General features: G+C 40.3%; 1 protein-coding gene across 1 annotated transcript; it reads left to right on the top strand.

The window, feature by feature from the left end:
• The first annotated feature begins 14,696 nt into the window (after window positions 1-14,696).
• CD109 (CD109 molecule) lies at window positions 14,697-94,539 on the top strand. The gene is made up of 33 exons (XM_059835496.1): window positions 14,697-14,764; window positions 15,121-15,281; window positions 31,790-31,818; window positions 35,470-35,700; window positions 35,831-35,956; window positions 44,866-44,905; window positions 46,051-46,135; window positions 48,365-48,461; window positions 49,553-49,688; window positions 50,574-50,683; window positions 52,425-52,664; window positions 53,017-53,118; window positions 53,213-53,275; window positions 54,190-54,366; window positions 57,237-57,389; window positions 58,120-58,194; window positions 58,644-58,704; window positions 59,254-59,389; window positions 60,153-60,270; window positions 63,146-63,259; window positions 63,497-63,715; window positions 65,276-65,420; window positions 66,406-66,582; window positions 70,710-70,791; window positions 72,100-72,328; window positions 72,908-73,073; window positions 74,219-74,409; window positions 79,300-79,455; window positions 79,541-79,606; window positions 87,299-87,435; window positions 91,242-91,398; window positions 91,820-91,922; window positions 94,349-94,539. Exons 1-33 carry the CDS (start codon window positions 14,697-14,699, stop codon window positions 94,537-94,539), a joined length of 4,341 nt encoding a protein of 1,446 aa, XP_059691479.1.
• The last annotated feature ends 17,185 nt before the right edge of the window (window positions 94,540-111,724 follow it).

The raw sequence follows: 111,724 nt of genomic DNA, 5'->3' as shown, positions 1-111,724 counted from the left end.
CGTGGCAGCCGCGGGGAGGTGGTGGCTGTGAATTGTGTTTCGGGCGTTGCTCTGATACAGACGCGTCAGGTTGCAGGCCGCAAAGGAGCGCCGGGGCCGAGGAGCGTTACCCGTTGAGGGCTCCTTAGCACTGTGGCAGGCGGCCGTGGTATGGCGACCACACACGGCTGCGTGTGAGCGAAGGCGAGTGGCTTCTCGGTGCAGGTGAACTGTGGCAGCCATGTCCGCATTGGGGAAGACTCGCAGTGCTGGTGTTGGGTTTCTCTGTAACCACTAAAATGCCCAGCCACTTGAGCAGCATTATAACAATAAATTGCAGTATCTGCAGCACAGGACGTTTTTATTCTGTGTGCGTGCGCAGTGCCCGATTCATGAAGTGAGGCCTTAAAATGCACCAATATAAATGAATAAGCATCACAGCATAAGTAACAGAGCTTTTCCTCTCAGAATCCGTGGTTTTCAACCTCAGTCAAAGCTAACAACAGGGTAGAGGTCTTTAAGTCTTACGGGCTTTTACATAGGAGCCTACCTCTGCTTGTCTGCGCCTTTGCCAGGGCTGAGTGCTGAGTCATTTTGACCATCCTGCTGCTCATCTGCTGAAACCCTTGGCTTTGCTAGATGTCCGTGCCATCTTACCGATGTGCAAATAACTGCCCGGAAAAATTTGCGTACTGGAAAATGGAAGCATGTAAAAGATTGCTGGCAGCATATTAAGCTATATTGTTTCACACAAGGTAGATATACTGAGTTTGCAAGTATCAGTACAATGACTGCAGCTGTGTGCCAGTCATACAGTATTACATGTGTGTGAACATGTGAAGCAAACCAGGACTTCTGTTCTGATTCTGAAATTTAGCCTAAGAGTGTCTTCTGTGAGTCAAACTTACCTGGAAGTCACTCTTACAGCCAAAATTACAGAAGGAAAACCAGTTGCTTTATTCTGACAAAGCACACATCAAACGTATTTTGCAACATTTTATGAGAAGTGGAGATTTGGTTTGTAGTACTTGAAGACTTTAGCTTTGCATTTCACACATGCTGTACTCTTCTTGGCCTTTTGGTACATACCACCAGAGAGAGACCCCAGTGCGCTAGCACCCAGACCATGAGAAAGGAAGTCTGGGGGTGTACAGGCCAGGACTGATGTGCTGCACAGGGTCATGAGTATGATCACTTCCATCCATAGGCTGAACCCCAAGCTCTCCCTAAACTCCTCTCATCATAACACAGGGAGGACGAGGGACTTCAGGGACTAGAGGGATAGACAAAGCTTTTCCTAGGTTTCCCCTTTTCTTTACCTCTCTCATTTCTTCTAACCAAAGCAAGTTGCATCTTAAATCTACCTACATTGTCAGTATAGGATAATGCCAACAAATCTTGCAATAGCAAGGAATGTGGATTTCTCTGCCCTGCTGCCTCTTTCTCCAGTCTTGCAGACCCTCACTGGTGAATGAATCTTCCTCGCTTAGCAACATGATGCACCAAAAGCAGCTTGATTTCGAGGCCAATCCCAGAGTCAAAAGGTGACACCCATGAATACAGATTTAGGAGTGTGTGAGGACCATTGACCTTTGTCACAGCAGATAAGGACATCATTCCTTATTTCTTGGAGGCTGACTTTGTGTACAGCTGTAGGTAAACAGGCTTGATTTGCCTCTGGCCAGCCTACCAGGCAATGCTGGTTGTTGCCTGTGCTCTGCTCTGCCAGGCTGTGTCATACTTTTAATGCAGTCCTGGTGTGAAGTATTTGAAGTATTTTCTGACTTTATTTATTTTTATTTCTAAAAACGACTGTTGTTTGTATTGAACCTCTTTTGCCCTGGTTACTTTCAATGCTGGATGCAGCTATGCTCTGTGCTGGGCTGGGGAGATGGTGGACATCACTGCTCAGCACCCCACTTCCCTTGTCATGTGGCTCCACAGCACAAGAGAGAACAGCAAAGGTTTGCACTTCCTTCCCTAAATCCCACCCTGACATTTCACGTAATCAAGCTAAAAAGACACGCTGCAGTGTGTCTCGTGTAGAGCAGCAGATGGCTCTTTCCTCTGAAGCGGAGTTGGGAAAAAAAACCTTGGACGGTGCCTGGGTCTTAAGAGAAACTCTAGCCTTGTTCCCTCCAGTGCCATGACTCCTTAGGGCAAGCTCTCGTACTCATTCAGCAGTGCAGACGGGATATGGCTGTGGTGATGTAGCAACACATTTTAAACAGTTTACCTATACTAAATAGCAACCCTCAACCCTAAATGTTGAGGGTTGCTTAGAAGATGAAGAAGGTGGCCTCAGAAAATACATCAGTGATACTAACCTAAGTCGCAGCATTTCCTCATGGAACAAGATAATGTCTCTTCTGTCAGGTTATGAAGTTTTACAGGCTATAATAAAAAAGTTGTCTGTTTCTGGGTTCCTACATCTTTTTTTTCAGTCTTTTTTAAATTAATATTACAAGATACCCTTATTTATTTATTCCCTTTTAAAGAATCTGACTTTTGAAGTCTTGTTTTTCAAAATAAACAGAAGAAAGGAGCAGAGAAATACAGCTCATACTCACAATAGAAGAATCATCTGATTATTCTTAAATAGCTGGAAGTAACATAAGCAGAGTTCAATGAGTGAAGACTGAAATATCTACTCTTAAATTTGTCTAAGTCTCCTTATACACGGTACAGTATACAGCATTTTTATGTTGTAAATGCCTAACAAGGATATTTATGTTTTAGACCAATAATTTACAAAAAGGAAGAATATAAAGTTAAGGTATCAGATCATTTGGACGAGAAAAGATATGCACATGCATCCAAGCAAAAAATTTCTCCGGTTTCCCACAAGATACCAAGTTACAGTCAATCAAAAAGGAAAAGAATTAGGATGCCTTGAGCTGTGCAGTCCTTCTACTGTAAAGCTGAATACAAAATCATTACTAAATAATGCATAAGATGATGCCAACCAAATCAGAAATGGTTTATGTGACTCTGGCAGTACAGTGTGTTTTCATCTGTCTGGGAATATTCTGTCTGCTGCAAATGCCTCAGGGCTCCCTGTTGCCGTGGATATTCTTCCCTGGGGGTTTATGTTGGGAGGGGGATATTCATCATGCCCACTTTTCTTATCATTTGTTAGCAGAGGCACCCCATGCAGTTCAATTTTTGGCATTGGCCATGACAGCAGAAAGCCTGGGACTTTGCTCAGTTAGCAGCATTGCTTTCATATGGAAATGATATCTAGACTCCCTTACTTAAAGGTATTCTTCCTAAAGGAAATGTGAGTGGCCATGATGCTGGACATTTCCTATTAAACAGCTGGCCTCTGTTCAGGACACTCATCTGTACATGGAGACATGGGCTCATATTTCTCCTCTGTCAGTGGCATTTAGTTTTACCTTTGCAGTGAATGCTGAACCTCAGGCAAGACAATGCACTGGGGCTTTGTGGAATCCTCTTTCTTTTTAACTATAGTTGTTTCCTCATGTATAGAAGCCATGAATGTCCTAAGGGAAAAGAGTAGATTCCCCATCAGCGCTGCCCCTCAGCCCTGTGGATGAATTCTGTATTTGCTAGGTTAATGGCTTTAAATACTTGGCTATGGATATATGGACTACTAAGGGATGCTGGAGAGCTCGCTGAGAAGTGCAATTCTTTTGTCAATGGGCTTGTAAAAACATATGAATAGCTGTAGTGTGTCAGACCAATGGTCCATTTCCCTCAGTATCCTGTCTCTCACAGCAGTCAATAGCAAATGCTAAGGGAAGGACTTGTATGGACCAAATATAGTGTAATAAATCCTCTGAGTAGTCTCCGCATGTTTGAATACACCGACTGGTGACTGGGGCCCTTCCTGAGCTGGATGTGGTACCTCTGTCCATGTCAGATTTATCTGTCAAGAATTTATGCCATCTGTTTTTGAACTCATGTAAAATTCAATATCCATGATCCCTGTGGCAAGGAGTACCACAGATGATTTATATACTATGGACAGGGGTATGCCTTTACAGTCTTAGACTAAGCATGCTCCGAGAAGATACGCTTATTTTCTGAATCTCTGGTGAAAGCTTACCTCTCCCTGTGCACATGCCTAGCCATAGAAACTTGGGCTTTTAAGGCATTTTACTAGTGGAGAGTCAGGTACTGAAATACTACGGATTTACAGGTTTTGGGGTGTATTTTATGAATTCCAGTGGTGTGCATAAATGTTGGGCTTACACTTTCAGCTGTGTGGCACAGTCTTGCGAAACCATGCCAGGCTAGAATGATTCTTTCAAGAGTTTCCACCCCATGATGTGGTGCATTATAATACTGCAATGTTGAAGCTGTTCGGATCTGTGGCAGAACAAAATTAATCTGAGTTTTCCTGTCATGAAAGATGGAATGATGAGAATAAAAGATGCTGGTGTCTCCCAGGTTATCTCAATAGAGTTTTGCGCTGTTCCTGCTGGGAACTTGATTGGTAGCTGGATTTGCCAAAGCCTGGAACTGCCCAAGAACATGCTGCAGTTGTCACTTAAGTGTTTTCTAGCTTTCTTCTGTAGTGAAAATTAATGATAAAACTTTTTAAAAATATTTCCAGTGGCAAAGAAGCTTTACTTAATATTAGAAGTGCTGATATGTGCAAACTTGCATTATGCATAATAGATGAGAGATCCTGAAAAATACGTTTCTCTTGTCAAAAACTAAGTAAATAATTTTTGCAGAGATCTCAGAAAGCTGGGTGGAACCCATCACGCAGGACAGAATGATGTGCTTTTTTATGCTGAAGGAACACAACATGCCAGTTAAGGTAAGAACCTGTGAATTAGATACTTAAAAACTGGTAGTCTCTTGCATAACAGTGCATCTAGGAGACTTGAAAATGTGTGTGATAGTGTGAGATCCCTTAGACTGGTTGGGGAAATAGAGAATGACTTTGCTAGTTTTTACCAGCAGGTGTCTAAGGAAGACATAAATCTGAAGATTCTCAGATGTTTGGTATCTAGGTGTGCCTAGCAAAAAGAAACAAAGCTTCTTGGAACAATAAAGACACTTCTCCTTTGATGTTAATTTGAAAAATGTTGAAATTTGAAAGAGTAAAGGTGGTGTCTTCTTACTAAAGCAATTTGTCACAGTGTTGCCCAAAATTATGCCTCTAATTTGTCACTCTGTGCTCCAAAATTCAGCCTGAATTTATGGTAATTATAATACTTTCGTAACAATAGCAACCTGCTTTTTCTTTTGCAAATATTGGCAGCTATCCCCAGCTATTACATCTAGAGGATATACATAAAAACTTTGCATAAAAATACACTAGGACTATTACACAACAAACAAGTAATAAACAGGGAAAGGAAGAAAAAAAGAGAGAGGGAGGGAGAGGGAGAAGAGGAGGTGAGTCCCATTCGGCTAACTTCTAAAAAGCTGAACCTAGTTGTACAGCAGTGCTCATACTGTCTCAGACGAGTCATTTGCAACTGAGGAGCCTTTACGCAGCTTTTTGATGTGCTGCATGGTGACTGCTGTCAGGGTGCAGAAGCTGCTATGTAATCCAACTAAGTCTCTGGCTGTGGAAGCCAACCGTCCTTCAGAGGTGCCAACATCATGGGGGTCTCCAGCACCCTGCTGCAAGCGTAGCCTCACCCTGTTGTGGAGTGGTGGAGCCTCTGCAAAGCCTTGTCTTTTCCCTCCTGCAAGCTGGCTCCATGTCCTTGCCTGCTGTAGGACATGTCTCTGGGACCTCTCTCCAGGTTATCTTGCAGTTGTTAATCCCATGAAGATTTTGGTGTATGACTTAGAGCTTTCATTCTCTCCACCTCAGGATTTGGAAAGTAGTGTAAATGTTTAAATTCAGACTTAAAAATTCTCAGCTAAGTAGGCCAATATACCTTACACAATACAAAACTCTTATGAACTCTCAGTTTCTTTGTGAGGTTTGTTTTTTGTCTTACCCTACACTTCAGATAGCTGCAGGCAAACTGTTCTTTCTGGCTAGCATGGAATAGTCTTCTCCAGTCTTTCATAACTTTTATACATTCTTTAAATACCCTACAAGTATTTTTCCTTCTATTTGCTGGGGAGCATCAAGCCTCAAGGGCTGGAATTTTTTAAGATAGATGTAAAGTATATCTGTACTTTCTCTGGGACCCATGTCAGGCAGTAAACCCTGGCTTGACTTGGTGTCAACACATCCATATTGCTTAGGATCACTCTTGGGACAGCCTGGCCATGTACACATTGAATATCAGTTGGATTGAATCCTGGCCTGATGCCTATCATATAATCCTTTGTACCTGCTCGCTCAGAGCTCTTTCTAGTGTGCAACACATACCATACTGCCATACCTCGCTGAGAGAGCTGGAACAGTGGTATCACAGACTCTGCTTCCTTACCACCAATTCTCATTTTGATTGTGTTATGCAGTGTATAAGAGCTGTTTGTCCTGTTGTCAAAATTTCTGTTCACTAGAGAAGGGGAAACAGGCAATAGTAATTACTGCAGTCATTCAAATAGCAAGCTGGTTGTGGTTTACATTATTTCAATTGAGGTGAAAATGTATGAGCATTGCAGCTAAACATAAGTAAAGTGCAGTTGGAAAATTCTAACAACAGCTCTGTTTCAGACATAGTAAGGAATGTAATTGCAAACTCGGGAGCTCAGCATCATCTCACGGTCAGGTTTTGCCATCTCAATCCTTGGAGGTTTTCAAGATCTTTCTGGATAAAACTCCGAGTAACCTTGTCTGACTTCATCGCTTACCCTGCTTTGACCAGCAGGCTGGATTAGATGACCTCCTGAGTTCTCTGCCCTGAATTCTCCTGTGGTCCTGTGACCCTGGGACCCCTCTGAGGAGTAAAAAACATCATGTGCACTAGGTGCTTTAAATATAGTTTGTTTGGGTTTTTTAATACCTGAAGTAAATCACTGCTAAGGAACAAAATGAGAAGAAAAGAAGCAGCTCCCAGAACTGCTGTTGGTAGTCAGAAAAATCACAGGGTCAATCTTTAGCCTAAAAACATGGCTAGGAGGCCTTAGAGTGCGTCCAATATAGGACACATTTCAGACATATGACAGCAATTTCCAAACATTCGGTTGCTACAGTAAGGTTTGGAAAGATGTAGCTCTTGGGTCCACACCCTCTTCATTTAAATAAACATGACTGCTGCTGTGGGTGGTTGGCAGTGGAACAAACAGTTGCTTTTTGAACAGCGTGAATGAATATCCTATAGTGGCATTACTCAAGGGCTAAGTTTATTTAGACTTTGGCTTATTTCGTGGCTTGAAACATGAAACCTTTACTTAGGTCCTTCTTAATCACCGAGATCGGACTCCTCACCCTCCCTCCTTTCCTGTAGGCAGTATGTGGTAAGAGTTAGTCCTCAGGGAGAGACAACTGGTATTTACCTGTATCTAAACTAAATACAAAGTTTTGTGCAAGTTTTATAAGTAGTTTGAGTATATTTTTTTAAAATAATTCTTAATCACATCTGCCTATTAGAAGCCATTTTAGCTGCTACAGAAACTGATTCTGTAAGAGACAACTTGCGTAACATGAGGTTGACTCTCATGTTAATGTGATTGTCAAATGGATGTCATCTAAAATAGAATGGAGGTTCTGAGAGGTTTTACCTACATAATTAATGTCTACCTACCTCTACTCTAAATAACTATTGCCTCTTGAAAGCATGGTGGAGTTGGTTGGAAAGTGAAGGATTTTTTTCTCCTTTTTATTTTAGATTTTAAAAAAAGACAAACTAAACTTACACATGGTCACAATTTTAGCTTTTGACCAATTTCCAAGCAGAAAGTTTGGTTTTCATTTTTAGAAAGAAAAAAAGCTGTCCTACAAGAGATCACATCCTACAAAAACTTTTCATTTTAACAACTACTTCTAATTCTGTCTTCTTTTTTCTGGTGTTGACCTTTTCTGGACATGCCAAGGTGGAGGAAACCAGGACTGAAATAGTACAGTCTCCACTATTGTTAGGTGCTTTTCTTTCCCTCTTGTCAATTCTATTTCATTTCCTTGGGTGCAGATCCCTGCACTGTCCTTTCAGGGATGCATTCACCTCTCTGTGTATGATTTTGGTCCCTTAGCTCAAGAGCAACCTCATGGATTTTCATCATGCTGCCTGGAGATCCCCTAGTCTGATCGTCTGTGTGTCATGGAGTACAGAATTTCAGCAAGTTGCCCCTCTATTTAGCCTTATTACTTGGTTTAGACTTTCGAAAAGGCATTCAGGTTTGATGGGAAGGCATAAAAAGAAGCATCAGCCACAGCTTCCCTTGGGAATGTGTTCAGGAAGATAACCTCTGTTGATAGTATGTGCCTGATTTCTAATTTGCATTTGATTGGCTTTAATGCCTGACCATCAGTCCTTTTTACACTTTTCTCCCATAGATCAGCACCTGTTATTTTCTTCCTATGAAAGTGTCAGGGAGGCGCCTCTCAGTCTTCTCTCTCTGATGAGTTAAAATATGCATCTTTTCAGTCTGTTGGTTTAGGGCATTGTCTCCACACCTTGACTTACTTTTGTGTAAAATGTGGGACGTGAGGTTTGTCTACACTATAAATTGCTCTCAGGTCAGTCTACTTTTGAAAGGAAGCTGCCTCTGCCTACAGGGATACACTGGTCTGTAAAACAGACTGCTGTACTAACATCCCCTTTTTTATGGGTAGATGAATGTTGTAAATAGCAGAAACACACATTAGTTAAAAAATCTGCCGGTTTTTCTGTACTTAATTAAAAGTGAAGTTACAGTGTACAAATGCAAGTACTCCAGAATGCTGTGATACACTACTCTATGATATTATGGAAACACTAGGTTTAGAAATTCCTTTTTTAAAACTGTAATTTAAATTTACAGTCTAATTATAGGCTATAGTTTAAGATAATTGACTCCTCAGGGAATTCTCACCTTCTTTAAAATTAAATAGTGTTAATGCACACTAAATTGTTTAATAAAAATAAGGTTTTTCTTGGCCGTTTCAGCAGTATTTGCAACGAAGAGGGGTTGCACTGACCTTCTGAAAACCCTCAGAGAGCAAAGGGAATAAAGGCGGCTAAGATAAAATGATTAATGAAGCTTGGTAAGTGGAATTTCATCACATACAATTGTATGCTGCCCTAGGAAAACAGATTTTTGAGAACAACCTGTGAATATTTGTAAAAGTTTTTATCTTCTCTCACTTTCATAAAACCAGCACATTTGTACATGTTTTAACATGCCCCTACTGTATGATTGAACATTTTACAATCAGTCAAAAATGCTAAAACAAAATAAAGTTAAGGCGTAACTTCTACTTTGCAATAAAAAAGGCATTATGTGAACCTGCTTCCTAAATGTTCTACTCATATGTTTCAGATAAGATACAGTGTATCAATCAAAGTTAAGGGGCTAAATGCAGCAAATAATACAAGAAAACGCAGTTCTTCGTATCATCTTCATATCTTCTTTCATATCTTCATATCAAAGTTACAGAGATTTGAGCGAGGTGGAGGATACAATTTTGAGTACTGACCTCACTGAAGGCAATGATTTCGGTGCTGTTGTTTTCTGTAAAGCCAAGAGTCTACTTTGAGGGTGCCTGCAGAGGAAATTTGAAAATTCAGCTACACATAAAACCTGTTACGGACTTACTTGCACCTTGGAGGACCTTCAGCACATCAGCAACAAGAACATAGGGTCGTTCCTCAGTAATTCATTATGGTTCTGTGAGATCCATCAACTGCCAAGAGCTATTGTTCTTGAAAAACAGGGGGCAAGGTCCTCATTTTCATTCCATTAGGGTCCTTCTGCACTGCTCAGTCAGTGCAAAAGGGCTGTAAGGCCGGGGAACTTGGTAATTAAGGATTATAATTGCTGTAGGGGAACTCCTAGGTGTTAACATTTGTAGATTTGCTCCTCAGACTTTCACATTTCCCATAGTATAATTTTGTCATTCCTTCTTTAATTCCCTTTCTTTCTGAATCCTATTTCTAAAAGTGAATCTCTCAAAACCTGACGAAGTCTTAACCATGATGTCCTTCTGTTACCAAAAATCGTAACCAAGAAAACTCTTCAAACCAAATGATAGTTTAGAAAGCTGACATTGGTTTATTGCAGCGCTTGGTCCATGGGGGATTTTTCATCCTAGCATGCACACCCAGTTGAAATCATGACAAGAATTTAAACAGTTAACAAAGTTAGTTATGCCTACTGGTCCCACCCCTTAGCTAACTATTGGTTAGTATCTTTCTTACTTCATCTTAAAGATACAGTTCTCTTTTAATTCACTACACATGCCCAGAGAGTAGGGGGCTTATTTGGGCTGGGGGCTTTTCTAGCTAGGAGGTGTGGTTTTTAACATTATAGTGAGGTAGGTCAGCCTTAGGACACCCATTTGGCGCATTTTACTGACTTTGTGGCTTGGTATGTAAACAATACCAAGATTGTATATCAGTCATTATCAGGAGACCCAGAAGCTCCTCCAAGGTGCTGTATCTCATTATACTGTTTATCTCAAGGTAAACAACATCAACATAACCCAATACAGCCAGTCACCACAGCCAGCCCGTTTCCAGGAAAACTGATGCATAAATATTTCAGTTTATGTGATGCAGTATCTTCTTATCTGTACAAAATTTGGACAAAAGGGTCTGTTCTTTGTATGCTAACTAAATTGTTTAAGTCTTTGGTATCACTTCTACATTTGATGTGTTTCCTAAAAGTCAGTGCTTTACTTTGTTGGGGTATTTCAAAGCACACATGTCATATTGCATATGATGCAATAATACAATATTTACGGATTTGACCACATTAATTTTTTATGGGTATGGTTAAAATGTGTAAAGGTATTTTAATAATAAAATTTTAAATATTATGAAAATATAAGCATATAATTCCAAGATAATAAGCTCTTTCAATGCTATATTAACAAAGAAGGAGCTTTTCTTCTATTTGGACATTGTTTGCTTGTTCTTTTGCCAGCCTTTGAACAAATAGACACAAAATCTGACACCTTCAAGCAGGCCCTGATCCGAAGCTTGTCAAAATTAATGTCTATCTTTAGGTTTGATTCACTGAATACTCAGTGAGGACACTTAAGCTATAGTCATTTTACATGCTTTGGAGATAACGATATATTTCAACTACTTTGTCTTGACTCCCTGTTTAGACATTTAATAGAAATTGGTACTTTTAGGATAGGATTCACTTGATTCATTCAGAAGGCCACTTTTGAATGTCTGCGTATTCAGATGTTGGTATCTGAATGAGTCATACAAATCTGGTCTGAAAAGTGCCTACTTCGCTCCACTGTCTATCCAGTGTATGTAAATTAACTAGTTGTAGACAACTGCAGAGTCCACATTTGACCAGGTGAATCCTACCCACTATGCCTGGAGTAACAGTTCAAGTGGGAAGTGAATTTGCAAATAACATTATTTATCAAGAGAGGTGTCTTCAGATACTAGGAAAAATGATCTTAATTGCAGTGCAGAGCAGATTTTCATGGAACTCCACCCTGATAGCTCAGGGCAAGTTTCAGTGCATGGCACACCCTTTGTCAGTGAAGCGTAGAACATTTTGACACATTCCATCAGTGGAACCAGCATCAGAAGTGTTATTACTGAGCATTTCCGGTAGAGCTTTATATCCTGTGCTTCTCTCAGTACTTTCCAGCAAATACAAATCCCTCAGGCTTACATCCAAGCAAGGAACGTGCCCTCCCACTACCACAGAATGATCTTCCACCCACCTATTTTTAGTATTCACTGTAATTCTTGTCCACTCTCTATGAGTGATAAAACAGACTTTTGCTGCCTTCCTAGTTCCATGAGCTGCTGAATCACAGTTTCTGCTAGGACCTCATCCAAAGCCTATTGAGATTAATTAAAAGATTTATCCATTCCCTAAATGAGCTTTGTTGCAGGCCTTGAGTTCAGTGATGCATAAGACTTCTGAAAAGACAAAATATTGTGCTAGAAGAGACTATGGTGATCTTCTACTTCAAACTTCCACATAACATAGCTCTTCAGATTTCCCTGAATTTGCCTAATTTCATGGAAACACACTTTGTTTGCACCACAATTTAGTTGAACGCCTGCTGAATCCAGCTGGTTGTCGGACCAGCCAAGTTCACCGTCTAATGCTAAAACCAGGACAGGGCATTGACCGTTCCAGTCCTTGCTGTCATAATTTTTGATGAGACTTTTCCCAGTATTTTAAGTACTGTAGTGCTTACGTTTTTACATTTACCAAACAGTACTATTTTCTACATATGATATTAGAGAAGAGCAGACCTTGCTGTGCATGTGTTTATTTCCAGCCAATATTCATACAATTCATAGTGCTTGCTAGGTGGTGCAATCCTTCTTATTTAACAAGGCAGAAGTTGCTTTCTGGACTCATTAAGGAACCATTATGGTTCTCTGTATTTACTTAAACACGTTTTTACTTAGAGTATACCTAGGCTGCATCTCAAAGGTTTGATTTCAGCTGATACTGATACATATATTCGGGCTAGATTTAAACGAAGTTGTATAGGAACAGGCAACAGTATGTTGTTAGCTGCCTGAGACCGTAGCCAGTGCTGTAGGTGACTTTTGCAGCTGTTACAGGCTCTGTTTGTAAAAGACCATGAAGGATTAGCAAAATTAGGCTCCTGAAGAGCAGTGAAGGTGGTAAAAGTGGAATTTTCGTTATGGTGACATATCACAGATGGGTGTAAAACTTGAGACTGGTAATGCTTGCTTAACTCCAAAATGTGAAAATTGAACAGAGAGGGATTTTTCAGCTAGCTTCCCTGGTTGGCATGCCGAACACAATGACAACCTGTTTTACCTCCCAAATTGTGTCTCCGGAGTATCCACTTTACTGGTTTGGAGCAGTTGAAGATTACGAAATCCTTTTATGGTTTTATGCTATAAACCTTTCAAAATTATTCCTAATATGGAGAAGTCAGGTCCAAAACTCATTTCCCTCACGTGGTGATCTCAATAAGTTGCTGTGCAGTTCCCTGCTTCCAGTTTTGTGCACAAATTAGTCTCTCAGGTGTTTGTCAGAGCCAGGCATTTAAAACCTACTTAGGCCTGAGACACTGCCAAATGGTTGTTTCTATGGTCTTGAAAATGACGTGTATCTCGGCTAAGGTCTTTTGTTTAGTTAAACACAGATCTCCAAGCAGTTTAATAGGCCCGTTCTGGGTGGACAGGTATTTTTTAGCTGATGATGTTTTGTGCCCTATAACAGAAGCTGGTGGGTATGCAAAACCTTTTCAAATGTAGGTGCCCCTACGTTTAAATTTGACCAGTTTAGCACAAACTGAAGTGCTTCTTGTTTTTGTTTGAGTTACCAGTCTGACCTAGATCAAACTAAACAGTGACATGTAGCTGCATAACGAAACCCTAGTGTAGACAACCGTAAATGGAAACGAGCAGATTAACAGAGCACAGGGGAGTATAACAGTCCTGTAATCAGTAAGGTTGCCTGATAAATTATGCTTACCTGACACACAAGTCAAGTCTGACAGAACAAATAGTTTAACCCTTAGTGAGCATGAATAAGATATCAGCTTAGCCCAATTCTCTAAAAGTATGCTTATTTTCCAGTTACTCCTGAGTAATTTTTATTCTCTGTGTGCAGAGGTATGTGCAGAGCAGGCTTGAGATACGTGGTAGTTATAGGATACACTGGCTATAGGGCTGAAGTTGGCTTAAAATTTCCTTATTTCACCTCCTATCTGCTCACACTCCACAGTTTCCTATCTACATACTGTGCTGACAGCCACTTGCGGGGCTGTGTTGCCACTGAAATGAGCTGCGTTAGAGGTAAACCTCTCTCCAGAGAGAGCTGTAAGGCACAGGCTGCAGAGTAGGGCTGGGAGGCGGAATTTCAAGAACTAGGTGGAATTTCTAAATGTATTAGACTTGTGCAGGGATAAAAGAATTCAGATGAATCAAAACATCGTTAGATGTGTCTAGTCTGCACAGTTACAGTGAACGTGCTAAAGGAGCAGAGTCTCACCTGAGCTGCTTCAGTGCACTTTTTGGACTCTGAAAGTGGGTTAAGAAATACGTGCAGACATGACCTTATTTTGCAGATATTGGGCACGGAGGACAGTCCAGCCAGAGCTACATTACCAATCAGTTCACGTTTTCGTAGCTACGAGGCTCCTTGAATTTCTGCCAGCATCGTTCTCCCCGTTCAGACCCAGAACCGTTCCCGACTTGCCTCCGAGCCGGAGCCCCGTGCCGGCGCGCCTCGGCGGGCTCTCCCGGTCTCTCCGAGTCTCTGCAGCGCAAAGCCTTATCGGTAAACGGGCAGTTCCCGACAACAGACTGCCACTCTGGGCGATGCTACAGGCAGAAAGCACTACTCTCGGTGCTTATTTTGTAGGATGTTGTGTTGGTCTGAGAATCCCACCCGCCCCGCAGCTGCATCTGCCCGAAGATGTGGGGTGCGAGGGCTGCGGGGCGCAGAAATGCACCCGTGGTGCATACACAGATGTGTGTATGTAGATATGTCGCTGCTTGGCCGCCCCCCCCCCCCCCCCGCTCCCCCCCGGCCGCCCTCGGGAACGCCCCCGCGGGTGCTCATGCGGCGGCCGCCGGCGGAGCGTGCCTGGCGCTGGGGCAGCGGCGGCCTCTCCCTTCCCTCCCCCGCCCGCCAAGGCGCCTCCCGCCCGGCCCCGGCCTCGGCCCTGCGCACAGCGGCGGACCCACCGGGCTGCGGGGCAGCGCGCACGGAGCGCCATGGCGCGGACCCGCGGCGCTGTCCGCCTCCTCCTCCTCCTCCTCCTCTGCAGCTCCGCGGCGGCGGGGTACGTGGGGCCAGGTGGGCCGGGGGCGGGCGGGTGCGCGGGGCGCCGCGCCTCCCCTCCCCGCCCGGCGCGGAGGCTGCGCGGGGCAGCGGCCCGCTTCCCCGGGGGCTCCCCGGCGCCCGCCGGGCAGTCTGTCGGGAAGGCGGGCGGAGCAGCGCTGCCTTCTCCCCGTCCTGCAAACCCTGGGTGCGCTCGGTAGCGCCTGGTGAGTGAGCATCACCTCCAGCCTCCGCAGCGGAGTGCAACGGAAGAGCTTTGCAACATGTGTCGTACGTTATTATGTGGACGCTCTTACTCTTTGGAGTACTGTATTTCACTCCCAGCCCTTTCTCCCTCTGCCCGTTTGGATTTTCCAGACCTACGTTCCTGCTGGCAGTTCCCTGGAACATCAGGCCTGGAGCAAACGTGACTGTTGGGGTAGCTCTGCTGCCGGACAGCCCAGCACAGGTCACCGTAAGGGGCGAAGTGATCAGAGATAACGAGACCATCTTGAGCAGGGAAATGGTCTTTGAGAAAGGTAAGAGAATGGAGTTGCCCTGGAAGGATTTAAATTTGTCTTCTCCCACACGTATTTTGTTGCTCCCAAAATATCACAGCTTCTAAATGGTACTAAAATAGAAACTTTGTTTTACCAAGTAGGGGTCACTTATGGGAAAATAATCTTGTACTCTGCTGGCTCTGTGTGCAGGTGGGCGACTGAGCTGGTTAGCGAGTGGTTGCATGGGTGTGCTAACTCATTGTAAACTCTGAAAATAATCAGATAGTAGTGAAGTGTGATGGCTGTGGGGCTTCTGAGGTGCCAGGAAGTACTCTGGTCAATGTAGTGGGGCCACCGAAGAAGAAGTAGAGGAAGAGGTGCTCGCTGGTAGGCTTGTTGTTAAGGTGGAAGCGAGTGGAATAATGCTAAGGGTGGAACAAACAAGGTGATAAAGCATTTGGAGCTGGCTGCTTCTCATGCCCTAAGAAAGGGAGGACCTGAGGACAATAGGAACGTGGAGATGACTGTCTCAGACACCGTTACTTGGAAGCTCTATGCATTTGCGGAAACAGAAGTTTTTAAGGATCAAGAACTGAACCGTGGGACAGGTTGGGGACTGAAGATAAGTAAACCTCAGAGCAGGCTGATGTAATATATGCCCCCTGGGCAGCAGTAGAGGTGGCAGTTTCTGAGTAGTTGGAGAACTGAGATATCCTGTCACTGCTCCTTTTCAGAAAGGCCAGCTGGGAACAGAAGCATAGAGATGTCCTGCCTGAGATTTGCCCTCATGAGAAAGAAAATATTTTGTCTGGATAATCCAGCTTTCAAACTGCTCTTAGTATGAGGCAATATAAATGACACCCAAACTCTAGCTTTTTATTTGTCAGAAGTAGGGAGTCTGGGGGCAGTATGAGGTTCTAGAAAAATCTACCCTGCTATAATGCACTTTCTTCATGTTGGTGTCAACTAATTTTTCTATTAATGTCTTACAGTTAATGTAGATGCCTTAATTAGAAGCATCACACCTTCATTTCAAAGCCTTAATGAAAGCCCACCTCTTTTCACAACCTATAGAGAAGACTGAGGCTTTGAGTGTGGTGTACGTTTAACCAGATCAAAAAATTCATGGCCCCATGATGCAAAAAAGCATCTCCGATCAAAACTCGTCTTGCTATTTCAAATAATCTGAAAAAGTTTTCCAGAACTATGCATTGGTAGGTTTGACTTCAGGTTGGGTATTGTTTATCCACTCTAATTTTATATTGTTATCAGGTATATGTCCTCCAGCAGCCAGTGTAAAAGCATAAACCTGAGGCAGATTTCCTGTAGTGCTATGGCAATTAAAAAAGATATCTAAGTGTTCATTCCTGATTTAAATCAAATTTATACACCTGATCTGTTAGTGTCCAAATACAACACTTATTAGTTGTGGTGATGTATGCCTAAGGCAATTTAGGAGGACGGATTTGCTAGCATCTAAAATCTGAATGCAAGTAAAACAGACCGGGTGTCATGCCTGTGGTCCTTAATCTTAAGTCTCCATAACACACTACCTGCCATATTTAGAGTTTGCTTATTCAGAAGTACAGACCAAGCCTGTTGGACTAGACATAGCAGAGGATTCAGCAGTGGATAAAGGAACATCCTTATTCTGTGGAGAAAATAACTTTGATGTATTTATTATGCTATTAGTAGTGAGCTTGCCTTTTTAAGTTCACAATTCCTCTTCAAACCTTCCTGGCAGTATTTTGATACAAAACCAAAACAAATCCAGACCAGCTGATTTATTGTTTTTAAAAGAAAAACTGTCTTCTCCTTTTCTTCCTCTAACTATTCTGGCTTTTATTTCCTGCTTCTGTTCTGCTTAACATCAAGTTCAGTGAGCCTTGCATGAGTTTCAACCTGTCTGTTGTTGTCCTTTTCAATGCTAAAAAGCAGACAAGCAGCTGGTAATTCCAAGCATGTGAAAATATGTGGATGTCTCTATCTGCACGGCACACAGAACGGTGCTCAACACTGGGAGTTGCTGAAGTGAGAGGGAACGGTGGGTGATCAGGAACAGGTATGACACTATATCAGACTGGATACAATGAGGAAAAAGGAGAAATGCTATAGTGCATTACTTGAAGTGCATGGATTTATTGTTAATTTTTAATCTTTTTCCTGTCTTTTAAATCTATATTTGAATTTTCCATGCTTTTTTACTTGATAGATGGAACAGAAAAAAAATGTGCTGAGCATGCAGTGCATTTCCTCCTGCAAAAATAATGAAATTTAGTATGTGGTCATCCATTCTTTAAAGTCAAGTTATATAATTTGTTAGTTATTTGTTCTCTGTGAACAAATATGTAAGCAAAACTGTTACGGGCCAGGAGCAAGGGGACTGCCCTGTAACAGAGGATGTAGTGTTAAAGCTGTGGATCTGAAGGTGCTACAGGAGGGGATCAGTTGTGAATAGAGTTACTCTGAGACAAAGCAGTTTGTCAGAGACAAAGCAGTTTGTCTGAATAAGATTCTAAAGCTTTAAATTCTTCACTGAAGAATGAAACAATCTTAAGATAAAATATGTAGCAATATTGTTGTAGCTGTGTTAGTCTAAGAATGTGACTGAAGGAAGACTTGGGGAGGTTTTATTAGGCGAGCTGTTGCAGTCAAAGGCAAAAACCCAAACATATCTCCAGGTGCACAATTACATCATTGCTGCATATATTAGTGCCCAGAAAATGTTCATTTATCTGTCACTTGGGCCCATTAGGTTACACAGAGTGGCTAATGCAGTGGTATTACTGTTCCTGTAGTGCACATGAGTTTGATGACTTTTATTGCTATGTGTCTATGCAAAACAAGTATTAAGGGATGCAGGGTGTAGCTGAAGTTGTTGACTATGCTGAATATCCAGAAAGCTGGAACTGATTGCCTACCTGGGTTAGACTGCAAATTCAGTTGCCTAAGCTGGCTCAGTTATGCGCTGTATTTTTCCTTGCATGGTGACAGCAAAAGCAGGGGATTAACTGCTTTGAGAAACTGATCTGACTGAAAAATAAAGTTTTTATTTTGTCGAATACTTTTTTAGGCAGACAGGTTCTCTGGTTCGGTGTGCAAACATTTGTGCTGATAGAACTGAGACGGGCACAAAGTTGGGAATTGGATGCTGGGGACAGAGCATGGGCTGAGGACACTGTTTTTACTAGTGCTGTTTAATCTTGCAGGCCGAGTTCAGCCGAGTACCTAAGCTATTACATACCTGTCTGGCAAAGTGCATCTGCAGTTGCTTAAAGTTAAGGATGCGTTCTGGTTCTCCAGCAGCAGCTCAGTATGGTACATGTACTGGTCTAAATTTGAGTTAGCTTCATAAAAGGATCTTGTTGAATTAGAGGCACAGTTATTTTTTCTTTATATAATATAACTCTTGCTTTATATAAGAAATAGAGTGCTTTCCCTCTGATGGTTGATAAAACATTCACTGTTTTAATGTTACTGGAAGTGGAATTTTGATATCTGAGTGATTCTTGGCAAATTGTCCATTAGAGAAAGGCTTTAGCAGTGTAGCTTGGTTCACATCTTTATTGTGCTTTTCATATAACAAAGGGAAAAGAAATACATAAGTGGCTGGTTTGTATTCTTTGGAGTGAGGGAGAAAGTGTGCATGCACACGCATTTAAAGAACTGCTGATATTTTGAGCTTGGCTCAATATTCTGGAATCCAAATGTACTGTAGCAAGGGAGTTTGTTTAAGACTAATATTTTGGTACAGAAATTAAGTTAATTAGATTAAGTGTAGTGAAAAAAGATCAACTGAATGTCTGCAAGCAGGATGTTGCTACTACAGGTAAACTTTGTGTGAGCAAGCACAACCAAAAAAAAAAAAGTCAGTGCGTCACCAGGAGAGAATAGGTTTCCATTGCCTGCAGCAGACTCCAGAAAAACACAAAGCACTAACCAAAGCTGTTTCTGTGCACAGTATCAAGCCTTAACACATTTTCTGTGGAGATGCAGTATAAGAAAGATCCTCACCCTGATTGAAAATGACTGCCCAAGATAACAATGGCTTATGTGCAATTTGAGCTGTTGGGTTTTCTGGGTCAACAACAACAACAAAAAAGATGGGAATAACAGACAGGCAAGTTAAATTTTATGCATGAATGGCTTGATTTTCATTGATTACAGTGAAGGGTGACTCTTGCCATGCATATTTATCCAGTCATTGATCAATAAAGACGTAGGCTGAATTGGCAAGAAGTGTTGTCTTACAGGGTTTGCTACCAGACGTTGCAGTGTGTGTTAGTGTATGAGAAACCTTATACATTAATTGTGAGAGCTTCTGAAAAGTCTGTTTTCCTTGTTGGTGCTAGAATGATTTGGAAAGAGTAAGTAGCATATAAGTTGAAAAAACAAATTAGTTTTAAGAAAAGCTTTCATGTGTAATGAGGTGTCCTCATTTACCCGACTGCATGAACGTTTTTAATTCTTAAGAACAAGTTTTAGTTAGAGCTTCTGGTAATTAAGGTACAACATAATGTGTTTAAAGCACAACATAATGTATTTAAAGCATGGTGAGTGAGAACTACTTTGTGAACTGAAGAATCTGGTTTACAATAGCATGAGTAGTTTGGGTTCCCTGTAAATTACTTGTACGTGTTAGTTAACTAATTTGCACTGCTCTTCTGTACTTCTAGAGAGGAGCAAATGTGCTTGTTAACAGAGGTTACTGAGCTAGACCATGGTAAATACTCAGTTAGGATTTACGAAACGTGATAGAGTTTGTGAGAACATCTGTCAAGCTCAGACATGTAGTGATCATCCATATAGACAATGGAAAATCTGCTTTTACCAGAAGGCATGTTTTGCATACTTAATAATATGGTTCTGACCATGTTAGTATGTGAAACAGTGAAAAATACTAGGAATAGTAAGTTGTAAAGTAACAGCTAAATGGGAATGAATGGCCTAAGTACGCCAGTTCCTTTTGTTAACCTGGAGTTGCCTCTGTACCTTATTTCAGAATAAAATGACTGACTCATTGGTGACCACAAAACCTATGCTGAAAATCTGCAGGGTAAAGGGTTTTGCTGGCAGTTTGGTGGGACGGCTCCTTTCTGCATAATTCTGCATCAATGCCTAAACAGCCAAACAACAAGAGAGCAGGATTTCCATGATTTTGCGTCCATAACCTCCACCTCCAAATGTATATGTAACTGTGCCTCATGAAAAATAAGTTGTCAAATAGTCAGCACATGCAGATAACCTATGGAAAATCAGAATGAAGGAAGAGTTTTGGGGAAGAAGCTGTTGGGGCCGGATCCAGAGACAAGGGAGCCAGTAGAGGAGAGGGCGCTCTCTTATGGCCTTTCCTATTGCTGGAGTTCATACAGGAAAATAAGAGGTTTCTGTGCCTGTTTTTGACTCCATCCTGCTAACAGGCCCATTACGTAGTTTGCAGAAAAATGGAAGTAGCAATCCCATCCAGTACTTGAGCTTTCTCTTATTGATTGAGATTTGAGGGAAAGAGTCCTTCTGTGGCTCAAGGCTTGCATGTTCGTACGTGGGGTTGTTCTGGTCACCATGTTCTTCACTGATATGCAGCGAAGGAGAGTGTGGCAGATTGAGCGCTGCAGGCTGGAATAAGTCACTGAAAGCAGAAAAGGTGGCAGTGGGACAACTCTTACAGAGGAGGGAATATTACATGCGTCACTGTGGGGTTCCCTGTTGCTACTGTTGTGCTGGTGAGGCCGCACCTCGAATACGGTGTTCAGTTTTGGGCCCCTCACTACAAGAAGGACATTGAGGTGCTGAAGAGTGTCCAGAGAAGGGCGCCGAAACTGGTGAGGGGTCTGGAGCACAAGTCTTATGAGGAGCGGCTGAGGGAACTGGTGTTGTTCAGTCTGGAGAAGAGGAGGCTGAGGGGAGACCTCATCGCTCTCTACAATTACCTGAAAGGGGGTTGCAGAGAAGTGGGTGTTGGTCTCTTCTCCCAAGTGACTAGTGACAGGACAAGAGGAAATGGCCTCAAGTTGCACCAGGGGAGGTTCAGGCTGGATATTAGGAAAAATTTCTTTACTGAGAGAGTGGTAAAACACTGGAATAAGCTGCCCAGGGAGGTGGTGGAGTCACCATCCCTGGAGGTGTTCAAGGAACGTGTGGACGTGGCATTGTGGGACATGGTTTAATGGGCATGGTGGTGTTTGTTGATGGTTGGACTTGATGATCTTACAGGTCTTTTCCAACCTTAGTGATTCTGTGATACTGTGAACCAGAGGGGCTTTACAGCTTTTAGGAAAGGGAGGAGAGAGAAAAGCAAAGTAAAGGCTGTGAATTTTTTTTGGGGGGCGGGGAAGTTATGCCAATAAACAACAGGAATTGGGAGGCAAGATGCCATCAGAAACAAGGAAGGGAAGCAAAAGGAGAAAGGTCTTGAGGGGTTTGTATTAGAGGCATAAGTACACAGACTAACACAGCAGAAGGGTAAGAAATAAAGTAACTAAACATGATCTTACCACTGGCCAAAACACAGCAGAAAAAAGGAAAACCGCGTGTATAAAATGAAAATTAGATCAGATTACAAAGGTTGAGCTTAAAGGAGTAGCATGGGTAAGAAAGGACAAAACTGGGAAGGCCAAACCATGAATAGGAAAGAATGTGAAGGATAATAAGGCAGGATTTTAAAATATCATATTGGTAGCAAGAAAGCTAGCAAAGGATATGGCTTGCTACTCACTCTGATGAAAAGGGCATTGGTCAGTGATGCTGGGAGGCAGTAAGTGTTCACTCTTCACTAAGAGGATCAGCTAACTGCCATGGAAAAGGGTTAAGAATTAAGGCAACAAAAGGAGAGGAACAGGTTAAAGAGTACTTTGGTAAAGTGGATGTTTAGGCCTGATAAAATTGCCTGTAGAATATTTAGGAAATTGATTGAAATAATTTTAAAACTGCTAGTGAAGTTTTGAGAGCATGAGTGAAAAGAGAGGTTCTGGAATACCGAAAACCTGCAAACAAAGTGTGTTCTGCCATGGGCTGGCAGGGGTTGTAGGTGGAGAAGCAGCAGGATATTGTTCTGTTTTGACTTTAGTAAGGCTTTTGATAGTCTGGTGTGGCACTCTGACAAGCCAGCTGGGGAAGTGGGGACAGCATGGAACTCTTATTAAATATGTTTGTGGCTGGATGGAAAATAATACTCACAAAGTAGGTCTAAGTGGTTCACTCTCAAACTGGAAGTGGGTTGCCCTGAAACTGTATTGTTCAGTATGACTGGCATGGATGAAAAAGGGAGAATGTTTATTAGATTAATGAAGGGGTGGCAAGCATGCTGGGAGGAAGGATTAGATTTTGAACTCATTTTGGCAATACAGGAAATGATTAGGGGAAAAACTGGAGTGTGATTCACTAGGGCAACTGCATAGTTCTGCTCTTGTTCTTCTGCTCTAGGAATAAAAGAGCATGCGTTTACTGGATGGGGAACAAGGTGAGGCAGCAGTCCTGCAGAAGAGGTTGTGTGTGGGAGGGGTGGGTGATGGTTTAAAGGTACCAAAAGGTGAAACCTTGTAAGTAATACTGTGGTGCTCAAAAAAGAAGGCAAATGCTGTACTCAGATTCATACACAGAAATATTTTCTGTAAGCTATAAGAAAGTATTCTAGTAATCTTCACAGCTCTAATTAGGCATCCTGGGGAATGCTGTGCCTGATTTGGGGCACTCCTTTTGGAGGCTGTGAACCAGCTGGAGAAATCCCAGGGAGAGCAGCAGGAAAGATCAGAGATCTCTCAGGAGGCAAGTTCAAACCAGACAGAAGAAGGTGGGCCTTCACATGAGATGGAAGTAAACTGTGGAACTCCATGTCCCTGTTGTTGTGGATGGAAAATGTGATTGCACAAATTCATGAGACAAAAGTCCATCAAGGGCTGGTCCAGTATAAAGACACTAATTTTAGCTTTTCAAGCCCCAAGCCTCAGATTGCATAGGCTGGGAGGAGTACCTAAGGAAGGGTCACTGTGTACTCGTTCTGTTTTTACGCTGTTCAGTTGTCTGTCCTTGACCATTGCTGGAGACGGGACCTTGGGCTAAACAGACTTTTGGTTTGACCCTGGGAGTCTCTTCTACGTTCTGGAAAGCATTTGAAGAGATATGGGAGGAATTGGGATGAAGTGTCAGGAGAAGTGTGCTATGCACCTGGTTATTACCCTTCAGGTACATAAAAGGTAGCTTTAAAGAGAAAGGGGTGGGAGCTAACAGTGGCTCTCCAGATGGGTCTTGGGTGATGTCCTTAGTGGTGTCTGATTAGAAAGAGATCCAAGCTGAAGTGTTGAGGGTTATAGAAATAACTGCAGGGGCAGGAAGCAGTTGGGAAATTCATGGGTCTCCAGTCATACACAGGTGACTTCTCTTTTCATGAGACTCTGACAACTATCTGCATTGGCAGCATTGCTGTTTCCCGTGCTCTGCTATCTGTGACTACCTGTTTGTGAAGGCAGAGTTGAGATCCTATCTGCAGAGGTTGAATAGCACATGGCAAGAGGTGATGCTGGTTCACTTCGATTCACTGCAGTCCAAATAAGGATGTGCATAGAAAACGTGGCCAGAGTGACAGACCCCTTCTCCCTCACTTCTCCAGCTTCCTGGAGGTGCAGCTCTGAGGTCCAGGTGCTTATTTTGTATGGTTAGGGAATTATATTGCCTTTATTTACCAATGAAGGAAGTTTCTGGTAATATTTTTATATATCTGAATAATTTTGTGATCTTAGAAAAGTTATGTGGCTTTGTCATCACAGAGTCTGAATGCATTCCAGGAAATGGAAGAAAACCAATATGAACAAACCTTCTTCTTTCACTCTCTTTAAAAGGAAACTTAAATAGTTCCTGAATGTTTTATTTGCAGTAAATGAGTTTGAGAGGTGACATGACTTTGGAATTTTGCTCCAGTGCAGCAATTGGTGCGATGAGGGTGGTATTAATACTGTCAAATCTCTGGCATAGGCAGGCTTAGCCACATTTTGTACTAGTATGATTTCCCTATGTTTTAAGTTGGAATAAAAACTGCAGCTGCTTTAAATTGCAGTAATAGTGGCTCTGTCTGTGTTTATTTCACGGACATCAGCATGGATAATAATGATGGCCAATAGTGCCCTGAAAGCAGGATGTGCAGATGCCCATGAGTTTGTGTGTTTGTGTATAGTCACCGTGGGAAAACTAGGTGAATGAAATGAATTTTCATTTCAAACCAGAGCAGGTTTAGACTGGATATTAGGAAAAATTTCTTTACTGAGAGAGTGCTGAAGCACTGAAACAGGCTGCCCAGGGAGGTGGTGGAGTCACCATCACTGGAGGTGTTCAAAAAATGTAGACGTGGCATTTCGGGACACGGTTTAGTGGGCATGGTGGTGTTGGGTTGATGGTTGGACTTGATGTTCTTAAAGGTCTTTTCCAACCTTAACGATTCTGTGGCTCTGTGAATTTCCCATTTAGTTGTGTAAAAGACTTAAGTCTGAGGTTATTCTGAATTGTTTGTGTATAGACTGGATCTGACGTCAAGGAAGCTTTCTCTGTAGTATTCAAAACTTGTCTTGCTAACAGCTGTAAATTTATAATTCATGGCAATATAGTAGTTTGGGTATGGCAGGCAGTGATAATGTCACGCATATGACAAAAAGTCCATGGATAGCTCTTAGAGGCTGGTCTCGGGAAAAAGTTGAAAAGAGCCTCTACTTGTGTTTAAGCATCTGGGATGGTAGCTGCTGGATAGCTATCAGAAGGTCTCTGGTTAAAGAGATGATTTAGTTTCAGAAATATGAAGCTGTTTTGTTTTCCTACCCGGCATGCAGTGTCTCAGATAAACAACAGAGCGTTTATAAGTATTGTGTTCTTGCAACTGGCTGCTCTCTGACCACTCAGCTGAAAGTGGTAATAGTAGTATAATCCATAGAGCTGGTTGTTTTATTTTAGAAGACTGAGTGGAGAATTAAATGTCTGAATTATGACCTAAGTCTAAAAAGAAATTAGAAGGGCCAGTCTACAGGAAAATTGGTGCTTGCTTGTGGAAGGGATCGTGGATGTGGCAGGGCAAGGGAGGGGTCCCCCAGCATCGGCAGTGTCTGTCTGTCTATCTGAGGGGGTGGGAGATGGTGGTTTTCCTCAGGGGTGGATCTGGCAGTGCTGGTGAGAGAAGAGGGGCTGAACCAGTACAAAGGACAAGCAGGGAGGTACCACGACTCCTTTGCCATGTGAAGTAGAAAGACACAGGGAATACCATGGTGAGGGGGCAGAACAGAGGAAGGACAGCACCCCTTCTCTTCATATCTTCTGTTAAATCTGTATCTGTTCTGTTCTGGCCATGAGTGTTTCTGGTTGTGCTTTCTATGGTTGGGTTTCCACCACTCTTCTGATGGTAGAGTAAAAGCCAAATGGGGAAAAACCTTTGGATTTAGCTGGAGAAGGGTTTTTTGTCATGAATTGTCCTGGTTGTCAGGAAAATACCCCTACGCTCTGCATTGCAGACTGAAGCTAGAACTTGCTAGCGATTTCAGAGTTTGGTAAAATGTGGCTTTAATCGCAAAAACGTCTGTGCATGATGCCTTTCTCCTGTCCTCTAGAGCTGCGGTGCGCTGTCTCTTGACCGAACCCTCAGGTGATAAATTCTGGTCCAGTTCGGATTATTCCTCCTGTCCCTTTACACCTTTCTCCATAGGCAGCACGGCTACCCTGCCTCTTTCTCTTCCTTTATAATTTCTGAGTGCTTTTAGCCTCCAAAATTGCAAAAAGGACTGAAAAGGATAAGGAGGCGGTGGAAATAGGGAGTAGGGTGATGAGTGGCTGTGGAGGGAAGGGTACGTAGTGCTGGCAGGCAAGAAGGGGTTTAAGAGGCTTTGTGGAGCAAGTATATACATCTTTACTACAGGCCTGTTGGCTTCATTTGGCTTTGGATGCCAGCCTGTGTACTGATGTCCACTAGCAATCCCTGTATGTGTTTGAATGCTGTATTGCCCCCCCTGCTATCGTCTGGCCCAAATTTAGCCGTAACTTAACAGCAGTGGCTCACACTATTTATTTTGGACTACTTGCGTAACTAACCAGTGCTAATTTGGGTGCTAATTTTAGGATAATAGATGAGGAGTATAACACAATTAAAGAAAACTGTGAACTCAACAGATTTGCAGGCCTTCTTTTACAGAGAAAAAAATATTTTTCACTCCCTGGACAGTTTAGGCCTTGGTATTTATGCTTCTGTCTTTTTTTTTTTTTTTTTAAACACAAAAATAGCATGTCTTTTGGATAGGAAAAAAAATCTGGAAGGACATTGAAGAATATTATTTTTTATTTCTCTGATGTGAGTTTTTGAAATGGACTCTGCAGTAGAAAAAATTCCATTTACCACTGCAAAGAAAATGCTTTTCTGTAAACATTTGCTAAGCATGGATATGTGAACACAGCTGCCAGAAGAAAGACGTGGTATCATTTCAGTAAATCAATCTGAAGTGATTCCAGTTATATTTTTCCGTTCTCACACAGGACTAAGAAGGAATGAGGACGTAGGTAGAAAAGGTTAAGTGAGAAAGTCTGTTTGTAGTGATACCTGCCACATGAGCTAGGGTATAGAGTCAAGACCTGAGTTTGTGTAGATTAGTTAGAGACTGAAGTGCTGCTGTACTGATTTATATTGGCACAAGCTCTACTTCACTGTGCCAAGCCATACAGTCATTTTTCTGGAACCTCTGTCCTTTTTGGGGAGTGGAAGCTGAAACATTTAGGTCTAGTCCTAGTGCTGGTGTTGTCAGCTCAAGAAAGGGTAGCATGAGTTTCTGGGTTTGGGTCAGGCCCATACAGTGGGAAGAATGTAAGATGCCATCATTTGTGCAGCTTTCCATAAGTCTAAAAAAACAGGCATGTATTTGGTTCTGTAGAATTTTTTCCTATATTTGTTCTGCTGATAACGAGACTATTAGGCCTCCAAAAAATGGCATGGTGGCAAGGTACATAAAAAGATTGCTTAATTTCCCACTGCTGTCTATTCTGGTGACATGTCACTTCCTCACTGCCTTTGGTTCCTCTTCTGCTGGACTGTCCTAAATGCCAAGGACTCTGAGAAAAAGGAGGCAGGACAATATGGTGTTTGTTTCCACACTATTGCCATGTATTTCCTCAGTGCCATATTTATTGAATGAATACAGTACAAGCTTCAGGAATTCTATGAGAGAAATGATTTTGTGAGTGATGAGGAGGGATATTTTTTCTTGAAGGTTATGTGACTTCTGTGGGGATTTTTTTGGTTGTTTGTTTTTTAACTTTCCTCAAGGTTAGTGTGGAATGGTCTACTGCATTTTTCCTGCCTCCCCCTGCAGCTAGGGCATGACTCCCAGCTGGGAGTTTTCTTTAACTAATCCCTTGCAGTAGCAGGGACCCATGCTCTCACCTGGTCTTTCCCCTCCATGGCCCGTTGCAGTCATGCTGGTTAGTCCGCTGCTGTGGAGACCAGATGTGACAAGTCAGGAGGAAGTGTTTTGTGGTCTGTGATGCTTGGTGCAGATGGTGTAGCTGTTTTGGGCTACTTTTTAAACTTACTGGAGTTAGTTACCTGTAATCGTTGGGAGCTGTATTTAATAACTGAAGGGATCCCTTGCAGGGATGTGCCAAAGGAGGGTGACAACTGTTGCCATTTCTGGGGACAGCGGACTCGACTGATGTCATGTGTAAATCATGGGGAAGTGTTACACACTGCACAGTGTCCAGCTGCACGATAGCAGAGCTTCCAGCAGAGCAGTGCCACGCGCTAGCTGTTAGACCATGGTTAACTCCTTATAAACTTGAGATTGCTGTATGATTAAATATAACTTTAATTCATCAAGTGGACAGAAAAATGTGGTGAATTTCAGCAATTCAGCATTGGCGTAAAGGAAGTATTTTGCCCACAGCTCTCGCTTGAGCACATCCGAAGCCATCCCTGGGCGTAGCTGAGTAGAGCTCCAGGGGATTGATTACAGCTCAGTAGTCTCTGAGAACATGGGAAAATCTTGCATGACAGGGAAATTCACTGCAACGCCAGAGAGTTTCGGATCTGCCCAGGCTGTTCAGTTCTTAACAAAATAATTACGTAGTGACATGAATTGGAAGATTACCTCATGCCTCTTTTATGATTTTCACTGGCTGGGAATGAGATGGTGCTCTGGGCTTTATCAAGGCAGCCAGGGAGGTTGTAGCTCCCTGACACTGCTTCAGAAGGTAAATGCTTTTGGAGTTGCACAAAGGAGAAGTGACTGTGATTTAAATCTCCCTCCTCTCCAACTGCTTCCCCCTCTGCATCACAGCTGTATCTGGCTCAGACCTGATACTAGGTCTCCCAGGTCTGGGAACATGGAAGAAACCCAGTACTTCTACCTGAATATTTCTGTCTTTTGCATGCTAGTTGTTCTCAAAATAGATGGAGGCAAGCAGGCACTGCCCTGATGAGAAAGCCGCCAAGTACCTGCCCTGTTATGTGAAAAGTTGCTTTGAAAGCTGTTAGACGCTGTGCAGGACGATGTATAGCGGTCCCCTTCAGTGCCCTGCCCTTGTGGTGCGTGTGTACTAGTGTGTTTGCATTGGCGTCGGTAAAGATGGAAATAGAAACCCCATCGTGTGGGCTGTGGTACAAATATCAGATTTGTGCTTGCTGTCTCCCAACGTACTGAAGTCACTGCTATAGCCGTTGCTATAATTAGCTGTGTTGGATAGATTAAATCTACTGTAGCAATACTTACGATGTGCATATCCACTCAGATGCATGTGGTAAATAAAACTAAGTTCCTGTTCCTTGTGAATAACTGATTATGAGCAATGACAAAGGTTTTTTTTTGGTTTTTTTTTTTTTTCTGGTGGCGCAGTGTCATGAGTTGTGGTCGTACAAAACCCAGCTTTAGCACAGTCTTACTTCACAGAGGGATGGGAACTAGAGAAGTGTTAGGCTTTTAGTATAGAACTGAGAGAAATTTCAGGAGGTAGCTTTATACCATCTCTGTTGTTCCTAGTTACCCTACATCCAGCCTCCTTTATGACTGAAGTATCATAATCCCTTAAAAAAAATTCTTCCTAGTTAACAGTAACTCCCTCGCTCTTGAGTTAGGAAGACATAAGTTTCCTTTAGCTAAAATGATGTCTCTTTTAGTGTGATTGTTTGGGCATGGAGTTTTTTGGGTAGATGTTGGGAATAAATATATCGGTGAGTCGAGAAGGGTTTACATTGCGTATGAATTGGGTACTCTGCAGGACTGTGCAATTCCTCTGCTGCAGCTGGTGGTTGTCCTGGAGCCCTGGAGCCCTGCGTGCCAAGCAAGCTCGGCCGTGCAGTGCAGTGGGGCAGGGTGCCCTCTCTACTGGCTACTGAGAAAAGAACTGTGTATTTTTTCCGAGACTCCTGGCTGGAAAACCTCAAAGGCCAGTGGGGTTGCTCAGAGTCAAAGACTGCATGGGCTGCTTCTCAGTGAAGAGGAGAGAGGGATGATAGGAAAAAAATTGCGGCTTTAATGGTAACATGAACATGTGGAAAGAACTGTGTTGCTTAGAGCCTGATGCCATCCATCCCTGTTAAGGTTTTGAATACCAGAATGAAGTACTGGAGCGTGCTACCCACAAAATTCATTTGTGGGATGTGAGTCATTTGGTTTAACCCAGGTTATAATTTGAATAAATGTTACATGCTGGACGGGATTTTTCCTTTAGCACTCTGGCAGCAGCTGGGACAACCTGTGTTCAGTCCATTGAGATTTCCTTCTGTTTGCCACTGTCAAAGGAAAGAATTCCTTGACTTTTAAAATTAACATTTGTTGGAGTTCAAAGGTCAAGTGATTGCTTCATCTTGGGATGCTTTTATGTCCAGGATCAAGAAGGACATAAATTAAATAAATTAATTTTTTTTTGCTTACTCCATGAAACAAATAAATAAAAGATAGGTATAAGCCCATTGCTTTTTAGGAGATATAAAAAGGTCTGACTGAATGGAATCAGCGCAAGAAAATATGAGTCAGCAGTGTGCTCTGGCAGCCAAGAGGGCAAACTGCATCCTGGGGTGCATCAAACACAGCATAACCAGCTGGTTAAGAGAGGTGATTATCCCACTGTATTCAGTGTTGGTGTGGCTTCACCTTGAGTACTGTGTGCAGTTCTGGGTCCCGCAGTTTAAGAAGGATGTGAAGGTGCTTGAACGCGTCCAGAGGAGGGCAACAAAGCTGGTGACAGGGCTGTAAGGAATGTCCTATGAGGAGTGGCTAAGGATTTTGGGTTTGTCTAGTTTGGAGAAAAGGAAGCTGAGGGGCGACCTCATTGCTCTCTACAGCTTCCAGAAGAGGGGACTGGGAGAGGGAGGTGCTGATCTCTTCTCCCTAGTATGCAGTGACAGGATCACAGAAGCAGCTTTAGATTGTCATAGAGGTAATGGCTCAGAATAGATATACTGCCATGCTCCTGGCTTTGTTTCATAGCCGTGAAACAACCAGCTAGGAGGTTACTGCTAGAGGGAATGGCCAGGATTAAGGCAGTTTTTTGCCATTTTGCCTTTCTCTAATAACGTGTAGTTTAAAGTCTTTTCCTTTTTTATTCCTTCTAGAAAAGTTGTTATTCTTGATAAAAATGAGTACAAAAAGTAGTTGTCCACTAAACTGCAGAGGAGTTTAATACAAAATATCCTGGGTTTCTCTGACATGCGAAGGAGTTGCAGAATCAACTTCTTTGCAGAAGCAGAGGGATGTTTTGGTCTTAGGGCAGTGGTACCTGAGAGTGGAGTCATTCTCAAGGACAGCAGTGCCAAACCATACCCTCCTTGTTCAGATAGCTCCTATCTGGGACACCGTTGGCACCCTCAGACCATCATTTAAGTGGAGCACTGCATTTCAGTTTTTCTGGGCTGTTCTGCTCTGGCTGGTTATTTTAGCAGATTTGGGATGGTGGTGATTGTTAGGGAGTTGCTGAATCTGATAGCCTGATGGTGGGGGGATCATGTCTCTGACTGGGGTATTGGGGTTCCTCCCTGCTGGTGTGCCTCTGGGCTTGGCGCAATGGATGTGTGATGGGCTGAGTGCTCCCCTCGGATGGGGCTGGGTGTTACTGGGGTTCCCCCACCTGCTGTCCTTCCTTTGTGCTCCTTCATATATCTGTGGAGGTGAGATGCTTATCTCATAACCTAACGGTGGGTGACAGTGGCCTTGACAGGACTTGGGAGGAATAAATTTGGGGAATGAGATACTGAATGAAATATAAACACAGTATGTCAATACTGGCTAATGCAGCAGTTGCTCCAGGCTGTATACTTTCTAGTTTCATGTCCAGATGGTGTTTGGCAGCAGTCAGCTGGCTGATAAGCGTGTGCATGCTGGCCAGCTGGTCGCAGCCATTGCATGTCTGTTGGCTGGATGGTCCATGTGTCCTCAGCTCCAGAGTAGCCGCATCAAGGGAATTCAGTTGTCCAATGGGTATTACAGGCAGAGTGGGAATGGGGGAGGAGCACTGCTCTTCTAATTAACCTGATAATGTTGATGTTTTGATGAGTTTTTATATGGTTTCTGACAGTGTGGTATTTCTTCTTTTTTATTCAGATTCCTTTGGGACTCTTGTTCTTCCAGTAGTAAGTATTTCTTTCCTTTCCTTCTTCCTCAGAAAACGTTGACTCTCTGTAACTTTTCATCAGTTGGTATTGATGAGATGATGTATTTTGTATGTGATCCTAGCTATTTTCACATTCTCAGATGAGTGTATTTACTGACCAATAAGCCAAGGAGTTTTCAGATCAAGTGCTCTGAAGCTTCTTACAAGTAATTACAGGATTTGGGAGCTGATTTCCAGCATCAGCACAAGTTATCATAAAACTTGAACATAGAACTTTGTGGTTTTTTTGACTGACTGATACTTACATCTATTTCAGACACACCATGAGGGCTAATTAGAGCTGAAAGAACTGTGCAAAGCAATAATTGAGAAATATTAAAATAAAAATGTATTTATACACAGTCTTCTTAAAGATTTGGAAATGCATGCTCAGTGAAAGTACATAATAAGCTAACTTGTCAACAAAAATTTATAATATTGAATTGTGTATTGAGTATGAATCCTGAGTTTATAATCCTGAATGTTTATCTTGAAAACCCAATCTAAAGAATTATGTATTTGTGTCAGGAAAAAAGTTTTACCAAAGTATTTATTTTTTAAACATCTGGAAGTCTGAGTATCCATAAATCCAGTGGGTTTAAATGCTGATCTCAAATAAACTGTGTATCTGATTAAATAATCTGGAAGTGTTTGGTAGATGACAATGATCAATGACAATGATCAGCTCAACATTATGAAGACTACTAGGCTGAAATGCATCTGTATGAACTGTAAATTAGCAAACACAGAAAATTCAGTGTAAAAAAAATAAATAAATAAAAAAATTAAGTTAACAAGTTCCTTAATATAATCTGGCCAGGTCTTACAGTGTTCAAGCACCTAAAACTAGGCAAGGTGAATTCCTTTTTCTCTCGCCACTATCTGAAATGATGGATGCTGACTCATTTTTTAATAGTAAGATGTTTTTGTCATTTGTGTAGCCACAGTAGACTTATGTTTTGCCCAAAGTGTAGTTGGCTGGTAGCAGAAGGTGCGTAATGAGATTCTGGTTTCAGCCGTCGTCTTTTCCAGAGGAAACAGTAGATTCCTTGTCTGAGGTGCTCGTGATGGTGGCTGGTGTGGTCAGGAGAAGTACGTGAGATGGCCTTTTTCTCTCTTACGTTAGGAGTGCCAAAATGGGGATAGTAATACCATTCACTTGCGGGGTGTATTGACTAAGATAAAATACTTTCACAGCAACTTCCTACTACCTACTGTTAAAAGCCGCCTTGCTCATATTTGGGTTGAGAAACAACCCTTTAGAGAAGGAGTTGATGGGGCTGAGGTAAATAGTTACCATTATTGTAGCAGTGACCTTCTGGAAGTGTTGTATTAGTGCAGTTTCTGTTAGCATAGATGTGTGAACCAGAAGGTGGGTTACTTTGCACCTCAGCTGTCCTAGTACACTGCCGCAGCAGTGCAAACTTCATTGCCTCTGACTTTTACATCAGGAAAGGTACAACAGGAAGTTTTGTCACCATGTTGCAGGAAGGAAAGATCTTTTGAAATATAGAAAGTATAAAAAATCAGCAGAGCAACCCATGCTATCTATCATTATTCATGATAGGAAAAAGATACAGAAAAATATGAGGTATCTAAATGGCATTTACAGACTTTTAAAGAAGAAATCAAAGACAATCCTTGCAAGTATGTTAAAGTAATGCTGTAAGAGCACAATTCACTGCTCTGATGAGACAAAACAAGCTTATTTTCCCCCCCATTTTGATTTTGAAAGTTTATAATGTTTCCTGGACTCCTTGTGGGGAATCCTGTCTGCTTTTTAGGGAATACACCTTCTTTAATAAATGGTAATATTTTGAGGTAATATTTGACAGATGCAGTAATTAAGACTGTTCCTCCTATTTAATATATTCCAGAATACTTGGCGTGGAAGTTGGAGAGTGTTGAAATATATGAATCATATGTTCTTGGCAATGTGTGTACAAAAACCTGCAGTTGAAGAAAATGCAGAATCTATTTCAGTGTGGTGCTTTGCACCTAAAATTTAGTCCAGATTTTAATGGGGGAATCTCTTCCTGTGTCATTATACGCCTGCTTACGGGTGAAAAATAAAGCCTATTTATTTTTCCCCTTCCTGATTTTTTTTTTTCCCTGGCTCATTTTTAAAAACAGGAAGTCAAGAGAGGGATGAAATTGTAGTTGATTCCTCCTTATAGGTAAACACACAGAGAAGGGAATGTATTGGATACAGACATTTGCATCTACCTCATTTGTCACCCTGTGACATTTTTCCCTGTTTGGGAATTTCCGTTAGCTCACTGAGTGCTCTTAAAATGAGTTTTGACAGCACGACAGCCTTTCATTATAGAGCTTGGTAGGATACTTTTGAAGTGCTGTGCCTGGTGAGTTAACAGCTGTAATTTTCATTACCAGTGCGAGAGGAGTGCTTCATTTCCATATGTTATGCTGAAAAATGCAAGCCTGTCTGTTTTAGTTGTCTTGACTTCAGAGGTTTTACTTCAGATTTACTGTTCTAACTGCAAACAGAAGCCTGTGACTCTTAAGCTTTTTAGCAGGGCTACTTGTTGGAACCAGCTGTGTGTTGTGTTAAAACCCTTTTCCTTCTTCAAAGAGACACTCCTAAGCAGACAGCGGTACAGAAGCTGGCATCTGGGCTGGGATGTTGCTGGGGGTCATTCGTTGTCTGTGTAGCCTCTGCTCGAGGTGAAATTCCCATGTGCAGCAGCAGCTCTGCTTTGAGCCTTTTGACGCCTGTGGCTGGGATTCCTCCCACCTAACTTTAGGAAATGAACTGATGCATCTGAGTTATGAGCTCTAGATTTCCTCTGTCCACTGGAGAGACACAGAGAGACATGTGCATGGTTATTCTGATCTTACGTGGTCTAAATTTCCTTGCCAGTGATGTCTGTGTTTACTGCCAGCACTGAAGGAGCCTTCAATGTCTATCCTAAATAAGTTAACTGTATAAAATGTCTCTTCCTTTATTCCTTAATATTTTGGAAAGAATAATTTTTTTTGCTTTCTAGATGAGTTGCAATATGTGCTGTAATTACGAATCATTGAACTGACACAAGATCAGTGAGTTTTCTATTGAAAAACAGTAGCTCACCTCATGAGATCTTCATTCTGGATTTGATTTTTCTACCCCATAGGATATGAAGCTAAATCTTGTAAAAAGAAGTGCAAGGTTTTCTTACTGTCCTGCTCATCTTGTCCGCATATAGCTTCTTCAGCTCTTTTATTTTTGGAAAATTCATTACCAAAAAGTGATGAAGTCAGAAAAAAATTAGCCCCCAAAATCAAACCCAATAAATTTCTCAATAACTGTAAAAAAAAAAAGAGAGTGCACAGTGTGTGTGTGTGAGTCTATGAATGATATATGAATACATAGATACTTATATTGTTGAAATCCTGATTACTACTGAAAATTAGATGCAAATATGTTGAAAAGTTGTTTCTGCTAACACATTTTCAGGTAATTGTTGAAACAACAATTTAAAGTCCTGAAATCCTCTTTCTCTTTTTTGAGAATTTACATAAATTGACAATTTCAGGAATATGTCAGATCTTTATGTCAAATGTTTTTGGAATAATAACATCTTCAAGAATATTTTGTGTCGTTAACAGAGAGTCACTATTTTCTTTTTAGCTGCCTTTGAACAGTGCTTCTGGGAATTACGAATTACTGGTGGAAGGCCATGCTGACAGCCGGCGCATCTTCTCTAACCGTACCAGCTTGATGTACATGTCAAAGAGCATCTCTGTATTCATCCAGACTGATAAATCTATGTATAAACCAGGACAAGACGTGCTGTTTCGGATTGTCACCATCTATCCAGATCTCAAACCTTACAAAGCATCTCTGAATATATATATCCGAGTAAGTATCCACAGGAATCTAGTTATACATTGGAATTTGTCATATGTTCCAACTTAAAGATGTGTATTGCTACCTAAATCTTGCTAGCAAGACCACTCGCATTTAACATGCAGCTTGACTTTTCTCCTAGGATCCTCGGAAGAAATTGATTCAGCAGTGGTTGATGGAGGAGGGTGATTTGGGCGTAGTTTCCAAAAAATTTCAGTTATCAATGAACCCTCCACTAGGAGATTGGTCCATAGAGGTGGAAGTAAACGTGAGTATTAACGTTACCAAATCACAGAGAGATTTCATTTCTCCTGATAGTTGTGAATAAAATTGTGTTTACTTTGGTGAAGCAAAACCAGAAATAAGCATGGATCATGAGAAGAGGAAATCCTTCCCTCATGGCAAACCTAAGATGTTATGCAAACCTCACAAGATTTTCAGTAGTATATGATTTTGTAAGGAAAGATATAAAAAAAAGCATACGTATTTTATCCCAGGTCTGTGTTTTGATTCTAAAATACAAATGTTATTTAAAAAGTTAAGGTTTTTAATATTAATATAAAAGAAAGATCTTATGGAGTACTATTTTTTTTTTTTTTAAGTGAAATGCCCTTATGGTTTTTTTGTAAGTGAATATACAGAAATTCATTGTGCCCTGCTGTGCAGCCAGTCACTGTCTCAAGGGGTGTGGAATCAAAGACTGTAGTTTACAAATCTTTGCCTAGTTTTAGGGATGTTTCAGCAATTCACAATGAGTGAGGAGTTCCTGAAGAAAAAAAAAACTATGCGAAATAGAAAGGATGAATAGTGAAGCAGAACTATTGCATACAAAACTGGTATGATCTAGTTTGCACATTGCTATTGGTAATAGTTGTATCAGTCCAATCCTTTAAGCTGTACACTCCTCATACACCGTGGAACATGTTGCAAAAATAGATAGAGGTTTAGCTGTTCAAAACTCTGTGTGTCAGGTTCATTCGGCCTGCCTCAAATGCCTGTCATCTGGGAACTGCATTTCCGACTTGGCTTGCAGTGGCTGTTCAGAGACATTTAGCAGGTACAAACAGGACTGTTTAATGTTCCCTACTAAGGGAGATGATGGGGTAGAAAGCAGAAAAACTCATGTGCTCATTACTTGGGAGTAATATTTACCAGTACCAGTTATATGCTTGATAGATTTCTATAGGCTGAGGTAGGTGAAGGTGGTGCTCAAGTGAGTGTCAGGACTGGATTTTTCGAACATATTCTCATGTGGGTGTGGAGTCGTTACTATTGTCTTTGATGGGAAAAATATTTTAAGTTGTTCCTGCCCTTGTCCCTCTGGTTGGCCACTCCTTCCTATCCTTGCGGTGCTGTTCAATAGCTTCTCAGTCACACTGAGGCAGCTGTAGTAAGGCTGAGATCTAAAGCGTGCCGGCCAAGTGACCCAGATTGAAAAGCATCTCTGTGTTTTTCTTTGCCTAACCCAGACCAGCTCACTGATCGGGTTGACAGCACAGCCCCGCTCACAGCTGCATAGGTGCTTTTCAGGAGTTGGGGAAGTGTGGCTCAGACATGGGAACAAAGGCTGGTGACAGTGGTGGGCTCCTTCAACAGTCGCTTGCCAGGCGAAAAAGTGTTTGTGAAATTTTCTTGGGCTTTCTGTGAAGTCTTGAGTAATCCTTAAGTCAGGAGGACACTGCTGAAGGAACTGCAGCAGCTGTTTTCAGGATCTGAATATGAGTGCCACTCCCTCCTGAAACAAAACCAAAAAGAAAAGGAAAAAAATAATTGTAAAATTGAAAGAAAAATGCCTTCGATTCATCTGGGCTAATGAAATAGCTGCGAGAAAATAGACAAGTGAAGTGAAATGTTAGTAGACCATAGGAGATGGTATTCTAAATTTTAGCCATCTAGTGTGTAACTACAGAAGGTTAATGAGCATGGAAAACATATGACAGAGTGGGAATGTCTCTCAAGTCATGAGTAACAGGGAGAAGACAAATAGGGAACATTTTGTTCACTCTCGCTTCCAATACATAGCTAGAGGGCACCAGGTGAAGGAGGTAAAGAGCAATTTCAAAACAATTAAAACAGCGTAACTGAACTGTAGAGCACAGCACTGGCAGGTGTTGTGAATACTGAAAACTCAGGTGGAATCAAAAAATGTCTGGACAAATTCACAGATGTACAGTCCATAAAGCACTGTTAACTGGAAAGCCCCAAGGCTCAGGCTGGCACAGTGTCACTGCTGGCTACCCTGGCTGATGCAGTTCTCTAGGTGCTGAACCTTGGCTGCTGCCAAAGACTGGACATTGGCCTTCATGTTAGATCTACCGCAGTGCACTTGTTTCTAGGTTGTCTTTATCATATTTTATTAAGAACACCTCATTTTCCTTACTATCGCATTTTTAAAGCTTAGGGTTTTAGCATTAAGTGTGACATTGCATGCAGTGTTTGGGGTTCTTAATAGAGCTCTAAATGCTTCAGCAGCATGAAGAATATCCAGGGGCTGGGTTAATGCCCATCACGCTAGGGTATCTTTCTCTATTCACCATTGTTACAGAAGACAGTTCAAGGTGGAAAGTACTGCAAAATGCTTTTGGTACATTTAACAAAATGCTCTCTTGGGAAAAGGTAAGCTTGGGCAGAACAGAAATGAGATTCTTTTTTTCATTGACAGAGGAAATGGTTAATAGTTAAGAAACACTGCATTTAATAAGTAGATAAAAGGGGAACTAGGAGCTAGATATGAATACAAATGAAAGTCTGAACTCTTGCATATTTGTAGGAATTCTAAAGATCCCAAAGAATACTTGATTGTTAATAAAAGTATGAAAGAGTTTTTAAAGTTTGCTAGGAATAAAAGAAAATCCAGCAGTGGCAGAGCCCAGTAACATGAGGAAACAGTAATTGTGTGGCAGAGGTGGAAGCGTTTAATAGGGGTGATGGTTCTGTGTGGTTAAGTGAATCTCAGTGTGGGGAGATTTGAGAAGACCAGCGGAAGATGAATGTCCTTAACAGAGAAAAGAGTAAGTGAGGTCACATGGGAAACTCTAGACCTCTCATCTGGCATGAGAAACACAATGACAAAGGTGATTTGGGATTCCACTGATAAAGAATTAAATTCTTTAAGGCTATTACGGATTTGGTTAATGAGGTAGATTTACTTATGTAACAGATTTTTGTAAAGGCTTTTCACTGTACAAAAACCTAATGAAAAACAGCAATGTACGTAAAGTCTGTCAAAGAAGGGTGGATTGATTTTTGGGCAGTTGACACTTACCAGGGTGTTTCTAATATCAACTGATGACAGAGTCTGCGGATGGAGCCAGGAAGGAAAGCTCCATGGTGGGAGACTGCAGAAGTCCCATCTGTTGACTGTATATCAAAGGATCAAATGAATCAATGGATTTATTGATTACAGTCTGTGAGTGCTATTACAGGTTTTAAAAGGCTTTTTAATCTAGTGGAGAAAGGCATAGTATGAACCAATTAACAGACATTGAAGCCAAACAAATTTTCTTTGGCATATATAGGCCTTTCATCAATGAGGCTCTTAATCACCGGAACAAAAAAAAAGGGGGGGGAGTGAGGGCTTCTTCACTCAGTGTTTTAGCATCAGGAATGGTTGCCTTTTTGGATGATGCATTATAATAATGCAGTTTGCTGGAGTAGCTGAATACTTGAGTAACCAAACCTGGGATAAAAGCAGGTCAGGCTAAATGGTTCCTTCTGTCATTAAACTCTTTGAATTGAAAATTAAAATAGAAGAGAAAAAGAATAGTATATTATACAATAAAGAGAGTGGTAGGCTTTGGGGTCTAGAAAAACCTGGCTATTCTTACAATTCTTATCTCGTGGGAATAAAACAGCAACCCCAAGCACCACACATAGAAGCTTATGTTGTTTACTTTCAGACTCCTTTTCCTCCGTCATTCACACTTGCTCTGCTTTTATTTTCAAATTCTATGTTAAAAGAATATAGTTACAAAGCAATATGCATTATTTCTGTCATGTGTGCCTACATAGCATCTTATGTTGAATAAGGCTATCATGTGCAGAATATATTAAATAACTATTGCAATATTCACATTATTACAGTAGGTCTGTCCAGTGAATTGTCTCACAGACTTATTTTTCTGATAGCATGTCATACCATTGGATTAATGAAACCTGCAAGAAACCTTGCAGAATAAAGGAAAAGAACTTTTCTGATGGTAAACTCTTCTTGATTCTCTTGGTTACAGTGAGCTTATGCCCTGAAATACAAGGTCATGTGGGATGGGATTCAGTTTGAGGTTTAAGATGAGTGGTTGTCTGTGTGTAGGTGATGTAGTGGTGATTTAGTTGGTGTTCAGCAAAAGCTAGTGTGACCCAGATCACTCCGAGTTGATATTCCTAGCTATTGCCTGGATATTCCTCACTGTTCTGCAGCTGTTCTGCTGTCCAAGGGAGGTACAGGCTTTTTCTATGTCATATATAAAGTTGTATGGATTCACCATTCCCTTCCTGATAACAGAGGTCACTGAGAACTTGGATTTACTGCTAAGGAATACTTAGTTTATGTCCGGCATTTTTAATAGCTATGCCTACCTATCCTTAATTAGTACTGCTAGCGCTGGGTCCACATGGGATCCAGCGCAGCTTATGGATCTACTCAGGGCTTTAGGAACATCTTCAGATGGCAAACTCGGGCTCATCTCCACATGACTTAGCTATCCTGATGCCACGACCTGAGCTTTCTAGTTAAACAGTCAGCTGTCCAGCCTTTCTATCTCAAGTTTCCCTCTTGTCTTTAAAGAGTGTTAAGTCAGTAAATAACATTTCCCTTTCAGCAGTTACAGATCAGTTCCCAAGTGTACTGAGTTTGGATTCCTGGAAGTACTGCCTCTGAATCCTGTTTTAAATCAGGTTCTGGCTGCTTGCTGCTGTTAAACATCCTGCAGTACTTTTTAATAAGAGTTTAGGTGTTAGTACAGCTGTTTCAAGAAAAGTCAAGACAGAGTAATTACAGTCTGGTTCCCAAGTCTCCACCTTGTATTTTAGTTGGATATCTTACATTTCCTGTTGTGGAGCCTGTTACTGAAAGGCTTTTAGTTGTTGAGTTTTAGTAGTAGGCATCTCCGACCAGAAGTTGATCCTAGTTATAAGGCATTATGTAATCTAATTTATGGAAGCTGTTATTTGGAAATCTATGATCAAATATTGAAGAGTAGTAATGTTTCAGGTGCAACAAGGGCTTTCTAAATATTTTTAAGAGTATTGTATTTTTTTAAAACCTTCAGCTATAAAGCATCTTTCAAAATCAACTGGGGTTGATTATATACTTTACACTTGGAATTTTTTAACTTTTGAAGTTTTATGTATGCTACAGTGTATCCACAGTGAATTCTGTGATGTTTTACTGCTGGGTCAGCTACAGTTTTCACATTTGATCCATTGAGTTTGAGGTTATATCATTACTTAAAAAAAGTGTCACCCTCCTTCAAAATCAGACTGTATATAAAACCTTTGGAACTGGCTGTGTATTCAGTAGTTTGCAAATGAGCACTGATATTTAATCAGGATCTGATAGTGTTGAATACTGGTGACATTGGTGGGACTCTGCTTAGTTTCTGGAGACTGTGCTGGTGGATTTGAACAGAAGTTTGGGAATTCATACAGAATTTTATTTCGGGGTTTATTTCCTGCATGTGAAGATAAAGCATGAAAGTGATGGTGAAATGCTTCTGTTAATTCTGTCTAGAGAAAAATCTATTTTATTTAGCTGCAAAGCAGAAGCGGAGGAGTGTTTCTGACACGGGCCGTGAGATGGCAGCGTAGCCACGGGAATACAGCCGGTGCCAGCACTGCGCTTTTTCAGGGCAAAGCCCTGAGACCACACCCAGAGTCTTTCCTCTGATGCTATAACTTGTGACGCATGTAAATGTCAGAAACAAATAAGAAAATGGACCTAGACCAGCTTCGTTTCAGGGACTTTCGATTGCCAAAGAAGAAGAAAAAATTTGGGGGGAAAAATTCCTGTGATCTCACTTGTTGGATTAGATCCAAATGACTTCAAGCAGGACTGGTTCATCACAGCAGAGCAAAATCTGGACTGTAGTTGTTAGTGATTCTTAGATGTCAGGATCCACAGCATCTAAGGCTCAACTGCAGAAAGGCTCCATCATCCTTATGATCTCAGAATACTTATATGGATCTCTTTTTGGCGCTGTTTTCTTAATACTCTGGGCTATGTGCACAGAACGTAATAGATGTTTTGCAGTTTAAGAAATGCTGATTTAGAGCAAAATGCTAATAGTCTGGAAGGGTGAGTGTATTTAAGAAAGAGGAGAAGGCATGGGAGGCAAAATCTGTACTATAATAAAGCAGCACTGGAAACAAGTGGAATAGGCATAGTTGTGTCTTCCTATCTTAAAAAATAATCTCTCTTGGGTTGTATATATAACTAACTGCTTGTCTCAAAACCCACCACTTCTGGAAACTAGTTTAACAACTTCTACTCAAAAATATTTGAACAATATTTGCCAGAGAGACAGCCCTGCCCTGAGGAACTAAAATGATACAGAGTGGTTGAAGTGTTGTTACTTGTCCTACTCCAAAACAGTTTGGCTGAAAAGTGTGTGTTAGTGGGAAATCTGGCTTGGTGTTCAAATCATCAAGATGACCTAGTAGGGTCTTTTCCTTTCCCTGCACTGTGAAGCACAGCTTGCTTTCTGTCATAAAGGTTGTCATTTTAGAGAAGGTGCAGCCAAGAGTGCTAATCTCTCTTTAATCTCTGTTTTCTACTGCTGACAGTTCTCTTAGCTTTTAATTTTTTTTTTTTTTTTAATTCTAAGGTAATGTGAAACAAAATCTCTTTTTCAAGGGAGATGCTTTTTCATCCTGCCAGCTGGGGTAACGTTCTGTTCATGGTTTGCTTAACAGCAAGGGTGAGAGAGATATATATATGCTTAACATTGGAAATAAAAGATGTACAGAAAACTAGACATGATATAAATTCACTACAGGTCATTTTCCTAAGATGCCTGTTCCTAAGAGTACCTGATAGTAATCTGATTGTGGACTGCATGTCAGTGCTCTAGCATTTTGTGTTGTAAGGATTATGATCTGCCCAAATGTTGTAAAAATAGCGGATTCTGCTTATATCTTTTCAAACCTAGAAATATAAATACAACAATTATGTTGGAGATCAGTGACTTAATCATGAAATCGGTAGCAATCTGATTTTTACTTTGATAGAAGTCTTTTGCTAGGAAAAGTGTAAATATAGAACTATAAGGGGCTTGGTCTGAGATGCCTAATTTGCAAAGTCATTGATCAGGTAAGAGAGATCAGTTGTAATTGTTTCCAGCGTGGATCCTGGTCCTAGGGTTCTTCCCACAGGAGTTCTCAGTTTATCCTTTCTTGCCACAGACACTCATTCCCATCTGACGTATCTTGATGCTACCTGACAATTGGTTATACATATTCAGTCTCCTTTGCCCCACATTTCAAACCATGTTCACTGAGATACTCTAGCACATATGACAACTTGTAGTGGTGTCACTGTTCTCAGGGATAATCAAAGTAATCAGACTTCTGAGCTCCACATCAACATAACCTCATCATGCAACTGAGCAGCAGCTGGCAATACTAACCTTTCAAAATAGCCACCTCCTAGTGACAGACTGTTGTCTTTCTTGATCTTTCCTCTATTTCTCAGAAGACTCCTAAGCGAAGAGGCAAAATAGGCTTTCAAAAGGAGCCGCTCCCTTCCTGTCCTTTGGGAAGTGGAGACTCCTTTGGTTTCTCAGCCCATTCTTCCAGCCCAGCTGAGCTCAGATTTTCCTCTTGGAAAGTCATTGCTCCAGTGTAATCCCTGTGTCAAGCAGATCAGCTGAGATTCAGAGCTCCAGTTCTAGGTGCTGCTGGTAAATCACCTCATGCTCTTTCCCCTCTGATGGCAGCTTTTGGTATGATGCTGTAAAAAAATCATTGAATGAGGGTTATATGTCTGTAGACAAATGACGTACATGCTTGGTCAGAATCATAGAGGTTGGAAAAGACCTTTAAGGTCATTGAGTCCAACCATAAACCTAACACTGCCAAGTCCACCACTAAACTATGTCCCTAAGCACCACGTCTACGCATCTTTTATATACCTCCAGGGATGGTCACTCAACCACCTCCCTGGGCAGCCTGTTCTAATGCTTGATAACCCTTTCGGTGAAAATTTTTTTCCTAATATCCAATTTAAACCTCCCCTGGCACACTTTAGCAAGGAAGAACAATTGACTAAGATAACAAAAAGCAAAATTTATGTGGCTGACTACCAATGACTTTTTGGTCAACTATTGTTGTACCAAAGAAAAAAAAAAGCTGCTGAATTTTTAATGTTCAGAGAGTGGGAAAAAAACTTTAAAATTAATTTCCCAATGATGTGCTGTATATGACCTGATGTACCACATCTCAAAGATACTCCAGAATATGCTTTCAGATACCCTCCTGAGGAAAATCAGGAAATAAGTGAAAAAATTTGAAAAATAGCAAAATAGAAGAGAATACAAGTAACAGTATATTGTATAGTTGTTTATTTCTTCCATTGATTTTTAACTAACAAATAAAGAAGACAGGAAGATGTAACCCAAGATTATCTCTGCTGAAGTACTGTAACAAAAGTTTAGCTGCCTTTTGAGTAAATGAAGAACCTTAAGATTATACATGCTTTTGAAATGGTCTTGTCCTCTAGATCAACACTGTAGGAGCTTCTTGTTTGCATAGAGATACTTGAGTTAATTTTAAATGAGCTAGTGAAGATACTGCTGGTAGGTCAGTCATGGTTCATCATGATGACTGTGAGCACTTATGCTAGGTAGTTTTATGCTAGCTAGCTTGCATATTTGGTTTTTTATACAGAAATGAGCTGTACATAGATGTCTGCAGATTGAAAGCTCCACAAGCTCTTCATTATATATACTTAAAATTTGGCACATGTGAGCTTGTGTGTTCTTCTGTGGTGCAAATACACACTACTGATTCCTACAGGAGCTCCATAACAGGAGCTGATAATGGTTGAGCCATAATTTAAAATCACGTCATGTCAGAAATTGTAATTTAACTTGAATATGGGTGGGATTTGGCCTAGAAGGTATGTAAAACTTGCTAATCTAACCACAATTGTATGTATTTTCTCATATGATTTTTTTTCAATAGGGTCAAGTTCATTATCAAAGATTTAAAGTGATGGAATATGGTAAGTATTACTTAAGGGCATTTAATAGTGACCAAAATTGGTAGTTGATTCTCCATTAATTTGGACTAGCTTCCCTTGGCTAGCACAAACCTTTTGAATACTCCCAGAAAGTCTAATTTCCAAATCTCTTGCTTCTCTGACTGACTCTGTGTCCTGGGAAAAACATCATCTTATCAGCTGCCCTGTTTATCTTTGGTAGTTTTAATGACCTACTACTGTAGTTTCTGGATGTCATGCAATCTTTAAAATACTTATCTTAAGCCTATGAGATGCAGTTATTGTCCCTGTTTTTCCAGGATCATACAGGCAATGTGTTCATCCCAAAATATCTGTATAAAGTCTGATCATGAACTTGCTGATCATAGAATCATAGAGTCGTTTAGGTTGGAAATGACCTGTAAGATCAAGTCCAATCGTTAATCTAACACTGTGAAGTCCACCACTAAACCATGTCCCTAAGTGCCTCATCCACACATCTTTTAAAAACCTGCAGAGATGCCCACCTCCCTGGGCAGCCTGTTCCAGTGTTTCACCACTCTCTCAGTAAAGAATTTTTCCTAATATCCAGCCTAAACTTCCCTTGGCACAACTTGAGGCCGTTTCCTTTTGTCCTGTCTCTAGTCACTTGGGAGAAGAGACCAACACCCACCTCTCTGTGACCCCCTTTCAGGTAATTGTAGAGAGCGATAAGGTCTCCCCTCAGCCTCCTCTTCTCCAGACTGAACAACCCCAGTTCCCTCAGCTGCTCCTCATAAGACTTGTGCTCCAGACCCCTCACCAGCTTCGTCGCCCTTCTCTGGACACGCTCCAGCACCTCAATGTCCTTCTTGTAGCGAGGGGCCCAAAACTGAACACACTGATGATTCTGTAAAAGCTGTATAAGCTAAATGTTTTATATTTCAGTCTTACAAGCTTGTGTGCAGGCTGCTCTTACGATGCTTGTTGTTCTCCTTTCAACAAAAAGTCTTAGTCTGAGGCATGCATAGGATTGGGTTAAAAATAAATCTTACCTTGTATTCCTTAGGAAACTGTAGTAGGTTTTATGGTATTACATGTTTTAACCTTATTATTAAAAAAAAGAAAAAGATATTATTTTTGTGTGAATATAATGGTTTCTGCAATTTACTTATTTTTATTTTTTTTAGTTTTACCAAAATTTGATGTTATGATAACAACACCATTATACTACTCTTTGAGAGAGGAAGATGTAACTGGTGTTGTCACTGCAAAGTAAGTAAATCATTGATACCATTGTCACCCTCACTCTTTAAGAAAATTATTGTGGCCCTCTAAGCATCAAAGTGAAAACTTAGATTTAGAATGCTAAAAAAGTGCCTTCTAGTCAAAATTAGCTGGCTAGCATCTGTTTCTAGTTACTGGATTTTGTTGTAACAATGTTAGATAGATCTTCAGACTTCTAGTTAGTTTTTTTTGTCTGGTAAAGGTATTTCTAGACTATAGCCAAGACATTTTTAGCTACCTTATTCAGAAAATTTCTTGAGTCTTTTGCTTGTAATGTGTATTTTGAGGCATTTTTTTGTTCTTATGGCTCTTTTATGGTGCTCTCCAATGTACCATGTCAAGGTCTGTAGGTAGAGCAACTATATTTTATTAGACCACTTGGAAGATTATTCAAACTTCTATGCACATCCTTCTTGATCCAATTTATCCACATTGTGGATTTGAAGTATAGGCTTCTCCTGCCTATCAAAATACCTATACGTGTAAATGGGTGAAGAATTAAAAACTCTTGAGAAATTTAGAAGAGACTTCACTGTATACCACTGTATAAATAATATTTGATTTTTCAGCTGAACAAATATCTAGAAAAAGAATTTAGTATGCATTAATCTCAAATAGAAATTAATTTGATTTTGGGAAAATGAGAGCCAGATAGAACTACCTGATAGATTCATTCAAGAAGACCTGAAATAAAAGGTCTTTCCTGGGTTATTTAATGCCATAAAATACATACCTTCTAAACAAGCACTCCATTTATAAGTGAAATGCAGAAATGATTGTTTAACAAGATATTTAAATAAAATGTTCAGCCTTTTGAGAAAAAGCTTCCTTTCCTAGAGGCAATGCAACCTGATATTATAAGCCATCTAGGTTTCTCATAAGGTGCAATTTTTAAAAAAAAAGTTTTCCTCAATTTTTTTTCCCCATTCTGCTTTGCTTTTGGAATCCATTATATGCCAATGTGAATTTGGTTTCCTAAGTTTTGGTCTTCCACGGGGTACTTGGCTCCTTCATTAGGTATACTCATAAAGTATTTGAAAGTGGGTTTATTGCAGCAGACAGGTACAGACTTGGACACCAGTGAATTGTCTAAGATTGAATCCCAGCAGTGCCAAAGTTTTACTGGTAGTTCATAATTATTTATAGGGAATGACTTCATTCCTGGTGACTGTTTTTATAGGCATAATGCCTCTGTATATGAAGAGTTTATATGCCCCTTACACTTGTAGATGTCATAAACCCCTTTTCCTTTCTTATCTCTGGAGTATTATTAGATTAAGTACAGGGATGGTACCCAATGGCAGTATCATTTCAAGGTTCATGGCAGCTTATTACTGTAATTAGGTCTGCTTGGAAAGACTTGAGTTCAGGTGCAAGGCAGTGTTGCAGAGTTCTTCCTGTAACTACGCTATTTTATTATTCTTTCCCTCTGCTTTTCAGCTTTGATAGTTCTTAAGTAGTTGCCAATCAAATCCATAATGATTTAAAGTAGTTAAAGTTATCACCTCTGTATGTATTACTACTGATGGACTAGAATGATTTTGGGTTCCCCTCAACTTTCTCTGTCTGAATCTGATAATGTCATGGTTTCTCTTATGTATAACTTGAAAACATTTATACAAAATTTTTATTTTTATTACTGCTCACTGACTGCAGGCTACTAATGGCATTCTAAGAAGTGAATATGTTACAGTTTTCAGATTTGCACAGCTGCAAATTATGTTTGCAGTGTAATAATGCCATGATTTCTTTGGACTGTGATTACTAAATAATTTGAATACAAGTATCTTGAGATGTCTCATTTTGTGTTAGCAGCATTTGGGAAGCAAAACACTTGCACTTCCCACGTCCCAGTTTAACTCTACTGCATATTAGTTATGATGCTACATTCGTGTTTTATCAATAACTTGCTTCCAGCTTAGCTTAATATAGTTAATTTTCCTACATGGTACAGCCCATAATAATAGTAATAGGTTTGTAGAGCTCGTGTGCTGGAAAGAGCAGCACTGTGTATCTTCTCTGGGTTTTGGGCTTCTGACTTCAGTGTCAATAAAGTGGTTTCAGTATTGAAAACTCCATGTTTCAAAGTACAAATGTGTTCTAGCCATGTCTGTGGCCAGGGAAAAATATTTTTGTAGAATCTTTTGCCTTGAGAGCTCTTCAGGAGCCCAAGCCCTGGAGGTGGTGCGTTGTTTGACTTTGGCTGATGTGTTTCAGGTACATGTATGGAAAGCCAGTAAAGGGAACTGTAACAGTCACTTGTCTTTCTGTCTCTTACTGGACAAACAAGAGGAATATAACAACAACAATGGAGGTGAGTCTTCTGTTAGCAGTTTGTAGTGTTGTAGACTTTAAGCCTGTGTCTCCTTTTGTAGGTCAAATATGCCTGGGACCATTCTTGAGTGCTGAGTTTAGCTGGCATGGTCTATGCAGTGACTTGCATGGATAGTGTTAAACTCTCTTTAATTTCCAGAATAAAGTGTTTACATTCAGACTGCTTGTTGGGAATGATACTTGGCCACTGTGGTCCCTTAAACTGTGCCCAGAAGTTATTTTGGAGAGTGCTGGTTGGCCCAGGTAGAAAAACTTTCCAGGAGCCACTGTAGCAGCGTAGGTGATGGAGGACCCCTGCCCAGGAATGCTCCCTGGCCCCGTGTGTGCCCCTGCACACTCAGCCCTGTGTTACAAGGCCAGAGGAGGCCACTGCAATTGTCTAGGTGGAGCTCTAACATGGTAGAGACTAAAGCGTTTTGCCTACTAATTGCCTAGTAATTACATTGGAGTTACTGTACTAGTTGTAATCTGGAGCATGAAATTTAAAAAGGCATGCAGTTTTGATCTGAAGACTTGAAAGTGGTGATAGATTCATAGCATCCTCTTGCAAAATCAGGCATTTTACTTTTGAGCTGTGGACTATGTTTAAAACAGGTTCAATTTCTGCTAAATGGTGTGCCTGTTGTTTTCTGTTGTTTGACTTCGGCTGTTGGCTGACTTCACTGCCTTCAACAGCACTTAGCCTACAGAAACTCTGATCTCAGGGATGTTGGATAGGGTATAGCCCCCTCCTCAGGCAGGGACCTGTTCATTGTATTTTTCTGTAAAGCATAGGCACCACTGCTCTGACCATGTAGAAGTGAATAATTCTAGATACTAGGAAAAAAAAAAAGTAACTTTCTTCATAAGGCATTGTTGACTCTAAAAAGTAATGAACTTCCTCTGGATTTAATAAAAATGGTTACTGAATGCAAATACTAAAAGTCAGTGTTCATAATTTTCTGGTGTTGACACTCCAGAACTCCTGTGTGGAGAGAGCTACAGGACTTAACCAGAAATAAGCTGTTGTAGATGGAAAGGTGTCCTTGGCTTTGCTGGCTCAACATTTTGTTTTCTTTTTCTACATTGCAGATAAATGGATCTGTGAATGTAACCTGTAACAAGCTTATGTTGCAAAACTTGAATGCTGATCAGTTGTGGCACCAAGGTGACGGTGATTACACAGAGCCAATAGAAATTATCGCGGTGGTCACCGAGTCGCTCACAGGTATGTGGCTGTCTGATGTCTTCTGAGAGAAATCCAAAGAGTAGGTGGTGCTGGAAGAGCTTACTGCTATGTGGAAGGGCTTGGAGTGCTAGAAAAGCATCATGTGCTGATGGCAGTACAAACCATCTACATGCAGATATATTATCTGAAAAAATATATTATCTGAACTGTTGCTTGCCTAGATATTAAATAGTTTAACTAGCTGTTAACTCAGTTGAATACAGTTCTACGCTAAATGATTTATTAAATAACCAAGAAATATGTTTAGGTGGGGGCTTGATGTCAATGACTGATCACTTTTGATGAGAAGAGCAGGCATAAAGAATTGCTAGCATTAGCCTGAGTCTTACAAACTTAAGTTTAATCATAAACTTATCTTACTTGTTTGTAAACCACATCAGTAGAAAGAGTTCTCTGGCCCCATATTGTCCACTCTCTACCCCCTTCTAGACCAGCTGATTTGCAAACTGAGCCTTTTTGTAAGTTCATGTTCCACTGTACCTTGCATATTAGAAAAAAATCATTTGTACAAAATTACTGCCTGTCCCAGAAACTAGGTTTCATTACAGACTTTCTGTAGAAACCCCAACAAGGTGAAGTTGGCTGATTTGGGATTCGTAAGTTCCTGCCCTGTGTCATTCTGACATAGTCTGCATGGAGTAGAGCACTACGTGGTATGGCTTATTTAGTGTTGTCGAAGACCAGTACCAGTACATGTACCACCTTTGTACTGATCCTTAGCTGGAAGGATGAAGAGCGATAGGAGTGGAAATGGTGAAAAATATGATAGAATTATTTAAAAATTATGGACAGTAAGTAGTATTGCTGCTAAAGGAATATGTATGTTAAAAGCATGTTGTCTAAATACATACAATTATTCAACAGGAATCTCCCAAAATTCAAGTACCATCATATTTCCAAAGCAAAGTGACTATTTTATTGAATTTATGGACTACTCTAGAGTTATAAAACCTTCTCTGAACTTCATAGCCACTGTAAGTTCTTTTGTTTTATTATGATCTGTGTATAAACAAATGTGACTTCTCCTGTATTTTTGCTTAGATGCCGAAGTTTGCCTCGGATTTTTAAGTAATTTACAGATTTGTTTTCAAATTACCTCTTTTTCATGATATGTACCAGCAAATACTAAACTTAGAGGCGTTTTGCTCTAGAAAAGGATAAAGTGGCAGGGAATGCTGCGGTGTTGGCAGGATATGTGAGTATAGTTTGTCAGCATTCTTATGGAAGAGAAATCTTTTCCGTTTCTAGCTGATTGTTTTCCATTAGGTGACTGTGCTTTAAAACAATAGAGTAGTTACTGAGTCCCAACCCTCTTAATAATATTTGTGTATGAAAGTGTGTGTGTATACACACACACAAATATATACTTTATATAATGCATATATATATATAAAAAGTTAAACAGCTGTTACAAAATTCAGTAAAACTCATCAGACCTCATTGCTCTCAAGTGGAAGTGTCTTTTCTGCCTTCTGTCCTGTCTTTCTCATACCGTCTGCAGTCCTCTCATAGAAGTATTTTATGTTCTTCATGCTGTCCATAGCCTGCATTCAGTATTTCTAAATTTAGCACAGGTAGCATATTGCATCACTGCATTTTTCTTGAAAAGAGGAATCGACTTTACAATTCTTGAGCCTTTACTGTCTAGAAATCAGACCGCAATACCAATAAAACAGGCTGAATATACACTTACAGGGTAGATTGGCTCAAGCCATAGCTTTGTGCTAGTCTGATCATTTGGGTCTTTGGTTTTCGTCCTTTTCATTTTGCTTGCCAGCATCCCAGTTTGACTCCAGCTCTGACCTGCTTCTTCTTCCTCTTCCAAAGATGAGCTGAATGAGAGGTAGCTGAGGCATTTAGCAATGCTTGCAGCTGGCAGAGAAGAAGGTATCAGTTATGTTCCCAGAGGAGTGTGAAGGAACAACTGCTGCTATTACTAGTAAGTGGAGATCTGCATATGCTGTACAGAGAGAGCATAGGAAAATAATGGCAGAGGAGGAGAGGTAATGGAGCAATGGACCTCTGGATTGAAAAAGAAAAGGGAAACAGTAGTTTGGTGCTTTAAATGTAGAGGTTGAATTTTTGGAGTGTGTAATGCAGAAGGAGAATGGTTTTACTCTGGATGAGAATCTGCTTGAATGTGGGAATAAAGGTTGATGTAAGTTGTAGTGCTGATTGATGGATGCTGGAGTGAAAAAGTTGCAGACTATCAATTTTGGGCCTGTTTTTAAGTCTTTTCTTCAGCTCATTTGATGAATCCATAAAGACATCTGACTCAGCACCATCTCTGCTCATCTGACACATTTTCCTGCACGTGATGTAATGTTAGGTTGTCCTTTGTTGTGGTGGTGAGGTACAAGTGATAACGTTAAACGCTCAGGCTGTAGGTAGGATATGTATAATTTGCCTGAGAGACAAGCATTTTCAACAAGAAGAGTCACTGGGAGAGCTGAAAGGCAGGTCACCTTTCAGTTTCATCTGCTTTGCTTTTGCTCTTTTTTTACTCCCTGGAGTTATGAATAATTTTGTTCTTGGCTGACTTGCCTACCTGCAGTGCTCACAAGGGATTAAAAATAAAGTTACTAATGTGTGAGAAATGTGAGGGTGCCCTTGTTTTTTGACACGATGTGAGCGCAAATATATTGTTACGTGTTATGCATTGTGCATTTTAGCTTTACCCTGTTTGATGGGTGTTTTCTTTCTTTCTGTTTTTAGCTAAAGGTGACACGTTCTGATAGCAACCAGCTGACAGCTGAAGAGAGGCAGAATCTTGTCACAATTACTGTACAACAGTCAGACCTGCTTTTTCACCACTCTTCACTTTCTCACCTTGAGAATGAGGCAACAGAGGAAAGAAATCTGACAGTTCATGTCCTGAATTACACGGTCCCAGAAAATGGAATAATTGATATTGATTTTCCAATCCTGTCAGATACAAAAACTCTGAGAGTTCAGGTATTACTTTGTAATATGTTGCTTTGGAGCAGCAACACACCAAATTGAGCGCGCTGTGATCAATGATATGCTGTTCCTGCTGTCTGCAAGAGCTGATATGTCACCTGCTGCTCTTTTCCTTACCTCATATTCATGTTAGAGCTGGAAAGTAAGTGACAGATTCTGTCTAAATGTGATCTAATAATTACACCAAGATAGCAAGGGAAAAACTGAAACAGATACCCAAAGCAAGCAGTAAAGTGGTCCTGTACTGTCATTAAGGCTACCATGCTCTTGTAAACAGTACCACATACGTGAACATCACACATACTTTGCTGTTTTGTTAAGAGCTTTGCTTTGCGTTGTCTCACAGGCAGAGTTCCTCAGCAGTAGGACTGACATAGGTGTTTATGATGTGTTCAGCTCTCCCAGCCAGACTTACCTCCAGGTGAAAACAAAGAGCCAGGATATAAAGGTACAGTCTGAGACAAAACTTGCCAAGATAAGAACCGTTCAAGTTACTCATCATGTTTCTCTACTCATCCATATGAATCGTATGCTTTTCCTAGGCTGGAAAGCCTTTTGAGCTGAGCATTGCAAGCAACAAGCCAGTGAGAGAGTTCCACTATCTGGTAAGTTACTGGTTTTACATACGGGGACAGTCCAAGATGACTTTTACCAACTTGAGAAATACTCCAGTGAGTGAAATGTGATTGAACGTTAGAGAGATTCAGCATTTTTTATTGTGCTTTGTGAAAGAGGTGGCACAAAAACTTCATTTTCATTAGGATGGTCCTTTCAGAAAGAGAGCTCCGTTTTGCTACCTAGCAGAAATGCCCCTGGCATTGTAAGGAGGCACTCTCTGGGAGAAGCGTGTCTCTGATTTGGGTGTTGGGTTATCTGTGCTTGCAGATGTGTGAGACAGAGCAATACTGTCTCTAACTGTGCAGAGCACCTGCGACGGGAGAGGGGGCAGGGGAGAGGGTTTATTATATATACCATCATTAGTCTCCCATCCTGTCCTTAACACATGCCTGTCTTGTGCACAGTCTACACCATAATGATCATGATAACTACAATTCTTTTTCTTTCAGAGACTTTAATAGTAAACTAAATAAGGAAAACCTTAGGACAATATAAAATGTGGGTGTTCATGTGTATTTTCTAATATAGAAACACTCTCTAGAGTATTTTAAAAAAATCAGGTCCATGCACTCAAAGGCAGGAAACTGCCCTTCATGGCTCTGTCTTCATTATTAAGTGGTATGGTCCAATGGGAGCAGATTTAAAGTGAAAAAGTTAATGCTGTGGGCCTGAACTCCAGGTATTTTGAGGTACCTTCAGACTAGCTCTGATCTGGTAAAATGAATGCCTGTTTTTGACTGGAACATGTTAGCGGGCTTATAGAACTGGTCAACCACTATAGTTTAAAAAAAAAAATCACAGCTATATGTCTCTTCTTTTAACAGGTCTTTGTAGAAGGAATTGCAGAGCTTATGACATATTGAGATACCAACAGATTGAGTGTTTCATTTTTCCCTTTCAGGTGTTATCCAAGGAACAAATTATGGCTTTTGGCACGAAGGCTGCAAAAACATTCACTTTAACAGCAGAAAATTCCTGGGCTCCTTTGGCATGTATACTTGTATTCTACATTGATGAGCTTGGAGTGGTTGTAAATGATGCTCTCACTGTCCCCATTCAGCCTGTTTTGGATGACAAGGTAACTATATTGAACTTGAGTCTGAGACCATGTTTTTGTCTGTTTGTTGCGTGGTAAACAGTATTTTAGATCATAGGATTGTAACAAATTCCTCACTGAGGATCTAATCTGAGGTTTGTGTAAGTCCTTGGAAAGACTTTTGATAATACCAGTGCAGTTAGGGTCCAGTTATTACATATCTGAAAGAAATTCCTACTAGCCCTATGTTTTCCACATAAACAGATCCACAGCGTCTCCTTGGGTTTTTAATAGTTTGGTCAATTACTGAGCCAAAAATTGCTCTGGCCAATATATAGTGGAAAGGTACTCATAAGTGCTGGAAGTGTCGAACTGTAAATGTTTATAAAGACCTTGTTCTAGCCAGGCAGTGGTCACATTGTAGGTGGTGTGTCATCAGTGAACGTGACCAGTGTTTGTGTTTCATGTGACTGCATGCTTTTAACTCAAAAAAGCTTGAAGAGGAATGGGAAAACTACTATTGCAGCAATGAATTGATTTTTCCAGCTTACTTACCAGGATGAGATTTGTCCTTTGTGCAAATAAAAGCCTCACTGTAACTTTTTACAGTGAGACCACCCAAAGGCTCTCAACGGGTTCAAGTTCTTCCTCCCCTATGGAAACTTTAACACTTATAACCAGACGTCAGTAGGGAGGCTGTTTGTCTTATTCCTGCATGAAAAATGTCTCCATTCACTTCCTGATTTATCCAAACTCAGGATATGAGTGTTTTTATCACAGAATAAGGAAGTGGAGAGGCAGGATGGTGAGAGAGCTGTAAGCACTTGTTTGTTGATTATGGTTATTATGTATCAGTGTCTGAAGAATCTAAATAAATAGAAAATAAATAAGATAATTTAGTTGAAACTTGGGAGTTTTAGGGTAGATATAGGAACATATTTCTAATGAGGAAGGCGTAACAGTTTGGTTCAGCCTTTTGGAAACAAATTGAAATCTTTCCACTGATTGCAGTGTCCACAAATAAGATTGCATTATATTTTGTAGCAATGAGGTAAATCCTGATCTTGAAAATACCAGTTTGATTAAATGTAGTTTCTGGATGAAAAACATGATCCTGATGTATATACAGAGAGTATGAAAAATTGAGACGATAAATTGTGAGAATTTAATATCAACCTTACTGTATTTGCTGTATTTCACTGGATAGTGAAAAAATGTAACATAAGAAAAGAACTGATCTCAAAGGCTTAAAAATTTCAAGCTATTTCCATTTCACCATTTCAATGCTAGTCACTGAAATTAATTCAGTACTGTGGAAAGCTACTTTCTCTGTAATTTGTAGCCTTGCCAAGCATTTAATTTCTGTATGAGTCGGTAAAATCAAATATACAGAGCTGCAGTGTCACAATGTACCCAGAAACAAACCATTTTTCTGCGTGAATCAGTCTGATGCCCATTTACAGTGAAGGACATGGTGTTAATCCCATTTATGTTGGCAACATTAGTGTGTTTGCTGTTGCTCTGTGATTTCCATACTGAATGTGCTTGGAAGAGACCATTACACAGATTTGTCAGAGGAAGGGTATGATGGGGATGTAGATTCAGACATCTAAATACATTTATTTATATGTAGGGTCAGGATTCAGTTGCTTAAGCACAAACATCCAGCGTCCTCCAAGAGGCCACAGGGTATTCAAGATGTCATCATGGGTGGATGTTTCAAAGGTCCTATGGGAGACCTATCTCTTTCTGGAATGGGAGCTGAGGGTCAGGCAGCGTGCTGTGGGACATCTCAAGTGGTTCCAGGTGCCTTCAGGTGACTGAGTCTCATCTCTGTATGTGAGTTATGTGTCTAAACTAAGTTTACAGAGAATCAGTTGCCCCAAAAGAGTGTGGTTTTAAGTTACTTTTCCTGGACTCCAGTGCCTGCTCCAGAAGGGTAAGTTACATGTCCTGTCTGGCAGTACCACTGGACGTGTCTTCAATACCTCTGAACATCTCAAATGGCACTAAGTGCCAGTGTTTATGTAACTGAATCCCACCCACAGCCAGTGCAGTCAGTGGAGCCTGTAGAACTGTTTTCTTCACCAACAATCGTATTTATGCTTCATGAGAGCCAAAGTGCTATCTACTTTCCATTATTTCTTTTGATTCTGTGTGTGATGGGAGCTTAACCACTGAACTGAAACGTGGATAGCTAAATGTAGGTAACTTAAGTGTGGAGCTAAATTCTACCTCAAGACTTTGTAGTAGTGATGTTTTGATGAGGGAAAAGAGTAAAATCGTTAATTTTAAACAGAAATTCTGCATTGTCATCTGATGCAGTGGAGATAGGATGCATTAGAAATACCTTACAGCAGATGATCCTTCCTCTCTTCAGTACCCCAGGAAAGGCATACTGATGCTGTATTAGCCTATTTATTTCCTGTATTAGCCTATTTATTTCCTTCTTCCTTACCCATGCACCTATTACATATATCCCTTTTCTGTATTGATCTCACCGTGGAACACTAAGTTGTAACCTTTGAGGGCTGAATTTTTTCCCGAAGTAATCTTTCCCTAAATACATGCTGTGTTCTGCATTGATAAACAGCAAATTCGTTTCTTTTACTGCCCTCAGCTGTAGAAACTGGTGTATCTATGTGAGTCAAGAGATTGCTGCTTGTATACTAAGAGCTGGTTGAAATGACAATGGATCCCGATGCTGACTTCCCACCAGTCCAAGGAACTGATGAGCTAGGACAGCAAGAGAGCAAAATGAATGCCATAGTATTTTCCCAAAGGTCCTAGGAAAAGCAAATCCAGAGTCTTAATTATAGCCAATTAAGCTAAGAAAATGCTTCCTTGGAGTTGTTAGTGGCTGTAAATATCACTGTAATTTAAACCAGTGCTGGTTTTTACTTTTTTTCTAGATCAAAATTTCTTGGAGCAAAGATAAGGTGAAGCCATCTGAGAAAGTCTCCCTTAAAATCGTTACAACAGAACCAGGATCAGTAATTGGACTTGCAGTTGTTGATAAAAGTACAAAGCTTCTAGGAGAAAGTAGTGACATAACAGAAGATTCTGTAAGTAAATGGAAAAAAAGGTTTTCATTCTTGTGTGCGTGAAAGATGTATGTTTATGGAAATGTTACAGTTTATATGCTGAATGAGTAATGTTCTTTGGGCAGGATTTTTTGTCCTTAATTATGCAATTTTTTTAACTTCTGCAAGCAGAAAAGACTAGGGCTTTACAAGGTAATAGGCTCAGCATTTCTAATTCCAATTAATACTTTATTGTTCTTCCATTTGATAAACTGCTCAGTTAACACTTGGCAGTTTCTTCTTTCAGGAAAGACAAAAAAGTCAGGAAAAACTCCCTAATGATTTGTGCTTTGTGCTCTTTATTAATATAAAATAAAGAAAGGATTTTAGTTTTAGAAGAGCAGAATAAATTATTCATCTTTTTGAATCCCCTTTACTTGCAGAAGCTCAAGTGCCTCAACAGTTTGAAAGAACTGACAATATACATCATTCCTAAAGTGCTCAAATGACATAGCCTAAGTGCCGTAGAATATCAGTGGGCTGTAGGCTCCTATTTTAGGCTTATATAGTCTTTGTTACTCTTCCATTAATCATTAAACCATTGCAGCCTAATCCCCTTCATCCTGTCACAGATTCTCTTCTCTTTGACATGAGAACTAAGTGAGCTGCTGCTTTGGGTACAGCTCTATGAATTAGCATCTACAGCAGTGAAAATTCTGAAAAATGTGAGTTTGCATTCACTCTTTGGATGCTTTTGTTTTTCTTGTCTTAGGTCTTCCATGAGCTCAATTTATACAGCACAGTGCAATATTTCCCCCTTGTCAGAGGTTCTTTTGGTGTCTTTCAGGTACCTTTTTTTTTTTTTTTTAATTTTAAACTGGGATTTTTTACTGCTTAGTGATTTGCATTTCACTTGCTAGAAGAAAATGCACTTTTAAAAGTTTGGGACTGTAGACAATGTACTGTTTTCATGGCTTATATGGGTTTTGAATTGTGAAATTTATCAATATGTAAATACTCTGAATGCAAAGAAATATGTTTATACTTTCATAAGTACGGATTGCTTTATGCTTGGTATTGTCTTCCCTTTGAAAAGTTTTCAGTCATTAAGGCAATATTCAGATCCAGGTGATCTTGGTTTTGTTGGTTCCTGTATATTACTTGCTTTAGTTCTATGATTGCTTTATTATGACGACTTTATTTTCTTAAAAAGAAAGAAAAGAAAAAGAAAACAGATAAGCACTGTTGATGTCCTGAATGTTCTGTATTGAGATATACTGTATAAATTTTATCCAGAAATGCAGCCTGTGGGTATCAACTGATGCAGTTCTAGAAGAGGATAAGGAACATTTTCTTTGTAAGTAATAAAAATAAATGTAGCCATATCTAATTTACTGAGTGGGGAAGGAGGTCCATGGGTTAGGGCCCCTATTAGGTCTTCTTACTGTACTGCATACAGGCTGCATCTAGCCTTGCAAACCATTACCGTTTCCAAGGTTCAAGACATGCAAAATGCATATGACTAGTATTTGAAAAATGTTGGTTTTGCTGCTGTCCTGAGCGACACTACCGGTTAAAGGTCTGAGGGTGAATGGAGTTTTTATTTGCAGTTCTAGTTGATACATGTTGCAGTGGTTTGTCATATGTAGACATATTACACCACTTCCATAAGCACTCCAGAGAGGCCATGTAGAAATTTAAGTTGGTGTGAAACTTTTTTTTATTCTTAAAAAAACAAGTAAGAAAAAAAAGTATTTCCTAATGTCATGGAGTAGTGTTACCACATGTAACAAAGCTATAGATTATACTCCAAACACTATATTAATTTGACTTTTCTTAACTGTATTAATTTGGTTTTTCTTAAACCTAGATATTTGTAGTTAGGACAATATTTTTTATTTTGTAGATGGTGGAATGATACCCATAGAGGATGGTTTCGGTGGTGATATGCCGGTATCTAAAAATGGACCTCCTGATTTCAGCAATCTTTATGTGAGGACACATTTTCCAGAGACTTGGCTTTGGATCGACACTAAAACTAGGTACAAGATTAGAAGCAAATGGAAACTGATTTACACTTGCCGTTATTATTTTGTAGGTTTTAGTAGCATTCTGCACTGGTACTGAAGAACACTGCTTAAAAATGTAGTATTATTTATATTCTACTACCACCTAGAGGCCACAAGTGAGATTGGACACCCACCAAATGAGGTGGTGTACAACTGCACAAAATAGGACAATGCCTGACTGAAGGCCTTGTAGTTTCAATAGAAACTAGGTAAAAATTCTGGAGACAAAAGAAACTCTCTTCCTTTTACAGGCAGGGAGATAACAGATAGGGACACCCAGTCTTTTTCTCTACAGTACATGAGAAGATGGTGATTAGCCCAGAAAGGGAAATCTGTTCCTGTCTGCACCTAATTCAGTGAGCGGTTCAAACTGTCAAATGGTGGTGAAATCTGAGCTGTGTCGTGAAGCACAAATCTTGTATTCTTTCACAGCTGAGAAGTTTGGGAAGCAACTGTCATCTGGGATTATTTTCAAGGATCTGTAAAAGTTGATTACATGTAATATGAGTCAATGTAATTACCTTCAATTCATGTAATTTAAAATAATTTAATTTATTTTTAATCATTTTGATTCCATCACAACCATTTCTAAATTATTAGGAAAAGAAAAAAGATAATCAGCTTTTCCTGCCAAGAGTTTGGACTTAATTTTTGATGCACTTTAAACATTTGTGTTCACTTACTGATGTCTGTAAATGGATGCTTTTGAAAGTCTGCTCTCCCCTTCTGCCATCAGATCTGACACAGACACCACAATGGAAGTCATTGTACCTGATACCATCACATCCTGGGTAGCCAGTGCTTTTGTGATGTCTGAAAACAGCGGGCTTGGAGTGACGACTGCTCCCGTGGAGGTACGTGGCACTACACAGTTCTCCTTTAAATGCTGGTAACACTGTAGGTTATTACTGGAAGCTGTATTTTAGTTCTAAGAGCAGCTGTTTCCTTATATTAATAAAGTGATCGAGAAGCTGTGTGTATTCAAACTGAAAAGAAAACATCACTGAAGACATATCTGCCTCCCCTTCCTGCTCATATAAATATCTCAGACATTACACAGATACTTAGGTGCCTATTTCTGCTGGAGCAGTTTTTTTGTTAGAGCACTTTCAGGATGTGCCCACTTCAGAATCTTCCTATGTAGAAAGGGGGAATGACTGCCTGAGGACAGCGTGTTTCCATGTTTTCTTGACTCTGCCAAGAGGGCTTTCCATGAGTTGATAGTGCATGCAAGGAGGTTTGCGCAGACTAGCTGGGAAGAGGTGGCCGGGATGAGAGAAGCACGTTGTCTGCTGGAAAGATCATGCCACTGCTCTGCTCCACGTGTGTTTCCATGTTTTCTTGCCTCTGCCAAGAGGGCTTTCCATGAGTTGATAGTGCATTCAGGGAGGTTTGTGCAGATTAGCTGGGAAGAGGGGGCTGGGATGAGAGAGGCACATTGTCTGCTGGAAAGGTCATGCCACTGCACTGCTCTGCTAACACTTACCCCAGGAGGGAGGATGGGTGAATTGCTTAAAGACTAAATTCTGGCCTTGCTTTTGTTTATCTGTCAAAATCAGTCTTGGACTAAACATAGGTGCTACTTTTTGGGTGACTTAGTTTGAGGAGCAGAGTGGACACTGAGAGCCAGCAGTGGGATGAGGTACTTCTTGCTGCCAAGTTCCTGTCTCCTGAGGCTCTTTTTGTGCTTCCAAGTGTTCAAGGAGTTCAGCAATTTAAGTTAAATTCAGCATTCTTCAGGTTAGATCTCTAACCTGAGATTCTCAATGTACAAGTGCAGTTGTCTTAGGCTCACTCGGTATTCATGGAAACAGCTCTTAGACAGAGTTATTTAGCCTGTTTAAAATAGGAATTACTTTTTGAAGTCTCATTTAGCTAGTATTTTATATACGTTGAATAATCCTCTGAAGGTGGTTATCTCCTTCCATTCATTATGTAAATATCCTAGAGAAACTATGTTCCTAACTGACACAACTCCACTTAAGTGCCTAAGGTTAGAAAGGTTGAAACTGTGCCGTACTGGGTCATAGATTTCCAACTTGATACCAGGACTAGTACAGGCATAGCTTGGAGACAGCTGTTTACCCATTTATGTTCTCATGCCCTCAAATTCTTGGGGAGGGGCAACTTTTGGGATCCAAACCGAGATCTAGGTCCAGATTTCATAGTTGGCTGCTACACCAGACACAGAACATGTGCTTTGAACATCCTGATCATAACTGCACCACAGAATTTGGAGCCCGATCTGGATTTTGCGGCTAAGGCTCCTTTGAGACTGGAATCATGATTCTCGTTTCTTTCACTCGGCTTGGCAGAGATGAGACAGAAAGAGGAATTGTTTTCTGATTCAAACTGTATGGAAATATATACTTGGCCTTTCATCCTCAAATTTGAGAAGGCTGCAAGTAGAACAGATGTTGAGATTATTATTTAACTATAATCACCCACATGCACTGTTCAGTACTTCACCCTCTCTGGGATGTTTAGATTGTGCTTAGAGTTCATATGGCTGAAACATGTTAATCAGTACCATACAGAGAGGCAAATGAAAGAAATGCATGAAAACTGTAATGGGGAAATAAATAAGTGACATCTGCGTGCTTAATGTCATTTACTGCTTTGCATCTTGTTTTTATTTGACTTCTACTACACAGGGTGTCGATACTTTTACCCTATCGTATTTCATTGTAATATACCAGAATATTCCTGAGTGTAAAACTTTAGTATTGCAAGAGAAAAGCAAACAAAAAAGACAAAGAAAGTAGGTACATAGGGAAAATCTCAACTAAGAACTAACCAAATATTCTCCATCAGAACTTCTCTAATGTCTAATATCTAAAAGCTTTAGCATACAACTTTTCAAAGTTTTGAAAAGAAAATGTTCGAATATTTGCTAGCTAGAAAGAAAGCTGAAGGGTTTTCGGATCTGCAACTCAAAACACTTGGAAGAATTTTTTAATGAAAACCAAATTAAAACCATTTTTGGTTGACATTTCAATAAAAAGGGTATCATGCTTCAGTCATTCTTACTGTACAGATGTTCATAAACAGTGAAATTTTGATCCCATTCAGCTTGATGAGAGCTTACCACTGACTTCTTAGAGCCAAGACTTCATCCAAAAACCTCTGTTCACAGATAAAAGTAACTGCTTGCTGGTATATTTCTGCAGTTTTTCTTTTAATTGAGAAAATACATATTTTTAGAAATATAACTAAAGAACTTATGCCAAGATTAATCTTACAAAATAACACATCATTCTAAGGTCTTTGTGAATTACAGAGTTTGGGAGAGTTAGTTATTTTCTATTCCAATATGGGTTTCTATATTGACATGGAGATAGAGCAGTGGACAGATTCTTAATCATCCATTACTTGTGCACTCAAATCAGTTCACAGTTACCTTAATGAGATCTCAGGACAGATCACAGCTTCCAAACTTGCCAGATGATAGACTCTTAGTCCCAATTCAGGTGCCTCTGTTAGAACTTGCCCTGTCAAAGCTGTCAGCAGCTCTCATCTGAATGGCGCCACTGAGTTCCCACAAAGGTGCTAACGACCAGAAGCATCTTTGGCTTCTGCTTCAGCCCTGCAGTAATACATTTTGTTACTGTAGAGTACAAGTAAACATACTCTGTCATCTGAATTTGAAAGTGATCAGAAGACAAGTTGTATAGTCGTTTTCTTGCTAGTATCTGTTTGTAGGTGTTCACTGCTGATTTTGTTTTGCAGCTAGAAGCTTTTCAACCTTTTTTCATTTTCCTGAACCTTCCATATTCTGTCATCAGAGGAGAGCAGTTCATTTTGGAAGTGAACATCTTTAATTATTTGAAAGAAGAAGCTGAGGTAAAATAACAGTCTCTTTGTACTTGAATGTTACTAGACACTGTAGGGTTTTCATCACCAGTGGAGACCACATCTTTCTCTTGTGAGAACTTTAATATTTTCTTCAGTGGGCTATTTATTTTCATAAGTAGCTTTGTTTTCATAAAGCTATTTCTCTATACACAAGAAAGGTGGCAGCTTACGACAGCTTATGGCAGCTTGTAACACTTCGTATTGCAAATGTTACTGTATTTACAGGTTACTGTGATCCTGGATATGAATGATGCTTTTGAAATTATTCTAACATCCAATGAAATAAATGCTACAGAAAATCAACAGTCTGTATCTGTACCAAGTGAAGATGGGAAAATGGTTCAATTCCCAATCAAGCCGAAACAGCTGGGAGAGATTCCCATCAAAGTGACAGCAATATCATCTGCTGCTTCTGATGCTATCATCCAGAAAGTTTTAGTAAAGGTAAACAGTCTGCAGCTTGGTTTGTTCCTGAAATAAATTGTTCCCTAAAATAGACAACAGAGTGCAACAAAAAGGCAAACCAATTTACTTGTCTGCCTCTTGCTCTGTAAGGTTGGTTTTGGGTCAGGTGGCTTTAAGTGGGAAATGCTTCTTTAAAATAATTTCTCCTTTAAAATTCTTTAGAACCCCTTCCAGGAATAAACACATAGATCTGTTCTACAACAGACAATGCATCAAATGCTTCTGAAAGCAAGGTGAAACCTATTTGTGCATCCGTGAACCCCTGGCTAGCTACGGCTAGCTTAATAACCTGTGGAGAGTGGACCAAATAACTGTGTTATGGATAAGTGCAATCAATTTTGCCTGGCTTTAGTTCAAAGCCTATTTTATATGAACATTTCTATATTTTGCTAGTGGTGGAAATTTAGCCCCCAGACTTTCTGATAAACCAGAAACTGATAAGACTTGCCTAACTTTGGACATCTAAGTATGATTCATGTTAGGCTCTGTTTCAGTGGAAGTTGGTAGATATTTGTACATCTATCCTAAAATAAATGCTTAACATCATAGAATGAGAGAATAGTTGAAGTTGGAAGGGAGTAGTCCAACCTTCCCACTCAGTGCAGGATCAACTACGGCAGGATGCTCAGAACTATGTACACTCAGGTTTTTAATATCCCCAAGGACAGGGACTTCACAACCGCTCTGGGCATCTTATTCCAGTGTTTGAACACCCTCACAGTTAAAAGTATTTTTTAATATTTAAAAGGAAAGCCCTTTATTGCAATTTCTGTGCGTGGCCTTGTATTCTGCTATTGGGCACCACTGAGAAGAGCCTAGCTCCATCTTCTTTACACCCTCCCTTCAGGTATTTATACACATTGATGATATTCCCCTGAGCCTTCTCTTCTCCAGGCTGAACAGAGCCAGCTCTCTCAGCCTTTCCTTAGACCTCTTAAAACCACTAGCCTGCAGGGTTGTGAGCTGTTTTCAGGTGGAGCCACTGACTGCCCTTTCTGTTGAAGTCCAGTTGTGCAGAAGAGAGTGAAAGCCTGCTAGACTAAGGTGTAGGCTGAGGAAAGAAACCCATTTATTTTCTCTGCTTCAAGGACAATTTTTCTCAAGTGATTTTGCGTGCATGGGGAAACGAACCCTTTATGGTCACGTACCTAACTTCAGTTTAAGTCCTCCATGTATGACAGGCTGTAGGGTTGCAGACAGCACGAATGGTACCACCTCAGGCCTTGGCACGTGCTCAGCCATGGAGCTCCATGCTTGGCATGCAGCCCACTGGGATCAGAGATGCTGTCATTGACTTTGCGGGTGTACTTTTGTAGTTGATACCTGGTCTCGAGAAGCAAATAGCAAAGGTAGGTCTTTATAAGAAAAACATTTCTGTGTCTGTTTGGATGGGCCAATAGCTCAGGTTCTTGATGTGTTAGCAAGCAGCACAAAATACCTGACAGTGTTTTAGATCCCTCAGTACAGTAACCACACAACTCCTGTCCTAAAAACAACAAACTGTTGGAGACTGCAATAATCCTGTCTTTATTTTGGTAGGCTGAAGGATTTGAACAGACATATTCTCAGACAGTCCTTTTGGATTTGACTGGGAATAAACCACAAGCAGTTTCAAAAACTTTGGATTTCACTTTTCCCTCTGATGTTGTAAGTGGCAGTGAGAGAGTGCAAGTCACTGCTGTTGGTAAGGATTATCTTACTCTGTTTCCATCTTTATTATTTACTGGTCAGCTATATTTTTTTTAAACAGTTTTTTGCCTGCTGGACTTTTGTTGAACTCAGTATCTTAGATACATGTGTCCATAATCCAGCTGCTGACATCTTCCACTGCAGGCATAGGTGGTTTTTAAAGAACAGAGCAGTTGTCAGTAGTAACTGGAAGTCATAAACTCTGTCAAGTAGAGCAGGGAGGCTGGTGTGTAATAATCTAAGCTACCCCAGCAGGATTTGCCAGAGCTTCTCTCAGAGTCACTGCTGGAAGACCCTTACAAGATTTTGTCCAGTATGGCTGTTGCTTTATTGGTTTTTAGGGAACTGCATTGATTTTTATTAAATTTCTATATTAATAGGTTGAATCATTAATTCAAAATAATTTACGATCATGCATTAGACTAAGCATAGGAAGACCTCATGCATGGAGTTATTCCTTTAATTTGTTTAATTTATGATATTATGGTATTGACTATGCATTTTCAGAGTTAGAGAGGGAGTTAGATTTTAATAAGGAAGGTCCTGCAAAGTTTGCTAGTATCCTCTTTTAATTCTGCTTGTCTGCAGAATAAAACCTAGAACCCGACTCATTGTTGTTTCTAGACTTTGATTAACTGTGGGTGAGAGAAGAAATCCAGGAAGTTCCAAATATGTACCATTACTGAAACATTTTCCTGGATTAAATGTATTTTGTATCTTTTGTTTTGTTTTTTTTTTTTTTTTAATGGTGGCTCTTTGAAATTACTCTGTAGTTGGAAAGATCTGTGGGGAGAAGGGTCAGTGGGCACAAAGTTGATCAGAAGATGAAATATCTTTTCTGCCTGGTTAGTGGCGTTTAGTACAAACGTTCCTAATGTATCATATTTTCTCCCAGTTTAGATGATACCACCCTTTATGTGTGAGGTATGCATTTATTTGCAATAGGCTTTAATTTATTTTAATTAAATTTTATCTTTCAGGTGATTTACTTGGACCTTCTATTAATGGTTTGTCATCATTGATTAAGATGCCTTATGGCTGCGGTGAACAGAATATGATCAATTTTGCTCCAAATGTTTATGTTTTGCAATACCTGACTAAAACCAGGCAGCTGAGAGAGGATATTAAATCAAAAGCTGTATCATTTATGAGAAAAGGTCTGTATGCTTAAAACAAAGATGTTAGATTTTTAAGAACTCCTACTAGTAAAAAGATATCTGTGACTCTGCATTTAGTATTTGAATTACTGCTCTGTTGGAATCAGGAGAACTGGAAGAAAAGCCCATCTTCTCTTTCTTTTCCTCTTTCTTCTGGGCTGACGGAATTAAAGAGCAAATGATTTTGTTTACAAGGACAAGTTTGCTCAGAAAAAACATGTTGGTTTTATATAGTTATTTTTTTTTCAGATGAAAAATGCATTTTAGAAGATAATTCATATGCATTTCCTAGGTGGTTGTTATTTCTGCTTTGGTAAAACCACGTGTGAGCAAACATTTCTGATCTCTGCTTGAGGCGCAGAGGTTGAAAATTAGGCAGTGGGCAGAGTGAACCATATTCATCCCACCTGTGTATCTGTATTCAGTGACACCATCTCTATCCTGCCATGTCCTTGCAGAGCTCAAGGAGTGGCATTTGCTCTGCTGGCTGGCTTTCGCCTGCCCAAGTTTTAGACTCTGTGCTGAAAATCAAAAGCTGGAAAATTTTAGTTGGGAATTGTTGTGTATTTTAATCAGGAAATACTCCAGGGCATCACAAAGTGTGGAGAACGTAGTAGCACTATGCTTCTCGGTGCTGCTTGGATCACAGTGTCTAACTGCAATGTACCATGCTTGCCACACGTCAGTTTGCATGCTGAGAGCCTGGTTCACAGAGAGGAATGAGACCATCCCCATGTGAGCTACACCCCTATTAAGGCACCATGATGACATTTTCAAATTTTGTTTACTCTCTGTAATTATTTGATTTTTTTGTGTGTGTGTTGATTCTTTTTTTTTTTAAGTTGTTGACATTACCCTTGGAAAATACACAGCTCGGAATAAATTTTCCTTTCATCAAGAACCCAATTTTCTGTCAAAAGCAGTTAAATGACTTTTTTTTAAACCCTTCGTAGGACATGGTTTAGTTGAAAAGTAAGGGGGGGGGGGGGAGAAGAGATGTGTTGTGTAAACAGCTAGTCTGAAGTTTGTAAGCAATCTACCACTCCTTGAAGCCTGAGTTTTGCTACCATAATTTTCTGAAGTTTTCCAGTAACAGATTTATTAAAGTTATTTCAAAGCAAGTGAAAATTATAGGATTAAATGTCACTTATATACAAAGCATTGTGTTACTTAACTTGTTCCTGGGACTTTGAATTTAGGTACATGTTTTTAACACTGTAATAGCCAAAACAGTAAGTATGCTGAAATATCTGTAACCTTAAATCTAAAAAATATTCTGTTCTTTTCTTTATTTTAACAGTTGATTTCGCTTGTTGCACTGATTTTTTGGAAATGTAATCTTAAAGTTGAAATTTATCTTTAGTTTGAGAGGTAAATTTTATAAGCTCAGTTTTTGAAAGGATTGTCATGAAGTTTAATTTAAAACAGACTTTATTTCACACGTCAGAATTCACTAAATAGTTGAAAAAGTGACCTCATAATCTGAAGTAAATATAATTAATTTTAAGGCTAAATGCTTGTGAGAAGAAGGGACCATATAACTAGCAGAGACTGCTATATGATCTTTCTTTTAGCAGTTTTTATTTACCTGGAAGAAAGGCAAAGCAAAAGAAAAGTTGCCTTTTAATAAAATTCCTTCAGTTGTGGGAATGACAGATCCCATCTTGAAATCAGTTCTTCAGAAATAAAAAAAGTCCTGGTTGGTCTGAAAACTTTGGTGCTAGACTCAAAGCAAGCAATGAGTTTGAGCAGTGTTTCCAAGCTGTTTGAAATGTGAGACCCTTTAGTCTTTCACATATTTCTGAAGTCCTTTCCATCCTGATACATTCCTCTTTCAGCCTTGCTCAGTGAGCCTCCTACATCTCTTGGGTTCCAGCCAGTCCTCTGGGAGTACTAGCATATGTCTTTATAATAGGATCCTTCTTTTCTTCGCCTTTCCACTTGTGTGTGTTGACATTTGAAGTATCGTTTTTCATGTCTGATTGAGCGTCCATTGGAATGAATGTGGTGGTTCATGGCCCCCAGATCTCCTGTTCCAGCATTTCTGCAGGCTTCCCCATGTTAGATACACTCATGTTTGGAGACTTTTGCATGACTGCAACGGGGTTGGCGTTGAGAAGAAAGCAAGCAGACTGTAGGAAATAGCTGAGTGATTGCTCCTTCCTCTCTCTGGTTCTGCTCATCTTTCTGATCCTTCCCAATCTTAACAAATTCTGAGATAAATTTATGCCCGTGTAAGGGCTGCTCAGTGGTCTTTGTTAAGCAGGCTGTTGGTCTTAGTTTAGTGCTTTTTCACTACCAGCGGGGTGGTGATTGTAATACTTATTGCTGCATATTGCCTGTTCTGCAAAGAAGCAGGAGACCTCAGTTTTCAGGCCTTGCAGTCAGATACTTTTTAAGAGGAAGCAATCTATTTATATATATATAAATATTCGTGTTCCTCATAGCACATTATTTTGAGGCTTAACTTTGACAGTGACTTTTGCTTTCCTTGGTGCGAAATGCCACTCATTCCTTCTTTTTTTTCCTCCCACTCAAGAGTGCCTGACTCCTCAAGACCATTAACTGAGATGACAGATTTGTCTGTATGGGAAAGATTCACCAGTTTTAATCATGTAATTAACCACTGTTGTTGTGCTAAATACATTATAAAACCCCTATATTTAACTGGAAATTGTAATTTCAAACTCTTCTACAGAGACAAAAACTAAACCTGATGCTACTGGGATAAGAGTTTATATAGGAAGGTGCACTGGTATACTGTAGCAGTTCAGATTCACATCTTTATATCTATATCTCTTCTATTATAAAGAGACCACGACTAGGATTTCATCTTACGCTGTAACTTAGATTGAGGGACCAGGCCATTTGTTCCTCAGTAATTAAGGCTGTGATTCACTCACTATGTGTCTATATTCAGGATAGTATGTAAGCAGGTGATTAATCCTTTATCAGTGAAAGCAAGGAACATTTTGCAGAGGAACGGTTATAGTTGGATGGACCTCATGGGACGTATTTGTAAATTCATTCATTTGTGTAGGGCTTAATGTTGTTTGCCTGAGGGTTTTCCTTCTGCCTGGCTGATTCAGTATTGTGTCTGTATCTGTCAGGTGTTAGACTAATGAATATACTTTCCTAATTATAATAGCCAAAATAGTAAAGCCAAGGAAAAAGACAAGATGGGGGGAAAGAAGAAAAGATGTCTTGTGAAATGCTGTAAATAGATACGATTATTGCTCTGGATACACAAATGGCAAGTGAAATGTAAGGGAAGAAGGGCTTTAGATATCAGAAACTACAGTGAGTAGCATATCATAGGAAGCTCTTAATTTCTAACATTAATGAGCATTGGTTCTGCACTGAAGTCAGCCGTTGAGTAAGGATGCTGCTGGTGGTCGTGAGCAGCCAGTGAGCCCTTGGGGACCTTTTATTGTAGATGTTCAGCAGTCAGGAGAAAGCTGCACTTGTTCTGGATAGTGAAAAATCTTCAGATACATTTTAAATGGATCCTTCTCAGGATTTCAAGGTCTTCAGGTCTTTTGAAATTTTTCACTCATTTCAGAACAGCCTCTTCCAGCACATTTTCTGATAGCTAGTCCTTTGATTTGGCAAAAGCAAGCTGTTGAAAGGGTCTGTATTTCAGCAGCATTTGTAGCTTTGCTGTACCCTTGCCCTTCCAGTTGGAAAATACTTCGGTTTTGCTTGTCCTTCCTTCTGCTGGAAAGATAGAGCGTTTCTGTGGGTGCATAACTCCAGCTCCACAAAGCGACGAAGCACTGAACTATAGCTGCTACTCTGCGTTGCGCTCACTGCTGTGCTCCTGCAGGAGCCGCCAAATTATGTGGGAGCGTGTATCTCTGCACTGCGCTGTTGTGTTTGTGTGGCAGGTGAGCGGGAGCAGGAGCTTCTGGTTCTGCTTTTGTAGATGGATCCTTCGTGTTACTGCTGCCCACTTTCTCATCATCTTCTGCGTGGTTTTGTGTGTTCCTACATATTCGGGAGATTTTTTATGAAATACAAGCTCAAGTTCTGCCCTTCTCAGCCTTGCTTCACATCAGCAGGCAGTTTGTGCTGGAACCTGCATGAGAGGAAAGTGTTCACTACCTGTCTCTGCTTTTCCACTTCAGGCTACCAGAGAGAGCTGCTTTTCCAGAGGGATGATGGCTCTTTTAGTGCCTTTGGAAATGAAGATCCCTCTGGGAGCACATGGTAAGTAGTTCTGCCAGATTCACTGTGGAATTTGATTATTTTAGATATTTTTCCCTGCAACTAAAAATTTTTTGTGAAGCTGGTAAAAATTTCCAGCTGTATTAGCCTTCTGCCTGGTTTTCATTAGGTGTTTAGGCCAACTCTAAAGTCATTCTGATGGATAACATGCTGTCAAAGCCATTATTAGGGCAAGGCTTTTTAATTTTGCAAAGGATGAATGATGAATTATTTTAGCCAGGGGAATAGGTTGGTCTGAAAGTTTTTCTGTTGCTTTCCTCAAAGGAACGAAGAATAATAATTAAATGACTTATTCTTGCAGTTGACTGAAACCATTTAGAGCTATGTGATCATCATTGCTTCAAACAGTTTTTCAGTTCCCTCCATACTAGAGGCAGAAGACTGAGGCATTTCCTAGGGGGTGAACAGAGTTACTGGTGGTAAAAATTTGTCCTACTTACCTCTCTTACACCTCCTTTTTTTGAGGTTGTAAATACAGCTGAAAAAGTCTTTTCAGTGCTGTATTTCACCCTGAGAAGCATAGTGAGCATAGTAGTGCAAGGTAACAGAGACAAGTTCCAGCACTTTGTTCAGCTAATGCATGTTCAGTTAGTTTGAATATACTTATGTATTTCAGTACTCGCTGCTGACTTTAAATGGAACCACCCCAATTACTGTGCCACTGATTGAGTCACTCCTGGAGTCAGTGAGCATCTTTCATTTATATCAGCAGGATTTGCCTTAGACTCAGTATTGATGGATTGGAAAATGAAGATAATTTATCTATACCAGCAACTCTGGTACTTAAATAGTGCAGTGACAGGTTACATGAATGCATGTTTGGCAAAGAAGGGAGTCAAAGCAGAACTTGGGATTATTAATGAATAAAACAACAAAGGTTGTTTCGATGATATAATTACAGGGATAGTCATGATAACTAACATCACACTCATAACTGCATTACTTTGTAAACTGTGATTTTTGCCACATTAGCCTAGCAGCAGAAGGCAGGAGAGCAACATTTGAATAAAGATAAACATGTGCTGGCAGACTTGGAATCTGTACACTGTATTTATTTTTGAAACATAACAGCTGCAAAAGGGATGATCTTTAGGAACAAGGACATAGATTCATTTTTTGGTGGATTAAGCTTAGTCTACTTACTTGTCTGGGTGAGGCATGTATTTTCCTCTGTGCTTGGGAGGTGTGTGTGGAACAACTTATGCATCACAGTATTCTTACATCATCTTAAACAGAAGAAGCTGTAATATGTTGCTAATTTTGTTGTGTTTGATTAACCTTTTCCCCAAGGTTATCAGCTTTTGTATTAAGATGTTTCCTTCAAGCTCGTCCATTCATAGATATTGACCAAGATGTACTCATGGATACAGCTAAATGGATTGTCCGGCATCAGAAATTAAATGGAGAATTTCATGAGCCTGGGAAAGTGTTACACAGTGATCTTCAAGGAGGCACCAATAATCCAGTCACTCTCACAGCTTACATCATGTCATCCCTCCTAGGGTTCTCAGATAAACAGGTATTGGAATTCATAACTAGAATTCATAGTTACTGGAACACTTTATAAATTGTCATACTACCTGGCAAACACTTGGTGGTTTAAGGAAATAGAGGGACATCTGAATAGAGAAAAAATTTAACCTGATTTTGTTAAATGTCCCTGTACTTTGGCTTATCGACCTGAGACAACACAAAGTTGTGCTGTTAGGTCCTTGAATTTTATGTGTCTTTGCAAAATCTAAAGGCAGTTTCTTTTAGCAAGAATATTGTTGTGGCTTTAGTCCAAGAACTTGCAAAGAAATTTATGGGGGGAACTATCCTTAGAGATGTTAAGTCATTCCAGTTGATTTCATTGAGTTTAGTCACGTTCATAAAAGACAGTGCCAGATTAAAAGGTTTGCCTTCGAGGTTCGTGCCTGTGACTCTGAAAGAGATTTTCAGTATTTCTTGTTTTTTGTTTGGTGATAGCAGGTTTTCAGTATTTCTTGTTTTTTGTTTGGTGATAGCAATGTTTCTGTACAAATTTTTCTTTTAAATTATAATATTTCAACATACATTTTATTCACTGTACATTCTTCAATATGATCTTCATTTCCAGCATGCTTATGTTATCAAGAGTGCTACAAACTTTCTAGAAGATAAATTAGAAGAAGGCATTTCGGATAATTACACTTTGGCACTTGTGACATACGCATTGTCCTGGGCAAAAAGTACAAAAGCAAAGGAAGCACTGAATATAATGAACCAGAGGGCAGAACAACAAGGTATTGTACAACTATCTTATACAGTTGTGTAGATGGATTTTTGTCAAATTTAAAAATATCTATCATATATCTAGAGCTGCATATAGAATTAGAGATGAAGAGAATCCTTCTTCTGAATTCAAATCTGGTTTGAGTATGATATAGAAAATAAGCTAAGAACTTCCAAGACAGCCTTAATGAAAAGTCTCCATAAATGAATGACAATTCACAATAAAGCTAGGCCTTTCAGTCTCAATTACCGAGTTCCTGATGGGAGTACCATAGCGCTGTTGAAGAACAGTACTTTTCAGATTTTTCATGTTGTTATGTGCATTTTTAAGATCAGCCTGGTTAAAGAGACATGGATGGGGTTAGCTATTCCAAAGTAGTTTGGATAGAGCAGGAGGGTGTGGGGATGTAATTAGTTAAAATCAGTATTGGAATGAGAGTTGAAGGATTGGACCTTCTGTAAGACAGTAACAGAGATGTGTTGCATTTTCTGTAGGGACTCATTTCCTCATCATGTTTAACTTCTTCAGAGTTCAGCACGACTGAATTTTGCTCCCTGTTTTGGGGGAAGAACAGACCACATGGGGTATAAGAAATGGAAGTTTTTGGTTCAAAATCGTAACAGTCCTCTTGAAAAATCCAAAGGAATTCATCTTCTAGCCTAGAAATGGAGCCTCTTGGGTGTCCCTCTGTGTTTACTGAGTTAGTCCTTTCGGAGAGTTGCTTTTGGGAAGGGAGGAAGTCACTTGTTTGGAAGGCTTCACTCAAGAGTGAGCCTAGTGAGCAGCCACGCTGCCTGAGGTGCCTTCTGTAGTCCCAAAGAGAAAGGAGCACCCCAGCAACAAGGTGGCCTTTTCATAAGGGCTCCTTTATGTGAGCACTTCAGGCTGACATCAAAAGGATCAATGTAAAGTTCACTGAAATCAATGGGAGTGACTATTTGGACTCCAGCTTTTTTTGTATCTAGATTCAGCCATTGCTGAGGAAGTGCTTAAGTCAGTCCTTTATGGGACACACGCCTAAACATTAACACAATTTTAAAGAACCTTGTTAGATCCCACACATAAGTGTTAATTAGGATGTTTCTCTTAAGTCTTTCCCAGAAGTCCAGAGTCTTCAGTCTGTGGATCTGAGGTTATTATTGGTTGCCTTTGCAGGAGAATTTCGTTTTTGGATAACACCTGCTTCTGAAATTTCTGATTCATGGCAGCCACGGTCCATCGATATTGAACTTGCAGCATATGCTCTGCTCTCACATTTTCATCAAGACAGATTAGCAGAGGGGATCCCTATTATGAAGTGGTTAAGTCAGCAAAGAAATCACCTTGGGGGATTTTCATCTACTCAGGTAATATCTTGTCTCAAGGGGCTTTGTTATACTTTCTAAATGAGCACTGTATATTATAAAAAAAAAAAAAAGAAAAAGAAAAAAATGGCCATTTGTTTTTTGCATAACAATTACTGAATTTTGTTTTGCTGTACCAGCCTTGGTTACATGCAGGCTTCCATTCTTTTTGATATTGGCATCTTAAATCTGGACTACCAGTTTTAGTACTTTTGGCAAGTATAATAAAAAAGAGAACTAGAGGGTCACAGAATCACAGAATGATAGGGGTTGGAAGGGACCTCTGGAGATCATCTAGTCCAACCCCCCCACCAGAGCAGGTTCACCTAGAGCAGGTTGCACAGGACTGTGCCCAGAAGTTTTGAATACCTCTAGAGAAGGAGACTCCACAACCTCTCTGGGCAGCCTGTTCCAGTGCTCTGCCACCCTCAAAGGAAAGAAGTTCCTCCTCATGTTTAGATGGAACTTCCTATGACCAAGTTTGTGCTGGTTACCTCTTGTCCTGCCACTGGGCACCACTGAAAAAAGACTGGCCCCATCATCCTGGCACCCACCCCTGAAGTATTTATAACCATTGATAAGATCCCCCCTCAGTCTTCTCTCCTCCAGACTAAAAAGACCCAAGTCCCTCAGCCTTTCCTCGTAAGAAAGATGTTCCAGTCTCCCAATCATCTTTGTAGCCCTTTGCTGTACCCTCTCCAGCAGTTCCCTGTCCTTCTTGAACCGGGGAGCCCAGAACTGGACACAGTACTCCAGATGTGGCCTCAGCAGGGCAGAGTAGAAGGGAGGATAACCTCCCTCGACCTGCTAGCCACACTCTTCTTGATGCACCCCAGGATGCCATTGGCCTTCTTGGCCACAAGGGCACATTGGTGGCTCATGGTCACCCTGTTGTCCCCCAGGACTCCCAGGTCCCTTTCCACAGAGCTGCTCTCCAGCAGCTCAGCCCCTAACCTGTACTGATGCTTGGGGTTATTCCGCCCCAGGTGCAGTACCCTACACTTGCCTTTGTTGAATTTCAGAAGGTTCCTCTCTGCCCAACTCTCCAGCCTGTCCAGGTCACGCTGAATGGCAGTGCAGCCTTCTGGCGTGTCTGCCACTCCTCCCACTTGTGTGTGTCATCAGCAAACTCGCTGAGGGCACACTATCCCTTCATCCAGGTCGTTGATGAATATATTGAACGGGACTGGACCCAGTACTGACCCCTGGGGAAAACCACTTGTTACAGACCTCCAACTAGACTCAGTGCCACTAATCACAACCCTCTGAGCTCTATCTATCAGCCACTTTTCAATCCACCCCGCTGTCCATTCATCTAACCCACACTTCCTAAGTATGCCCATGAGGGTGATGTGGGAGACAGTGTCGAAAGCCTTGCTGAAGTCAAGGTAGACAACATCCACTGCCCTCCCCTCATCTATCCATCCAGTCATGCCATTGTAGAAGGCTATCAGATTGGTCAGACATGACTTCCCCTTGGTGAAGCCATGTTGACTATTTCTGATAACCTTCTTTTCCTCCAGATGCTTTGAGATGATGCCCAGAATGAGCTGTTCCATCATCTTTCCAGGGATGGAGGTGAGGCTGACTGGCCTGTAGTTTCCTGGGTCTTCCTTCTTGCCCTTTTTGAAGACTGGAGAGACATTGGCTTTCCTCCAGTCCTCAGGCACCTCGCCTGTTCACCTTGATTGTATAAAATATTAATAACAAAAGATATTAAATTAAGAAGTGATGCCCATGGAAAAATAAATAATCAGATTTTTCCAAGCAAGTGTGATAAATATCTGTGCTTACTTTCTTTCCAAGGAGAGAAACCTCTTTCTAGTTTCTCCATATGTGGGTCCTCAAACTCCTGAAAGGCTATTAACTAAGATAAGAAAGGGGAGTAGGTTTTAGAGAAACAGCCTAACCTAGTGCCTCTGTTGGCAGTTGATCTTAACTTAATAATGTACTTTGTCCTCATTATTACATAGATTTTTGATGGACCATGAAATTTGGAAGATCTGCATTATCTCCAGGAGGTTTCCATGTTATTGAAACCACATCTTGTAAGCTGTGCTGGCATCCAGAAAATTTATATAGTACTTTGGATTGCATTAGTTTAAACTAGCTTTTAAATTAACTACAAATGCTGGTCACAGTAAAATGTCACATTTCATCATACTGCTTGGTACCAAGCTGTACAGGCTATACTTCATTATTTTTCAAGTGTTTGTTGGTATTAATCTGAGAGAAATTAGTTCTACTAAATAAAATGCAATTTAAGAACCAGCCTGGTTCCCCTGAGGTTCTAGTATTTTTGTAATGTGTTAATTCTTGCTTATTATTTGAAGAGGCTGATTGAAGCACTAAATAAGTTGAAAAAGCTTTTCTCTGTTCTCCAGAAACCATTTTTACTTGAAAGTTTGAAAATCCAGCAGTGTACCATTTACCCCCTGAGGGTGAAGTTAGAAATTAATTTAATCTTTTTGTTCTTCCATAGTCTAAACTATTTTGATTTCAAAATTACTCCAGTGTTTCTCAATGCCTTTTTTAATTTGTGGAAATGACCCTATACTTTTTGTTAACTTCTAAGATTGCTTTAAAAAAATGTTTGGAGTGTTTCCTTCCATGAGTTGATTGTATTAGAAACTTAATATACTGTTAAACAATAAGGAGGAAAGTAATCAGTTGCATGTGTGATGTTTTGTAAGTTAGGGTATGATAGCTCACTGCAATTTGTATCTATCTGTGTTATAGCTTACTATGAATTTGCAATCGGTATATTTTGCTTTATAGTGCTTTTAATGTTTGAGCATAAAATGTACATATCATACACACAGGAAAACAATCGATACAAAACCCAGCATATATATGAATGTAGATTTAAATGGTAGGGAAGAGTAGCAAATTCCGCAGAGCCTGTGTTGCTGGGCAAGAGGGACCTATGAGTCTGGTTCGAGACCATATCCCCTAACTTTTCAGGTTGTGTATTGGACGCAGCATTGTCATACGGAGCCCTGCACCTTGTGCTTCAGCTGTGAATGTTTCCTGGTGAAACGCTTCGGGTATGCCTTCTGGTTTAGAGCATGCCAAGGGGCAGATTTACCTTCTCTGTAGGTGGTTCTTTGCCCTTTTGTTTTTCACCTGTGTTTCTGAGAGTCATTTGAGCCTAGGATGTGGAAGAGCTCTGACGTCACCTTCAGCAATGGCAGATCGCATTTCTAGATGTATTGAACTCTGTCTCAATTTAGGGCAAGAAATGTAAATGTGAGGAATGTAATTGTAAGGACCTGGAAAAGGTGCTTCAAGGTATTCCTTGGTTTCCACAACTTAGGTAAGGGCAGGCATATTTCTGATTTCAGATGTTTAAAATCAGATTCTCCAACAAGATCTTACAGCTCCTTAGGTCTATAAGATAGATCAGATATATAGACGTGATAGGTCGCTGTAGATTCATTCACTTCAACGTGAAAGAAGTTTTGTAAGTTTGAGCTTCCAAGCTATAGATCTTCATCAGAAACTAACATATGAGTAGTCTGAGTAAGGGCAGAGTCATTCAGATGCTTTGTCACTGCCTTTTGCAAAGGAGTAATGGAAGACATTATTTCAGGGTAAATATTGGCCTTCTACTGAGAAAGTCTGCCACTTACTCCAGACTATTAAATCTTCTTGTAGCCCATTAGTTGCATCTATTCTGTCACACCACATTTAGCGCTGGAGTTGGTATCCCAGCCATAGCGGTTCAGCGTGCCAGCAACTTTGGCACTGTTGCTAATCAGCTGATCTTTCTGGATTTTAATCAGTGAAGCAGGTCATCTCAGAAAAGGGCATGGCACAGGAAGGAGTGTGGTTTCTAATAATTTAGAGTGAATAGGCAGCACGTGCTGGTACCTTAAGGTATGGTACAGTCACCATGTCATAGTTAATGAGCTTCTGTTATGTTAGAGTTTTATTACTAGAAATGACAACAGAATGAATAAAACACCTTTGTATGCTGAACCTGCAAGGCCAGTTCCTTCACTGTCGCTGGTTAAAAATAGGTGCAAAATGAACCCCATGAACAGCAAAAATCCCTGAGAAGCAGTAGAGACATATAATTGATTACTGTATTTTTTCCCAGAAAATAGCGGATGTTAGAATTCTCATTCATTAAACTGTGCTGGACCAAATGTTCAAAAACTGCCACTTGTGTTCAAAACCTGGAGAGCTAAGCCTGCACTTGTACACAAAGTTAAACAAAAGAGAATTTTTTTTATATATATATATAAATAATGTGTTTATAAGCATATTCTGCAGTGGTTAAACAATTGGAGAAAATCTTTTGATCAAATACAGAGTATAAAAACTGGGCTGAACCCCATTGAAATTGTTGCCGGGGGTCTGATAAAAACTCATTTCAGGCTTTTTTTAATAAATGTTAATAGTTTTTCAGACCTATAGCTTTTGCTTCGGTGATCAAGGTACCCTGAATCACTCCTGTGCAGTACTGGATCTTTAATGCATAGTCACTAAATAAGTCTAGAAAGTAGCAGTATCGTTACTTTCCTCATTGGCTTTCTCTTCACTGTCTGTGTGGTGTGTGATTCTGACTGTTGTGTCTACCGGTCTGTCAGGTCTTCCACATACCTTGCACAAGGGGAAAACTTGCTTAGCTGGGTCTTACCTCATTCTCCATTGCATGTCACAGTAGCTATCTTGTTGTCCTGTGTTGCCATCCCTCTTCTGTGCTGGGATCCTTCATGCCAGTGGAATCCCAACAGAGATGCAGAGGTGTCTGCATGAAGACTCCAGCATAATCAACAAATGGGACAGTGCAGGGACCATGAGCTCCCCAAGGCATGGCCTATACACAGGTAGTTCACTGCGCAGTCATCTTCTGTTTAATACAGAAGGAATTGTTTCTCTCAACAGGACACGGTGGTGGCTCTGCAAGCCTTGAGTCTATTTGCAACTCTCACTACTGCAAGCAAAACAGAAATGGATGTAACAGTGACTGCACCTTCTTTGAAAATGCCAGAAATATTTTCAATTGATACTCGAAACCGTTTTCTGCTTCAGACCAAGGAGGTACTGTAGAAAATGAGGAATACTTTCGTAAAGTCTGCTGACTGAAAGTACTTTGAAAATACTGTTTTACTCATCTTTCTTTCAGATTGCCCCTGCACAACCAATGACAATTACAGTGGCAGCAGAGGGAACAGGATTTGCTCTCTTTCAGGTATGCAATGCAGTTATTCTTGCTAAAGATATGCTGTCTATAAAGAACATATGTTTTAAAAGCTTTATAAAATGTGTTAATAAGAACAATCTTCTGAAATGTCTTAAATCAGTACCAAAGCACTTCACTAACTGAAGAATGCTGTGAACCAAATACTGTGTGAATGGACATACTCATGTGACTGTTTATGTCCGATAGCCTGGCCTTTTAAGTACTGCTGGATGATTGACAGTTTTGGGGGCACTTCCATGGGCCAGAGCCATATCAAAGCAGCTCTGTCCTCCTGCAGAAACACAGTGTCTGTTTGCAAGACAAGGGACTGCAGTGGTACATTGGCAGGCACAAAGGTCAGAGTAAAAAAGGGCATGCGGACCAGGCAGAAATGCCTCATCAGCAACCTGTGGTAAACTGTGGTAAGGCACAGATCAGTACAGAACAAGATTATACTGTTAGTTATTAGAGTTATTTTCCTTTTTTTGAAGTAGAATACAACAGTAGTGCAAAAGCTAAAAATAAGAGTATTACAGCCAGGTTCTCCAGCAATTTTTACACTGTTCTGAAATAGCATGAAAGACAGAGTCAAAGGATCCTGCAAACTGCCAACAGTAATAGATGCTTAGCATCAGCTGAAAGTGGGGGCATGGCAAAGGGTGGAAGGAGGTATAGTGATCCTCTCTCTGCCTGTCTTGCAGAAGACTCTGTTTCGGCAGTATAAATTCAAACATTTTACTTATGTTTAAACAAATTAAGCTGGGATCAGCGCATACTGTATTTAGAACTAGCAAACCATAAATAGCCTTTTTATGCTTTTCATCTGCTTGCTCTTCCCCCATAACAGAGATTATGTTCTGAAGAAAATCTTGGAGCCGAAAATTTCTCTAACCTTATAAGAAATACCATATGAGAAGATGACAGTATGGGATCTGATTTGATATGGCCACTAATGGGTCTCTCTTCACTGCTGTCTTGTCCACGATAGTGGCTTAGAACCACACAGGTGAAAGAGAAGACCTTTGAAAAGCTATGGACAATACAGAAATACTAGTCTCTCAGCATTTTATTGGAAGTATATAGATAAACTACTAATTGCTGAGTGTATCGCAAAATCAGATAGAGTTCCTACTATACTCCTCCTACTCGTACTTGGAAAAATTGAATTTAGACTGCCTTTAATAGTGTCGAAGTTTTATGCCCATCTCAAGTTCCTTCCAACCTGACCTTCACTGCAGTGTTCTTATGCATCTGGGAAACAAAAAAACATGGCAATGGTTGGTAAATATGCTTTTGGATAAAAGACCTTTACAAAGAAACCTTCACAGCTGCCTATCAGCAGTGAATAGCAGCTGGAGATATACCTCATTCATTCAGCACCAGTCTGCAAACCCCACAGTGCCATAAATCATGACCCGTGTTTATTAATTCCCAGAAGTGCAAATTAAGTTTACAGCAAAGTTCAAAAGTTTCAGAGGATAATTTAGATTCAGACCTGCAGGCCAAGATAGGAATGAATATCTCAGCAGGACAGCATCTGTGGTTTCAGTGTGTGTGTGTGTGTGTATGTGGAACGTAACAAAGTGGGGCTCCAGAACAGTTAAGACTACTCAACCTTAATCATTGTTGAGAAATACTCCCTGATATTAAGTCAACTAATTTGTCAGGCGAGCTGATCAAAAACTTTTCAGCAAATTGCTTCTTGCTGGAAGACGCTGATTTGTTGAAATGAATGCCTTTTGTGGAAGCGCATTGGTTCCAATTACGTTTTTGCCAGCAGGAAAATTTCTCATCCAAACCAGCATGTCTGGTGAAGACTGAGCAGAAGCCTTCCATCCAGAATAGCCAGCAGTTGACTTCGTGGTTAGAGGGCTCCTTGGGGGTCTACAGCACCATGGTTTAAGTTCCTGGTTTGTTCTGTGAACATGCCAACGTGCTCCCAAATAACTAGTGTTCAGGAACCAATGCCAGCTTATCTTCTTCATTTAGGTCACCGTGCTGTTGCCTTTTTTCCTGCAGTTTTGAGTCAGAGATGCTGTGACTTGATTCAAAATATTGTACTTAACACACTGGAGTAGCTTCTCCAAAACCTTTTCTTTGCTGGCATCAATTCTTTCCTTCTGCTGCCTTTGGCAGTATTCTGGCTGGTATTCTAAAAGAAAGAGCACTGATGCCATTTGAATGAGGTTTCTCTCTTTCCCAGACACAAGCTAGATCTGGGTCGCATTTAATAAATCAGATAGCATATGACATTGCGATCACATTTCTTCAGCTGGGTTTCATTGTCTTAGGCCTGCCAAAGTACAGTGGTGAGATTCACTGTTCTGGGATTTGACTTTCTGGCCAAATGTAGCATGTCAAAACAGTAATTCATTTAAATATCACAAAACACAAGATTCGGTCCATTAATAGAAAAGGCTGCTTTCCCAACAGAATGGATTCTTAGAAAAAAACCACCTTATTTTTTTGTGAAATCTCACTGTCTGTGTGTGCAAGTTGGCAGTGCATTCACTCTTGACCCTGCAGGATCTCATAAAATGTATTTATTTTGGATAGTATAATTGCAAAAGCAGACATTTACTTTTAGATTTGTGGTCCTGCTGTCAACAAAGTCTCCTAGCTCATCCCTTCATTATGTGGGCAGATACTGTGGATGACCTAAGACACTGATTCTGCGAGAGGAAAGAGAGGATGATTGTAAGGTTAGGCACTCTCTAGAGAAAGGAGTCAAAGAAGCAATCTTCCCTAGGTGGCCTGCTGAAAGTCTTGGAAGGAACACCTCTCCGCTGTCTGGAACCACTGTGAAATGAGCTTGGCAAATGCCTCAAAAATGCCTCTTTCTGGAAGGAAGGAGAATGCCACCAAAATCCAGGACTAGCAGTGAGGGGAGAGTGGGCAGGCTTAAGGAGGATGGGTATGGGCAAAGTGGATAGGTGAACAAGGTCTCCTTGATCTCCCGGTTGTGTATAGAGAGAGAGTGAGGAAGAAACTGAGAATCGCCTGTTACTCATTACTGAAACGCACTGACCATTTTTTCCACTCAGCATATTTCTACTAGATTTAGGCAAGGGACTGAATGTTCTTCAGTGTGATGGTACTGAAAAAGGTGCACTGTGAAATGCACACGTATTTCTCTGTTACAGTTTGAGTGGATACTAAGTAGTCAAAAAGGGACAGAAAGATGTTGGAGATGATTTCGTTGAATTCATGCTCTCAATCAAGCACATTTGTGCTGCTAGTTGAAGAACAAAAAGGATAGGGAAAGAGACATTGATTAGGGCATTATAAATGAGTTATGTTATTTTGAAACATAGTGCAGCTGATTGGGTCAGATACTGTTACAAGCATCTCTCTCATGCAGAAGATTAGCTTTTCGTTTCCTCTTCTTGGGCCGCTCACCAGAACTGTTTGCAGTATGACAAGACTGGACCAGTTTTTGGCAGCTGCTTCTTAAAAGGGTTAAGAAGAAATGCAGTTGCTCATTCTGTTGATTTAATGCTAGTTTCTGTATAATAGCCTTCTGTCCCCAAAGTAAGAGTGCATAAAGAAGGAGGCTTTAATTAAACTCTGTGTTGTGAAAAAGATTTTTCCTTCATTGTCATGAAAGGAAAGGGAAGTCAGACCGTAACAGCGATAACTTATTCCATGAACATACTAGCTGATTGACCTGTTCAGTATGTGGTTTCAGACATCCTGCATTGGCAGTAAATTCCCATTCATTAGTTTTTTCTGGCAAAAGTTAAAACAGCTTTGTTTCTGTGATGACAGATCGTTGAGGCATTGCCAGCTTGTCTTTACCAAACTTTCTGCATGCCTTTAACTGGCAGGCTTTCTGGATTGGCTTCATCCTTGGTACTGCCTTCTCCTGTAGAGCAGTTGTACAGGATGAATCTTCACTGTTGCACCACGGCTGTCCTGAGCACCTGTACAGAATTGGCTCTGTACTCATACAGTATGCTAAATTCAGCAGTGCAGGGCCGGGCAATGGGAATCGTGTGTGTAGATTGAAAGAACAGACCATATTTCATATCAAGGAGTGAGAGACGTAGCAGCAAAAGCAAAAATCAGAAATTAAAGACTCCTCTGTTCACACAATCTTGCTAGCCTATAACTGACTCGCTAACCTATAACTTGGACAACCCCCTGGCATACCTTTAAATTTGGACTGACAGTTTTCCATTTGCTGCCAGAAACTGTTGTAAAGGGACTACGATTTTCCACAAGCACTCCTCATTCCCTTTTCCTTAGCCAAGCAAAGTGCCTGTTGGGGAGTTGTTTGAGCCACTTTCTGATTATTTTTCTACCAAAATCAAAGATGATGACTGCCCCCTGCCTTGCCATTTGTTTTATCTTGATGACTAAGGGAAGAAATAATGATTTTTAGTTTGTATGGAAAACTGTGTGCAAACTCACTGTTCTGTTGTTGGTGAAAATCACTATTTTGCCAAATAATGTCAACTATTCTTTGATAGTAAATATTTTCTTAGTTTCTTGTATTTGATTTTGTTATTCTAGGGTTTTGAAAATTGACCTTTCTGATTCATCACACTGAAGTGCTGAGTCAGCAACCCGTTCTCTTGTCCCCTGTCAGAGGTCGTGTCCCTTTTGTGCCACAGCAAAGGGATGCATCGGGTGTTAACCAGGCTGAAGCACCTTAGAATGTTTTCTCAAAGTTAAATGTCATTTTTGGTGTCTTTTCTGTATCCCATAGTGGCCAGTAGAGAGAGAGGATGACCGATGAAGGCTACTAGAACAGGGAAAGCATGAAGTGATATCTCACTGGTATACCCTCTTGCCCTTCACCAATTTACAACACAGGGCCTTCCCCATCTACAGGTCATCTCTGTGTGCTCTCTCTGGCTTGGTAGATATTTCCTTGGTGGACTTTTTTTTGTTCTCCATAAATATGTAACTTTTAAAATATTTCTAAGCTTTTAACAACGACAGCTTCTTGTGGCAAGTAGTTCTGCAGCTAATGGAGTATTGCATGAAGAAGCACTACCTCTTTCTCCTCTTGAATCTGCTTCCCTAGTCCTTGTATTTGGAGACAAGGCATAAGAGGGACTGTGTTGGGTCAGAGCAAAGCTCCGTCTAGCCTAGTGTTCTGTTTTCCACAGCAGCCAGACGTAGATGCTCAGGAGAGAGTATAAGAAGATAAATACATGTAATACCTGACTGTCTTCCACCTCTTACCATGTATTATTTGAGGCCGCACCTCGAATACTGTGTTCAGTTTTGGGCCCTCACTACAAGAAAGACATAGAGGTGCTGGAGCGCATCCAGAGAAGGGCGACGAAGCTGGTGAGGGGTCTGGAGCACAAGTCTTATGGGGAGCGGCTGAGGGAACTGGGGTTGTTCTGTCTGCAGAAGAGGAGGCTGAGGGGAGACCTCATCGCTCTCTACAATTACCTGAAAGGGGGTTGCAGAGAAGAGGGTGTTGGCCTCTTCTCCCAAGTGACAAGTGATAGGACAAGAGGAGATGGCCTCAAGTTGCACCAGGGGAGATACAGACTGGATATTAGGAAAAATTTCTTTACTGAGAGAGTGGTACCACAATGGAATAGACTGCCCAGGGAAGTGGTGGAGTCACCCTTCCTGGAGGTATTCAAGGGGCGTGTGGATGTGGCATTGTGGGACGTGGCTTGATGGGCATGGTGGTGTGTGGTGTGGGTGGTTTTTTGTGTGGTTGTGGGGTTTTTTTTGGTGTGGGTTTTTTTTTTTTGGTAATGGTTGGACTTGATGATCTTCCAGGTCTTTTCCAACCTTAGTGATTCTGTGATTCTGAGACCTTCAGCTGGAGATAGTTTCTGTGGACTTAGAAAATTTTGATTCCATGAAGTTGTCTATTTTGCCCTTGAACACTTGTACGCCTGCAGCATCTTGTGGGAAGAAATTCCACAATTTAATCTTGTATTGCATGAAAAACTGTTTCCTATTCAGCTTTTCCATGCAGGTCATTATTCTGTAGACCTTTACTGTGCCCTTCTTCCAACGTATCTGTTTATGGCTGAATTTTCATCTGTTTTGTCATTTCTTAAATGGTAAACAGATCTGGTAGTAATCAGTTAAAACCCCATTATTATGTACATAAAAATGCTTTCATTCTGCAACTCCCTGCAGTAATTCTAGTCTTTGCTACCTCAAATAAATTAGTATAATCAGCAAACTTTATCACATCAGGATTCACCCTGTTTTGTACATCACGTATGAATATGTTTAATGGTGGTCTCTCAGCACAGATTCCTTTAGGACTCCACTCCTTTCATGTATGAACATTCATTCCTACCCTCTATTCCTGTCTTCTAACAGCCCTTTTTTCCTTGGCAACTTCTTTTGTTCTGGTACCTTTGGCTAGTAATCTTCCTAACCAGCTCCATGCCAATGTAACATCCAGGTAGCTTATACCAGACAGAGCTCTGTTGTCCACGTTTTTTCATTTGATTCAGGTAGCTGGTGGGTTTATAGCAACAGCCTATTATCCAGCATGTCATATTTACTCATTTGTCCACTAATATGACTCTTTATTATAGTTTTGACCATGTTTTCTGGTACAGATGCCAAGTTTACTTGATATCCACAGTTCTCTAGACACCCAGTACTCTTTTAAAATTTGCTGTCACATTTGTCATCCTCCAGTCTGGTACAAAGCCATTTTTAAAGAAACCCTGCAGGTAATGATTCAGCTCTTTCTTTACCTCATCAAGTTCAATTCTATAGGCAGTGCAGCCAGTTTTCTTTACTGCATAATTTTCTGTCGTGCCTGATAATGTGAGAGTACTCATTGGTTGCTCAATTCCAGCTCCAGCATTTCTGCTTTGGCTGTTGGCATTGGTAATTTTATAGGATATTGAGATAATCAGGCTATCTCCTAATTATGCAGACCTCTTTTAAGGGCTTCTGGTTTTACCAGTCTTCTACCACTGTTTCAAGCATCTTACACACATCCACACTAGAAGAATTGGAAACTCTTCAAACCGTGCCTAACAGATGAGCTTATTTTGTATTAATGTTACTGTCCTCCATTGGACATCCTGTAATACTTCCTTACTTGGCCCACTTAGCAGAGCTTGGCAGTTGTTGAGTAGAAAGGGCGAGAGCTCTGTCCTTGAGGCAGACTGAAGACTGTAGCTTTGCCTTTGCACACATGAACCAGATGATGAAACTACTTACTTAACTGCAAGGAAATTGTGTTGTTCTGAGTTTGGAGCAACATTCTATTCCTCATCTGTTTTGAGTGTATGAATGCTACGACATGAAGACTGAAGACAAATTCTGTACATACGCTATGTATTTGCTCTTGCTCTGCTTTCATATACAGCCTGTCTCTTTTAACCCAGTGGGTGTCAGTCTCTGAAGTTTGCCTTTATTCATCCCATTTTGCTGTCAGGAAGTAACTGCACACAGTATAAACCAGCAGACAGCAACCAGGGAGAAAATTGCTGGTTGTCCTAGAGCTCCCTTGTGTTTGCCTCAATTGTGTCCTGCTGATTGCGTTGGTTCTGCTGCACTACAAAACGTTCAGAAAGGATATTTCTTTCAGAGGATTCCTATGAATCTCATGTGTGCAACTGTCAGATATAAGGCCATGTATCCTGTCTCATATAAGTGCTCCTCTGGCATTATACTGTTACCAACGTAGTGTTTTGACCACACAGATTTGCTTTACATATGTCATCTAACGTCTCTATTTGCAATCCACAGCTCAATGTTATTTACAACACAAAACACACTGATCAGAGGCTCAGATCTGTCCGAAAACAAGAAGCCTTTGACTTGAACGTTGATGTAAAGGATGACAAAGACGATAAAACCCATTTGACCGTGAATGTGTGCACAAGGTAGGTAATTCAGTTGGAGCATCTCATACACTGCTTTGTCTATACAGCTTTTAAATTATTTAAAATGAGCTAAATTATCCATTTGTTTCTATGGATTTACTAATGTATGGGATATAAACATGTAACTAAAGAGAATGAAAGAATTACTTTGTAAAAATGGCAGCAGTTAAACTAAGAAGCAATTCATAAGTCAAGAAATAGAGTGTCATAAGTCAAGAAATAGAGTGATAGATGTTTTGTGCAAAATTGTTGCTCGCCAGGTCATATTTTTTATACTGGTATGCATAAAGATAGTGGTACCCTAAATAGAGGTATGTGGAAGAGTTTGTGTGAAATAATACAAGAAAAAGCTCAAAGGCTTCTTTGGTGCAAGTGCTTCTTAGCTATATGGAGAACTGTGGACAGACTTGAAAACTGAACCAATGTCTTCTACGTTCTAGCTTCTAGTAGCAGACTGTGACAACTGCCCATTACTCTTACCTTTCATGAACAGAATGCTTTGCTTTTGATCTAGAAGTAGATACTTCTTTTTTTTTTGGTAAAAAGAGAAGGAAGTTCTGAAGTACTGAAAACACCAGGAAATAGAAGTAATCATTCTTTGGTCATCTCTATTAATAAACTTTGCTCGGAACAATTTTTGGCCAGAGTCAAAATCCATGTTTACATAATGATAAATTCAACTGGGTTTTTGTCTTATTGTGCGAGTATCTTTGTTGTCTTTCATTTACTAGTAGGTCTTATAGTTATGAATTTGGTAATATAATACAACGTAAGCATCATTCTAGAGTTGAAAGTGATGAGTTTTCCGGCCACTCTAATGATATCTTTTCTGCTGAATAAGGGAGAGGGGGTTGCATCTGGGATGATGTTTCTTGTTCAGTAAACACCTACTAAGAAATGAGCTGAGACTGGTGAAGCATCATCTCAGAGACCACAGAACAGCCACCAGATGTTACCTGGATAGAATTTGGATCAGATGAGAACGGGTGACATTGAACAGTCATACTGTGTATTCCTAGGTTAGCCAGTCATTAAACCAAGTTGTTTCTTTCACTGCTTTGCTGCCACAAGGGAGCTGTGACTGGAGATGGAGCCTCTAGGTGACACCATCATACAAATAATCAGCTACAGTGAATATGATTTCAGTACAGAGAGGATTGATTTAATTTGGGAAATAGCCAGCAGGCACAAAGCTGGAGGCCTGTTTTTATGTGTTTCTGGTAACCAATTCAGTGATACAGATGGTGGGCCGGGACACTAGAATACATGAGAGCTCTTGAAATAGAATGGGCTTTTTCTCTTTTAAAGTTTTCTATGAAGTGTCAACAGTTTTCTGAAGTCTAGCACAAACTCCTGACATATAAAGGGCTTACATGATGGGTCTGGGATAAGTCTTGGCTGAGCATTCTGATTTTCTAGCTAAGACCTTTGGCTCAGGAATACAGACAGGAAGGGCTCCATCTCTCTGGGAAGGCTCTAGGGTGATGATGTTTTAATTGCAAAGTGTTCAAAGGATAGGGGAAAATCTAGTGGCGTTATAAAACTGTCCCAGGAGAATATTTGGAACATTAAGATCCATCAATTCTTACAATGGGAAGTGGACTGGTATAAGTTCTAGTAAGTCTGTGTTTCTATTCTTTAGGCTGAGACTTCATCTCTGGTTGCTTGCCTTGATATACTAGTCATCCTCTTCTTTTTTTCCCTGTATATTGTATATAATATATGCATTATCTATATTAAATTCCTGAATTAGTTTAAAGTTGGTCTAGTTATAATCTTTACAGCATGATGCGGCTTTCTGGTAGAGAAACCAAAGTAGGCAAATGCAGAAATACTGCTGAAATCTCAACCAGTATAGCTAGTTGTGGGTATGCATAGACAGGTAATGGAGGCTGCAGCTTTGCAATTTTTTTCTTTCTCTAATCTGCGGAATAGCCAACCTTCTTTCAACCAGCTTGATAATGATTGGCCATGGTCATCTCAGCTGGGTATCATTTATGACACTGGAGCAGATAATTTCTCATTCAAATTGAACTGATTCTTGGTTAGAGGAGCTGACTCACTGGGAGGCAAATACCCAGGGCTGCCAGTTTCTTCTCTGGTTGATTTTGTTGCCCGCATACCATTGCCAGGAATGGGAAACTGATCATTTACGGTTCTACTCACTCTCTTGATTATGCTTTCTGCCTACACTAGCTTGGTGGTGTTTTCTCCTCTTTGCATTCTCTGTGAGAGGGTCTCACACAGATCTCGTATTGCTGAAGAGCTGAAACATAAAATTCAACTCAAAGTGTTCTCAGTTCTCTTCAGGTACAAGTTTCGAGTCATCTTTCTTTCTCTTACTGGTCATTCTTCTTGCATGGAGATTTTTTTTCTTTTTTTAGGAGACCATGGAGTTGAAGAAAAGATACCAGGAGCCACCCCCAAGGCTGTCTCTCTTCTTTGTTAAGAGAGACAGATCCTCATAACTTCTAGGGATATATCTTATTCACTGCTTGACAATACCAAGCTGGTTTGGTTACTTGTTGGTGTTTTGGTAGCATCCCAGGCTGGCTAGACAGCTTGGGTATTTTCCTTCCCTCTTATTGGTAATTATGCAGAAATAATTACATCCAGTTCCAATTCAGTTATTTGTTTTCAATAGCAGCTACTTTGGCACAGCACGTCATCCAACAGATGGTTTCATTTGTTTCTAATCTCATGAGCCAACTGAAGTCAGCAGTTGTGCTGTATTTCTTTCAAAGTCATATCTGTGTTCAATCAGCTATGCTGCCAGGCTTAACAGCATTGCTTTGAAAGCAAGTATTCCCTTTTTTTAAACCATCCAGCTCTATAAAGAAATAGTTTTATCCAATTACTTTCAACTACTGTCAGACCTTCAAAATGAGGATTGGAGACACTTCTATTTTATTATAACAATAATCATTTACCCTCCATGCCAAGGGGGGGAAACCTCTTCTGACACTTACTTTATTTAAAGCAATACAATCTTTTGCAGGTAATTTAAGTATCACTTGTAGCACAGAACACCATAAATATATTTTGGTAGTTCTGTTGTACACCATAGTATGTAAGGCTTTCTCAACAGAGCAAAGCTTTTTAGTCCAGCATCTGATTGTCATATTGGAAGAAGATGTAATAATAAGCATTATTTAGGAAAAAAGAAGAAACTCAACTTATTAAATCTTCTTTTTCCAAAACTGGATGAATAACATGGCTATGCATTTTAAAACTGGAGCTTTGAGAAATAATCTGGTGATGACTCTGTTAATGGAACCATCAATCTCTGTGAAGGAAATATGAAAAGATTTGGGAGATTTTTTTGGTGTATGCTTTATCTCACCCTCCAAAAATGAATAAAAGCAAAACTATGCATCCATAAGAGGAAATATGTATATTTCAGTTCACGGGTTCCTACAGTGGTTTCTTAATTACTTCTTTTGAAACATGTGTTTACTGGCAATATTTCCTGCATATTTGTGATGTAAACCTGCATTTATAGATTCCAATGGAAAGCTCCTAGTGGTGTCAGTGTAGCCTCTTATATGATTTATGTACTGTAGTTTTCTCAGTGCTAAACCTGCTTTTGCCTATGTGGTTGAAATTACCAGGCAGAATAATAGAGAAATCAATTATTATCTCTTAATCATTAGAAATTTTCATGTTGGCATTTTTTTCCCTTTGTTTCTTAAGTATTCTTAAGCATTATTGCTTCCATAGTTGGGATTTAATGATCAAATCGTTTCTTTGGAGAGTGGACTACTGTATTTCTACTAAAAGTTTCTTTATCTCTGTGTTTTGAAAAGGTACTTGGGTTCTGGCACAGCTCCCAGTAGCGGTATGGTCCTCATGGAAGTTGGCTTACTCAGTGGTTTCTCTGTGTCACCAGATTTCATTCCATTAGACAATACAGTTAAGAAGATGGAAAAGGACAATGGAAAAGTCAACCTGTACTTAGACTCTGTAAGTTGAAAATAACAAAGAAATGTGTTTGTAGTGACGTTAATCTTGATTCTGCCATTGTTTGGTTTAAATTTGGAAAGACATTATGATTGTATTCTTTGGGGAAGTCAACATCTGCTATACACGTTGAATTACTAGTTCCACTGTTTTTTAGTGAGATTGATTGGATAGGTACAACTCAGTTATATTTGTAAGGGGTTTCTTAGATTAAGCGTCTTAAAAATCGTATATAAGAAGGCAGACGTTTCAAGAAGTTTGTAATTTGGCCAAAATGACTACGAATGAGATAAACATCTGTATATGCATCCTGACCCCAAGTCTTTAGAAATGAAGGGGACTACTGCTGAGCTAAAAGTCCTTACCTCTTCTGTGAAACTGCCATCACCAGGGTTTTCAGGATGTTTCTCTTGTGTTTTTCTAGCTAAATGAAACACAGGTTTGTGTGGATATTCCGGCTGTGAGAGACTTCAAAGTGGCAAATATCCAAGATGCTTCAGTGACTATAGTGGATTACTATGAACCTAGTAAGTGTCAGTCATTTCAAATGGATCTTAGTGATTCAGAAGTTTAAAATAAAGTTTATTTTCATGGAAATAGGACAAATTCTAGTGAAGAGAAAGCCACATTGCACTGAAACTTACTTTTTTCTTGAACTGCAGCCTTTTTGGACATTGACATGCCAAATTTTCTAATGAATAATGGTGTTTTTCCACATATATGTTTACTGTCCTAATGGGTTGGTTCCTCAGCTGGTGTGAATTGTCATAACTTAATTGTCAGCTGGTATAAATTGGCTTCAGTCTGGCCCAATGTGTTCCCAAAGCTACCAAAGTGAAGCAGGAACTTCACTGTGGTTCACTTACCAAGTTAATGATTATCATTCAAGTAGCTTTTTCATCTGTTTCTTGTTTAAACTAAGAGTCCTTCACTGGAGAAAATGCCAGTGTGTTGGTTTCTATAGTTATGTAAAAAAGATGTACACGGGAAAAACAGTTTCAAAGTTTTTTGGTTTGGGTGTTTTTTTTTTCTATAGAGTGTGTTTTAGAGAAAGGCAGCAATGTACAAAGCTCTTGGGCAAAATGAAAAGCAAAGAAAGATTACAAGCTGCTGGAGAAGATATTTAGAGAGGTTTTCATTACACCAGCCAGCTGAAACATTATTAAGGATTTGGGCCTGGTTTGAGATAAGGCATAAAATAGTTGTATAGGCAATTTTCTTCATGTTGGTTTATTTTCACTCAAGACAGAAGACAACCAAATATGCTATGATGTGTACACCTTTAGCTAGATAAAGATCACATTTATTCTGTGTAGGCTGAAATGTTTGTTCAATCACAGAAGTTTAAACTAAAATATGAAATTAGCAGATGTAACTAAACTGTCCATGAATCTAGAGCATGTTTTAGTCCTAGTGACTTCACAAATGAATTTCCACATGCTTCAATGACTAGGGGAAGAGCTCAGGACCTAGTTTTTTGTAAGAATGCTGTTAGATAGGCTAATGAATATGTGTATAAAAAAACCATATATAAATGCACATGTGTAAATACTTTTATTCTGTTTAAATGCATTTAGTGTCTCTAAATTCTCAATTTTAATCAATATTAATTTAAAGATATGAATTAATATCCTTAAGGACTAAAATTTGTATGATGTAATCAGTGCTGCAATAGAAGGCTTTAACTTTAAGTAAAAGATTGCTTCAAATATTACTTTACAAGATGCCATTCCTATTACTATGTAGCATAGACATATTATTGGTCAACATATGTACATATGCCATGATTCTGAGTTCTTCTGAGACAACTCCTTCCTATCTAATACAGGAACGTGCTTTTATTTTAGTCTACTATTTTCCATCACTCCCGTAGTTGGTGACCCAAAGTGCAGGTGTATATTTTATGTGATGATGACAGTCAGATTCATGTCATATTTGGAACTAGGAGATGTCTAAGGATTCCTCATGCTCTAGCATTTATCAAAAAAGTTATGTCTGTGTGACAGATATTACAGCTGGTATATGTATAAGAACTGGGTTGGCTGCCGATATAGCAATGCCAGCAAGGAGGTCTGCCAGGGTTAATACACACAGCTACTCAGCACATTCAGATGACTGTGCTGCTTCTCTTACCTGACTTTGTTCAGAGCTAGTTGGGTGGTACTGTTGGGTAAGAGTTATGCCGCATAAAGATACATCTTTCATTTTTATTTTTTTAATATCTTGAGGCTTGAAAGGAAACTGAATATAATTTCAGTTAAAAAATACTACTGATAAAAAAAGAAATTGCAGTGTCCATAGTTGGCATGAAAACCTTCAAACCACAAAACTCACTGTGGGAATGAAACTTTGCAAAAGCTTGTTCTGTGAGCAATTACCATGCATTGATGTTTTTGAAATGAAATGGCTTTCCAGGCTTCTACTCTGTTCAGCTCTATAGCACCCCTTCAGGAAACTGGGGAGCAAAATACAGGAGCAGGAGCTGGGTGAGGTGAGCAGTCCCCAGTTCAGGAAGCTGCAACGCCCAGACGTAGCAGTGAGAGAGAAAGTGTCAGTTAGGAGACACCTAGCTCTTAAATGTCATAGCCAGTAACCTGCCAGGTAAAGCATTCCAATTCCTTTGTCATGGGGGTCAGGTAGGGGCAAAATTCCTTTTAAAACATTTGACCGAGGTTTCTGAACGGATTGGGTCTAACAGTTGAGATTGAGTCTATGAAAATGTGCCTTTCACCAAGTATTTGTCTGAATATATTGAGGATGTTTTGATGTTTTGGGAAAAGAACAAAGATTAATGCCTAGGCTTAAGCACCCACCCTGGGAAGTATTTTGCAGTGTATGACGAGGTCTGCGTCAGAGTTTAGTGCATCCTTTAAAAATGCTTTCTTTGTGAAGCTAGTTTGTTGGTCAGTTCTCAGAAGTTCATTAACTAATGTTAACTAACCTTTCCGAACAGGGAGAAGAGCGGTGAGAAGCTACAATTCAGAAGTAATGCAAAGTATAACCCCTTGTGACTTCTGTGAAAGTGATTGCAGTCTTTGCCACCGCGATGGTTCTCCAGCCTTGCTTCAGCACTCTTCGTTGGCATCCTTGTTCTGTGTGCTATTTGTCCTTCATGTAAACTTGCTGTGCAGTTGGGTGCTGTAAAAGGAAACGGATTATGTTTTACATCTAAGGTTTCCATAAATTATCCAAAGACAATTTTATGTTCAGATACCAGCCTGTCTTTAGTGATTACAGTGACCAAACTCCTGCTGTGTTCAGGGAGAGCTGGGCTGGCCCATATGGTAAATTTCTGGCTGTGCCAGAAAACTCTTAAGTGTCTGCTGGAAAAACTTTCCAAGTGTTAGTTTCATACTGAAGTTATTTTCTGAAGAAACACAGAGTTAACCAAGAAAGCAGTCTGAGAAAATACAAACCTAGCTCCATGTTCCCACTCCCTCTTCACCCCAGCTTTCAAGTGTGCTTATTTTTTAGGGACATATGTTAGTTTACCATGCTTTTCTGAAACACTATCTGCTTCTCCGTTGGGGTGTTGGTAAGCAGAGCCCTGGGAGCTTGGTATCAGCGCTCACCTTGTTCTGTTCTGCAGACATGACACTTAACATTAATACTGAATTTTGCTGTATGCTCTCATGGGGAATAATATGAAAAATAAAAGGAGCTGGCTTCAGAGCAAATCCAAGAGCCAAAAAGTGCTGCATTCACAAACTGCTGAACGCTCCAGAAAATTGTCAGTCTTTTTTTATCATTACAGAGAAGCTAGGTGGATTTTTTGCCAATTCATAAGCTAATCATGTTTGAAAATAAGGCCTCAGGATGTTCTCATGCATTTTACTCTGAAAGGCTCTTACTGTAAATGTATCAAAGATGGAGTCTATGTTTGAGCCTTCATTTTTCCAGGGTTATTCATAAACAAAACTGAATTCTTTTTCGGTGTGAGAATGCTGGTGTCCACTGGCGTATTTATGGCCAGCAGGATGCAGATTGCTTTGATTCTTTTCTGGTTTTTGGAAGTCTTCTAGAAACGTCGCATTGGGGCATCATTTATGTCTTGTGTTTGCCGTGTCGTGTTGTCAATGATTTAAGTGGCATAACCCTAAACAGCTGTTTACTGCTCTCTGTGCCATGTCAGCTGGTTGGCCCTGAATGCCATCTGTGCATGCAACTCCTGTTGTCGGTTGGCAGGAGAGGCTTTTAGGAGGTGTGAGCTGCACATGCATTCAGTCCAGGAAAACAATTGACATGCTTGCTTAACTTTTAAGCACATCCTTGTATGCTTAAGTGCTTTGCTGAAGTGGGATGGAGGAGAGGGGCGGTGAAGAGCAGCAGGCACACTTACACCCAAACCTGCTCTTTGCACATGGGGAGAGTTTCAGGTCTCTATGAATGGAGAAACGTGTGAGCGTGGGAGCTTTTCGCTCCTGAGTGAGTGTACGAACGTCTTCCCTGTCTGGCAGCCAATTTATACTTCTCAAACAATGGCTGGGATGTCTAATGCTTACTTCTTTTTGATAAGAAAGCCAAGCTGATAACACTCTTAGTTACTAAAATGAAGTTAATAGCTGTCATGCCAGCTGACAGAGTTAGAAATTTTAAGGCTCTCAATTGCCTTTCTTTCATACCTTTTTCAGACGGAGTGTGTACGTGTGCACATGTAATAATATGGCAGTCACTTTTCTTGAGCAGTTTGTAATTTTTATTCAAATTTTGCTACTGCTTAAAATGTATATTTTTATATTTTATGCTCATCTATACTTTTGTTCAAAAAGGAAATTAGTGCATGGTAGTATGGGAAGAGGCCTGAACTTCCTGAGCTGGGTGCTGTCTAATATAGAGATATAAGTTTTTAACTGCAAAACTAGTTTAGGAGGGGTTATTTGTTTTACTTTAGCTGTATTTAGAATTTACAATGTTTTTCACAAACTAGGGGTTCTGTTCTGTCTCTCTGGCAGAGCTTAGGCCTGGTTCTTTGTAGTCAGTTCATGCTTTTCACTTGCCTTTGGTGCACTTTGGATCTAGCCCCTTAAACAGTTGATTAGTGCCTCAACATGAGTGCCTGTGCTGCTGTCTGACCCGCGTGAAGTAATATCGTATTTATTGAAATCCAAAGCACTACTTAGTCAATAAGATGCAGGATCTGACCCTCCGTAAGTCATACCCTTGGTTACACAGGTCCAGAGCTAATAGAAACCAAGATACAAACTGAAATATATCTTTGCGTCTCAAATCCTTTACCCACGTATGGAAGCATAGATTGGATTGTGCCAAGTATAAGATCTGGAAAACATTCTGAACTGGGATGTGTTTTGCTGTGGGTGAACTATGAAAGCAAGTCTTCTTTTGCCTTGGGGACAGCAGCCTTGACATGTCATTTGCCTCCATTTACTATATTTTCAAGAACCCAAAGCTCACATCCTTTCAGTTTTTACTGTATGTAGAGCTTCTAAGATGGACATTGATACTTGATTAATATTAGGATAAAGAGGCTTATTTTCTAGACAAGATGTATTAGAGATAAAGCCGTAGATAGTAGGAATAAATTAGTTTTATTTTGCAGGCAGTCCCAGATTCCTGAATATCCTCCAGAAAAATGGTTTTAAACTGCTCAGCCTAAATTCAGATAGGGCAGCTTTTATTACTATTCCCTTACATTTGTTTTTGAGATAAACAACACATGTTTTTAAATGACTCTTGGCTGCCTTGCACACCCTACTAAGAAGCGTCAGTCATAATGTACCATGTCATGGAAATTGTCGGAGTCAGTGAACAAAAATTCTCTTTTATTTTACTTTTTTCTATACAGCAGGCATATCATTACAGACATCTAAATCTGTCTCTGTACTAAGCTATTCTAAAGGAAGAGTGTACATCGTATGATTTCAAACAAATGTTTACACTAGGTGGCCTTGAACTTTCCTACACTGATGTCTTTGGTCACTTTGCAGTGGCGGCTAGTGCTTTGAATGAGTTGCAGAGGATAAATTTTGTATTGTGTGTTGGCAGTGAGTGGAACAGAGGAAAGGGAATATTATGTGGCATAGTGACTTTTTTTGTTTTCCTCATCGTTACGTAGAAACCTTTACACAAATGCTCAGCATATATATTTTTTCCATTGCTCTGTAACGTCACTTTTTGATGTTAGAGGGGCCATACTCCCACTCAGTTACTGGGAAACCTTTTAGCAAAAGATCTTTAGGAACTCTTTAGGAACGAGGTCTTCGAGGACCTTTAAGGCATGGTGCTAAAAGCAGTCAAGAAAAGGTATTTTGTGATGGAGTCTTCATGTTGCATCGCCTGAACATTTTTGTGTGGTTGCTCTTTGTTTGAAATTTGAGCATTCTTTGGTACTTCTAATGCCCTTTTCAGCCCCATGCTGTCAATGGACATAGTCTATGCAAAGCCATTAATACACTATTAAATCAGTAAGAAATAATAATCTATTTAGGATTGAGTTTAAAACAAAACTATAATGCATTTTAAAGGATCTCCCTCCCCAAATTCTGTCTTCACTGTCATCCATGATCTTAGCCGAGGTTTTCTCTACAGGTTTCTCTGTGTCATCTAGAAACCTTCTATACCGAACCCTGTTGTACAGAACAGGGAACGAGTGCTACCTAACGGGTTTGCAGCACCTCAGAGTCTGCATGCTGGGCCAGCTCAATAGCTGGTTTGGTTCCCAGCGTGGCACTGCCATGCTCCCATTACTTCACAAGCAGGAGCTTGTGGCTGGTACACGCCAATGGCATGTGATAAAGGAGGAAGTGGCCAGTCTGGTGCAGGAGAAACAGAAGAGCCAAGGTCCAACGTTACGTGCCTCTCTTTTGCCTTGAAAGTCACTGTTGAAAATCAAACCTAAGATTCAAAAATTGTTTTTATTCAGTTTTCAGAATATTATCCTAGCAATATTTCTCCAAATGTGTTGTTCAAGTTGGTATGAATATTGACAATATTTGGTTTAAGCAGATTCCTGTAGAAAGCTTAGGTATATACATAGCCATTATATAGGCTCCAGTGTACTACAGTGTGCAATGTATGTGCAATTAAAAACATACAAGATCTTCACAAAGTGCCCAAATCAACAACATTGTGTGATGTTCTGTTTTTCAAAACATACAGTTATGTTTTTACGAAAGATTATGTTTGGATACCAACTGGTGCCTGATGGCATAATTTTTCTGTATCTCAAACACTAAGAAAGAATATTCAATTTTGATTCTAATGGCCAATAATATTTCTGTTATAGCCTCTCTTCTTCTACCATAAATCTTTATGCAGTGAACCATCTTTGTGTTTAGTCCTCTAAATACATAGATTTTGAAATTAGATGTTCTCACTAGTAATTTATCCATAAAATAGAACAGCAGTTATGTGATCAGGTCTTTTGAGTTGTTATTAGATTCTTCCTTTCCCCATGTCAAAATATTTTACTTCAGTGTTGTTTCTTACTCAGTTTATTGTATTTGTGTGTGCCAGTTAGAATAGCATTAGTGCAATGATATTTCCATGCAATAAAGTCTGACAGTGTGCTGTATTAGATCAATCCAATGATTATTTTTCCTAATGGATAGCTTTATTTTCAGATGTGCATGGGCATTAATTGCTTATGTGCTACATTTGAGTCACCAGAACCCCAGTGTTAAGATTTCTCTTTAATTTCAAATCATACATTTTATTTCTGTATTCCTTAGTGGTTACTCAAAAGCTTCATCAGCTTTGCCCAGATCTTATGATGTTATATTATGAATTGATTTTTTTGTGGTGGTTTTTAGTATTGTTTGGTTGGGTGGGATACTAATACGAGGAAGAAAATATAAAAAATGCTGGCTCAAAGGAAGTATCATATAAGCAGGTGTAATGTACCATACATTAGCTGTCCTACTGGCTATTGCATCTCTTCTTTTTCCATTTCAGGCCTTAAGCAATTTCAACTAAAATTCTTGGCTGCCTTGAGACGTAGTCAGATACCCACTTTGATCTAGTTTAGGATCATCATACGCATTTCCACTTTTGATCAAATCAGAAATGGTAGAAAAAGAATGCTTTTATGAGCTGTTTTGAGCAGAGGTGAACTAACATGCCAGCTATGCAAATTGCTTCTGTCTTTTCAAATAGTAAAACAAATGTTAAGGAACTAGACTTGTTTCACAGGATTTTGGAAAATTGTCATTGATTTATTTTTCTTCAAATAAAGTTTGCAATAGCTATTTTTAAATTCTATTAAAGATTACTTTTAATAATATATGTCTAGTGATTGCTTGTTTAAAAATACAGCCACCTGTAGTAGATCGCAGTTTCTGTACTGTGTTGACCACTGCCCATCATCAGCATGTCTCAGAGGCTGCCTCACCTGTATTTTAAAGCTCTTAATTTGAAGTGGTGCAATGGTGACTTCCATTGTCAGGCTGCTAACCGTGACCTTGCAGATCATTGTTTGGGACTTTTCCGACTAGGGGTCACCACATTTTAAAAGCATATTATTTTAGTCAACATGAAGTTATTGGAATCTTTGCTGTTAACATCAACAGAAGCGGTGTACCTAAGATTATGTGGTGAGCTCAAGGCAGGCCCTTTGTGGTCATGGAGAACCTCGGGAACTGTACTGTTTCTGTGAACAGGAACAAACCTTTCAGATATAGAGCTTTTTGCGGTGTGGGGCCTGAAGTGGCAGTAAAAGAGCTCCAAGTAATCTTTATACCAAAGTATTTTATAAAAAAACCTAATGGAATTGATGTGCAAATTATTTTTTTTTTCAGGTGAACTGCTATTTTAGCTGCTGTTTTTCATGCTTTAGAAGTTTGGCCTTCATGACACTACCTTTCCCTAATTATCACAATTCTCTCACCGTTCTTCCTGTCTGCCCTTGGAAGAGCTTCCTGGCCCGTTTCAGCTTTGAGGTCAGGTTCTGCTCAGCCTTGCTCACCTCTTTTTTCCCTTACCTCTCGGTGATCTCGCCCATGAGCTCAGCAACCATCCCTGTGCTGATGTCTCACAGATCTACCCCTTCCTTCAGAGCTTTTGTTGCCTGTCAAGACTAAAATCTTTTTCAGTCTTTCTTACAGGTAAACAGCTATCAACTCAAACTCAGGTGGATAAAGGACATTTGGGACTTGTCAGCACAGATTTATAAAGCTGAAATCACGTTTAATCAACCTGATAGGTTTCCATGATGAGAGGATTGGCTGCGTGGATGAGGAGAAACAGTGGATGTTCATATAGACTTTAGTAAAGCTTTCTCTCATAACATCCTCATAGATAAACTGATGATGTATGGGCTAAATGGGTTGGCAATGGGGTGGACTGAAAACAGGCTGAACAGCTGGACTGAAGGGGTTGTGATCAGCAGCACAAAGCCCAGCAGAGAGAGCCCTGGAGAGCAGTCACTGGTGGTGTACCCCAGGGGTTGATGCATGATGCTTTGCGTGCTCTTATATGCACTTACAAAGCTGTATCACTGCTTTCCTGCTGTGGGTTGACATCGGCCAGCAACAAAGCACCCACCAGCTGCTCACTTGCTTCCCACCCCCAGCAGGATGGGGAAGAGAATTGGGAGGGCAAAGAGGGAAAAACACATGGGTTGAGATAAAGACAGTTTAATAGTGGAAGGGGAAAATAGGAAAAAAAGAAAAAGCAATTGATGCAATCACTGACCACCTTCCACCAACAGACCGATGTCTAGCTAGCCTCTGAGCAACAGCTACTTTGGAAAGTACCTCCAGTTTTATTGCTGAGCATGACATTATACGGTATGGAATCCCTTGGGTCAGTTTGGGTCAGCTGTCCCGGCTGTGTCCCCTCCCAGCCTCTTGCCCACCCCCAGCCTACTTGCTAGGAGAGCAGCATGAGAAATGAGAAGGCCTTGGTGCAGCTAAAATGTCAGTGTGTTATTAACACTGGCTTGGTCACAAATCTGAAACACACCACTGCATGGGCTACTATGAAGAAAATGAACTCCATCCCAGCCAGATCACTACTCCTGCAAACCCTGCCAGCAGGTCTCCTTTGCTGTGATTTTTGACATGATGGTGTGTGTGAGCGCTGACAAGCCTTATGCTCCCATGGAGCTGAGAGCCATTGCGATGACCAGCGTGTCCTCACTGTTTCTTGTGCCCTCAGCCTGTGTGTATCTGCTGCTGTCTCTTCCCTTCTAGTGAGATTGCACACCTCTTGCCATCTAGGTAAAGCCTGCCTTTTCCTGCTTTGGTACAAGTTTGTTGCAATAGGGTCTCTCACTGTATGTTCCAGTAATATCCTTTTATGGGGAAATACAGTAAAGCCTAGGGGTATAAATTTGGAAATGTTTTATTTTCATAGATTTTAAAATACCTCAGTTGTACAGATCAAGAATCCACTGAAGTAAAATTACTGTATTAGTTAGCTTTGAAAAAAATCCCATTCTATCATTTGTTTTGTTCACCTGGAGCTCTCCCCCCAGTCCTCAGACCTTGTAGAAAATACACCTATTTCCAGATGGCAGCAGATGATAAAAGAATGTTTCAGTCTTGTTTCTTGCTTTTTTCCTCCCATATGTGTAACTGCTTTAAGAGCTGCAGGTTTGTGGGGTTTTTTTTTTTTTTTTGCCCAGTATGAGAAGATAATAAAGCAATAAAAATACTCTGCTTAATCTTATTGCCATATGTCTTAGTTGTGTGTTCTTATCCTTAACACATAACTTATGGTGATGTTCCTTTAATAGAAAAGCACTTCCCAAAGTGGAAGACGGTTTCATGGTTTTTCTGTTTTCTAAAAATATTTTCCCTTATGCTCAAGACAACGTTTGCCTGATGTCTGCCATTTGTTCTTGCTCACTTTCTGCCTCCTTTTCCCCCATTATTATCGCATTAGGGACTGAGGAGTGGTCATCTTTAATGGCAACGAGAACTGCAGCAGGCTGTGACTGCTGAATGTGGAGAATATAAATTTCTCATAATACAAAATGGTGGATGCTGTTTGCAGGTTTTGCATGCTCTGCAAATTATCCTTTTCTTGTTTTCTCTTTGATTCCTTTCATGTGAGTTTACTTCTTGTCGCTAGCATATTGCTGCAGTCCCAGTAAACACAGCACAGTCCTGAGGCGTGACAGGACTGTGACCTTCGGTGAGTAACTGAGGAGGCAAATCTTCCTATACTGTCTGAATAATTGATGGAAGGAGATGGGTTCCTGAAAAGGGTAAGTCAGAGCACCTGAATTACCTCCTGTTTGATTGATTGATTAATTTATTTATTTATTTATTTATGCTATAGAGGGAGCCTAAGGAGACTGATATCCGAGCGAAAGTATCTTAGGTTCCATCAAGCTCAATAAGTTAGGGGGAGAAATGAGATATATGAGTAAGGGTAAGAAAGGGTTAGTTATGGACCACCAGTGCACTCTTTGGCTTCTCTTGGGAATCACCCAACTCCCTGGCGTGATATAGAAAGTCCTGGAACTCCGTCAGAGGTGGAGCAGCCCCTGAGAGAGACGTGCCCCATGAGACATGGAGCTGCTTCATACAGTGACCACCTTTGTGGTAAGATATTTTCCATGTGAAAAAAATGCAGTCTAGCACAGCCATGACTTCCAGGGTTGATTTTACCTCTGAGCATACTGTGACCGAGTACAGCTGTACTTACCTGAGCAAAGGAGAAGTTGAAACCTCATGTGTCAGAGTTTAAACTAGCCTTGAACTGTGAGAGATTAGGAATAAATTGGATGTAATACGGAGTACTGTGCAGCTAAATTTTCATACCTTTCTTTGGAAGCATCCTCATCCTCACTACTGGGCTGGATGTGTTTCTGCTGTTATCTGCTATAAAGCCAACCCTAAGTCCTTCTGGTGCAAGGATCCCTGGATGGAACTGCCACTTGCTTATCATCCTCTTCTGGGCTTTGAAAGAGAGAGGAGGAAGGTTTATGCAGGTCTGGCAGATCTTTTGAAGCCCCAGAAGGGAAAGTTACATTAAGTCAAGTTTCACAGGGGTATGTTGGGGTCCTATCTGGAAAGCTAGAAAAGAGCCTTATTAAATTTGCAGGCAGCAATAGACTGGGGGGACTTCCAGTACTGCAGAGACCAGAATTCAAGTTGACCTTGACAAAATACAGAAATGCTCCAAAAGCATTGGTTCCACTTTAACAGGGATAACAGCAAAGCTCTGTGCTCAGAAAAGACAGTGCTCAGCTGCAGAGGTGCAGACTGGAGAATGACAAACAAGGTAGAAATTCTGCAGAAGAAAGGCTGGGATGCAAATGGGTCATTCACTCAATGCTGGCCAAGCTATTGTATGTATCTGACATTTGCCAAGCTATTGCAAAAGAAGCAAACATGCTGGGTTGTGTGAATGGGAGTGTTGTACGAAAAGCAATGCTTTCTCCAGCCAGCATCGCTGCAGTCTCAGCAGGAGCAGCTGCTCCAATGTGGGCACAGCACTCCAGTGGCAAGGGGCTCCAAATGGAAATGGCAGCTGAAATGATCAGGGACCTCTCGGATGAGATGTATCAAGAAGGGGTTAAAGAAAGCAGTGGTTTAATCTACAGAACAGAAAGTTAATGTGATAACAGTTTATCATACAGGTTATTATGATAATAATAAAACTAGTAAAGAGCTTTAAATAGCAGCAAGAAGCATTTAGTGTAGATATTAATAAAAAGAGTCAAAGGGTCTTGAATGCTTAAGGTTCTGAAAGTAACTTGTAGGCTAGATAATGTCATGGAAGCCTGAGATATGAAATCCAACTATTGTAGGTGGACAACTGAAAGAGTGTGAAGCCTGATGGTGGGTCTTTTAAGCAGTTAGGTATCAATGACCTAGGAATGCCTGTACTGGACTGGGAGACTAACAAAGGCCAATGTAGGACACTGTGGCAGTTCATGGCAGGGCTGTTGTAAATCCTGCCTGGGGCATGGACATGATTTCTCAGTGTCCCTGACACTCTTATTATCTGGGTCCAGAAACCTAGCATTGACTCTACTTCCATATGGCTATAGCAAGTGCTTGAATAAACAGTTGCCTAGTGGAACAGGCTTATTTAGATGCAAAACTTGCTTTGTGTTTGTATTCCTACTGGCAATTTACATTTAGGTTTTGTCTTGTATTTTAGGTAGTTTGTTGCATTTGGTATCCTGTTTAATTTTCTTCATTTGCTTTCAATTTTAAGCCTTTTATGAAATCCATGCCACTGATTCCTTCCAAGATGACTACAAGGATTGCTTTGTAGTTTTACCTTATAATATATTTTATGTAGTTTTATGCACTATTGTCTGCTGTAATCTCCCAGCTGATACGTGAATAGATTAATAAACTTAGAAGCGTATCTTCTAGGCCAACACTTTTATTATGGTCATTGAGAGTGCAATAAAACTGATTCACTGTTCACGAAAGCCTGTAAGAAAAGGGAAACCCACTGAGTTTATTACAATGCCATTCAATATATTTTATTATTGGAAGAAATTCATATACAGTTACATTTTCAGACAGTTTAAGATTTGTAGGGTAGTAGATAATAGGAAGTTCATTTTGCAGTCTGATTGGAGATACTTGGTACTGCAGTCTCCAGATTGAGTCACTTATGTGGAAATTTGAATTTCAATTTTGTCAATAATTGTTAATTTCAAAATATTTTTGTATTAAATATGAACAAACCCAAGACTGTATAAATGTAGCATGAAACAGCATCTTAAATTAACTTTGGCTGTCAATCAAAGTATTAGATTTAAAATTTTTGGTTTCAATATTGGTATTACCCCTAAATAAAGCAAATTGGGAAGGTGAGACATGTAGACTATGGTCCAGTTCCTAGAAAGGTGGGTTTGGTGCAGGCTACAAGATAAAACATAGAAAGAAGCAACCAGAGCTTGAGTGTAAACATCGGTGTAAACATACCGTCTTTTCCTACACAAGCAGTACTGGAAGTATCGGGCAGATGCATGTGTAAGTGGTACAGAAGTGTTGACTCCTTTCTTTTTTTCTGACCCATGGACACCTTTAAAATACCTGTTACCACTTGTAGAGAAAGCGCAAGTTGGTAGTGCTCGCTTTCAGACCTCAGTATCCCATTCCCTTTGCTGTGGTAGCACACATCTGTCTGGCACTAGCAGGGTGTTCATGTCTTGAAACCCGCTGAGACCATAGGCACTGCTACTGAGGCAAGACAGGATTTTAGTATGTCTGGAGCACAGAATGAGAAATTGTATCCCTAATAAAGAGGAAAAAAATGGTACAAAAAAGAGCCTCGTGATCTGATTCACAACAGCCGCCTACCAGGGAGACTCTGTGGATTTCCCGGGGGATTCTTCTGGCTCACGTTGATGGAAAGGGATGACTGGGCTAAGGGATACTTTAGGTAAGTGGATAGACATTTCTTTATTTTTTTATTTGAGATGAATGCTTATCTAAATGCTGGATCAAGGGGCAGGGATAGTAATATAAGCACATGTGGAAATAATGTACTGAGAAAGCTCTGTGGTTTCATATGGAGAAAAAAGATAGCAGCCAGCTCTAGCTCAGTGGGCAACTAATTAAGCCAGAGATCTCTCTGTACATTGTATTCTAAGTTCAGTACAAAAGCATAGATCAGCAAGGTGCCATATGATTTTTCCTTTATCATTTGCAGTTTGATTTCAGGAATGACCTATGCATCATCACCATAGTGATCATTTAAAGATGAATGGCTTGGCTGGATGTTAGATGATAGTCAACATGATTTATGTGTCTTATTCCTGTGCATGATAATTTTCCTTGGTCAGTTGTTCACATGCAGCTCAGGTCTGCTGTTTCTCCCCTCTTGGTTTTAATTCGATCTTAGTTAGAATAATAAAAATATGAACACTTTTAATGTTTAACAACATTGAATTATATTGAGACAGTTGTAAGGAGTGAGTTTGCCATTCCTTCATATTCTACTTGTTCCATTTAAAATGGGATGCTACAGTTTTCATGGTTCCTTCCCTGACTCCATCCACCATGTTTCCAATACACAGAGACCAACTACAGTCTAGAAGACTTTTATTACAGGATACAGGAGAAGCAAAGCCAAAAAAAAAAAGGTGTGAATTCTTCATGAGGAAGCACAGTGTGTGGTCTCAAAATGGTACCTCTCACGAAGGGAGTATGTGACATTTAACAGTGCATTCAGCAGAAAACAAAGCCTAGTGTGACCTACCCAGCTCTGCCTCAGCTGTTTCTCTAGTTTCATTCTTTCCACTTATTCATAATGATGTTATTCTTCTACATTTACAATAAGTAGGATTGGGATAATGCTGCACAAGGTCAAATGCAGGAACACTCTCAAACGCAAACCTAAACCCCAAGTCCCTCTAGATTAGCACATTTCGCCTGGCAACTGGTGGGGCAGATCTGGCTTGCAGGAGGTTCATACCTGGCCTTTTTTACTGGAGGTGACCGAAAACAAGTTGTGTGAACTGCAAGCCAAGCCAAGAGCCACCTTGTGCTCCCCAAGCCCAGGCAGCTGCAGGCACAGGGTGACAAGGAGAGGGGCAGTGAGCAAAGGTGGCTGCTTGGAGCAAGACCAGCCTGGCAGGCAGCACTTGCTATCTGCACTGTTGTGCTCCAATGCCCAGGCATGAGAGTGGCCATCTCCCACCCGGGGCAGCAGCCAGCCTCTGTGCCTGCTCACGGGCCAAAAAATACCTTTGGCAATGGGAGGTGAGTCTGTCTGAGAGACATAGGGAAAGCTGGCTGCATGGAAGAAGGAAAGCAAGAGAGGGAGAAGGAGCAAAACTTAATCAGGCTGATGTTGGACTGTTGGTGCTAGATCAACGTATAGATCAGTATTTATTCTAGTGCTAGTGGCAACAAAACTGACTCTTCAGACTGACATTACATGACCTGTTTTACAGGTCGCAAAACACATTCCTACACATATTCAAGATGCATTTTATTGGCTTGAACATGAACCTCTTGCTCTGCATCACGTGCAGTGTGCGTGTGATGTAGATCACTCTGCGAAGGATGTCAAGGAACAAGACATGCTAGCGTAAACAAGCCGAGCAAGAGTCAACAATGTCAAGCTGCAGTGGAAAAAGGCAAACAGCAGACTGATGTATAAACAAGAGTACAGCTTGGGAGATGCGTGACGCCCTTCCACTTCTCATCTACTGGGAATGCCACGGCTGTGTTTTCTTGAGGTCTGCGACAGGAAACCAGTGGTCTGGCTGTGGAGTACCCAGCAGCAGACAACAAGGGTTGTCTAGAAAGCACAGCCACCGTGGGAAGGATAAGTGAATTGGGGTTGCTTGAAGACCCTGGAGGTAGGGGTGTGGGATAAGATGTTTCTCTGTCAACTATGTCTAGCTATATCAAAAACTCTTGAAAAGTTGAGGAGAATAATTTTTTTGCTGTGACCATGAGAGGTAAGACTAGAAGCAGGTGATTAAATTGCAGAAAGAAAGTTTCAGTTTAAACATCAGGGAGAACCTTCCTAATAGGACCAACAAACTGTGGGATAGGCTGTTGTGGGAGACAGCCTGCTTCTTCAGCAAGACACTCTTTAAAAGCAAGTTAGACAAGCTTCTGCTAATAATGACCGGGGTCTGTATGACTCTGTCTAGGTGGTGGAGATGGAATAAGTAATCTCTTGATGTCCTGTCCAGTGCTGTTTTGTTATGAGCTGATGCCTGCAAGCTCTGCTGCAATGACACAGCATTGGACGGCTTTTACAAGAGACCTACTGAGATGCGCAAGGTGTAACTTTCTGCTGATGCTAAGGTAAGTGCTGAAATACTGCTTTCAGTTCACTGGAGTTACAGTGGTGTTATGTGGTATAAATGAAAATCTAGCCCATTATTCCCTCCATAAGTCAATGCTGATTCTTAAAAGCACAGTGGGACCACCAGGACATCAGACTTCTAATTTATAACAGGGTTCACAGTATTTGCAGAATGAAACAGTCACTCTTGAAAATGCCTCATTGGAAAGTATAGGATCAGGCATCCTTATAGGAAGGGGTATCAGATACAGTGATCTGAATTTCTGAGTCTTTCAGAGGTTGTGTATGCCTAGTAAATGTGAGCAGGCAACCTAACTACAGATCTGAGTTGCATAAACATACACCAGGTACCTTTTTCCCAGGCTGTTCCTAAGGTGAGGCTGAATCATATCACAGGTTTTATAGGTTTCAAAGCCTAGCTCCTCATTATTATAAAGAGATTTAAATGATGTCTTTGTGACCATGCTGGTTACAGCTGTGTTATTAGATTACAGTGTGCAGATTCAGCTTTACAGAGTATGAGCAAGCTACACAGGGAGTGTTTTCATTAGTGGCTACGATTCTGTGCCAAGCTTTGTCCTCTATATCATATTTCTGCTGAACTTTCCTACTTCTTCACCATTCTCTTCCCCAAGGATAAAATCAAAATGCTAGAGGTTACAAAATCAGAAAAATGATACTGAATATACCTTGGGCACGTAATAACGCTCACAGAAAGCAAGACTGTGATAACCAAGAGAACAAGAACACTTTTGGTTTTTTGTTACACTTTTCCATGAAACCAGAGCTCATGTTTACTTGTCCAAACAGATGTTGAACAAATGAACTGTTTATCACTGAATTAAGTGTGTGCTGAAGGCAGGCTGTTAGGCGGAAGTGCAGGTCTAAACCCAGTATGTTTAAAGTACATCTATAGATGAGGCTGGCATGGTCCCAGTGCTTCCTATTATCATATTTCTTGCTGTACTTACATTTTGCTACATTTTAAGTGCTGTGGCTCCTGTGCAAGGGCCTTAGGAGTCCAGGACTGGACAAGACCCCAAGAGTCAGGGCCCTTCTAGGGTGTCTTAGGCTTAGGAGTCCTCATGAACTTTCGTAGTGAGTAGCCCTGCTCTTGCTGTTCCCTGGCACTGAGGTGGTGGGGGAAAAAGCCCCCTTATTTAAGTGACTAAGTGTCTATCACATGTAATACATTCACTGGTGTGCAGGAAAGTGCATTTTAGTGGTGGTTGTTTCATATTTATCAACAAACTGCTTCTCCAGGTAAGATTGTGTTGAGGATTGAACCTTGAAGGGGTCAACTGTACACCAGACTACTGTAGGGCATTAATCTAGTTAGGAGACACTGGCTGCTGGACGTGGCTGTTGGCAATGACAGCTGACAACCGTTGGCCTGATTATTCAAAACAGAAACAACCCCTTGTTCCTTGGGAGGCCGACAAAATTGCAAGATGGAGACTGATGACATGGGTAATAAAACAAATAGGGAATTTCTCTTTTCCTTGTGAGGATGCTCACTCCCTCCGTAAAGGCAACTCGGAGAGAGAATGAGCAAGGATATAGAGAAGTCCCGACATCTTTAAACTTTCAGGTCTTGAAAAATTCTTTGGCACTGCTCTCTGTCTTTTCAAATATCCTGTTCCATTTACGGAAGGAAGTCTATCCTGGTTGTTCAGCAATACTGCTTGCTAGAGTTGCTAGTCACCATTTCAAGTGACTGAGAGAATGACAGAGAACATGGCTGGTAGCACACACTTGTCGAGCAGAAACCAAACAAGCCCAACCTGCAGGATTACGTGGGAGCAACGATAACTGTAGGGAGAGATTTCTGACCTCTGCAAGTTACTAGTTTTGCATATGCACGTGTATGGCTTGAATAGAAGAACAGCAGTTTGTTATTTTCTGTTCTACAGCTTGCAGCTGCATATATAAACACTTTAAATTTGAAATCCTCCCAAATCTGTGAAATCCCCAATGATGCAGATCTTATATCCTGGCAGGAGTTCAACTCAACATCTCCAAATGAGTGTTGATGAGGTATGCACACTCATTAGATAGATACTTTCTGTATTTCCATTCTTCTGGGACGCAGATGCCCATGAAAGAAGGCACAATGCTGGGCCAGAGCAAATACCAGAATTGCTGCCCTTGAGCCATTGTATCATCTGGGAAGCAATTGATTGCATCCATTTTGAAAATCAACTGCTGTGTTATAAACTTTTTTTTTAATTATTATTTCTTGGTGAGAGCAGTAATCTAAACATTAGCACAAATTGGTGCACGCCTTGCAGCACTTAGAGCACAGACAGAGCCAGGCGAGGAATTTTCTTTGGAGGCCACCAATGAGTCTCAGCTGAGGCATCTTCTCAAAGTGTGGATGTAATGCTCAGCCACCAGCTGCACATATTTTGATTTTTTAGGCCATCTTCAAGTACTCATGTTGAATGTTTCAGAATCAGAAATGGAGATGAGTTTCAGTTCTTGGTTTTTGAAAATCCCAGAGTCCCAGGGAGCTGTAAGTGATCTGCTCCTTTGAAAATGAGCTCACTGCTGTCTGGTGACCTAACTACGATTATAAGAGCTTACTGGTAGGTTCTCATTGGAAAAAATATTGCCAATAGTCAAAATGAAAAAATCTGCACATACAGTATCGGCATAACTTGGGTAATGCCTAGTGAGTGAACCTGGCAGGGTCTGAGAACCAGGTGAAAAAAGTTTTTTTTAATCCTCTTTCTCCTGATGCAACAAACAGCCCAGTGTAACTCTAGTTCTACTCCTCAGCATGCTGTGATGGCTTTTATCTGGTTTTATTAGAGTAGTCAGTTTTTGTGCAAGTCTTTCCATACATGAAGTTAAGCAGAGAAAATAAAGGAGGTAGAAAGATCAAATGACTACGCTGTTAGAATTTATTTCCTTTTATTACTTACAGCAGAGCATACAAAGCTTATGTACCATCATGTTTTATGAAGGATGCTGATGCTTAAGCAGAAGACGTTCACATAAAATTTGTGATTGAAAATCCCACTTTTTTAGCTTACTTGGGAAATGCCACTAGTTTAGAGAAAACGCACGTTCAGCCACAGTCCGTTTTCACTGGATTCTACGCCCAAACTGTCCTATTACAGAGACCCAAAGCCACAGGAACTTACTGAGTTTCCTTTCAAGCATCTGGATGATGTACAAGCATTTCAGTAAGTCATGTGTAGACTCCTGACACAAAATTAGATCCCTTAATTAAAGAAAGAATGTGCAGTTCAGTACCCAAAGACTTTTTAAACAAGATTTTCTTTTAAATGCAATTATAGAAAGAATTTATAGCTGGTTTTATAAAGTGTATCAAGCAAAGTATTTCAGATACATTCACTAAAAGATTTTGCAAACAAAGAGAAGATTTTCAAAAGCTCAAGAAGCAGTTTAGTCCCCAGCTGCTATGAGCAGCACATTCCCATTTTGAAAAACCTCCTGTAACTGATTGTAAATTATGCACTGATTTCCTAAACAGATTTTCTGAAACCAGATTCTACTTCAGATCAACCTTCTGGACAGCCTTTCAGGTGCTAAACTAATGGAATATGGTGTCCAGCCTCAGCTGAGTGTAACCTAACTGAAAACTTGTCAACCAAAAATG

The sequence above is a fragment of the Gavia stellata genome, chromosome 2, assembly GCF_030936135.1.
Source record: "Gavia stellata isolate bGavSte3 chromosome 2, bGavSte3.hap2, whole genome shotgun sequence".
NCBI lineage: Eukaryota > Metazoa > Chordata > Aves > Gaviiformes > Gaviidae > Gavia > Gavia stellata.
This window is presented reverse-complemented; position numbering and strand designations above follow the sequence as displayed.

Coding starts and splice junctions, on each gene's coding strand:
- CD109 (XM_059835496.1), top strand. CDS start 14,697: ATGGCGCGGACCCGCGGCGCTGTCCGCCTCCTCCTCCTCCTCCTCCTC. Junction 58,705..59,253: donor GGATAAGGAACATTTTCTTT/GTAAGTAATAAA, acceptor TTTATTTTGTAG/ATGGTGGAATGATACCCATA. Junction 65,421..66,405: donor AGTGCAAGTCACTGCTGTTG/GTAAGGATTATC, acceptor TTTATCTTTCAG/GTGATTTACTTGGACCTTCT.